This window comes from Microcebus murinus, chromosome 16 (genome assembly GCF_040939455.1).
Source record: "Microcebus murinus isolate Inina chromosome 16, M.murinus_Inina_mat1.0, whole genome shotgun sequence".
Taxonomy (NCBI): domain Eukaryota; kingdom Metazoa; phylum Chordata; class Mammalia; order Primates; family Cheirogaleidae; genus Microcebus; species Microcebus murinus.
This window is the reverse complement of record NC_134119.1, coordinates 9446382-9590560: the sequence shown is the minus strand read 5'-3', so window position 1 is coordinate 9590560 and position 144179 is coordinate 9446382. Positions and strand designations below refer to the sequence as shown.

The 144179-nt window shown below is 44.8% G+C and overlaps 1 protein-coding gene across 4 annotated transcripts; it reads right to left on the bottom strand.

Annotated features, from left to right (window-relative positions):
* Nucleotides 1–50115: 50115 nt before the first annotated feature.
* Nucleotides 50116–130219, bottom strand: ZFP64 (ZFP64 zinc finger protein). Of its 4 annotated transcripts, XM_076010860.1 has the most exons (9): nucleotides 129952–130219; nucleotides 126901–127140; nucleotides 111815–111976; nucleotides 110630–110692; nucleotides 107929–108180; nucleotides 64015–64164; nucleotides 63690–63752; nucleotides 55149–55400; nucleotides 50116–51840 (listed from the first exon to the last, which is right to left on the bottom strand). In XM_076010860.1, exons 1-9 carry the CDS (start codon nucleotides 129995–129997, stop codon nucleotides 51131–51133), a joined length of 1938 nt encoding a protein of 645 aa, XP_075866975.1. In that variant the 5' UTR covers nucleotides 129998–130219; the 3' UTR covers nucleotides 50116–51130. The 4 variants fall into 4 exon arrangements, with proteins under 4 accessions (XP_075866975.1, XP_075866976.1, XP_012621565.1 ...); XM_012766111.3 differs by lacking the exons at nucleotides 50116–51840; nucleotides 55149–55400; nucleotides 63690–63752; nucleotides 64015–64164 and adding an exon at nucleotides 100880–102321 and having other exon boundaries at nucleotides 129952–130200; XM_012766112.3 differs by lacking the exons at nucleotides 50116–51840; nucleotides 55149–55400; nucleotides 63690–63752; nucleotides 64015–64164 and adding an exon at nucleotides 100880–102321 and having other exon boundaries at nucleotides 126901–127134; nucleotides 129952–130196.
* Nucleotides 130220–144179: the final 13960 nt, after the last annotated feature.

Here is a 144179-nt window from a genome sequence, read left to right as displayed (position 1 = left end):
GGGGAAACCAGATGTTTGGGGTGGCCGATAACACATGAAAAGCTGCATTCTGTGCTGTTTGTTTTCTAAGGGCGTGTTAGGCAACGATGACAAATATTAACGCACCACATACCCCGTCTTGCTGACATGCCTGCGACTGATCTTTTTCATCAGGTAGTTGAAAACCCAGACAAAGAAGGAAAAGTAAATAATAAGCCCTAAATGTGTGCACAGTTCAAGAAGTTAATTTAGATTTAGATTGCTAGCCTGCCCTTTGTGTCTTTAAACATTTTTAACAAAAACCCCACACACCCATACTCTACACACACACACACACACACACACACACAAACACACAAACACTGTACGAAGCCACAGTCACATGATCTGCTTCTCAAGGGCCACCATTGGGTCAGGAGGAAAAAACACACGCTTTGGCCGTTTGGTTTGAATAAGTAGTACAATTGTCATTTGTCTATTTTTTTTTTTTTTTTTTTTGAGACAGAGTCTCGCTTTGTTGCCCAGGCTAGAATGAGTGCCATGGCATCAGCCTAGCTCACAGCAACCTCAAACTCCTGGGCTCAAGCGATCCTTCTGCCTCAGCCTCCCAAGTGGCTGGGACTACAGGCATGCGCCACCATGCCCGGCTAATTTTTTCTATATATATTATTTGGCCAATTAATTTCTTTCTATTTATAGTAGAGACGGGGTCTCGCTCTTGCTCAGGCTGGTTTCGAACTCCTGACCTCGAGCAATCCGCCCGCCTCGGCCTCCCAGAGAGCTAGGATTACAGGCGTGAGCCACCGCGCCCGGCCTCATTTGTCTATTTTTAAAATTCCAATTCTTATTGAAGTAAGATGAAGTTGCAAGTAACTGCCGAACCACTTGTGTGGCTGATTGCAGAAATGAAAAGAAAATACAAGCTCGAGCGTGTCACAAAACATGGTTTTAAGGTAAAATGCAGAAGGGCATGGCCTTGGCCATTTGCTTGGTTTCTCTCCTTGTGTCCGGAGGATGCTGCAGGGGAGATGCGATGACTCTCCGGACACTAGCCTGGGAGTCCCAGACCCGCCCCCGGGGCCCACGGGGCAGCCGCCCCTCAGCTCTGCGCCGTGGTAGGTCAGGTCCCAGCGCAGGGAGGTTTCTTATCTGATGAGCGGAGCCTTCCAGCCCACCCTGAGGCTGGAGACTGGGCAGCCCAGGGCGCAGCGGAGCAATGACCCAGTTGCCAGGCTTGTTTCTGCCCCTTTGGCACTGCTGGCCCCGAGTTTTCAAGTCCTACTCTGCACGCGTTTCACCCAAGGCTCTGTACCAATGCCGAACGCAGGCTGTACCTCGCCGTGCAAGGGTAACAGTATCTTGGGCATAACTTCGCTCCTCTTACACGAACCAAAAATGAGACAATCTTTCAGGATTCACAAATAGAGGCTTCCAGTCCTTTCTGAACTAACGTGTATTTCTGATTTAGTGCCAGAAATAGAAAACGGTAGGTATAGCATCTGGCCCCACCAAAGGTCAGCTCTCTGGCTTCGTATCTCTAGATGAAAGATTGTAAAGAGTTACAATAGATACCGACACGCAGAACGTGGCCGGCCCTGGTGGCATTATCAGCAGGGAGACTTTATCTGGCAGAACATACCATTTTCTTATAATGTGGGCATCAGCGCACATTTTGGGCCATCGCTGGGGACGGTACAGGTTTTCCTCTTTGCATTTGGAGGACTTTGGTGCCGCCAGCCCCGCGGCTGGGGAGCGAGGCCCCCTCTGGGCTCCGGCACCAAGGCTGTGTCAACAAGACCAAAAATAGTGGAAAGTTGAAAGATTCAGTGAGTCAACACTTAGGGGTTTGTGGAGGGAGGGAAATGCAACTGATGACTCAGCTTGAGTAGGTTTCTCCCTCTAATTAATTTACTGTTATTCCTTAAGAATCTGCAAGAATGGGAACAGTTTCTCTGTTCTGCCAGGCGCCATTCTCAGAGCTTTGCGACATTAACTCGCTTAGAACTCACGGTAACTTTTTCATATCCCTATTTTATTTTATTTTATTTTATTTTATTTTATTTTATTTTATTTTATTTTATTGAGACAGAGTCTCACTCTGTTGCCTGGGTTAGAGTGCCGTGGCGTCAGCCTAACCCACAGCAACCTCAAACTCCTGGGCTCAAACGATCCTCCTGCCTCAGCCTCCTGAGTAGCTGGGACTACAGGTACATGCTATCACGCCCGGCTACTTTTTTCTATTTTTAGTTGCCTGGCCAACATTTTCTATTTTTAGCAGAGACGGGGGTCTTGCTCTTGCTGAGGCTGGTCTCGAACTCCTGACCTCAGGCGATCCTCCCACCTCAGCCTCCCAGAGTGCTAGGATCACAGGCGTGAGCCACCACGCCTGGCCTCTTACCCCCATTTTAATGACAGAACTGAGGCACAAGAAGGATTGTGCACGGCCAGCCTGTGGGCCACCTCCAAGCCACAGACAGATTTTTGTCTGACCTACAAAGAGTTTGGAAGGTTGGTAAAATTCACATAAAAATGTGAACTTCTGGGTTTCTTGAAAAATGGAAAAATTGCGTGGCTCTGGGCTTGCATTTCTACAAGAAGACCATTGGCTGGGGCACATGGGTGAGCCTGACGGACCAACCTGAGACACACAGAGGTGACCCACTAGGGGGAGAATGGCCTTCTCGGTCACTAGCGTTCCTGCCTGGCCTGCTGCACACATTTCTGACCTGTGCCTGGGCCCTGAGGTCATTGGAGTTGTGATCCTTGTATTTCAAGTGATTAGAGTTCATTGAGTGGGGCAGATCATTGGTGGTCGTAGGGGAGAGGTATTGAAGAAGTCGAGGAGAAAATGCAATATTTGTTGAATGAATGAACGAACAGGTCTCAGGGCTTGGCTTGAATTTTCTGGATGGCTAGAAGGATAGAAAATATGACAAGAAGTGTCCTAATGTGACTATCTGCTGCAGCGGCTCTGGAATTGTGCTGCCTGGGTTCAAACCCTCTCTCATTAGCTGCTGCTTGGTAATCTCTGGACTTTAGGGTCCCCATCTGTAAAATGGGGATAAGGAAAGTAGTTGCCCCACCAGGTAGCAGCATGAATTAAATGGGATGTAAAGTGTTTGGCACAATGCCTGGCTCATAATAGGTGTTCAATAAATGTTAGCTAAGAGAAATATTTTAAAAATGTACCTTTTATGAAATCCAAATGAAAGTCTGTAGTTTAGTTAATAACAATGTACCAAGGTTAGTTTCTTAACAGGGACATTTGTATCCTCAGTGAGGGGAAAAGGGATGAGAGGTATACTGGAACACTCTGTACTGTCTTTGCAACTTTTCTGTAAATCTAAATTTATTCTGTAATAAAAAGTGGCTGTAAACTATGTAAGTCCCTTTCCATCAAGGGCAATACCAAATAGTTACTAAAATTAAGAAAAAACCCCAAATCCTCAAACCCTCAGGTTTTCATCCCATAAAATCTATGTCTGTCAAATAAATAATTTCCCAAATCGCTTTTTAAAACACATAACAATTTGGGAAACAACACTTTCTAAATCACTGGCTTGACCCAATGTCACGATGTCAACAGGCACTGGTGAGCCATGGTGGGTATCAGAGCAGAGGTGGAGCAACAGCACAAAAGTAACACTTTGGGATGAATATCCTGGCTGCACCAAAGAGGCAGGATGAAGTACAGAAATCAGACCAACTGGTCTGAATCTCAGTGCTACAGTGGCCACTTGTGTGACCCTGGGCAAGTCACTTAAATTCTTTGAGCTCAGGCCTCTATCTGTAGGATGGGCACACTCATTATACCTGCTCACTAGACCTGAGTTAGCAGGGGCCTGACCCATTGAAAACATTGAATAAATGATATTGTTGAGTGTTTCCGTACCCCTTTTTGTCTGCACAACCATGTCTCTTATTATCCCCAGAATTCCAATCAGAAAACCCTGTTCAAAACAGAGGCCAAGGTGGACCAGTTAGGTTTTCGAAGCTTAAGTTTCAGGGCCCCTTGAATGGCCTTGGCAGGGTCTGGGCAATGCATTCCCATGGTGACATGTGTTTAAGGTGTTTTCATAGGCTTTGTTTTAAAGACCACTCTCCCCTACCCCAAATTGCAAAGGTTCAGGTCTCACAAAATCTAGATCTGTCCCGCTGTGCATTTGGAGGAGGAATACCAGCACAAGCTCCACGGAACCAGCTCTTCTTTCTCTGGACTGGAACTCAATGGCACCCAGTGTCACCATGATGCAGGTGGGGCCAGTGGATTTGGGACCAGATCAGCTGACCCCGGACTCCTCAGCTGTGTGGCCTTGGACACCTTCCCTCATCTCCCTGAGCCATATGTCCTTAAGGGTCCCAAGACCAGCTACAGAATTCGCAGGGTGCAGTGCAAAATGAAAATGTGGGGCCTTTTGTTAAAATATTATTAAGAATTTCAAGATGGCGACCATGGAGTCTTGAACCAAGCGAGGGACCCTTGTGAGCTCGGGCCCCCTGTGACTGCCCAGGCTGCACGTTCCTGAAGCCCACCCTGTCCTCTCCCCAGGTCACCTGGGCAGAGAGCTGGTGTTTGGGTCTTGGAGGATGATTATTATAAAGGCCTCTTCCCCTGCCCCTTCACACATGTCCATTCTCCATTCTTCTAACTGATTCCAGGACCTTGGAATTCCATCTGACCCCTAAGGGCTGCTCCTAATGCAATCAGGGGAACACTAGATCCAGAGTCAGGCCCCAAATCAAAGCCCAGGACAAGACCCTGGATAAATTACAGCTGTTATAAAGAAGCCACCTTTTCACCTTGTTCTCATATTCCCTACGTTAATAATCATGACTCGATGAAGCCAGCGACATTTGCCATTGATAAACTTGACGGCTAAGCAAAGCTAATGGGTTAAGAGTGACAACTGAGGCATAAGGAAAGCGGTAAGCTTCCAACTGGAGGCCAAACCATACTTTTAAGTATACAAGGGTATTTTTAAAAACAATGTGCGACAGTTTATATTGATGCAGCACAGAATGACATTTTTCTAGAAGAAACTGTTTAATGAATTTGCAAAAGGCGGAGTTAGCTTGTGTGCGGTATATGCGGGCGGACATACTTCATCGGGATGCTAGCGTGTTCTCTGCTGCAAACGCTCCTGTCCGGGTTTGATGGGCGCCATGTCCTCCCTGCATTAGCCAGTGTCCCTACAGCACTGACACATGCCAGGCCTCCTGGTAGGAGCTTTAAAGGGTTATCTCATTTAGTCCTCTCAACCCCTGTATGGCTAGTAAGTTACCCAAGTTCACCCAGGAAGTGGGTGAACTAGGTTTGCAATCCACCTATCTGACCATAAAGCCTATGGTCTTAGCCTCTACCCAATAGAGTCACCCCGTCACATCAACATGAGTGACAAAAAGAGAGAAAAATACAGGAAAAATAATCGATTTAATGTAAACCATGCTAAGCCCTTTACAACTATGCCTGCATTTGCAGCTCATATTGGCTTTGTGAAGAAGATACAGTTGTTATTATGCCCATTAGACAGACAAGGAAACGAAGGCTTGGGGAGGGTGAGTGACTGGAGGCTGTGCAGCTGATGATGGATTTATAGAAAGGCAGTAGAAGCAGTTACATCTCCAGAAATCAGAGAAGAGGCACTTCTTTATTTTCTTTGCAGAGATGGAGAACTATGCTGCCAACTTTCTTTATTTTTACTTATTTTTTTTGTTCAACATGGAACATGTCTGGCCTTCAGTGCTCCAAATGGTGAGAGAGACAGGGGCATGAAAGACCTCAAAATCCTGAAGTCAAAAGAAAAGAAAAATAGGTGGCTTGACACCAGCGCTGAAAGAGTTAAAAATTATTATGCTCGCCAGCCTTAGACATTGCTAAACCAGGCCAGAAACTCTGCCCTACCCCCGTATATGTTATAAGTAAACAGTGTATGTAATAGATCTGTACTCCCTCATTACCAGCCCTGGGCAGCCCGGCACAGCTAAGGAATGACAGGGACAGACCCTGTCTGAGGGCTGGAGGTGGCAGAGGCTTCCTAGCTTTTGTTTTATGATGTCTTTTTTTGATTTGGAGAATATTCAAATCAACTGAAAAGTACAGAATATGGTGTAACAAACTTCTGTAGCTGCACTATCTCAGATTGCCAGATATAACTATTGTGTTGTAGTATCTCAGATATTATTTTAATAAAAATATATTCTTTTAATAATAAGGCCTTCCGTAAAGCTATTGCTATCATGAAACTGATGTTTCCTTCCAGCCAATGTTAATAAGTTTAATAATGTATGTATGTGTATATGTCTACGTGTGTATGTCTATATTATCTTTAAATGTGGTAAGGTATTTTTAATTTATATACAAAGTTTTTCTCTCACTTGTCCTTTTGTTTTGGGGATGTATCATGTCCACACACACGAATCTTTTCAACTGGAGTTAACACATTCCTTCTAGGGAACAGATGACAGTCTATTTACCCTTCCCCCGCCTGGTGGATATTCAGGCTGTTGGCAATATTTTGCTATTCCTGCAGTGCTGTGAGCCTCCTTATAACATTTTTAATTCTTCTTTTTTTTTTTTTTAACTTTTAGAAACAGGGTCTTGCTCTATTGTGCAGGCTGCAGTGCAGTGGAGGGAGCATAGCTCACTGTAACCTTGAACTCCTGGGCTCACGCGATCCTCCCTGAGTGGCTGGGTGGTTCTTCCGGCCTTTCACTGTCCGATAGGTGGCCGGGCGCCCCGGGAGGCTGCTCCACACTGGAAAGGTGACTGGTGTGAAGGACAAACTGGATTTCAACTCTACTTACTTTCCATTTCCATTAAAACTTCAAAGCTAATACTTCACTCAGCTATTAGAAAACCTTTCAGTATGTTTGGTATAATTGTGGTATATGGATCTACCTTTTCAACTGCCATCTCTGTGAAACCTAAATTCAAGTACTTCTAATGAAAATTTAAGGGGCAAATTGAGATGTGCTGTCAGTATAAATGCACACCAGAATGCAAAGACTTGGTATGAAAAAAAGAATGTAAAATACTTCAATTTTTTCAAAATATTTTTGAAAATCATTTTGAAATAACATTTTGGAAAAATTGGGTTAAATAAAACATGTTATTAAAATTAGTTTTACCTGACTTTTTTCTTTTTCTTTTTTTTGAGACAGAGTCTCACTCTCTTGCCCAGGCTAGAGTGAGTGTCGTGGTATCAGCCTAGCTCACAGCAACCTCAAACTCCTAGGCTCAAACGATCTGCCCGCCTCGGCCTCCCAGAGTGCTAGGATTACAGGCTCGAGCCACCATGCCCAGCCCTAGCCATTTCTTTTTATCTTTTAAAATCTGGCTTCTAGAAAATTTAACATTACATATGGGGCCAAAAATAATAAAGTATATTATTAAATACATTTAAAAACAAGTAACAAAATAAATTTTAAAAAGAACGTAATTGACAAATAAAATATATTAAAATTATTTCCATCCATTTCTTTCTACCTTTTTAAATCTGGCTACTAGAAAATTTAGCGCTACATACGTGGCTCACACCTTGACAATGGACAGCGCTGTCTGGACCCCCCTGAGGCTGCCTGCTTCTCGCATTCAGGTCTTTGCTCTAACATCACCTCCTCACTGAGGTCTTTCCTAACTGTGCAGACTGTGCAGTTAGCCCCTGTCACACTGCCCTATCTCATTCTCCTCACAACTGCGGTCCCTGACCCCCGGCCAGGGACCAGTACCCGTCTGGGGCCTGTCAGGAACCGGGCTGCGCAGCAGGTGGGCCGTGGGCAAGTGAGTGAAGCTTCATCTGTATTTACAGCCGCTCCCCATGGCTCCCATCACTGCATAGGCTCCGCCCCCTGTCACATCAGTGGAGGCATTGGATTTCCATAGGAGCTCGGACCCTACTGTAGACTGCGCATGCGAGGGATCCAGGTTGGGTGCTCCTGATGAGAATGTAATGCCTGATGGTCTGAGGTGCAGCCGAGGCGGTGATGCCGGCGCTGGGCAGCGGCTGCAAATACAGATTGTCACCAGCAGAGAGGTTTGGCTGCACGATAAATGTAATGCGCTTGAATCATCCCCAACCCCCCGCCCCCCAGTCTGTGGAAAAACTGTCTTCTGTGAAACTGGTCTCTGGTGTCAAATAGGTTGGGGACGGCTGCTTTACAACACTTATTGCCACCTGCCATTCTGGGATTATTTCTCTGTTGTTGTCTCTCCACTAGAACGTCTCTCCACCTTCTTAACGGGCGTCTTTGCTCTCATGTTTACTGCAGGCCGCCCAGGGCTAGAATAGTGTCTGCCTTCTTTGTGCCCATAAATATTTGTGGAGCCAACTCATCCTAATCATTTCTTATGAAGATTTCCAAGCATTATCCAAAACAAACAAGTTTGCGCACACCGCCAATTCAAGGGCTCGGGACTATTTAACTGGAAATCCAGCACTGAGAGATGATATCATTTTCTGTTTTGAATTCCATGCTATTTGATCTAATTATCTTAAATCTGCCACCCAGCCTTCCCAAAAAGTGGGAGCATGGGATGGGACGGAGGGAAGGAGAGATACAGTGTGGGTTTATGCAGGAAGCATGTTTGCCTGAAGCTTGATAAAAGATCGCGGCCGAAACAAAAAGAAAATCAATCATGCCTTTCCTGATGGGCTATTTTAAATATTTAGCTGAAATTGTCCTCATCTGGGTGTCAGCTGTTTTCTCTGCAAACACCCATAACCCTGCAGCTCCCGCTGCAGGACGCCTCTTGTGTTTTCAATTTAAAGCCCCTGGGTTGATAGTTCACATTAACATGGAAAGAAATATACAACTTGCGAGAGTTGAGAAAGCAGTTTTTACTCATAAAACCCTTTGATAGTTTAGCCATCTGGTCGGAGCGCAGCCCCGCGTAAAAGAGGCCCAAGTAAGGTTAAAGGGCGCACTCTCCGGGGGTCAAGGGGGCCGCCGGAGTTTGCTCTAGTGGACCCTGCTAAAAGGATGCCTGACAAATCATCGCGCATTCCATAGCTTTTTGCGTAAGTATTTGATTACAGTGGACAGGAATGTTGTTGATATTTTCAACCTTGGGGCCGGGAGGATGGAGCCCGGCCCGCGTGTTTTCTGCCTGTGTGGGCAGCCGCACTCGACGCAGTTTTCCTCGGATGGCGCTTGCTCTGCGCTGGGCTGCGTGGCTTCACTCGGAAGCCTTGTGGCTTTGGCAATGGTGTGAGCTGGTGTCCTCCTCCTGCTGGGGCTGGGGGGGGTGTGTGTGCAGAAACACACTGCATCACCCTGAACTGCCAGGAAAGCCCCTCTGCTGTTCTTCTTGCTGTTCAGTAATAAAATAGGAAAAAGGAGACCACAATACTCGGAGCTCTGCCATTTCCGACGCGAATGTCAACAGAACTAAACATATTTATGGCTTTACTTCTCAGAGGCGATCACAGACACAGGGGAATTTGAGGTGATTCAGCGTCCTTTTCTTTAGAGGCCTGGACAAAAGCGGAGGAAATCACTTGATTTTATGGGGTCTTTGATAACACAAGTACAGTAAGTCCACGGCAGGTCTGTGAACAGCCCCAGTGCATAGCCTGGATTTCTAGAAAGTGCAGAGAAGACATTGTTCTTCACTTGAAATTAGGGAGAATGAAGACGGTGTCGGTGAGCACACTTCTTGATGTGGCTTTGGAAAGTGACGGTCGTTATATGACAGAGGGAGGAACCATTTCATTCTGGGGAAAGACATGGCATCTGTGACGGCTTTGCAGATCTTTTTACAGAAGGACTTTTTTGCAATTTTACATTTATTTGTAATTTTTCCAGCTGCCAGGCCAGGAGGAAGCAAAGAGGTGGTACAGGCAGATGCACGGGTCAGTCTGAGAAGAAGCGAGTCTGCAGCAGTCGGGGCATTGGCTAAGGAGCAGGGGATCACAGCGTCAGGAAGGTCCCCTCATGTCTCCCTGGGAGGGGCTGGCAAGTCCCTGGGCCCTCTCTGTTTTTTAAATTGCGGTATAATACACCGAACATAAAATTTACCATTTTAAGGTGTGCAATTCAGTGGCATTTAGCACATTCACAATGTTGTGTGACCAGCAACACTATTTAGTTCCAGAACGTTTTTATCAACCCAAAAGGAAAACCCCATGCCCATTAAGCAGTCCCTCAGGCCTCTTGTAAAATAACAGCCTCACTCACAGTGGCAACACTGCTATAAGCCCCTAAAACTGGGTGGGAGATTGCCTACTGGAGCTACTTGTATACTGGATCGATTTCCTTACTGAGGGGATAAAGTCAAGAGTGAAATAAATAAATACACTCACCTACATACACGTATATATGTAGCTAGCTGTATTTGTGTGTGTGAGAGAGAGAGAGAGAGAAAGAGAGGAGAGAGAGAGAGAGAGAGAGAGAGAGAGAGAGAGAGAGAGAGAGAGAGAGAGAGAGAATGAATAATAGATGAAATGGACCAGGCACAGGAGGAGAAGGGAAGAACCAATTCGGAGTTGCCTGCTTGCCTGAAATTTTAAGCTCTGCTGACAGTGACGGCCCCACAGGTCACTGTAGTTTCTTGTCAATTTCACCACCTGGCACATTAAAATGTCACCTTGGTAGCCCTCAGTTTTCTCATGGGACCAAAAGTTGATGAAAATGATTGTGACTTAGAACATTAGTAAAAGTCATAAAAAAAAAAAAAAAGAGCGCTAACACCGGCAAGTGCTGATTTGGGGCCCAACGTGGTACTAGGTAACCACACGCCTCCTCTCTGTATTCTTCCAGAAGATTGAATCTGGGAAGAGTAATTCACTATCCCATTTTACAGATTAGGACATTGAGGTTCTCAGAGGTGAGAACTATACAGCTTATATAACTGACTAGTGTCAGATGAAGCTCAATGCCATAAAGAAAAGTACAAGTTTAATATAAATCATTTACTAAAGTGACAGAAAAAATAGGTACAAGCATTCAATATGTATGCAGAGGTTATACGTACAATCTGAGTTCTTACAGTGTGGTAGACATTCCTGCTTGTCTGCCGAATCCTTGTAACTAGACACTGCACAGACCAAATGGTGCCTAGTTCCTGGATTCCTCTAAACTAGCAGTTTGTAAACTTTTTGGTCTCAAGACACCAACTCCGAAATGAAACTGAGAAAAATTTAAAAATTTGTATATTAATTTATTTAAAATAACAATAATCCCATTACATAGTAATAAACATAATAATTTTTATGAAATGTGTTGTGAATTACTATATTTGCAAAAGATAAAAAGCATTTAGTGAGAAGAGCATCACTCAGTCTTTTACATGTTTTGCAAATCTCTTCAATGTCTGGCTTTAATAGAAGATGACAGGATTTTCATATCTGCTCTTGTGTTCAGTCTGTTGTGATGTATTGTTTTGGTTGAAGTATGAGGAAAAAAATCTGGCTCTCATAGATACATATTTGGACATGAGAGAAATATTTTAATGGTCTTTTTAGATAGTTGTGGAGATTCTAACTTGATACTTCACCAAAACTGGACAAATGGCAGTTTCTTAAAAGTTAATTGTAAAAATGTTAAAAGGATCTTTAACCCATGCATGATTTTGTAACATTCATTAGTCATATGAAAAATATCACTGTAACTAAATTTTATATATCTTCCAAATATTGGCACGTTTTATTATCAAATATGAAAAACATATTTATTAATATAATGACTGATCTCATTAGGTAAGTAAGTGTTGTGAAGCTGTCAAGCTCACAGTGGTAGTTATAAATATCTCAGAATTCTAATTTTTTGCTTGAAAGCTCAACTGTTATTGGTAACAATACTATGTGTTGTTTTCCTTGAAATGACAGGTTTACTTCAGTCATTTGCAATAAAATGTTTTGCCAAATACTGAAGTTTGAAAAACCATAATCTGTCATTTGTACTTTGACCTAAAAACTATGTTCCATGAAAAATGCAGCTAGTTGGGCTTGCGACCCCAATAAGCCCACAAGCACTTTCTCTCCGGATGCTGTACCGCAGTAGGTGGCAGGGTGCTTTCTGTGTGGTACATTTCATCATGTAGACTAAAAGGACGTGCACTCAAGTGGCAAGATTTAACACATTCCTCAAGTCCCAGCTATTCAGGAGGCCGAGGTGGGAGGATCGCTTGAGGCCAGGAGCTCAGGGCCAGCCTGGGCAACATAGCGAGATCCTGTCTCCTACTGTACCGTTTCATGAGGATATTTTTATTTTTTGAAACTGCGAGTGCTCGGTAGTGAAGAATACAATGACCGCCAGTATAATCGGGTGCCCTGCTGTGACTGGACTGGGGCACCAGCAGTTTCACCCACCACTGCTTGTGCACCATCAGCGCAAATGTCCATACAGTGAGATAAGGCAAATGACTTTTTAGTATTATCATAAAATTTGTTTCGACAGTGTAGCCCCCTGGCTCGGAGACCCCCGGACTCCACTGACTACTCTTTGTGGACTGGCTAGTCTACACCAATCAGAGCAATTTTACTGCCTTTTGCCAGTGATTCTGTTTTTGGAGGTCATGTGACCTGGTTTTGGCCAGTGAAAGGGACATCAGGAGGGGGCCTCTGTGACAGATTTTCCTCCCTGAAAAAAAGAGGGAGTCAGAGGAGAAACAAAGAAACAAACAAAAAGTACTTTTCCTCCCACTCCTGTCTCCCCTTGCTGTGTGAAAATATGATACTGGTTGCAGTGGCAGCCACCTTGGGACCATGAGGTAAGATGTTACTACAATGCTGAGGAAGAAGATAGGAAAAGCCTATGTCCTGGATGACACTCTTGAATCATCGTATCAATTTGGAGATGCAAATAATTTTGCTTTCTGAGATGAGTGTCTTTGTCGAAGCCATACCATGTGACCTTGGTGTACAAATGCACTCTATACGATACATCACATTATAGAAAATACCAGACGCCTGTAGATTTTGGAAGGTATGGCATTGGGAAAGTAGTTTTTGACTTTTACCAAATTGAACAAGTTACTATTTGAGAAAATGCTTTGCAAAAGGCACACTTAGGAATCTACGCATACATTATCGATTCCATTAGTCAACAAGTATTTACGGAGCCCTGAATGAGTCAGGATTAGGTCTGGCTGTGCAGGATAGAAAACTCAAAGCAGTTGTGGTTTAAACAAAGAGGGAAATTTATTTTTCTCATGTGCATATTGGCAGTACAGTGCCAGCGTGCCGATTCCATCATTATCAGAAACTGAAGCTCATTCTGTCTCGCTGTTCCATCCTCAACAGGTAGCTCCCACTGTGGAAGCCTGAGCTCCAGACAGCATGTTAACTTTTACGTAGCAGCAAAGAGGAAGGCCAAGGACACCCTGCTCCTTCCCTAAGGCTCTTATTGCAAAGTTTCATGTGACACTTTCATTTGCAGCTAATTGGGCAGAACATAGTCACATGACTACACCTAATTGCAAGGGAAGCTGGGAAATGCAATTTTTATTCTGGACAGTAATGATTCCTGCTGATGATCAGGGCTTCTGCTTATGGGGAAGAAAAGGATGGCCACTGTGGGCAAGAGCAGTCTCTGCCACAGTTTCCTCCCATGTGCCATTTAGAAACCCTGGTGGCATAGTATACTAACACTCCAGCTTACCCCAGGAAAATAAAGTGCATTTTTCATTCGTGTGCATGTTTATTCATTTAACAACTATTGCTTGGGAGCTCTGTGGACAACCTGTGACATCGGAGACCCTGGTGACAGGAAAACAAAGCAGAAGAAATTGTTACCTATCAAGAGAAACAGCTTCGTTGGGGAGAGAAGCTTGTGTCCAATAAATAAATAAGAAGCCATCACAAATATTTTTACCCAAAGGAATAATTAAGGATATGCACAAACTATTACCTATGAGGAAGCTCACTGTACTTCCGTACAAACCAGTGAAAAATGCAAAGAAACTGAAATATCCAGCTATTTTAAAAATTAATTATTGCACATAACCAAAAGCAGTGTGACAAAATGGTCACTGAAGCTAACATCTAATTATTTCTTTAGGCCGGATGCTGCATCAAGTCTTCACATGTGTTGACTATGTCAGCCTCATGACAGTCCTGCAAGATGACAGTTATTTCCCCATTTAAATAAATCAGGCACAGGAAAGGGACTTGGTCCAGGGCACACAGCTGGTCATCGGCAGAGCTGGGGCTCTAACACAGAAGCCAAGCTCTTCATTACTGTTTCTTTGTTCGTTATGAACACCGTGTCGAGTCCCTACCGTGCATCACTGTGTTCTAGGTGCTCGGGATGCCTCCTTATGGAAGGCACACCCTAATGGGCCAGGAGGATGTTAGACAAGGAATAATGGACACAGCAGGCAAGTATGTAACAAGATATGCCAGAAGGTCACATGTGGTATGGAATAAAACACAGCAGCCTAAAGGTGATCCAGAGCCCAGTGGGGAGGGGGTGTCATTTAAAATAGTGGGGTCAGAACCGTCATGGAGGAAGTAACATTTGAGCAAAGATTTAAAGGAGGTGAGGCCATGTGGGTGGATGCCTGCAGGAACTGCATGTGGGCAGGGGGAATAGCCAGTGCAAAGTCCCTGAGGTAGAAGTACACCCGAGGTGTTGGAAGAACAGGGAGGAGGCCACTGTGGCTGGAGCAGAGTGATCGAGGGGCAGGGTGCTAAGAGTGACCAGAGATTTAAAGAGGGGGTTGGTGGGGGGAGGGCTGGTTCCATCAGGCAGGGCCTCGTGGTTTGCTGGGAGACTTGGGCTTTGACTCCGAGTGAGGTGGGAGCTGCTAGGAGATTTTTGAGCAAAAGAAGTCTGCATCTGCCTCAGGTTTTAAATGACTCCCTCTGGCTGCAGTGTGAAAAGTATAGCAGGGGGCCATGGTGGTACCCGGAAGACCAAAAATATTTAATACACAAAAAGAAGTTCACACTAGAGTGAGAAGTAACAACAAAAACAGTCACCTAACAGCATGGACAGATATTGCATTATGGTTATGTGAGCCGTGATCACAGGGGGGTGGGGATGGGGGGGAGGGGGTGGGGGAGGGGACACAAGACCTCTGTGTGCGAGTCTGTAATTATTTCCAAACAAAAAGCAAAAAAAAAAAAAAAAAAGGAAAAAATAGTACGTATGGAATAATTTTTTTTTCTCAAAAGATGTACATGTAAAAAACATAACACCCAAATCTTACCGGTCAGTAGTTATCTCTGGGTGGTGGGACAATGGGTCATTTTTTTCTTTTCTTATATGTGTGTTTTGTAAGTTTTTTTTTTGCCATGTTCACTTAACTACTTTTGTAACTGAAAGAAAAAGGCTTTATAAAACCATCTAGCATCACCTAAACCTGAGGGATCCTGCACCTAGGAAATGAAGCACGCGGTGGTTCAGGAAAACCATTCCTTTTGCAGCAGCTAACCTGGGGCCAAGAGTAAGTGTTTTGACAGATTTGGGGACCGATGTGACCCAAGGGTGGCACATGTGATCATCCTCTGATTTACAGCCAAGGCTTTAACACGCTGCATGCAGCTGTAGTCATCGTGTGTCAAGCCGGCTTTGGAGGGGGTCGTCACCACCCGAAACCCCCTGGTGGCTCCATTTGTCACCAGAAACTGACAGGCTTGGCTGGCACACCGGCCCCGCCATCCTGCCCAGTGCTCCTTGGCTCTCTGCCCTCTCCCCGCTGACACCCAGGCCACAGCCGTGTGATGGCCCGGCTCAGTCTGTGCCCCCTCCGACAGGTGAGCCGCTTGAGGGCAGGCACGGGGGCTGCCTGGACCCGGAGCAGGAGCTGCTGTGCAATCCGTCAAAAGAATGGCTGTCACCCCTGCTTGTGCAGAAAGGGACAGCCCACGGTTGGTTACGACGAGCCCAGGTAACGGAAGCGAGAGGGCACACACTGGCTCTCTCACTTTAAATAAGTAGGGGGAAAAGCTGACTTGAACCATCTCAAGTTACTCTTCCCTATTTTGAGCCTACGTGATTTCTGGAGCCCAGCAAAGAGAACAAGACTGTCACCTTCCTGTCAAGATCTCCAGTTGCCATCATACCTCCCCTCCACTGACCCCTAGTTCCTGGCAAAGAAATCCAGGCACAGAAGGAAAAAGGGAAAGAGAACGAGGCTGGGCACAGTGGCTCATGCCCGTAATCCTGGCACTTTGGAAGGCTGAGGCGGGAGGATTGCTTGGCTCTCCTGGCCAGGTGTGTGCGTTCAGACACCCACGTCCCCACAGTCGGAAGCAACTAGACCCATATGGGTTTCAGCGTGTCCTGGGGGGTTTCCACCGTGCTCGTGCGTTCCAGCCTGCCTTTGGTCTCCCCGGCGTCACCCACCTTCCCTTCCTCGCTGGCCCCTGCAGGCGTCAAGCTCCAGTCCCAGGCGCAGAGACTCTGCCTTACAGAGAGTCCTCACCCCAGCAACATGAAGGGCCATTCCTGCTTCTGCTTCTCCGGTTGAACTTGGCTAATGCAAATGGACAAGTACGCAGTTCCTTATTTCCTTATTTATTTTTTCAGAGACAGGATCTCCCTCTGTTGCCCAGGCTAGAGCGCAGTGGTACAATCACAGCTCATGGGAACCAGAAACGATCCTCCTTCCTCAGTTGCCCGAGTAGCTAGGACTACAGGCATGCATCCCCACGCTTAATTTTTTAATTTTTTTTTTTTTTTAAGGAGATGGGGTCCTGCTATGTTGCCCAGACCGGTATCAAACTCCTGGGCTCAAGTGATCCTCTTGCCTTGGCCTTCCAAAGCGCTGGGATTACAGGCATGAGGCACTGCGCCTGGCCCACAGTTCGTCATACTATGAGGTTGTGCTATGGCAAAGGGACTCTGTTAAGGACTCAATGTGTCCCCCCAATTCCTATGTTGAATTTGTCTTTGGAGACAGGGATGGTGAGGAGGTGATAAAGTTAAATGTGGTCATAGCATGTGGGGTCCTAATCTGGTAGGGCTGGTGCCCTGGTAAGAAGAGGAAGAGACCCCAGAGCCCCCTCTCCGCCGAGAGGCCCCAGTGAGGAGGTGGCCACCTGCAGCCCAAGGAGACGGCCCTCGCCAGACACGGACCTGCTGGCACCTCGACCTCAGAGCTCCAGCCCCCAGAACTCTGAGAGGAAATACCTTTCTGCTGTCTGAGCCACGCACGGTCTACGGTGTTCTGTGACGGCAGCCTGAGCAGAGTAAGACAGGTGCACCCGTGCCCGAGCGCGCGGCGCAGAGGCCTGCATGCTCTATTCCTGGAAAACAACAGCGCTTACACTGTCTAAAGCAATTCAATTCCCTCATTTGTAAAAGTGACCTGGTGATAGCACCTGCTGCCTCCTTGGGTGGCTCAGAAGACCAGAAGACTCAACACAACTGAAGGCCTAGGAGTCTGGAAGCCCTGCAGGGAGGTGAGCCATTGCGCTTTGAGTTAGGACGGATAGAGTTGAAATCTGAGTCCTGGCACAACCATGCTGCTGAGCACCTTAATCTCTCTGAGCCTCAGTTTCCTCATCTGTGAAATGAGAACAGGACAGCCTATTTCAACAAGGACGAGGTGCCCATTAGGATCTTTTTAGTTTCAAGTAATGGTGGCTTAAATACTAAGGATATTTAATTATCTCACATAACAGGATGTCTTGGAGGCGGGTAGTCCCAGGTGGGTTTGGTGGCTCAACAAAGTCATCGCAGGTTCAAGTTTTTCCATCCTTCTGCCCCTCCCTCCCCCTCAAGGTGGCTCTCCATTTTCCGGCCTGTTACCGTGGGGTTGCAAGATGCTGCCATAGCCATCGTAGCCTCACTGAGCCACATACAAAAGTAGGAACACAGGGAGTGGATGGAGAGGCCATCTTCCAGTAATGAATGTCCCTGGCCACAGTGACTGAACCAAGGGTGGGCCCATCACCCATCCCAGGCCAATCAGAAAAGCCAAAATGGATTTTTGCTTAGAACCCCTGATGTGATTCTTATGAAAGACACACCCTTTGGTGCTAGATTGGAAGCCAAAAGGATATAAGCCTGGAGCTTCTGAGGACCCAGCACATAGAGGCTGCTTGAGGAAAACAGGGGCCATGAAACAGTATTTGAGCTCCTAGATACAGCTGTGCCTGAAGCCAGTCTTTTCAGGTATGCATACCAATAAGGTTCCTGTTTTGCTTAAGCCCATTTGAGCTGGGTTTCTGACAAAACTGAGGGAGCCTTGATCAATATACCTTACAATAAGAATTTTTCTTCAATTTCAAGGTTTCTAGAGATAAACAAATGTGTGACTTATGTTAGTAAGTCCTAAGGCTTCACAAAAATTAGTTTAAAATAATTTTTAAAAAATCAAGAGCAGCTTTCTTAATCTGGTATGCAATGCAATAGATGTCACCCAGGCTGGAGTGCAGTGGCCCAATCTTAGCTCACTGTAACCCCAAACTCCTGGGCTCAAGCTGCCTTAGCCTCCCGGGCTCCTACTGGGCTCCTACTGCCTTAGCCTCCCGAGTAGCTGTGACTACAGGCATGCACCACCATGCCCACCTAATTTTTTCTATATATATTTTTAGTTGTCCAATTAATTTCTTTCTGTATTTAGTAGAGACAGGGTCTAGCTCTCGCTCAGGCTGGTTTCAAACTCCTGACCTCGAGCAATCCACCCGCCTCGGCCTCCCAGAGTGCTGGGATTACAGGCGTGAGCCACCGCGCCTGGCCTATGCTGCTATTTTTTAAAACATGGTGGTAGCTCTTTCTGTATGGATGAAATGGCTCAATCTCCAAGCTGCATATATAGTGAAAAACGCAAATACAGATCACTGTGTTTAGTATGCCTCATTTGTAACAATAAAAAAAGTGCAAAAGTATTAGCTTATGAATGTATAAAAATCTTCAGAAAAGTATACAAGAAACGAATCATGGTGGCTGCACCTGGGGTGGGGATTGGGCGGCTGAAGAACAAAGAAAGAAAAGAGTTTCTAAATGCACAGCTCTCCGTACCTTTTTAATATTGAAACATGCAAATAGATTACCTCTTTTAAATAAATCACACACATACATGAACCACAACCAAAATACCAAATATTGAAATAACGTAGGATTACCAAAGGGATCCTTGGCTCCACCAAATGAGGAGGGATTGGCTTAAAATTCTGTGCAGACTTCAGATCATGTCAGGGAGTTAGGCCTTCCTAATGGAATTCACTTAAGGAATCTAATGTCGTCTACGGATTTGGTTTTGGCCTGATTGTCCCAGGATCAATTCTGAGTTGCTGTCTCAGCTTTCACTCTAATAATGGAGTGTGATGGACGGGTACGCTACCATGTTTTTGTGGTTTCCCTGTATGTGGGTATTCGGTAGTTGTTTTGCTGCTTGGGCCTTTTCTGTGTTTTTTAAGACTTTTTGGGGCTGCGTGCGTATTTAGTAATTAAGGGCAGGAAAAAAGTTAATGTTACTTAAAATTAATAAAATGATAAATAGGTTCCCATAGGAAAAAACAGAAAAAGTCTTTAAATTGAAGACTGGAAAAAAAATAATAAAAAGCTGGTGTCTGGCTGTTGGAACTATAAGGCATCTTTTCTTTCTTAGATATATTAAGCTCCCAACGAGTAGATTAAAAACTTTACCCTCCATTAAGTTCTAAAACAGTGAAAGTGAATGATCCGTCCCCGCAGTGTCATATTTCCGGAGGGGACAGTGATTATGAATGTGTCTTGGATCTGTATGCTCCATTAAGCCCTGTTAGGAAGAACACTTTCAAGCTCCAAGAGACAATTAATTTCTTACTGGCAACGGCATTCTTGCATAGACGACTGGGATTTTAATTACACTTGAGCAGAAAGTAATACTTTATAGGGCTGGGTGAAAACGCTCATTCGGAAGTAAAGTTGGGGGTCATAAAAACTGGGGATTACTCTAGTTAGTCATTTGTAACAGGTAAAAGGTTGTGTTTTAACTTCCTGGAGTTAGAGTGGGGGAAGCCGGTGGGGATATTTTAGGAGGAAAGAAGAGTCCGGTTGAGGGAAGGGAAGCTGCTTATGATTTTTTCCAGGGTCGTGAGTTCATAAATAATAGTAGCATTTATTGTAAAAAGGACAGAACTTGAGGATTAACCATTCTGCACATTTATAATTAAGCCACTGCGCCAGTAAGAGTGGCTGTTGTTTACTTGCTGCATCAATTATTATTACAGAACATGCACACATCTCACTGAAAGTTAGAGAGAAAAACTAGAAAACAGTCGCCAGTCTTGAGATGACTTGCATGGTCTGGCCCAGTGGCTCTAAGCGGTGGGGCATAAGGCGTGATTTTGTCCCCCAGGGGGCATTTGGTACTGTCTGGAGACATTTCTGGTCGTCACACTGGAGGATGCTTCCGGCACCTAATGAGTAGAGGTCAGGGATGCTGCTAACCACCCCAGGGTGCGCAGAATGGCCCCACAGCAAAGAAGGATCCATCCGGCTCGAAAGCCAGTAGCAGCAATATTGAGAAACCCTGGTCTAGAGTTTTGATGTACTGGAAGGCACTCTTCTCCTGCAACTCAATATCGTGTAAATTCAGAATAACTCACTCAATATTGTGTAAATTCCTTTTTTAGGATGGGGCCTAGCTCACGACATGCCGTTCTGTTTGGGAAATTATTCAGATCCCAGGAGACTTGCCAATAACCATAGCAAGTCATTTTTCGGTTCTCTAAGATCATTTAGGGAGCGAGGAACATAGACAACACACATCCCATCACCTAAGAAACAGCTTTAAAAAAAGAGAGAGAAAGAGAGAGAGATGGAAAATAAAAATACGATACTTAGTGCTTACCGTTGGTAGGGAGGGTGTGGGGAAAATCAGAGCACAAGTTGAAAGAGGAAGTTTGGCTTTGTGTTAATCTCTCTAATTGGAGTAGCATTCTTTAAAAGTCTTGGATGGAGTTCAAGGGAGTCTGTGAAGTCCCTTGAAATTAAATGCAGAATGTGGTTTTTCTGTGCGAGGGGCTGCAGCTTTCATCAAACTCTCGGTGGGATCTACAGCCCCCAAAAGATTAAGAACGGCCACTGCGAAACCTTCCAAATACCACTTGTGGCTAAATGCACTTATTTTCTTTCTGTTTTTGAGGAGGCTACACTTGCATGCCATGAAAATAAAACCAAACAGTATGAAAAAGAGTGGCCAGAGCAGGGACTCAGGGGAGGCCACCCCCCGCCCCCCACTTGCCTTGAGCACGTGGTCCCAGGGGGCGACAAAGATCTGAGTCATTGGGATGACTACTATCTCAATGCAGTATTTTAAAAATGCAAAATGAAATGAAAACAATTAATGGGAAAAAAAAAATCCAAGGTGAGCAAAGTGTCAAAATTTCAAATAAAAGCAGAGCACGTATTATTGATATTTTTTTCTCAAGCTCAAATATGGCTTGGCAAGCCACAGTGACCGAAAACACAGGGAGTGTCCTCCGTATTCTTGCAAAGATATTTTACGTAAACACAAGCAAATGTGCATTCATCTGCCACATACCCGTATGCTTTTTTTTACACTATACACACCATTCCATACCTTGCTTCCTTTTTTTTTTTTTTTTTTTTTGAGACAGAGTCTCACTCTGTTGCCCCAGCCAGAGTGCCGTGGCGTCAGCCTAGCTCACAGCAACCTCCAACTCCTGGGCTCAAGCGATCCTCCTGCCTCAGCCTCCCAACTAGCTGGGACTACAGGCATGCGCCACCACGCCCGGCTAATTTTTTCTATATATTTTTAGTTGGCCAATTAATTTCTTTCTATTTTTAGTAGAGATGGGGGGGTCTCGCTCTTACTTAGGCTGGTCTCAAACTCTTGACCTTGAGCGATCCTCCCTCCTCGGCCTCCCAGAGTGATAGGATTACAGGCGTGAGCCACCGTGCCTGGCCCATACCTTGCTTCCTTCATTTAATATATCTTCAAGATTGTTCCATCTGAAAATGGAACATGATATACTACATATTTGTGTTATAAATATATATTTCCTATGTTACAATTGTGCAAGAAAACCTACTTATTTTCTTCTCTTTTAAAGTGTTGTTCTAACCAATGGCTTTATATAATTAAACTTCCTTCTGCAAAGCAGAGTTTTTTTCCTTTAAAAATCCATTTCTCTAATACTGGATGCTACATTTGTTTGCCAGGTAATAGCATATAAAAAAAAACAAACAAAAAAACCTCTGGGGAACTGTACTTAATTAGTTCTGTTTTAAGAAAGCAAATGCCCCTTTCCGCCCTCCCTGGGGTTGGCAGAGTAGCTAGAAAAGGCTGGATTGACTTGGGGAGACTCCCAGGTAGACGGAGTGTCTTAGGGGCCACGCTGGCCTCCTCGGGTTACTGGTCGCCGCTAATCAGTTTAGAGAGTCTAAACCCTTCATATTCTCAAATTCCATTTTCAAAGACACGGGAGGCTTAAGTCGCCACAGATGCGAATGATGTCACCGAGAGGGGTCTCACGAGCCGTGGCCGAGAATCATCTGAAGCTGGTAAGCAACATAAGCCCACGCCGTGGCCCTCGGCTAATGTAATTTAGCCGACTCTGGGGCCATACAGCCTGTCCCCTCTGGAACTCAAGGGCCCCCTGGTAAATGCTGGAGAAAACGTGCCTCTTATTGTTTCACTTTCAGCTTAAGGAAAAAGAACGTAAAAAAAAAACCAAAAAACCCCAGAATGTCAGAAATATGGTTTCTGTTGGAAATGCAAGCAGTACCTCGTCATGGGGCATTTTCTTGATGCCAATAAGGGCAGCGATTGAAGGCAGCTTACTTTATATATGCAGGTAAATGGAAATTTCCTTTATTACCTTTCTGATGACAAATTCACCGTATCTAATAACCCAGCAAATATCGATAGGGCGTTTGCTTTGTGCCCGGTGTACTTCAAGGTCTGGTGACATAAACATGAAGAAGGCAAAACACAAAGCAGGTGTTTCAAAATATGTTCCATGTACGACACTACTAGTCCACGTGTGCCAAGGACAATAATGGGTTTCTCCAATTTTTTCCCCTTTGATGCACATGCTAACATGTTATTTTACAAATATGGGGATATTTGTGTATATATGCACATACACAAACAGACATTAAAATATGGAGATTCTCAAGAACACCTGTGAGGCAGTAAGAATCTCCTCAATAAATGACATAAAATATTCTTGTTGTCTTTAATCTTTAAGAGTTACCCTTAGGCCAGACGCGGTGGCTCACGCCTGTAATCCTAGCACTCTGGGAGACTGAGGCGGGCGGATCGCTCAAGATCAGGAGTTCAAAACCAGCCTGAGCAAGAGCGAGACCCCGTCTTTACTATAAATAGAAATAAATTAATTGGCCAACTAATATATATAGAAAAAATTAGCCAGGCATGGTGGCGCATGCCTGTAGTCCCAGCTACTCGGGAGGCTGAGGCAGCAGGATCGCTTGAGCCCAGGAGTTGGAGGTTGCTGTGAGCTAGGCCGACGCTACAGCATTCACTCTAGCCTGGGCAATAAAGTGAGAGTCTGTCTCAAAAAAAAAAAAAAAAAAAGAGTTAGCCTTACAATTGCTGAAACTTTAAACCATTCACAATATTTAAAACAATTTTCTGTCTTTATCAGATGACAGATGACTAAGTAAAGAAAATGTAGTATATACATACAATGGAATACTATTCAGCCCTAAAAAAGATGGAAATCCTATAATCCATGGCGATATAGATGAAACATGAGGACATTATGTTAGGTAGAATAAGCTAGTCCCAGAAGACAGACACTGCAGGATTCCTCTTATATGTGATATCTAAAATAGTCAAATTCACAGATTCCAAGTGTGGAATGGTGGCTGCCAGGGACTGGGGGAGGGGGAAATCGTGAGTTACTAACGAACCAGCCTAAAGTTTCCAATTGAGTAAGAAGAGTAAGTTCTAGAGATCTGCTGTACGTTGTACCTAGAGTCAACAATATCATATCATACACTTACAAATTTGTTAAGAAGGTAGATTTCCTGTTAAGTGCTCTTACCACAATAACATTTTTTAAAAAGGGAATTTTCTGCCTTTGATCATGGGTCAATGTCACATTTATGAGAATAAGTATGGCAGCAATAACAATAACCACAGAAATAGAAACGGCCCGTTATTGAGTACAAAGCACATGGTGGCCCAGGCTGGCTCTGGAAACCGCACCACAGCCCTGGGAGGCGTGGCTGGCACTTCATCCCCAGGTGGAGATGGGGCGAGGATGAGGAGGAAGCGCTCGCTCGGGGCATTAGCAGCTTCCATCGTAGACCTGCTTGGCTCCTGAGAGCACAGCATCTTCGACTATAAAACCATTTAAGCAACAAAAAGCATCCACATCTCCCAGAAATCTACTCGTGGAAAACTGAGCCACCCCCTGGTGACGGTGAGTCCGGCCCCCTCTCTGCAGCTACAGAATGAGACGAATATTCAAAATATGCATCCCAAAGGGGTCCTATCCTTTGAGGACGAAGCCAAAACAAATTAAAAAAAAAAATGAAAATGAAAAAAATTTCAAAGTACTTTCCAAATCTTAATTACTATATTATTGCTCTAAAAAATGGTCTCATTTATTTTTTAATGAGGTGAGATTCACATAACAATTATCCATGTTGAACGGTATAATTAAGAGACATTTAGTGCTGGTGCATGTTGCACAGCTACCTAAGTTATCTTCACAAACATATCGATGCTGCACAAGGCTCAGGGCATCTCACGGGCTTGGTTATTTTAGCATAAGGAGTAAGTCAGTGCCCCTCAAGGACACCAGGCTCCTGCCAGAATTTCCTAACCTTAGGCCTCTGGCTCATACAGGTTCCCTGCCTCTTCTAAATCTTGCCATTTGAATTTCAAAGCTTTATAACACACCCAACAAATTGCTACGGGTCTTTATTCACAGCCTCTTTGATATGTGGCTGGTTTACAAAGAAAGTGACCGGTTAGTGGTTGGCCACAAAGCTAAAAATAACGCAGATAACCCAAGAAAATTTTAACACTTGGTTTTAGAGGCCCCAAGATACTGAATATTTGTACACAAACTCAAAATAAATGCCTGCTCCCCAACCCTTGGTCAGTCAGGTTGTTTGATGGGAGACAGATTCAATGCTTATTGTTGAAAATTTCCAGACTACAAGTTGGGCTTAACAACATTTAATACCTTTCAATGCACTGAACTATAGAAGGCCGTTGAAAGCCTTTCTTACAGCTGATAATTCGAACTATCATTTCTTTTTAAATGCAAATAAGTTATGGGAGGTATTATTGGGAAAGAAGTAAACTACATTATTTGCATCACAGTGCAGGAGGATTACTTTTTAAAATGATGACTGCCTCCACCAGCCCAGTTTTAACCTCCGGACAGGTAGGTTCACAGATTTACAAAAAAGGGAGACCCTGGCTATTCTTTGAAGCCACAAACAAGCCCTGCATTTCTGTGTATTCTTATGAAATGCTCTGGGTCAGGCAGGCTTTTTTTTTTTTTTTTTTTTTTTCCCCTCTCGTGATCACACTAGTAGCTGCAACGAGTTCAAAGTGGAGAGAAAAACAATTTTAACAATGCAAGAATTTCCCAAAGTCCAAACATCCCAGGCCAGGCAGCTCCCACAAATGGAAATGGTGTCAGATCTGCATCATAATTGATCCTCCAGATTTCCACCCACAAAAGAAGGATGTGGTCAATAAGAACAAATAGCACAGGAGCCACAGAGAGAAGCTTTTCTGCAAACTTTCCCCTCCCTCCGCCCACCGGAGTCTAGCCAGCGACATCGATGTCAGCATAATCGCTGGAGATACCATCACGTTGGAGGTTTCGGAAGTGTCATCGAGGGCAGTGGACAAGTACATAGGCCGTATTTTTCCTCCCTGAGAAGTGCACTACTGATAAAATCTATGGCTGAGTTTCTGCCATTACTTTGAGTCTACAAAAGCAAAGCCACTCGAGGCGTCAAAGGTTTTTGCCCCTGCCTTCCTCAAAAAACAAGAGGGAGGAAAAAAATAAATGAGGTTGAAAATGAGCAAAAAAAAAAAACTGACACAGATAAAAGAAATGAAGCGAGCCACACTGTCTGCACTTTATTTTAACTGGGTTGTCCTGTCCCGCTGTGCTGCCCATAATCCAAGCTGGGAGAGGGGCCCCTGCTGGGTGGCTAATTAAAACAATTATAAATACAAAGAAGGTATCAATGGCATTCCAGGGCTCAAACAAAGAGATAAAGCATTGAAGATTTAAGTTGTCAATGGCCAGTCTCTTTAGGCGATTCTGAAGAGGAGAGAGTGTCCCCAAGACCCCAAACTCCTTTCTATACTGACTCTTGTTTGGTTACACGGGACCCTTCTCCTTTCTTTTTTTTGGGAGGGGGGCTATCAACCTCAAAATATGTCAGTGCTGGAATTAAGGTAGGTTAATTGATAGGCTCATAAATACTTCATTGTCCTTCGATGTCACAATAGTGGACCTAAGTTTCAAAAAAAAATATCATCTGGGGATGATGGAATCCATATTTTCAAAAACAAGAAAACAGAAAAGATCTTCAGACTTTTCCATCCCAATTCAAAGTGACAAAATAAAAGTCAATGTATTAATAAAATGTGATTAAATAGTATTTTTTTAAAAGTACTGTGGGCAACATTAGGAATGTTAAAAATATAGCAAGTGTGTTAGAATACTTCAGTTTTGGAGGACTGGGGGTACAGGAGAGTCTCGCTCTGTTGCCCAGGCTAGAGTGCAGTGATATCATCACAGCTCACTGCAGCCTCAAACTCTTGGGCTCAAGCGATCCTCCTGCCTCAGCCTCCTGGCAGAGTAGCTGGGACTAAAGTTGACTCTGGCTAATTTTCCTAATTTTTTTGTAGACACTGGGTCTTGCCCTGTTGCTCAGGCTGCCTCAACATGCTTTTAAAAAGGGATTTACAGAATGAAACATATTATCCAACAAAAATATAAAGATTTCCTAATTTCTTAGACCTAACATTTTCTTTCTCCCCTTTTCTGGCTTTTGCAGGTTGAACGCTTAAAGGAACGCTCAAAGCATTCATGCTAAGAGACGATGAAGTTTAAGGAAATTCGGGATTGCAATCTGAGCAGCGGGGTGCAGGCAATTCCAGGTGAGTCCCCTGGGCAGGGTGGTCAGTCTGCTCTCAAGAGCTGGGTGTGACAGTGAGTGACAGCCACACTCTGGGACCTGGCCAGCCTGCAGTGGGAGCAAGAGCTGAGAGGCTGCAATTTGCCGAGGCTCACTCTTAAAAGGAAGCGGTTACAGCAACTGTGGTCCTCCTCTTCACCACCAAAGTAGCTGGTGTAACCCGCAAAAGCCCAGAGTGAAGGCGGCGGCTGAGGAGCAGCAGAATGGTAAGAACTTAGAAAGCAGAATCAGAGCCCTTTGTGGACACCTTCCCTGCCCCCTTCCTTTCTTCAAGGGGAGCGAGACTCTCTTCCTTAGGACTATCAGTGGGCCTCTCGTTCTTTGTGTGATTTCTTCCACAAGTCACTGGAAGGAATGCCTCTTTCCTGGGTGGAAATATGACCCACAGCAAGGCGGAGGGCAGGGCCTGCATGGGAACAGAGGCCCAGAGCATTTGCAACTCCTGATGGCGATGGATGAAAAGCAAAATAGGATTTGCTCAGCATGACTTTGTGTTCTGGGCTGAAAATGCTGTGTACTAAAAGCACCTTTGCTGCTTCATATATTTATGAATTATTATCTCAAGTATTAACATAAAGACCATAAGCTCCTCCAGTTATAAAATGTTCCATTCAGAACTTTTGCTGACTTGAACACAAACGCCACCAGAAGCAAAACGGGCAACTCTGCCCGACGCCAACAGAGGGCGACAGGCATCGCGGTGGACAGTGGGAAAGAGATGCTTTCATCAGAACTCAAGCTCAGGTTCCCTTTCCTTTCCCTAGGCTTTAGGTAGACACCACCTTCTGTCCAAACGACACAGCGGCGACCTGAGACTTGGAAATAAACATGGAGTCTTCTAGAGCAGTGATCTTCAAACTGTTTTTCTCATGTACCCTATCTTTTTTTTTTGCAACAAGATCTTGCTACCTTGCCCAGGCTGGAGTGCAGTGGCGATTCACAAGTACATTCATAGTACGATGCAGCCTCGAACTCCTGGGTTCAAAAGATCCTCCTGCTTCAGCCTCCCAAATGGCTGGGACTACAGATGCATGCCACTGTGCCTGGCTTAAACTAATTTTTTTTTTAAAAAGTATGTAATTCCTTGCATGTTTTAAGATTGATATTTAATATATTTTCATATATTTAAATGGCTTAAAAGGACTCTAGGGTATTATAGATATTCGTTGCATCATTACTTTAAACATATTCAAAGGGACCCGAATACCATGTATCTTGGATCTCCATCAAAAATCTATTTAAACTACACACGAACAAGCTGTTTTTTAATAATTGAAATTTTATATCATTAGTTTTTCTCCTTAATCTTGTACTTTAACTCTACTTCCCCTGTGGGATTTTATATTAATGTAATAATTTTGAGGGTCTTTGAGGTTGTTTATTGATCAGACTATCAGACTTCTCAGCAAGAAAATTTATATAAATCACATATAGAAATTATATACAAATATACATTTTAAGTAAAAATTTCAGTAAAATTATTATATATATATGTAAAAAAATGTAAGTTCCTTTGATCAGAATTGAGTTACTGTTACAATTATTACTTTCATATAATCGGCGGAAGCAACGTGAATGTGCCACACAGTCGGAATGACAGAACATTGTTGGTGACAGTCGAAGCCGGGTCCCGGGAGCAGGAAGGAGCCTTATGGCTCTTACTCAATTGTGTGTGTTTGACATTTCCCATCACAAAAAGCTTAAGAACATATTTAAAAAATAAGTACGCCACGAGTTCTGGTTACAAATTTCTAAACAAAAGAAATGTAAAATTTTATTGGCAGTAACATTTTAACAAGATGGATGTGCCTTTTTCTTCTGTGCCAAGCAGGGAGCAGCCACTATTATCAGGTTCTTGTGTGTCTTTCCAGAGATATTAGATGAATGCATGAATAAATATTCATATATGGTCTTTTTGACATACAAGTGGTAGCAGACTGTGTGGACCATTCTGCACGCTTTATTTTTTTGCCTGTGTATCTTCGCCTATGGACATATCATATATGTTAGTATACAGGGAGAGAGCAAGTCTCTGAACGTGTCTGGACACACACACACACACACACACACACATACACACACACACATACACACACACACACATACACACACACACACACACACACACACTCTTTATATTTTTAAATGTCTTCAGAGAATTCCATGGGACGAATTTAGCCTGATTCTTCCCTACCTGGGAGCATTTAAGTGGTTTCCAATCTCTTGCTTTTACAATCAGTGCTATCAAGAATAATCTTCATAAATATTGTTTTGCTTATCTCTGAATATATCTTAGGAAAATAACCCCACAAAGTTTTAAAACCAGTTTTAGTATAAAAAATATGAAAATGCCTTTTTGAGGCAGGGTCTTGTCCTGTCTCCGAGACTAGAGTGCAGTGAATAGAATGTGCATAGGATGCAGCGGCATGAGCCCTGCAACCTCCAACTCCCAGGCTCAAGCGATTCTCCTGGCTCAGCTGCCCAAGTAGCGGGACTATAGATGCACATCGTCACATCCGGCTAACTTTTTTTTATTTTTTTGCAGAGACAGGGTCTCATTATGTTACCCAGGATGGTCTCGAACTTCTGGCTTCAAGTGATCTTCTCACCTCAGCCACCCAAAGTGCTGGGATTGCAGGTATGAGGCACTGTGCCCAGCAAAAATACCTCCTTTTAATGGGTCAAGAAATAGCTTTCACAGAATTAGAACTGACAACAGTGATCCCCTCGGGGCACTTTCAGCTGGGCATCCTTGTCCAGCTTCCTACTTCTCTAACTCACACACTAGCTGACTCTACTGACCTGCTGCACATTTAACCTCGTTATTTATTTTCCAAATATTTCAGCCAGCTGATTGCTCCCTTTTCTGAAATGACAGAGAAGGGAAACGCTAGCATGTATTTACCGTGTGCAGGTACCATACTAGGGGTATTATATGTTATCTCATGGAGCCCTCACGGCAACCCTTTGAGATGGGCGTTGTTTGAAAATGAGAAAACTGAGGCTCTGAGAGGTCCAGTCACTTGCCCAAAGTCACACAGCTGGTAGGTGGTGAGGAGAGACACTCATTCCCAGGGCTGTTGGATTTCAGGGGTTCGGTCACTGCGTCTGGAGTACTGTGACATACCTCTGAGACGATCCACACCAACGCCGTCTTGTACACTTTTTAGAAATATTGCAAAGATAGTATGGAGAGTTCCCATACATGTCTTACCCAGACCCTGCTAATGTTAGCATCTCGGTAACCAAGGTATATCTATTAAAACTAAGAAATTAACATTGGCACCACACTGTCAATTAAACTAGAGGTTTTATCTGTGTTTTCACCAGTTTTTTCACTAATGACCTTTTTTCTCCTCCAGGATCCGATCCAGAACAGCATATCGCCTGTAGGATCTTGTCCTACTTTTGGGTATTTCTTTCCCGTGTGTCTCAGCCCCTCAGCTACTAGAGAGCAGAAATATCACTGAGCACTTCTGGTGAGCCCATCCTGGAGTCTTAGGGACAGTGCTGGGCCCATAACTGGGAATCAATCACGATGTGACGTGATTTATCCCACATGTCCCGATTCATGAAGGCTCTGGTCCTCGCAGAAAGAAGGTTCCAAGGCTCTGGATTATCAGGTGTACTAATGATTGGCTTGTGAAGCTGGGTGGGGCACAAAAGCGTCTTGTCACCTTGTCTGCCAGGCGCTGGAGGAAATGGGGGATTTGTTCGCAACACCCGGTCATTTCCTCCCTTCCTGTCCTGACCTCCCAGCCCTTTCCCCAAGTCCCCAAGTCACGTAGTGACATCTTAAGGTGAGGTGGAGAACTGACAGGGAGTGCTGGTCCTTAACTCAGAAGGGAACTTCCAAATCCAGAGTTCCTCTGTTTGGATGGGCTGCTGCCACCTGGACATAGAAGAAATCTGGACACAAAATATGTATATATATTTTTTAAAGAGACAGGTTCTTGCTCTGTTGTCCAGGCTGGAGTGCCGTGGTTCCATCACGGCTCACTGCAGCCTTGAACTCCTGGTCTGAAGAGATCGTCCTGCCTGATACATCAGTAAGGAGGGGAGAAAGAATAGTGCTTCCTACCAGAAGAATTCCCGTTAGTAAGTTTGAAAGGAATGACAGGATTTGTACAGCACAATTTGGCAAACACCATAGGAATAATTTTACAGGCAAGAATTGCTGATAATGGTTCTTATTGGATGAAAGAACGAAGAGAAATGGGATATTTGAATCTCAAAGAATCTCCCCACAAGATACTCATCGAGGACAAAGGGGGAAAAGGGTGTAACTTTGCAGTGGAGAAACCCTAGAGATATCACTGTCACCAAGTGACCAAAGAACATCACCAGCAACGAGGCACATCAACTTCGGAGAACTCCCGACAGGATCTGCTGCAAAAGCCACGTGCAGCATCAGGAACAAAAGGCATAACCTCAAAATCATCGTGAGAAAAAACCAGAGAATCCAAAATTGAAGGACATTCTAAAATAACTGGTCGGTACTCTTTCGAAAGTGTCTAGATCACTAAAGACAAAGGAAGACTGACCAGGCGTCCTCAAACTACGGCCTGAGGACCACATTTGGCCGGCCGAGGACATTTATCCGGCCCGCTGGGTGTTTTTGCCGCCGCTGCCTGTCCTGCTTAGCAGCCGACTCGTCCCGGGCCCACAGTGCGCATGCGTGGAATGTGCGCCCCACTCTCCAACGGCCCTCCCACGGTCTGAGTGACAGTGAACTGGACCCCTGTTTAAAAAGTTTGAGGACCCCTGACTGAGACCCTGGAACTCTGAATTGGACCTTGGATCAGAAAAGGAGTGTTAGTGGGACCATTGGCAAAATTCGAATAAGGACTGTAGACTAATTAATGGTATCCATAATAAGTTTGCTTTCCACGTTTTGAAAATTGTACTGTGGTTTACATAAGATGCTAACATTTGGGGAAGCTGGGTGAAAGGTTTTGCTGGGAACTTTGTACTATTTTTGCAACTTTTTCCTAAATCTAAAATTATTTCAAAATAAAAAGTTAAAAGCTCAAGGGAAAAGAAAAAGATCTAGGTTGGAGATATGATCAACAGGATCGGTGGTTAATAGGGGTGTTAGGAAAGAAGGAAAGGAAAAAAACCTTACGTTCTGCTTTGCTGCATTGTTCGATAAAAAGAAACAGTTGCACTTAAAAATGCCTGAATACTTAATTTCTAGAAGGGCCGCATGTGGTGCAGAAGAGACCAGCTTTATTAACTTATATCTTCATTTCATTTCATTACCTGAAATTAGAATCTTTTCTGAATATTTGAGGGCAAACATTAGAATTAGCCAGTATTTATCTTATGCCTGTCCCAGAGCCTATTTTCACAGACCTATATTTTACAATCAAATAAAACAATCCTAATTATAGCCATCATTAACTGAGCACCTACTATATGCCAGGATTTGGACCAGGTGCCAAAGATGCCTCATCTCAATTAATCCTCCCAACAACCCCGTGACCCCCCTTTAGATGAGGATGCTGAGCTTCTGAGAGGCTGGTGGACTCACTCGAGATCCTACAGCAAGGGGATGGTGGTGGGGGCATTTGGGGGTACCCTGCCCCAGGCCTCTGAGCGGGAAGTGGCAGAGCTGGTCTGAAATGTGAGTGCACACTTCTAACCACGGCTGCAGGGGCTCTGCTCTGCCTTGCACTCTCTCCACCAGTAGGTGAAGGCAGGGCCATTCAGAGTCTTGACAATTTTGTCCAAGTCAGTGTGCTGCTTGAGACAGCTATGTAGCAAATTTGTATGTTCTGGGGACTGGACCCTCAAATCCCATGTTTATATTTTAGCCACCCTCCCCAACTCCTGATAGCACCATCTCACTTGTTCTCAGGTCCTTTTCCCTGGCTGGCTAGGGCCAGCCCTTTGCATGTGGCACTGACCACATGTCTCCTCTTCAGGCACCTGTCCACATGTTTCCCATAGCCTGGTCTTTTTCTTAGTGATTTGAAGGAGTTACGGGTGCTAATCATTTGTCTGACATAGGCAGCCTGCCTGTCTTGTCACTTTCCTGTCAGTGTCTTATGATCATGAACAACATTGTATTTTATTTTATTTATTTTTGAGACAGAGTCTCGCTTTGTTGCCCAGGCTAGAGTGAGTGGTATGGTGTCAGCCTAGCTCACAGCAACCTCAAACTCCTGGGCTCAAGCGATCCTCCTGCCTCAGCCTCCCTAGTAGCTGGGACTACAGGCATGTGCCACCATGCTCAGCTGATTTTCTCTCTCTATATATTAGTTGGCCAATTAATTTCTTTCTATTTATAGTAGAGACGGGGTCTCGCTCTTGCTCAGGCTGGTTCTGAACTCCGGACCTCAAGCAATGAGCCCGCCTCGGCCTCCCAGAGTGCTAGGATGACAGGCGTGAGCCACCGCTCCTGGCCTGTATTTTTAAAATAAAGTCATAAATAGACGTTTCTAGAATTTTCTTCCACTACGATCATAGCTTTGCGCTTTAGGTTTTGTCATTTAATCAATGAGGATTAATTTTTGTAAGTAGAGTAAGACAGGGAATCTAACTTTACTTTTTTCCGGATTGTAGTCAATTTTCCCAGCCACATTTAGGGAATTGTCGCCCATCTTTCTCTTTTTAAATTATAAGGTTTGAATCTTTTAAAAATGATCATGTACTACTTATGTAATAATAATGATAGAAATATAATTACTTTAAAGAAAAGGAATAAAATCATATATTTACGTCTATCTTTACTGCATCTCTCTGTGGTCTCACACAACGCTGGGCACATAGTATATGCTCAATAAATATTTCTGTACTTAAGGCACCAAATTTTCTTTCTATAGATTGGTATTATGGACAATACATTCTTTGTGCTGGCTATGGCATCATTACAGGCATTTTGGGGTGAGATCATAGTACTGAAGGTTTTGTTCTCTTAGCGCCAAATTACATTATACAGAATCCCCCTCTATGGATATAAAGAGAGTACTATTGGGTACTTGGATTCTTTATTTGAAAAATGAAATTGACAAGCCACATATAATCTTTATACCCTCTTAAGCCCTTTATTGGATTATTCATATCACACACTTTCAGCTGTTCTTAAACTAAGCTACTCTGCAGCAATGCCGAATCTTTTCCCAAATAATTAAATGGGGTTACAGAAATGACAGCACAATGAGTAGCCCTTACTGGATACTGGATTCGAATTTCTCCTTCCTTCCTTTTAAATAGGTCCAGTCTTAAAGGATCTCTGGGGGAGGATTCCCTCCATCTCCCCTCCCCCTGCCCAAGGTCCCCATTCATTTTCTGACTAGGGAGCTTTGTGAACTGCCTCGCATTTCCGATTTCCGGGCTGCCCTCTCAGTGACTGAAAACCCGGCAAAGGGGTCCATTTATTTTATCGTGGCGCCCACCCTGTTGCCTTTCCTAGATCGCTGCTTTGTTCCGCGATCAAGATTTACATTTAAGCACAGGAACAGGAACCGTCTTTGAGGCCATTAGCGGTGAAAGATAATCAATTGGAAGCTGTTCCCTGCCGGGGAATTTGCAAGCCGCGTCATCGCCAACCGTGCCAGCCGCTTTTTGGTCGTCATGGACATCACTGTCCAGTTAGAAGTTACAGCCTTTGCTGAGTCCTGCGATACAGCTGAGTGATACTAATGTGGCTTAAGCAAGTCAAGGCACATGGGAGAAATTCCCAACATTTTGGGAGCAAAATAAGTCAGATTTTTTTTTTTTTTTTTGAGACAGAGTCTCACTTTGTTGCCCAGGCTAGAGTGAGTGCCATGGCGTCAGCCTAGCTCACAGCAACCTCAGACTCCTGGGCTCAAGCGATCCTTCTGTCTCAGCCTCCCGAGTAGCTGGGACTACAGGCATGCGCCACCATGCCCGGCTAATTTTTTCTATATATATTAGTTGGCTAATTAGTTTCTTTCTATTTATAGTAGAGACGGGGTCTCGCTCTTGCTCAGGCTGGTTTTGAACTCCCGACCTCGAGCAATCCGCCTGCCTCGGCCTCCCAGAGAAAAAAGTCAGATTTTTAATAATTTCCCTTTTTGTTGGTTATAATAGTTATGCACTAAGTAATGACATTTCATAGATAGTAATGACATTTCATATATAATAATAACACTCATAAATAACAAAATTATTTTATGTTTATAGAGCTATGTTGTGTGATTAAGAGGCTGGTAGATTCTTTCTTTTTTTGAGACAGAGTCTCACTCTGTTGCCTGGTCTAGAGTGCTGTGGCGTCAGCCTAGCTCACAGCAACCTCAAACTCCTGGGCTCAAGCGATCTTCCTGCCTCAGCCTCCCGAGTAGCTGGGACTACAGGAATATGCCACCATGCCTGGCTAATTTTTTCTATATATTTTTAGTTGGCCAATTAACTTCTTTCTATTCATAGCAGAGACAGGTCTCACTCTTGCTCAGGCTGGTTTCAAACTCCTGACCTTGAGCGATCCTCCTGCCTCGGCCTCCCAGAGTGCTAGGATTATAGGCGTGAGCCACCGTGCCCAGCCGAGGCTGCTCATTTTTTTTTTATATTTGCATATTGACACTTGGTCATCAGAACACTCATGATCCTTGATATTTTTGGGTATACTTTTATTTAACATACTATGTATCACTTGATGCAAAAATACAATCTTGTATAGAGTTTTTAAAATTTCTCTACTAAAGCCATTAAGAGTAACACTATAATGATTATCAGTTTATCTAAGTTAGTACAGTACTTAAAAAAATAATACCTAATTTAGAAAAGGGCACAGTAAACCAGACCCTTCAGTGTAATGATCGTAAACTGGTGCAACCTCTGTGGAAAGCAATTTGGCAACATTTAGCAAGAGGCTTAAAAATGGTCATAACCTTTGACCCAGTAATTCAATTTCTGGGAATCTATCTGCAGAAGATAATCTTATATACGGAAAGAGCTTTAAGCATTAAGATGATAAATGTAGCATTATTTTTAATTACCAAAGATGCCAGTGGTGCGCACTGATAATCCCAGCTACTGGGGAGGCTTCTGAAGCAGCAGGAGGATGGCTTGAGCCCAGGAGTTCTAGGCTGCAGTGAGCTATGATCACACTGCTGCACTCCAGTCTGGGTGACAGAGCCCATATCTTTAAAATTAAAAAAAAAAAAAAAAAAAGTCCAAAAGTGGGAGGGGGACAATCAGTGCAGAGACACGAAGTGTGTGCGTGCACGTTTGTTGTAGAACTTCTTGCAAGGAACGAGTAAAATCTGAGAAAAGAGATGTTCATAGAATTTTTACATTCCAAAGGATTTTACACATTTAAATTAACGTATATCTTTAGAACATGGACATCAAAGTGAATAAATCAGAACCTGGCAGATAAATTGAAATGCTACTTTTGTTATTTATGCAACAGTTGCTTGTTGTAAAAAGCCTACCAGACAGAAGGGCAGGAGAGCAGTAGAAGCGCCCCTCTCTCTCCACGTCAGCGTCAATGACCTCAGGGAGCCCCCGTTATTCACGTCCTTCCAGACGATACCTGCACCTGGACCTTCTCTTTAAAACAATGGGTATGGTCCACTCCAGACTGCTCTGCAACTTGCTTTGTTTTCACTTAATAACTGACCTTCAGTCGCACTCCAGGTCAACGCACAGGGTCAACCCTGCCTTTCTAAGACTCGTGTGGTCACCCACCACGCAGCTGCAGCCGAATTCGACTGAACCTGTCCTCACAGAAATTTCGGTTGTAACCCACAAATTGCTCTTCTAGACATTGCTGCTCTGCACATCCTTGTACATATGCATTTGCACATTTAACCAAATTAATTCCACGAGGGAAATTCCTATAAGTGGAATTGCTGTGTCAAAGGGGGTTCACATTTTACATATGATTTTTTATTTTTTAATTTTTTGGAGACAGGGTCTCACTCTGTCACCCCAGTTAGAGGACAGTGGCATCATCATAGCTCACTGCAACCTCTAACTCCTGGGCTCAAGTGATCCTCCTCTCAAAGCCTCCCTGGCGAGACTACATACCAGAGACTACATGCCAGAATACCCAGCTAATTTTTCTGTTTTTTGTAGAGATGAAGTCTTGTGCTTGCTCAGACTGGTCTTGAAACCAAGACCATCTCCTACCTCGGCTTCCCAAGGTGCTAGGATTACAGGTGTGAGCCATCACGCCCAGCCTCACAGTTTATATTTTGGTAGCTATTGCTATTAATAAATCGTTCTCCGATAAATCTCCCCCAGTAGAGTATAAGAAATCTCTTTCACCAAATGGTCTCTGGCTATGGGATTGAATTTTCTTGGTAATAGATGATTTCTACCTATTTTTTTTTTTTTTTTTTTGAGACAGAGTCTTGCTTTGTTGCCCAGGCTAGAGTGAGTGTTGTGGCGTCAGCCTAGCTCACAGCAACCTCAAACTCCTGGGCTCAAGCGATCCTCCTGCCTCAGCCTCCCGAGTAGCTGGGACTACAGGCATGCGCCACCATGCCCGGCTAATTTTTTCTATATATATATTAGTTAGCCAATTAATTTCTTTCTATTTATAGTAGAGATGGGGTCTTGCACTTGCTCAGGCTGGTTTCGAACTCTTGACCTCGAGCAATCCACCCGCCTCAGCCTCCCAGAGTGCTAGGATTACAGGCGTGAGCCACCGCACCCGGCAGATTTCTACCTATTTTGTCTGCTTTATTTATATCATGTCCATTTATTTTCAAAGTATACAGATTTTTTTATCTGATCAAAGACAAGGGGTGAAAAGGCATAATTTGTGTAGGTTTTCCCTACACGAATTCAAGTATGATCATCAGAAGTTAAAATTAGCAAAGTAAATCCAAAAGAAAGTTATGCGATTAATTCCAAAGCAACATATAAAAGATTTGGGTATTAAATGCCTGTACCTCCTAGCAGGCATGGGTAATTTAGAGTTGCCTGTAGTTAGTAACTACTCACTTAAAGGTATAAATCATAATTAGCTAGCTTTTGATCTAGGTTGCTTATGTGCTAGGAACTATTCTCACTCTTTACATATATTAACTTATTCAATCTTCACAATAACTCTAAGAGACATGCACTATGATTATCCCCACTTTATAGACTTAAAAAAAATGAGGCACAGAGATCGTAAGTAAAACGACCAAGGTCATGCAAATAATAAAGTGATCAGAAACCAAACCAGGCAACGTGACTGCAGCCTTTGGGATCTGAATTTCCATGCTACATTCTAAGTTCATCTTCAGGAAATAAAGATGCACTACGCAGTTTTCTAAAAAGCTTTTCATCATAGTATTTACAGCAAGGGGAAAAACTGTAAGGTCCTTACCTGCCTCTGAATTGGAGGTGCCCCTGCTACCAAGACGTTGCAATGACTGGATTATACGTTTCAAATTTTATTTTGCTTTTCTACAATTCCTCTAGTGACCACATATTGCTTTTGTAATAAGAAAACAAAGTTACTTTAAAATATTGATAGTTTTTAAGGAGAGAGCATTCTCAATATCAGAAAGTGGTTCACCTTTCAAATGTCTCATCCAGCCTCAAGTACAAACAGGCCACTCAGCACTGGGACCTTTCATTACATGAAACCACAAAACCACGTGGACACCAGAGGCAAAGTTTTGCAATTCCCGACTGTAACATATAGCATGTTGCTGTCTTGTACATTTCATATGCAAATCTGGGAGATGCTGTCTGCCTATAGAACCCAGCAAAACCTGAACACCACGGGGTCTGATTTCCTGGTGGAGAGGAAGATGAGCAAAACAATGACAACTTGAAAGAAACAAATGAAACAAACACAAAAGCAGGATTGGAGGAGAGCTACTGTCCGCTAAGGAAAGAAGACAAAGTACTTCTGGTTAGAGCAGGATTAGGAGGTGGCATTTGAAACAGGTGCTACAGGATGAATAGAATTCCCACAGAGAACTTAAGGGCCCTCTTAAGTGGGGCTCAGGGGTTGCTGGTACGTTCCTCACCTGACAAATTTTTATGCTGAAATCCATCTGCTGTCCAGTACACAGAGCACTTAAAATCCCTTGTCGCATTTTCACCGGGGTGCAGCAGAGACGTGGAACAGCCCCGGGGTTAATGCTGCGAGACCTCGGGTCTAGCCGCCTGGGTTTGAATCTGGGCTCCACCACTTGCTACTGCGGTGACGCTGGGCAAGTTGCATGACCACAGCTGACTCACGTGTAACGTGGGGACGGGAGTGCCTCCTTCACACAATTCTTGCAATGACGCCACGACTTAAGGAAGGTAAAGCACTGAGAAGAATGTCTGGCACGTGGTGCTCCAAAAACAAGGGCAAGTGGTTGCCATTCTAGTGCCAACTGTGGTAGGTTACAGCAGGGTGGGCAAGCCCTCTGTGTAAAGGGCCAGATCCTAAATATTTTGGGCTTTGCAGCCTAAAGCAGCCATAGGTAAGGTAAATGAATGTATGTGGCTGTATTCCAATAAGGTATTTATGGACATTTATTTCCAATATTAAAATGTTATGGAAATTCAATTTTCATATCACAAAAGTTTTCTCTTTAGCCATTTAAAAACCATTAGCTCCAAGGTTGCACCAAAAAAATGGGTTACCACTGGGGAAACCTGGGTGGAGTGTACGAGGGATGTCTCTGTATATTTCCCACAACTGCATGTGAATCTGTCACTATCTCAGCTGTAGACTGAGACTCTGATAAAACAATTCACAAAAACTGGTGGCAGGCCAGACTTAGCCCACGCACTGGTTTGCTGATCTCTGGATTAGAGATCCAGAGATTGGTCCCAATTCTTCACTTCCCTGTGATAGGATTATACATCCTTACCCTTCACTGTATAACTTTCCAGAGTTCTCCCACTGCAGAAAAAATCTCCCACCCCTTTGACGTTGGACTTGCTTTATGCCATGGAAGGTTAGTGGACGTGATGCGAACAGAAGCTTTATGCACTGAGTTTAGTTGCCTCTTGCACTTCTGTGATCTGCCATGAGAAAATCATGATCGTCCTTGACCCAAGAAGAATGTGATTGGAGATCCCAGGGTTAGACCTGAACCCAACCTAAAACCTAAACCACTTCTAGTTAACCAGAGCCTATAATTGAGCTGCCCTGGTCAGCCAGAAGCCAGAAAAATAGCACTTGTTATAAGGCCCTGGATTTTGGGGGATGCTTGTTATGCAACATTATCTCAGCGCTGACTAATACACCATCTAACACTTTTTTTTTTTGAGACAGAGTCTCACTTTGTTGCCTGGGCTAGAGTGCTGTGGCGTTAGCCTAGCTCACAGCAACCTCAAACTCCTGGGCTCAAGCGATCCTCCTGCCTCAGCCTCCCAAGTAGCTGGAACTACAGGCATGCACCACCATGCCTGGCTAATTTTTTGTATATATTTTTAGTTGGCCAATTAATTTTTCTATTTTTAGTAGAGACGGGGTCTCGCTCATGCTCAGGCTGGTCTCGGACTCCTGGCCTTGAGCAATCTGCCCACCTCGGCCTCCCAGAGTGCTAGGATTACAGGTGTGAGCCACCACGCCCAGCCCAACACTTTTACCAACAAGCAGTAGGGCACTGCTTTCCAGAGTTGGGGTGGCTCCTGCCCGGGTATATGTTCTGTTCATTCCACAGTAGTGTCCATTTTAATGGTCAACCATGCCCACTGGATATAAAAATGCAAGTTTTATTAATAGAGGAGGAAGAGGAGGAAGGCCAGGGAAATGTGTGTCCTGCTAGTCTTGGCCTGCCCAAAAACAATTTTTAAATCTTGAATGAGTTTAAGGAACAGAAGAGCAGATTGTTAGTTCATTCTTAGTACAGTTGATCCTTGAATAACGCAGACGTTGGGGGCCCAACCCCTTGTGCAGTCTAAAATCAGTGTATGATTTTTGACTCCTCACACACTTAACTGCTAATAGCCTACTGTCAACCAGAGCCTTACCAATGAGTCAATGAATATTTTGTCTAATATATACACACATATGCACTATGGTCTTATATAATAATGTAAACTAGATAAAAGAAAGCATTAAGAAAATCATGAGAGGCCGGGCATGGTGGCTCACGCCTGTAATCCTAGCACTCTGGGAGGCCGAGGCGGGAGGATCGCTCAAGGTCAGGAGTTCGAGATCAGCCTGAGCAAGAGCAAGACCCCATACCCCATCTCTACTGAAAATAGAAAAATTAATTGGCCAACTAAAAATATATAGAAAAAATTAGCTGGGCATGGTGGTGCATGCCTGCAGTCCCAGCTACTCAGAGGCTGAGGCAGGAGGATCACTTGAGCCCAGGAGTTTGAGGTTGCTGTGAGCTAGGCTGATGCCACGGCACTCTAGCCCAGGAGACAAAGCAAGACGAAAGAAAGAAAAGAAAGAAAGAAAGAAAATGATGAGAATAAAATATATTTACTATTCATTAAGTGGAAGTAGATCATCATAAAGTTCCTCATCATCTTCATATTGAGTAGGCTGAAGAGCAGGAGGAAGGGGAGGGGTTGGTCTTGCTGTCTCAAGGGTGGCCGAGGTAGAAGAAAACCCACACATAAGTGGACCCACACAGTTCAAACCTGTATTGTTCAAGGGTCAACTGCACATCTTCAATGAGATGGTCCCAGGTAACCTGGGTGGGGGAATGCATCTCTAAGGGTCTTCAGTGACCCCGCGGGAGCCCGGCATTGCACGGCTGACTCAGACGGGGCACACGTGTAGATGGAGCAGACAGAGAAGGAAGAGAGTGGAGGATCATCATTCACAAGGTGGGGACAACAAGGGTCATCCCTGCTTGGAGCCTCGGAGATAATCCAGGGCAAGGAGAGGGAGCTCTGATGCCAGAGGGAGGCAGCACAGGAAATGCCCTGGAAGTGCCACCTACTGTCGTCTGATGAGTCTGCCCTTCGGAAGCCTCATCTGTAATGTGGGGCCAGTGTCACCTACACCAGAGAGTTGCCGAAGGCAGTCTAGATGTTTGTGCGGCTCAGAGCACTGGTAGGTACCGTAATTACTATTTTTGGCAACTAACCCAATGTTCAAGATGATGGATACCCCAGGTACCAACTTGATCATTGCATAATCTATGCATGTAACAAAATATCACGTGTATCTCATAATACATACCCCATAAATATTAACATATATCAATAAAAATCCTAAAAAAAAAAAAAAAAGAAGAAGAGCAGTTTAAAATTTAGTACCGTATTTTCATTAGCTGCTCTGACTGGGCCAACTCCAGCCAATGATCTATTACTTAATTGAAAGTTTTATTCAGATAATTGTAGATTCATGTGAGTTATAAGAGGTAATACAGAAAGATACTTCATGCACTTCACCTAATTTCTCCAGTGGTAACCCACCACCTGCTTTTGTACAATCCACGAGCTAAGAATGGGTTTTAGACTTTTAAATGGTGGGAAAAATTCAACAAAATGCATTTTGTGACATGTGAAAATTATATGAAATTTCAACTTCCATCAATGAAGATTGACCGGACCACAGCTATCCCATTCACTTACTTACCGTCTATGGCTGTTTTCTGCCCACTTATAAGGGCCGTTGCAACAGAGACTGTAATAGTCCACAAAGCTTAAAATATTCACTATCTGGTCCTTTACAAAAAAGCATGTGCAATCACTGGGCTACAGACTGGCCTTGGGTTAGTGAAGAAATGAGAATCTGGAATAAAGATTTTTCTTCAAAGACAAAAAAATTCTAAATGACACGTGCGCCACTGATTCCCTCAAATATTAATATTAGAAATGTCTTCTTGCAACTGAAGACAAAATGGACAAAGTAGAGGCAAATGTATTCACTTTTTCTCAAAATCTAGAGTTGTCTACACCTCCAGTCAATTTCTCCTAAATATATAAAGGGACAATTGACTGAAATGAGGCTTAAAGCTAGCACGTGCCGATGACCCTGGGCTGGATACTGCAATTAACTGCTCTGTTATTCACGCGCTGTCTTCCCAACTACGGGTAAAAACCCTGCCCTTAGCATGGGGCTGAAATCAGTCTTTTGTGACCTTTCAAGAAATACATCACACAGCATAGGAGAGACAAAGCACATGAGTGTGTGCAGTGCCTTCAGAATTTTAGAATTACCTGCTTTCCTATTAGTATATGCTAAAGTCCCTCAAACTAACACATGAGGATTGGGCTGTCTTAAGAGCACCTTATCATAAAAGGACTGTACAAAGGTTTTACAAAGGGCTCTGTTGAAAGAATTCCTCCCAAGTGCAATTTGTTTTTGTTTTTTTGAGGGTGCAATAAATATTCAAATGCTGGCATTACTTGATCTGGTTAAAATGGAAGCAACTGCAAGTCTAAATTTTACCAATAAAACCAGACCCCAGATACTCCTTTAACATAAGAGATCCTAACATGAGGTCAGGAAAACCATGGATGGAATTTTGAGAGTCCATGGACTTAGATTCGGGGGTGGGGGGCGGGGAATGAATCTTTAGTTTCACTAGCCTCCAGTTTAAATCTAGCATTTCTGTCAATTTTGGACGTAGGCACCAAACAACAGTAGCATTAGCCCGACCTGTGCTTTAGTCAACAAAAAATCAGACATTTTCGTATAATGTCATGGCTGTGGTATCTTGATAACCGCTAGTGCTCATTGCTACTTCAAAATAATAGTTACTAGATGTGTTGCTAGAGCTTATTTAATTTTAATAACTCAAAAATATTTTGGTAACTATTTTAATGTAATTATATTCCTTTGCAAACCTACGCATTTTGTTTCATTCTTTCAAACATCACCTCGAGGGGGTTCATGGATTTCATTGGACGACCATGGGGTCGTCAAGGGGTCCAAGACTCAAGACATAATGAAGATCTGCATCGTAACCCAGGTCTCCTAAGCAAGTGATACAGGGCGGTGGTCCCCAACCTTTTTGGCACCAGGGCCCACTTTCATGGAAGATAATTTTTCTATGGATGGGGGGCTAAGGAGGGGCGGGGAAGTAGGGGGGAGATGGTTTCAGGATGATTCAAGTGCGTCACATTTATCGTGCACTTTATTTCTATTATTGCATTGTAATATATAATGAAATAATCATACAGCTCACCGTAGGTTGGGGGCCCCTGGCATAGGGTATTTAGAAGGAGCACTGCCTCAGAGGCCCGAGACATGGGTTCTAATCCTGACAGGCTTCTCTCACGTCTTCACTCCACCTTTGTTAGAACAGAAATATCTCAAGCTGCAGGTGGGTGTGAACAGATTCTGAGTGTCTCCGGAGAGTGGCTTCTTGCAAGCTCAAGTTTAGTTACCAAAGATCGGCATTTAAATAACATTTACAGTTTTGTCACCTGTGTTGGGGGAACATGTCGGTCATTATCGCGACACTTGCCACAGCACGTGGGCAGCCCAGGGGCTCTTTTTCCGATCATCTAACGATGCCCATGTTTCAAGTTCTTTCCCACGCAACTACAGACCTCACGATGCTTGCAAAAAAGACCTTTTCCTTTTTCTGCCTCGATACTTAGAACTCAAACGGTTCTGTCCCTGAACCCTCTGCCTCTGCCAGAGGGTTGGACTGGGGAAGCTGGCGGAGAGTCAGACCGGGGGCGCTGGAGTCTGGGACTCTTGGCCTGGGCCCTCCTGCACCAGCTGCAACTCTGGGCAAGTTAACGTCTCTGCAGCTCAGTCTTTCCTTGCAAGAATGAAGGCAAACGTTCCTGTTCTGTATGTTTATGAAAAAAAAAAAAAAAAAGAATGAAGGCAAACGCCTTTCCCCTGTGAGGTCTGCACCCGGCTATGTTTGAGTATCAGTGGTTTCTGCTGCTTGTTCCTCCCACCCAGAGCCCTGGCTGGCCAACCCCAGGCAGGAGTCTCGGTCTCAGGGGGTGAGGCCCTTTCCAGCTAACCTGTGATGCAGACAGGCTTCCTTCTTTGGTAGGTTCTCCTCTTTTCCTTCAGAAAAATGGCTACGTCACTTGCAGAGTCTGATGCAAGATAAAAATGCAGGACCCCTTATTAAAAAAAATTAAGAATTTGGCCGGGCGCGGTGGCTCACGCCTGTAATCCTAGCTCTCTGGGAGGCCGAGGCGGGCGGATTGCTTGAAGTCAGGAGTTTGAAACCAGCCTGAGCATGAGCGAGACTCCGTCTCTACTATTAATAGAAGGAAATTAATTGGCCAACTAATATATATAGAAAAAATTAGCCGGGCATGGTGGTGCACGCCTGTAGTCCCAGCTACTCGGGAGGCTGAGGCAGGAGGATTGCTTGAGCCCAGGAGTCTGAGGTTGTTGTGAGCTAGGCTGACGCCACGGCACTCACTCTAGCCTGGGCAACAAAGCGAGACTCTGTCTCAAACAAAAAAAATTAAGAATTTCAATACATGAGCCGAGGAGTTCGAGGTTGCAGTGAACTGTGATTGTGTCACTGCACTCCAGCCCAGGTGACAGAGGGAGACCCCTATCTCCTGGGGGAAAGTATTTCAATATGGCGACAGCAGTGTGGGCAACCAAGCACAGGGCCCCCGAATGCAAGGCCCTCTGTGACGGCACCAGCCCGTGAAGACGGCCTGGCCTCTTCCACCAATGCAGCTCTTCCCACCCTGGTTACGTGTCAGAATCACCCATGGAACTTGAGAAAGTACAAGTGCCCAGGCCCCTTTCTCCAGAGAGAGACTTCAAGTAGCAAGGAGCCTCCCAGGGGACTGCAGCAGGCAGGCCTGGTGGAGAACCACGGGGCTAGAGGTGCAGACGACCTTGGAAGACTGTGACAGACAGACAGACAGACACACGGAGCAGGCAGAGGTGGCCCTGATAAAGTCCTGATGAGACAGAGATGCCTGAGTAAGGAATACACCAGGGTCTCCAGTACCTGCGCCAGGTGTTCCACAGAAAAGCCACCTCCAACCTTTAGCGAGCCCACGCCACTGCCCAGAGAGCAGAGGACACTCACTGGCCCAGCACTTGCAGGACGCAACCAGCACGGCCCACTCCAGAGGGGTCGGCTTCCCAGAGTGCTTTGCAGAGCTGAAGCACGTGACTGGGTGGGCGGTGAGAAGCTTGCATGAGACTTTCCAGCAGTGTTGAGGGGGAGGGGCACTCCCTTCTGTCCTGGTTGAAGACGCGGGGCGGGCTGGGTGTGTGGGAAAAAGCCAGCTGCGGTCCCTGCCAAACATTAAGGCCAAAGTGCTAATTCTTGGTTATTCTCCCCATAAAAGAAGTGACACAAAGGTAAGCCGACTCCTGTTTTGTGAAGCTAGATTTTACCAGTAGGCCACGTGCCTGACATGGCCCATTTTATAGATGAGCAAACTGAGAACCAGATGCCATCCATCTGTAACTGGAGGAGGCAGGATTTTCCCACCTCCTTCTCCATTAGCTTGTAACACAGGGGGGCTCCTCAGAGCAGAAGGGTGGTTGCCAGGGGCTGGGGAGTCGGAGGGTACACAGTTTCAGTTAGGCATGAACAAGATCTGGGATCTAAGGCCCAGCATGGGTGGCGACGGTTGTTCATCTGTGGTGTTTATTTCACAAGGCTTATGGATAGCAAGTGATCACATTGAACACCGTCTTTGCCAGTTCAATATTTTAAAAAGGCAGCTTCCTTAGCATTGTTCCGCCACCAACCCAGCCCAGATCTGTTACTGAGCAATATTGTTTCATGTTTAGGAAGTTTCTTCCCCTTCATGCTTTTCCGCATTTGAAAGAGGGGCAGGGACTAGGTGTGGTGGGAGAGGCAGTGGTGGCCTCAGGCACGAGTTTATGGTGATGTCCCCAACTTCAGTAAATCAAGGTAAATACCACAATGCAATTTTTTTAAAAACTCAAAACTAATGCAAAAGAAACCCAGAATGAACAAAACATCAGCTCCAACTCCACACTTGCACGGCCCTGCCTGGCCCTATTCGCAGGCCAACTTCTGATAAAACTTTAAAGCCACAGACCCACAGGGCCATGGCTTGCCAATTTTAAGATACTGCATTAAAATAGTTGGTGACTGAGGTTTTTGATGCTCCCGTAAGTCTTGTGCCTGAGGCGAGGGCCTCCCCCGAGTCCCAGCTCAGGACGGCAGCAGCACCCAGAACTGAACCTGCACACACAGGTCAAGTTTTTAGCACCGCGCCAGGCTCAGAGTTAGGACTTGAGCGTCACAGTGTGTCACTGCGTCTCGATGGCATCAGGAATCGGGGCCCAGGCTTTCTCATGGAAGTAGTTTAATACAGGGACAAATTAAAAAACTATGTTCCATAGTGTCCAGCAAGAAACTTAAGCAGAGAAGCAAAAACGTGCCCCCTTGATTTCTGGATTCTTTACCCATTTTATAGCTGATCTGAATAAAGGCCAAAAGGAGCCATTTTTTCCTTAATGCCTGACCTGGAACACATCTGCAGCATAACCGGCCCCATGAACAAATTTCAATGACCCCTTATACAGTCTTCATAATCCTCTTCCTTAACTACTTGAACTTTTGAGTTATTGCCCAGAAATGATGGATCTCCTGCGAGACAAGATTCTGAAGGCCCCGGGGCAGACTTCCCAAGCCAGGACTCACCACCCCCTCAACCTGGCCCAAGGCACGTAGCCCTTCCTTAAAAAGCTCAGATCCCCGTTACAGACTCAGCTCCTCCCATTCTCGAAACAAGGTTCATTTCTTCCTTGGCAATCGTTTTAATAACTGGATGCAACTGGACCTAGGCTGAAATCCCCTTGCAGTTTCAACACTACCAAGTTAACTCATACGTTCATCCCCAGAAATTTTTTGAGACAGGGTCTCACTGTCACCCAGGCTGGAGTGTAGTGGCGTCGTCATAGCTCATTGCAGCCTCAGACTCCTGAGCAGCTGGGCCTGGAGGTGCACACCACCGTGCCTGGAGAAGTCTCGGGTTCTTACTGCCTCTCCCTGGCCTTTTACTCAGGACCCATTTACCCTGATGCTTGTGTTTAGGGGTCAGCAAAGTGGCCTTCCAACCCATGTTTGTTTTTTGTTTTTTTTAAATGAAGTTATTGGCACAGAGCTAAATCCAGAGTTGCAATGGCAGAGTGAAGTTGGGCACAGCAGAAGGGAACAGAGCTGCCAGGGAGTGGGGCTGGCAGAGCTAACATTCACTATCTGGCCCTTCACCGAGAAAGTTTGCTGACTCCTGGGCCCAGGTGAAGTCAAACTGCAAACACACTCACTGGCCAGTCTCCCATTCCAGATGCAGACCGGCTCTGCAAATTGAGCTTGGTATAGAACCTGCCGTTCTGGTCTGCACCATGGCAGCAACCCCTTGCTATTATAAGGCTGTTTCTCACTTCAGTTTGGTGATTGCCTGTGTATTTTGGGTCTCATTCCAGCAGGTTTAGCCAGTTCACCCTCTACCTCCTGAATGATTTTAATCCCACCCACTGCCACCTTCTAATTTCCTTGCCAATAAAATAAGTTTAATATCAACCAAACCCCTACTCCTAGAAGTTTCCTGGTCCTAAATTTCCTTATCAGCCCAAATTTCTCTGAATCTTGAATTCTCAATCTTAATTCTTTTCTTAAATTTAAGATTTTTTAAAAAAATCCTAACTGGGCCACCTCATTCTCTTGAACTATACTCTCAGCTTTGTGCAAATCCTGTTTACATCTCTGTCAGAAAGTTTGGTCTCTTTTAATGTGTCCCATAGTCACAACTGCTAATTCAGATCAAAACACTCTACAGCAGGGTTTGGCACACGACAGACCCTGGGCTGAGTCCAGCCTGCCACCTGTTTTCATAAAGTTTTTTTTTTTGTTGTTTTGTTTTGTTTTGAGACAGAGTCTCACTCTGTTGCCCAGGCTAGATGAGTGCTGTGGCGTCAGCCTTGCTCACAGCAACCTCAAACTCCTGGGCTCAGGCGATCTCCTGCCTCAGCCTCCCGAGTAGCTGGGGCTACAGGCATGTGCCACCATGCCCGGCTAATTTTTTTTTCTATATATATTAGTTGGCCAATTAATTTCTTTCTATTGATAGTAGAGACGGGGTCTCGCTCTTGCTCAGGCTGGTTTCGAACTCCTGACCTCGAGCAATCCGCCTGCCTCGGCCTCCCAGAGTGCTAGGATTACAGGCGTGAGCCAACGCGCCTGGCCTTCATAAAGTTTTATTGGCACACAGACACGTTCTTTTTCTTGCGATCTGTGGTTGCTTTTGTGCTAAAACCAGAGCTGAGTAGTCGTGAGACACTTACGGCTTGCCAATGCCCGAAACATTTAATGTCTAGCCCAAAGTTTTTTGCTCACCTCTGCTCTATTGGGATCCAAGTTTGCTAGGAGATACCAGGTTGGATCTAAGACCCCTGAAGTCCACGCAGCTGTTAACAAAAATGCTTTCTTTACAAAAATATCTTTCCTTTTTATCTGAAGAGCAATAACACCCGAAGTACAAGGGACGTTTATGTGATTTCGATCTATGGGTTCCCACTTAAAAGGTCAACAACCCTTCAGTTTCTAGAACAGAAACACAGATAAGACTCATGACAGACAGCAGAAAAGTAACAATAGAATCTGTACAATAGCACCAGCCTCCAGATCCCATACACTGTTCTGATCAGAAACAAGAGCTCCAAAGCAAAGCAGTGGATGGATTCTATCATGGGTTTCTGCCATTGTTTTAATCTTTTCTTTTCTTTTTTTCTTTTTCTTTTTGGAGACAGAGTCTCGCTTTGTTGCCCAGGCTAGAGTGAGTGCTGTGGCGTTAGCCTAGCTCATAGCAACCTCAAACTTGGGCTCAAGCGATCCTCCTGCCTCAGCCTCCCGAGTAGCTGGGACTACAGGCATGCCCAGCTAATTTTTTCTATATATATTAGTTGGCCAATTGATTTCTTTCTATTTATAGTAGAGACGGGGTCTCTCTCTTGCTCAGGCTGGTTTCAAACTCCTGACCTCGAGCGATCCGCCCGCCTCGGCCTCCCAGAGTGCTAGGATTACAGGCATGAGCCACCGCGCCCAGCTAATCTTTTCTTCTTACAATAGAGATTCAGCAATATACTACCATCCACCTGATGTAAAGCTTAAATGGAGTTGGATTTGTCCAAACTGTCATTAACAAAATAAGCTATGTACTTCTATTTCATAAGTGACATATTCTCCTGTAGAGGGTCTATAAAAGTTTGTTTTTGCATTCTTTTTCCAAGAACAATGGATCTATTTAATGTTTTAAAAGCATAGATTTTTGGCTCGAGGGCACACAAGAATTTATATTTTTTAAAAAGGCAGTATTTGAAAAAAAAAAAAAAGATGCCCGAGTAGAGCAAACAAAGCAACTTGGATAAGATACATCCACTCAGATTCCATTGCTTTCTAAGCGTCAGTTGAATACAGGGTCCATCTGCGGGAAGGTTGGATTTTCAGTTGTTGGTTGGTTCCAACATTAAAGGCTGTCTGTGATGAAAGAGAGGCTGGTCGGAGGCTGTCCCGCACATCATATTCCAGACCCAACCGCCCAGGGCTCCCTGGGCTTTTCTTCGTGAATGAAAATATATGGGATCTTGAAGTCCACAATTCGCAGTCACAGGCTGGGTTGGTGTTAGCTTGATCTTTGGCGCCACCTACAGGTCACACTGTGTGTCTCGCTTAGCTGCAGCACTGACTCGCTGAGAAATCCCACGTGCCCAACTGATAATGAAGGTACCGGATGGGGTGGGGGATGGAGAACCCCCACCATCGCCTGTCGGCAGAGGAATGCAGAGACTGGAGTGTTCCTTTTACATCGTTCTATCAATGCCATGAGTCTGCCTTTATTGTAAGACAACAGATAAGAAAACCACAAATGCATGAGGCGAACACTCGTAACAACCACCCCAGATCCTCCGCGTATCCCTTCCTCACCTAGCCCATCCCGATACAGAGAAGTTTTCTGTGTCACCTGCCTGGTTTAATTCCATCCGGGACGGATCAGTTTTAAAGTTGGAATCCATCACGAAGCAGCTCTGCGCACGGAGTGTAGAGCAGTGCTCAGCGGACCCAACTCCGAACCACCAAGTCGGTCTGCTCAGGTAATTCTTGGAGGGAAGACGGCAACGTGGAGGAGTTTCTCCACGGCGTAGCTCTGTCCTCACGCCACTGTCACCTCAGCCATGGCCCTGAGGCTCTGAAGCCGGAGCTGCCCTAAGTCTGGCTGCACGGCCTCGCCTTGGAGGCCCGGGAAACGGCATTTGCCTGGAGTCCCCGAGAAGGGACGGTCCTCCCTGGCGGGGCTAGAGGTCCTGGCTGGGCTCCAGGGACGCCTCGAGCTGCCCCACGGAGACCAGGGCGCCCAGCTGCCCGGAGGCACTGCTTTCGGGTGGGAAGGTGACCAGGTCCGAGTTCTTGTTCTCACTCTGGTCGCTGTGCTGCTTCTTGTGGCACCTCAGGGAGTCATCCCTGACGAAGGAGGCACCGCAGGTCTCGCAGCGGAAGGCCCGCTGGGTCACTATCTTGGCCACGTGCTGAGCGCCGCCCTCTCTGGGCCCTTCCTTGCCCCGCGGGGCCCGGTTCTCCGTCCTGGCCTCGTCCCTGTGCACCTTGTCGATGTGCTTGGCCAGGCTGCTGGGCCGCTTGGTGTCGAAGCTGCAGAAGTCGCACTTGAAGGGACGGTCCTGGCAGTGGACCCTGCTGTGCACGCGCAGGGCGGCCGCGCTGGAGCACGAGTAGCTGCACTCGGGGCACTTCTCGGGGTGGTCGGCCTGGTGCAGCCGGCTGTGCTCCAGGAGGTCGGCCCGGTCCCGGCCCTGGAAGGCGCAGTGCAGACACTTGAAGGTGTGTTTGATGCGGACGTGAGACTTGAGGTTCGCCTTCATGGTGCAGCGGACGTCGCAGAACTCACACTTGAAAGGCTTCTCCCCCGAGTGCACGATCATGTGCCTTTTCAAGTCCGAGCTGATTTTGAACTTGGCGCTACAGAGCCAGCACTGGAAGGGGGTGTCCCCTAGCAATGGAAGGTGTGTTTCCATTAGAGCAGGCAGGCAAAACATCCCCCCACCCCCACCAAACCCAAGCCAGCACACCTGGCCACGATGGGATGGTTGGGTCCTTTAAGTTCTAACTACTTGCGATGCCCTAATAATGACAACATGTACTGTGTGTATTAAACTCCCTCAAATCCTCAGGATCTTGTGAGGGGGTGTTATTACCCCCATTTTGCAGATGGGGCAACTGAGGCTTAGAGAGGTCAAGTTAATTGACCTCGGTGAAACAGCAGGGATTTGAACCCAGCATTATGGCACCCAAGTCCACACTCTTGACACTTCAGTTTCAAATCTAAATTCTCATTTAACTTGTCTTCTCAGAATTGAACACAGAAGAGGGGAGATTTAAGTTACACACAACTGTTCCAAATCAAGCTAAGACTTAGGAACATCATGCTGATAGCGTTTAGTCTATATTGCGTCAGTTTATTGGGTTCTATTATTAAAGTTTTAGTTTTATAACTACAGACCGAGTGCACAAAATTAAAACATGAATACGGCAGCAGGAGCTGGGACAAGTAATGAAAAGCCACAGGCTCCCCTCTGGTTTAGAGTCCCATTCCCCGGAGGCATTGCTAAGGGCTTTCAGCTGTCGTGGAGGCTGTTACTGTAAACTTCAGTAGCTGAATATAAGCAAAGTGAAGAATCTCATCCTACATGGATCCCGTCCCCAGTCTCCGCCTGTGTTGGGATGGTTGTGTCTTGCTCTTCCTGTAGTGCTGCCTCTAAACTGGGCCACAGCCTCACATCTTAGTGCACCGGCGTGAGGGGCTGAGGATCCTCTCACTTGTTAGGAGTAGCTTTATTTTCACATTTAAGTTCAAAAAGTCATTTCCATTCTGTCTTGTGAATTCCCAACTTTGTTTTCGGATCAACTTCAGAATCAAACTACAAACAATTTAAATTGTGAATTGGAGTGTGACATTCAGCAGAGCCAAATACTACACCACGATTACAACCACTGCCCAGTAGGGCCACTATCACATCTGGGCCAGTGGATAGTGTCACTACCAAAGGTTTTTTTTTGTTTTGCTTTTTTTTGTTTTTTTTTTTTTTTGAGACATGGTCTTGCTCTGTTGCCCAGGCTGGAGTGCAATAGTGTGATCATAACTCACTGCAGCCTTGAACTCCTGGCCTTGAGTGATTCTCCTGCCTCAGTCCCCCAAGTAGCTGGGACTACAGGTACATGCCAACACATCTAGCTTAATTGGTCTCTTTTCTTACATGCTCCCTTTGGGTCACATTTTATAGCTTGCTTCTTGGACTACATTTCTTGAATAAAGAATCTCAGAATTTCAGAAGTCATTCAGTTGCTTAATTATGTAACCTTTTACATGGAATTTTAAAAATGGATGTTCTGAATTTTTGATTTACTTTTCTCTCTTCTGTACAAGTATCATCCTAATATTTCTTTTTGCTGCAATCCCAGTTAGCTATATTCAGATAGTGACACAAATATCTCATGCCAGATTTTTTCTCCCTTCATTAGAGTTTATTTTCAAATAACGTCCACTAACATGGTAGTTGGGAATAAATTCTTGAATCCTTTACTCAATTCTTTCTATTGCACTCATATTTGAGATAGTTTCACTGGGTATAGAATTCTCAGCTCAAAGTCACTTCCCAACTTGGAGGACACTGTTCCACTATTGTGGGAGCCAATACTACCCTGCCTTTCTGGGTACAGAGCCACTCTGCCAACTGCCTTTATCTTAATTGGCATCTTATAAGCCTTTTCATTCTCCTACCTAACCCCTTAGAATTATGGAATTTCTTATTTGATTTTGTCCACTTCCATTTTCTTTCCTTCCTAGACCCGGTCAGAAACCAGAATTCTAGCTCCTTATTCTCAGTTCACCAACCCAATTTTCCCCCTAATCTCTGGGAAGTTTTATAGCTAGCAACCCTAGTTTTAATTCATACCTCTTTGTCCTCTCTCTTCATAGAGCCCTATTTAGATGTAACATCTGCCAGTGGGTGGACACCAGTTAGAATGTAAAAAATCTTGTCTCCTACACAAGTACTTTGTTGCTTCAAGAATTTGTTATTTGTTAGACTTGGCTCATTTTATTTCACTCATTTCCTGCAAATAATTCATAATCCTCGGTTGACTTATATTTAGGAAGAGTAGACTGGTTTGACTAGACAGATGCCATGGGTTTCACCTGCTACTGGGGTGGTGGCAGTTTTGCCAAGGGGCTTTGGCTTCTCCCCCAAGCTTTGTGGCCTTGGCTGTCTACATGCCAGCCCCAAGTCCAGAGCTCTCTGGGTACTCAGACATTGGCTGGGAAGGCTGGTTTTCAGCTCTGTGGCTGCTTCTAATTTGCCTGTTGGGACATAGCTTTCTGTATTCAATTTGAAACGTTAGCATATTCTTATCCGCTTGCCATCTTCCGTGAATTCACTGAAAATTCTCATGAGCCTCCTTTATGAATATCCCAATCTCCATTTTTTTTTTTTTTTTTTTTTTGAGACAGAGTCTCACTTTGTTGTCCAGGCTTGAGTGAGTGCCGTGGCGTCAGCCTAGCTCACAGCAACCTCAAACTCCTGGGCTTGAGTGATCCTTCTGCCTCAGCCTCCCGAGTAGCTGGGACTACAGGCATGCGCCACCATGCCCGGCTAATTTTTTTATATATATATCAGTTGGCCAATTAATTTCTTTCTATTTACAGTAGAGACGGGGTCTCGCTCTTGCTCAGGCTGGTTTTGAACTCCTGACCTTGAGCAATCCGCCCGCCTCGGCCTCCCAAGAGCTAGGATTACAGGCGTGAGCCACAGCGCCCGGCCCCAATCTCCATTTTTCTGTGCCTTGATGGGGTTGGTCCTATCATTTCAGTGAGGTCCCACAAAGGGAAGTTTCTAGAACTAGAAGTCTGACTTACTATTACATTCAACTGCCTTTGCTACATTTCTGAAGCCATGCAGCATATAGATTAAATCACTGGATCCCCTAGTGTACAGGTCAGACTTATTTGAGACACATCCTTTGCTTCTTGCCTGCTGTGTTTGGTACCCATCCTTGGCTGGGTTCCATGTAGCCAAGTTATGACTGACAGATGGGTTTTATATTTTACTCAAAGCTTTTGTCCTGGCCAAAAAAAAAACCAAAAAAAACCCAAAAACAAAAATGCAAGCCTCACAATCATGGACAACTCCAAATTCCATTATTTCTACCACACTGTCATTTAAGTTGCTTGCATTTTAAGTAAACAAAGGTTAAGAGACTGGAGAAAGCATCGGGTTCTGAGACTGCCAGGCGGGGACTTACCCGTGTGGGAGCGCAGGTGCACGGTGAGCTGGCTGGAGTTGCGGCTGGCGTAGGGGCAGAGCTGGCACTTGTACGGCCGCTCGTCTGAGTGAATCCGCAGGTGCTTCTTGAGGCTGCTGCTGTCCACGGCGGCGTAGTCACACAGGTGACACTTGTGTGGCTTCACGCTGGTGTGGCACCGCATGTGCATGGTCAGGTTGTCCTTCCGGCTGAAGCACTTGTCACAGAACTCACACTTGTGCGGTTTGTCTCCTTCAAACACATAAGGATTCAGGGTTTTAAGGGTTTCTCAATCAAGACTACTACAGAAACTTGACCAAGGTGACCTCCTGGGCATACGGGTCCTGCTTCCTCCTCCTGTCCAAATCCAGGGGTGGAAAGATATTAACGTCTAAGTCAGCACATTGAGAGACAGGGGCAGGTGCCATTCATCGATGGCTCAGCAACTGAAGACTCCCGAGGGACAGATTAAAGTCAGATGGACAAAATTATAGGCTAAACCCCGTTTTGGAAAATGGGATCGGATGTAGAAGTGTTCAAGATAAAGGGTGGCCGGTGCTGGGCTCTTAAGGTTTTCTGGGCACTGGTTGATGCATCACAGAGAATGTTCAGGTTAATTCCTTCTACCAAACAGCAAGCGGTTGCGGTATCTCCCTCAGCTGTCAGTAAATGAGGGTGCTGAGGTCAGAGAAAGAGCATAGGGCCTGACAGCTAGAAACCGCCTGGCCCCCAGAAGCCCCTGCCCGAGCATCTCCACCTAGCAGCGTGTCCCATCACCCGTCCTGCACCATATTCCAGTCGGTTGTTGACTGTTCAGTAGAACTCTACCCCGATAAATTTAGAAGACTAAATAAGATGGATGGTGGTCCAGGAAGATGTAGAAGTACAAAATCTGAATCAAGAAATAGGAAACAGGCCGGGCGCTGTGGCTCACGCCTGTAATCCTAGCTCTTGGGAGGCCGAGGCGGGCGGATTGCTCAAGGTCAGGAGTTCAAAACCAGCCTGAGCAAGAGCGAGACCCCGTCTCTACTATAAATAGAAAGAAATTAATTGGCCAACTGATATATATATATAAAATTAGCCGGGCATGGTGGCGCATGCCTGTAGTCCCAGCTACTCGGGAGGCTGAGGCAGAAGGATCACTGGAGCCCAGGAGTTTGAGGTTGCTGTGAGCTAGGCTGACGCCACGGCACTCACTCTAGCCTGGACAACAAAGCGAGACTCTGTCTCAAAAAAAAAAAAAAAAAAAAAGAAATAGGAAACAGATTGATAATGTATGAATTATGTTAAGATCGACTCCTTCAGGTAAACTGTTTATGGCTTGGGCGTGTGACTTACTCCGGCTAATGAAATATGATAGAAAGTGACAGGCGTTGCTGTTAAGAGCCAGCATGTGTGGTTTGTCACACTGGTTCCTCTTTGCCCAAGATGCCCTGCAACGTTCCAAATCAGGAGTTTTTAATCTGGGGTCCGTGGATAAGATGTGAGGAGTCTAAGACCCGATACGGGAACTAACCGCGTTTTTAGTTTTACTACCTCCAGCTGCAACTTAGCATTGCCTTAGGCGGCCAACCACACTGACGGCACCTAAGACCCTCTCGATAGACACAAGACAGGGGCGTGCTACGCCACACTTGCTGCAGTTCAAGCGTCGTATATGTTTGCCACTTAACTTCACAATTAGCATAGTCAACCACCAGATCCTGACATTACGCGCGATGCTTCTCAGTGCTGCCCTGCATGCCAACCATCTGGAGGGTGGGAGGGTCTCAAATGCAGATCCTGATTCAGGTGGCCTGGGGTGGGCCTGGGATTCTGCATGTCTGCCAAGCTTCCAGGTGATGACATTTCTGGCCTTTGTACTACGCTTTGTGTAACAAGGGATTAATGTATGAAAACATCACACACTTAACATTTTGATAGTTATATAAAAATGCAGTTTTAAAAAAAATATGTCTCATTACATCTAAAAAAACATTCTTGGGGGGGAGGTCCATAGACTCTCCAAAATTGCCAGAAGTTCACGGCTGATTAACAGGCCATGAACACCTTCATGTGGCTGTTCCAGACAGAACCAGGTGGGGGGGGGGGTCCTGGAGAGGAGGCCACAAGGAGCCGAGCATAACTGTGGGGGACACTGGTGTAAACAGAGCTGTCTTCAGTTGTCACTGAGGCTGATGTTGCTAACTCAGCCTAATCTACACCCTCTGTGCTCTGAAGAAAAAAAATCACAAGCAGAAGATCCCAGGCAAGTTCTATCAAAGTTTAATATTTTTTTAAGTTAAAAAAAAAAAAAAAAGATGAGGTCTCACTGTATCGCCCCCCAGGCTGAAGTGCAGTGGTTATTCACAGGCCTTATCACGCACACCAAAGTCTTGAAGCCCTGGCCTCAACTCCTCCCACTCCAGGTGTACGCCACTATGCCTGGTTCTATCAGCTTTTAAAGAAAAGTGTTGCAACAGTCAACTGTTCAGCAGCATAGAGATTTGAAAATGCCTCTAACCCATTTTGTAATAGATATACCTGATACCAGCGCCAAGTGAAGGAATACAAAGCAGGATTCAAAATACGAGCATGAAGTCAACCTCCTTTATGAGGCTGAATAGATGCTGCAGGACCATCTTAAAATGGTAAAACATTTTAAATTCAATGATCATCCTTAACAGCCTCCCACCAATAAAAAACCTCAGAAGGTTAGGAATAAGAATAAACTTTGACATGGCAAGTGACCTTGATGAGTCCAGGGGTTCTAATCCTACATGATAGTGTTACAAAAAAAAGAGCATTTTCCATTATAACGAGTAAGAAATAGCTGGTTTGCTTTCACTGCTACTCTTCAGTTTGAGCTGAAGCACCACAGCCAAGTCACCCGCGATCAAGTATAAAGACAGAAAGAAATCTCATTTCCATAGGTTAGTTTACCTGGGCGATCCATGAGAACCAACTATCAGAATAAACGAGAGGACAGCAAGGGGCCTGGAGATCACACAAAACTCGTTTTTAGAAAGTTTTGCGCAACCTGTCAGCACTCTAAAGTTTAAGTCTCCCCTTCCACATCCCTGATCCGTCTTCTCCCTGAAATTAACCAAATTTTTCTCTGCATTGGGAGGTGGGGAAGGCAGGCGATGGTTAAATAACAGTGATATTAATACGTGGTATTCTGAGATTCATGATTTTAAGTGTGTACTTTTCAGCCAGCTTGATGAGGAAAATATAGTATTTGTGTCTAATTTTCACTTTGTTGCTTATGGACTTTTCATGTGACTAATGTTTTTTTTTTGAGACAGAGTCTCACTTTGTTGCCCAGGCTAGAGTGAGTGCCGTGGTGTCAGCCTAGCTCACAGCAACCTCAATCTCCTGGGCTCAAGCAATCCTCCTGCCTCAGCCTCCCGAGTAGCTGGGACTATAGGCATGCGCCACCATGCCCGGCTAATTTTCTGTATATATATATATCTTTTAGTTGGTTGATTAATTTCTTTCTATTTTTGGTAGAGACGGGGTGTTGCTCAGGCTGGTCTCGAACTCCTGACCTCGAGTGATCTGTCCGCCTCGGCCCCCTAGAGTGCTAGGATTACAGGCGTGAGCCACCACGCCCAGACTATTATCTTAGTTGACTACCTGTCCATGTCCTTTTTCCATTGCGGTGAGCTGTCTTTGATTTGTAGACTCTTTATGGATTCTGCATATTAATTCCATCCCATGCTACAAATTTCTCGTGGGACACTTGTTTTAACTTTTTAATGGTGTCTTGTTATCCAAAGTTTTAACTTTGATTCAATGACATTTAACCAATAGTCCTCCTTTGTGGTTTGCCTGTCTGCCTACACCAGCCAAGTGTTTGTCCTACATTTCCCAGGACAGTTACAGACTAACATTTAACTCACTGTATTTGGAATTTGTGAAGGGCGAGGTGAAGGACTGATCTTAGTCCTAATAGACGACTAAGAGATGTCTAATTTGTCCCGGCATCACATTCCTCCACCCATTCCCCCTGTTGACTTGCCATGCCACCTTGAGCAGGTGAGTTTACACGCGCACGGGTCTATTTCCACACTCCGTTTCTGCCAATTCCCATATCACACCCACTTACAGCTCTATGTTATTTTAGTTTCTAACAAAGCAAAAGGTCTCACTGCCTAAGACCTTAGCTACTTTTGTGCCTTCCCTTTCAGATGAATTTTATTATCCAGACAGCAGGTGGGATAGTATGGAAGTAGAGGTGGCAAAGGGAACTCATTCTGTCACTGCAAATCCAAGTATAATTTATTCTTCTTTACTGAAGTGATTAAAAACTTCAAAGAAGGCCGGGTACAGTGGCTCACGCCTATAATCCTAGCACTCTGGGAGGCCGAGGCGGGCAGATTGCTCGAGGTCAGGAGTTCAAAACCAGCCTGAGCAAGAGTGAGATCCTGTCTCTACTATTAATAGAAAGAAATTAATTGGCCAACTAATATATATATAGAAAAAATTAGCTGGGCATGGTGGCACATGCCTGTAGTCCCAGCTACTCGGGAGGCTGAGGCAGGAGGATTGCTTGAGCCCAGGAGTTTGAGGTTGCTGTGAGCTAGGCTGACGCCAGGGCACTCACTCTAGCCTGGGCAACAAAGTGAAACTCTGTCTCAAAAAAACCAAAAACAAAAACTTCAAGGAACACTATATACATTTAATGTATAAGATTAGGAATTTAAACTGTTTTTAGACCCTTTCTCCAGAAGTTATTCCTATTAACATTGCCATTCTCAGATTTTAATGGGAAACAGGAATAAAGCCATTTTTTTTTTATCCTGCTCTTCCTCATTCTACCCCTCACCTCATTTCTGTCGTGTTTGAGAATTAGCTTTTCCTCCTCCAGGACAAACTGCCATTTAAAGGTATTAAAAAGCGGCAACTTTAGGATAAAAGTAATAAGAACCAACCCAAGTTCAAGGCCCCGTTTTCCAAGGCTTCCTCTGTGACCGTAACCCAGCCTGATGCGTTCACTCTGCCCCCTTCCCCCAGATGAGCCCGCGGGTCTGCAGACCAGGCACACGGGAGCTCTGGTTCTCAGCCACTTCTGTAGGTGCCGCACTCCCCCCCCCCCATATTTGTCAAACTCGGTTCTCCAAGTGCAGCTAGTGGCTGCCCGGGAGTCCCCGAAACTCTCCTGGTTGTGTCTGTGGTCAAAACCATTCTAAATGACACTAAAAAACGATTTGCCTTTGTCATTGCTGACACGTGCACTGACGCGGGGGCAGCGGTGGCAGAACCGCTGGGATCTTCGCACGGGCCGGGTCGTGCTGACGACATCCAGGCTGTAGTGACAAGGTCTCAGAAGACACGCCTGCTGCCCAGTTCGGGGCTTCCCGGTACTCAGATTTTTTTTTAGTGAGATAGACGATATCAATGAAAGTGACTTTTCTTGGGGTGTGATGAGATATTTCAATGTTTGGAAGAATTTATATCAGTAAACCAGTATTTTCCAAGTGACTAAGGCACAATGTGACAAAATTAAGCATGGGTAAGATTCATTCAAAGGGCAAATCAGACCAATGGATTTAAGAGTTTGAAAAATTTATTGATACGGTGGCAGATTCCACATAGCAGCTAATCTTTAAGAAGCTACCATTTGTTGCATTTTGGTGTGGTATTAAATAAAAAACCCAATGATCTGAAAATGCTATCTAAATACCCCTCCATTTTCACTCACGGGTGAGGGGTCAGGTCTTCACGTGTGAACTGAAAACATAACACAATGGACTGAATATAGGAACAGGTATGAGAGCCCAGCTGCCCACTAAGCCAGGCCTAAGGATTTGCAAGTGTATATAAACAACACCATTTCTATGTTTTTGCTTTAGGAAACAGTACTACTTTTCATTAAAATGTTGATGTATCATGAGTTTACTGTTATTTTTAGATGATAAAGTTTAAATTTCAAATATAGCAACCAAGATAGCACACAAACTCTTTGGGAAGATCTTTAACTTGTAAGTGTAGAAAATTACAAAATTGTCATTTCAGAACCACTATTCTACCTATCCAGGAAGGTAGTCCAGCTCAAGCCTTAAACGATCACCTGCTGCACATACCGTGTTTCCCCGAAAATAAGACAGGGTCTTATATTTATTTTTCTTCAAGAAGACATCCCAGGGCTTCTTTTCAGGGGATGTGTTGTACCATACTTAAAAAATAACAATCTACATTTATTCAAATATAGTTAAGTTGTCTTCTTCTGGAACATCATCATAACTCTCCAAACCCCGAATTCCATCCTGAATGTCTTGCGACTCTATTTCCTTTAGAACCATTGGCCCCAATCTCTCATGTTGAGCACTAGAGCTCTCATTAAATGAGCAGATGAGAAGGGCTGCTGGTCTTCTTTACCGCTCCGAGACGAAATGCATGGGTTGTGCAAATGCGCTGCGTAGCCACGCCCATCACTAGGTCCTATTTTCGGGGTAGGGCTTCTGTCGCGCAAATGCTTAGAAATCCTGTCAGGACTTATTTTATGGGGAGGTCTTATTTTCGGGGAAACATGGTACATCACCAACCCTGCCTCCCACATGTAACTGCATCAGAGATACCATTTGGCCCTATGCATCAGTTCTCCCATTTTCCCTGGGTAATAGAAGCTTCTTTGTAGCTGGGCACCATGGGCCACACACAAGACTTCGTTTTCCCAGCCTTCACTTCCACAGTTATGGGTGGCCATGTGAATAGAAGCCATCTTTGGACAGGCTAATGAGCACTGTACCCTTGGGATGGCAGAGCAACACAAGAGCCCAGGTCCCTGAAATTATAGGACTGCCATACTAGGCTGCACCACTTATACCTGCACTATCATAGGACAGAAACACTTTGGTTTTAAAGCCACCATTTCTTGGGTACCACTATTCTACTAGTCACAAGGGATGCTACTTCTGGGTCATGCCGGAGGAAGAGATGCTGTGAACTCCCCAGGCCCCTCTCCTACTTCCTCCAAAGAGATCTGGAGAAAGAGCAATCACCTTGGACTCAGAAGTAGCCTGAGTTTACATCTACTAGGGGAGCAACTGGTCCACCCTGCGTCTGCTTCCCTGGTGCAAGGACAAGGCCTTGTCTTGTACTTCCTGCATGCCTAGCATGCTCCGCAATACTTCAAAAAATACAAACACACAAAAAACCCAAACATTAATCCAACCCCTGCCCATCTCTCTAGATCAATCTTGGCACTGTGGACATTCCAGGCTGTTAATCCTTGGTTGCCAGGCTATCTTGACCACTGTAGGATTGTGGCAGCACCTCTGGCCTCCACCTACTGGTCGGCAGCAGCACAGCCCAAGTTGAGAACACCTGCTCAAGTTACCCTCCGGACAGAGTTACCCATTCTGAAGTTCCCTAAACTGGGCGTGTTGGCAGCGCCTCCCATCTTTCCTCAGTTGGCTCCTGCGATCCACATGCTCTGCCACTGTCATCTAGGTGGCCTTGTCTTTCAAGGCAAAGCTCAAACATTTCTTTACTAACAGGCCATTCATGATCCACCCTCCCCAGCAAAACTGCCCCTCCCTTCTCTTATTTCTACAGCACAACACCCATCTCTGGCAGAGATGGCAACTAGTTGTCCAGAAAGTTCTGTCTTCTCGAGGGTAGGGCTTCAGAGTCCCAGCCGAGCACGTGGCTACCTTCCTCGAACCCATTCCCCAGCCTCCCTGCATGCTTAGCATGGGCATGACAAGTCCTGCTCATGTTCTCCCAGGTCACAAGGGATGCTGCTTCTGTGTAGTAGCCTAAAGGAGGGGTGCTGAGAGCTCCCCAGGCCCCACTTCTGTTCCCTACTGGTTAAGACATTGGGGGAACTGGAACAGCTGCCTTGGACCCAGAATTAGAAGTCACATGTTAAGGATGGCAAAACCATCTGACCATCTGCAGACTATTTGCTTCTGAAATTGTACTGGAGGAATAAACCTGCTTAAGCCACTGAGTTTGGTTTCCGTGAAAACAAACTAACATCCTTGCTCAGGGGAACAAACAGAGGGTTTATACGATAGAGTAGGGCTTGGCAAAGTTTCACAAAGGTCCGGGTAAGTGTTTTGGGCTTTGTGTACCCCATATGGTCCCATGTAGCAGCTACTCAACTCTGCCACTGTAGTACCAGGTCAGCCTCCGACAACAGGTAAACAAAGGCACATGACAGCAGGCTGCAGTCGGCCCATGGACCATAGTTGCAGACCCTAGATCGGGGTATAGGCCAGGGCACTCCTTTGCTTCTGCTTCTCTTATTTCTCTCTTCTCCGCAGCTGGTTGCCCTAAAAAAGGGTACCTTTAAGCAGCAACCTTACTGCTCTTCTCTAAGGTTCCTGTGGCTACACAGGCCTCTCTGTAGCTCACCCTCTGGCAACCTCCATCATTTTTATCTCGTGCCACTTTTGCCCTCTCCCCCAAGCCCATCCCACTAGACTGAGTTTCATGGGGCAGAGGAGGCAGAGACTGTCTTGCTCTCATCACCCTATACCTAGTACTTAATTCATACACCTGCTTCCTTGTTTTCTTACTGAACCCTTGAGCAAGTGAACGCATACCTACCCGTGTGGATTCTTAGATGGCGGTCCAAATCTTTCATGCCATGAACGGTTTTGAAGTGGCAACCTAGAAGAGAAAAAAAGACAGCTCTTCTTAAAACATAGCCTCAAGGTGGAAGCTACCATGAACCCGACGTTCAGGTGAGTCACACGCCGAGCTCTGGATGCTACAGGACTCAGGACCCACAGGGAAGGTGTGTGTGCCAACGTGGATGCCCAGGTGCTGTGAACACGACAGCAACGTGAGGATTCAGCGAGGGAATTCACGCAGAGCTTGCAAAACAGGGCTTGGCACAGAGAGGCGGCTCAGCGTGTTGTTTGTTCTCTACCTGGATAGCAACAGTTGAATGTCCTCTCTCCAAGGGTGGCTGTCTGTTCCCTCGATTCTGAGGGAAGGGTGATGGCAGGGACCTTCTCGGTGTCGCTGTTTTCAGCAGAGAGGCCGGCTGCTCTTGGGACATCGTTATCTAGCTCTGATGCTGAAATTGAAGAATGACGTTTTAGTTTCTCAAATATAACCGCCATGGTAGGTCTTAGACTATAGATTTGGGCTTATTTCATCTCCTTTCACCAATTCTCGAAGAAGTTAAAAAAAAAAAACAAAAAAAAGCCCCATAACATTCTAGTCTTGCAAAGTCTTTGTCCTCCAAGCACAACTTCCAGGAAATATAGGGGACAGAAAGACACGGTAACACAACAGGGAAACTACTGGCAAAATCCGGACTAAAAAACTTCACAACATTTGAATGCTTCTCAAACGACGTGAAGACAGGCTTTTCCAAACAAATTCTGATCCATCCCAGGCTAATACTTTCATAAAAAATAATAAACATCAATTAGGAGAAAAGGGAAACAATGCAAAAAAGCCCAAAAGTTAAACAGAAAACTCAATGCCATGGCAATGTCAAATTGTTATTTTTCTTCTTCCCCCTCCCTGTGCTTACTCTCAATTTTTGATTTGTTTTGCCCACAGGCCGGCAAAAGGTCATAGACCACACATCACCGATCGCCAGGATAAAACACAGTTGTTTTAATAACTTGAAAGATGGAGGAGAAAACCAGAGACAGATTTGAGACAGGATCTGCAATATCGGGACCTTACCCAGCTCCTGATTTAAGCACATCATAAAAACCATTTGGGACAGCGAGAAGCGTGTTTGTTCAAACCGGAAGTGGGATATAAGGGTTTTTTTTTTTTTTTTTTTTTTTTTTGAGACAGAGTCTCGCTTGTTGCCCAGGCTATAGTGAGTGCCGTGGCGTCAGCCTAGCTCATAGCAACCTCAAACTCCTGGGCTCAAGCGATCCTCCTGCCTCAGCCTCCCGAGTAGCTGGGACTACAGGCATGCGCCACCATGCCCGGCTAATTTTATATACATATATTAGTTGGCCAATTAATTTCTATTTATAGTAGAGATGGGGTCTTGCTCTTGCTCAGGCTGGTTTCGAACTCCTGACCTCGAGCAATCCGCCCGCCTCGGCCTCCCAGAGTGCTAGGATTACAGGCGTGAGCCACCGCGCCCGGCCGATATAAGGGTTTTATATTTTTTTGTACAAAAATAAGACTTTTTAAAGAGTATGCTCATGGCTTAGGGATGATTGCTGAAATAGCAACAAGTTGTACAATGTTTTTCTTCAAAATAACCCAGAGCAGGGGAATAGTTGGTATAAGGAGAAACAGGACTGGCCACATGCAATTAGCTGCAGTTGGGCAATGGGCGAGAGTTCACTACGTCACTCCCTTTTAGGGGGGCTGAACCATGTGAAATTGTAATTTCTGTTAGCCAAAATGGTCAAACTTCATATTTCAATCTAATACATAGGCTTCAAAATTTTGTTTGAAACAGAGTCTCACTGTTGCCCTGGGTAGAGTGCAAATGGTGTCGTGGTAGCTTGCTGCAGCCTCAGATTCCCAGGCTCAAGTGACCCTTCTGCCTCAGCCTCCCAAGTAGCTGGGACTACAGGCATGTGCCATAAAACCCAGCTAATTTCTTTTTTTTTTTTGAGACAGAGTCTCACTCTGTTGTCTGGGCTAGTGTGCCATGGCATCATCCTAGCTCACAGCAACCTCAAACTCCTGGGCTTAAGCAATCCTACTGCCTCAGCCTCCCAAGTACCTGGGACTACAGGTATGCACCACTATGCCGGGCTTTTTCTCTACATATACATATATGTATTTTTTTTTTTTACTTGGCCAGTTAATTTCTATTTTTTAGTAGAGACGGTCTCTCGCTCTTGCTCAGGCTGGTTTTGAACTCCTGACCTTGAGCGATCCACCTGCCTCGGCTTCCCAGAGTACTAGGATTACAGGTGTCAGCCACCACGCCCAGCCAATTTTTCTATTTTCTGTAGAGACAAGGTTTCACTCTTGCTTAGGCTGGTCTCCAACTCCTGAGCTCAAGCCTCCTCCCGCCTCGGCCTCCCAGAGTGCTAGGATTATAGGCGTGAGCCACCATGCTAGGCTGGCTTCAGAATTTCTATAGCAGAGACTAAGCACACCTAAAAGATTCTAAAGTACCTGACCCCCAATACTTAAATCCATGAGAAAAAAGGTGCTATTAATATCTAAAATCTCAGAGATACTGACTAGTTTATGAATCAGAGTCAAGGTCTAGGAATTTTTTGGCCCTAGATTATAAGGGGTAGATTCTATCCTTGTTGAAATGTTTGTAGCAGGTAAAGAAATCTTGCTGTGAGAAGTTGGGTAAGAGCTTCAGTTCTAGGCAGAGGGTTTGCTCAGTTAATGTGCTGTGTGACTACTGCAAACTACTCAACCTTTCTGATCAGTTTATTCATCAGTGAGGGGGATAACTTATGTGCCTCAGTTGCAGTTAATCAAGATGAAGCAAATTCTCAGTGCAGTGCCCAGTCCGAGTTGAGCAAGTGCTCATAACTACATAGCTTCAGACGTCCCAGTTGAGTAGAGCTGTGAATGTCACACCCAAGTAGTCTCGGTGCTTAAAACCCCTTAACGTGATCTAGTCCAATGTCTTTCAACTGGGAGCCATCCTGCTCTCAGGACATTTGGCAATGCCTAGGGACATTTGACTGTCACGATCTTATTTGCATACATGGGTGTGATGGTGGAAACTGGTGTGTAGAGGCCAGAGATGCTACTAAACATGCTATGGTGTATAGGATAGCTCCCATAAGAACGAAGTATACGGCCCCAAATGTCTCAGTGCCAGGGCTGAGAAAGCTTGCACCAGTCCTATTCCCAGTGATTCCCCCTCCCCCAACAATCCTGACATCGCCTATGTCCCAATCACCTAAGTCAGGGGTTAGGTAGTTTCTCAGGCTCACTGGAGACTTGGAGTGGAGGTGGGTAGATCCCAGGGACCTGCATCTTTAAAGCACTTGCTGGGTGATTGTTACATGACTCTAAATCCTTGATACTCAAAGGATGGTCCCTAGGGCGCCAGCATCACCTGGGAGCTTGTTAGAAATGCAGAGTCTCGGGCATCACCCCAGACCTGCAGAAGCAGTCCGCGCTTTCAACAAGACCCCCAGGTGACTCCTGCGCACGTTAAGATCCGAGAAGCGCAACCCACAGCCAGTGGTTCTCAAACATGAGTGCGCACCAGAACTGGCTAGATGGCTTATTAAAAAAGCAAGCAGTCTGGGTGTGCCTCTACAGCTCCTGATTCAGTAGGTCTAGGGTAGAGCCAGCGACTTTTCACTCCGAATGAGTTCTCAGTTGGTGCTGCTGCTGCTCCGTGCCCAAGGAAGAAACTGGCCCAGGGGATTGCCTGAGGTCGCAGGGCTGGACACGTTCAGCTGGTTAGAACCCACACTTGCCAGAACTGCAGCCCGCTGCCATGCCCCGAGGGGCAAGACACAAACAAAGCCTTATACCACCTCGCAATTCGCACAGTAAGACAGAAAACAAACTCCAGGGTTTTTAACTCCACAGAAGCCAAGCAAGACCGGTGTCCAAATGAGGTTGTATACATAACAGTGGTTTAAGGAACCAAAGGGGAAGCCAGGTGCTAAGTTTCAAATTTCAGTTCCACCATGTATCAGCTGTGCGTCTCGGGTAAGTTATAACTGCTGTTCCTCAGTTTCCACATCTGTAAGAAATGGGCATTATGGCCTCTTCCTCATAGGCTAAGATGAAGTTCTTCAGTACATGTCAAAGATATGGTCAAAGACTGACGCACGAGGTTCAGTGTTATTAGTGTCATCCACCGATGTACACACAGAGCCACCAGATTCTCACGGGAAGGGAAATGTTTTCGATGCAAACAGGCAAAAGGGAGACTGGTGGGTTAAAGCTGTCAGAATGGTACCCAACACTGAAGACGGCCCAGGAAGAGCCTGGGATGGGGAGGTGGGAGGGGCCTCACATCTTCAAACAACCAGGAAGCCAAGAAAGGTCTGAAGGCCACACTCGGAGAAAGGTACAAGTCGGGGGAGAGACCCTCTGAGTGTGCAATGGGGGTGGGCCCCATCTGCCCGTCAGAAACTCGTTCAGGACACCGAGCATCTTAACTCCTTGAGAAAGGGCTGGGGTTTCCCAGGGAAGGTTGTCTCCCTGCTGGTAATTTCACTGCTGATGGGAAGTCCACCGATTAACCTTTTTCATTATGTTTTCCTCCAACTGCTTGAATTGGAAAAGCCACTTGCAAATTAAGAGGGGCCCAACCTTAGAGGTGGTTCCTTTCTCGGTATCTAAGACGCTAGGATAAGACATCGGTCGGAAGACTGCTTTTCCTCCGAAGCAGCGCCTGGGGTTGAAGCACAGTGCTGGGCGGGCTTGGTGTACGTTCCCCTCCCACAGGGAGGCGCACCCCAGAAGCCAACGCCCCGCCTGTACCCCGCGACACTGGGTACGGTTCCAGAAAGCGCTGTCATCAGGGATAAGTAGCTTAGCATGCTGACTTTGAACTCCAGCCCTTGCTTATTCATTCAACATTTGTTCCCTAAATGCCTTCCCCAAATAATTCAGCAGCCCTACTACCCCCCACCCCTCACCCCGAGGGTCACACACCTCCACGCCGCCCGTCCCCATTCTAGGCCGCGGGCACAGCGGGGCGTATGGCACTTCGGTTATGGCAGTTCCATCTGAACGGGCTGTATTTCTGAATACAGACTATTAGTTTCCGAGAACCTTCATTAAACTACGCCCTTGCGCCGCCTCCTCGGGAAGGCGTGATCAAAGCCCACCCGGCGGTCCTGGAAGCTGGCTCGCAAGAGACTCAGACGCCCTCCTTCGCCCCCCCCCCAAGAAGGTGTGAGCCTCCTCGGAGAGGGGACCCCACGTTACCCCTCTCCCTTTCCGTGCCGGGAAAACTCGGGGGAGGAGGAGGAAGTCCAGTTAAAACCCCTCTCCGCACCCCCGTAAGGAGAAGGTATCAGCTAACCGCCCGGGTGGGGGAGGGCAGGGGAAGAGAAAGCAGGAACCTACCGGGTCTCAATCACCGCAAGATAAGGAGAAGCGACTCAGAAATGCCGATCCCCGCCCCAGCCCCGCCGCTCCGCCGGGTGTGTGCGCGAGGGCGACGGAGGAATTCGGCTGATTGGAAAAGCTCCCCTCCCGCAGGCTCTTCGGGGTGGAGGTCACGGGACCACAGGGTGAGAAGTGCTGCCCTGGGGGTTAGGGTAGCCGAAGGTCTCGTCTACCCAGCCGCGTCCCGACCCGGATCAGCCTGTCTGTGTCCACGAGACGGCGAGGGGACCTGCAGAGCCCGACCATGTCTCTGCGGCCACCCCCCCCCCAAAATCACCTCTCGGACCTCCCCGACTTCCTCCAGGCTCCAGCCGCGCGGACGCCCGGGCCTCCGCGCCAGCGCACCCTCCGCCGGGCTCGTCCTCCCCCCGCAGCCTCCACGGCTCGGGCTCGCCCCCGCACACCCTCCGGGTCTCCCCTCCTCGGTGAGGCCTTCTCTCGAGCACGTTGGAAACGCGCCCCCACCCCGGCCAGGGCGCCAGGCTTTCGGGCGCGCAGCCGAAGCCAGCGCCACGGAGGCCGCGGACTCGGGTGCCCGCGCACCCCGCACAGCGTCTGCGCGGGGCCGAGGAGCGCCTCTGCAGCCTGTTTGGGAGCGAACTGTCGTCGACGAGCGCTCGGGGGAGTGGCTGGAGGAGCCCACGCGGGGAGGGGCGCGGCTCGCCGGAGAAGGGTGGCATTTACAAGGGGCTGGAATTCACAAAGGCGCGGGGGGCGAGGCGCCCGGGTCCGGGTCCCCAGGACTCAAGTTAGAAGCTTCCGCCACCCTTCCACGCCCTCTTCTCCGTCCCTGTAACCCGCTCACGTCCTCTTGAGAAGCTTTCCCCAGGCCCCCCTCCCCGGGGGTGGGGGGCGTCCGCAGCGCTACTCACCCGGCTCCCCCGCCACCTGCGGGGCCGCCTCCGCCAACTCCCCGCGCGCAGGCCGCGGCTCCTCGGAGTCGAGGTGCTGGGGCTTGGCCTGCTTGCGCCGCGACATGGCGTGGGGACGGGGCTCCGGGCCAGTCCCTAGGAGTGGCCTACTTCACGCGACGATTTCCCGGAGTTCGGAAATTACCCCCCCTCGGCCGGAGCGCGCATGTCCCGGCACTCGTGCTCCTCGGCCCGGCAGCGCGATTTATCAACAGTCCTGACGGCTGATTGGCCTGGAGCCAGGCCCCGGGGGTCCCGAGGATGACGGCCCCGGTCCCGGGCACCCCGCGCCACCCGGGAGCTCGTTAGAAATGCAGACTCTCGGGCTCCACCCCAGACCCGCCGCGTCAGAATCTGCATTTTAACAAGACCCCCAGGTGATTCGCATGCACATTAAAGTTTGAGAAACCGTGTCTGCATTTTAACGAGATCCCCAGGTGATTCGTTCGCCCATTAAAAATTCAGAAGCACAGCTCTCCTCCAACTTTAATGCGAGCGCGAGTCACTGGGGACCTCGTTAAAATGCAGATTCTGACTCAGTGGGTCTGGGGTGGGGCCCGAGCTTCGGAATTCCTAACGAGCTCCCAGGTGGGGCTGTGGCGGCGGCGGCTTCGCGGGCCGCGCGTCTAGCTCCGCGCTTAATTGGCCTGCGCGGGGGCCTGGGCCTTGGCAAACGCCTTCAAAAAGCTCCCCGGGTTAGTCTGGTGTGCATTCACGGCTGAGAAGGCGCGACCTCCACTCGGGGCTCGCAACCTTGGCTGCATATTCAAATTTAAATTTAAATAAGACCCGAGTGTCTCCAGCTGCAGCGTGGACCGCTGTTCCCGGAGAGGCCGGCTGAAAATGCGGTTCCGAAAGCTGTGCGTTCAGGCGGCGCGGCAGGGAAGGTGCGTTTTTACGCGGCGCGCCCCGCTCCCGCCCGGCGGCTGCGCGCGGGGTCCGGGACCCCACGGGGGAGGCCACTGGGGCCAACCGGGGCGCCGGAGCCGAGGCCCCGGGGGCTGAGCTAATTGGCGTTCGCGCTCAGACTGGCTGGGACCTCGATGAGACAGACCCCGGGGGGACCCCTCCTGGCACCGCATGAACGACATCCAACGGGGAGCGAGAAAGCCACCTACCTCCCCAGGTGTTTACTTTCTTAGAATTGGGGAGTTACTTAAGACGGGGCTGCGCCCCAAGCCTGCCGGAACCTGAGAGTCACGTGGGAGCTCGTGTGGAAAAAGACCCAGCCAGGTTCGGCTCTGAATCCTTGGGGCGGGGCCTGAGAATCTGTATGTTTTTTCTTTTATCATTATTATTTTTTTTAATTTAAAAATATTATTTACTTAATGAAATTTTTTTTTTAATTTTTTTCCTTTCGTTTCAGATGCGGCTGAGACAAGAGAATCTGTATTTCCAGCAGCGCCGCGGGACAGTTGTATGGCACGCTGGGCACAGACGGCTTGCGCGGGCCCTGTGCGCTGCGCAGCGCAGGTGCTAGCCCTTCCCGTGAGATTCCGGCGGGCAAACCCCGGGCAGGGCCTGCGAGAAGAACGCTTTTTACTAATTGTTTACATTTCTCAAAAGCTGATCGTTTCCCTCAAATGTCCAGTTGATTTTTCAGGTTATAAATCAACTTAGGGATGTTTGTGTAATGCCAGGTGAAGTCACTTGAGGTTAAATTTCCGAGACTTAAAAAAAAAAAATTGTTTTAAACAATTTTTGAAGTTTCCTTTGGGGAGTGTGTCTAGCTACACATTTGTAAGGACGTTTGCCAGTACACACACGTGTTCCTGTTTATCGCGTCTCCATTTGAGAGAGACAGCTTCAACTGGGGACAGTCATTGCTTCTGGAAAAGCTGAACGACGGGGTGCACAGAGGGACGCGGGTGGGAGACACCGGACACCCCTTTATGCTGCTGGAGGTGTGCGTGTGTGTTGCATTTGCTGTGTGTACATCATTTCACCTCCGGTGTATACAGTTGGAGCGATCGATTCTTAGCACATGACGGCATTATCATCACGGATCTGTGGCTAGCCTACATTTGCTGGGTTGTTTGCTTCTGGGTTTAAATAAGTGCCAGGGAACCTACGCCCTCAAAACTAGGACCTTCACCACAACCTATGTCCCCCCCCTCCCCATTTTAATAACCATCAACCTGAATCCTACATATTTCATTGCTTTGCTTTTTTTTTTTTTTTTTTTTTTTTGAGACAGAGTCTCACTTTGTTGCCTGGGCTCGTGGCATCAGCCTAGCTCACAGCAACCTCAAACTCCTGGGCTCAAGCAATCCTCCTGCCTCAGCCTCCCAAGTAGCTGGGACTACAGGCATGTGCCACCATGCCTGGCTAATTTTTTCTATATATGTTTTTTTTAGTTGGCCAATTAATTTCTTTCTATTTATAGTAGAGACAGGTCTCGCTCTTGCTCAGGCTGGTTTCGAACTCCTGACCATGAGTGATCCACCCGCCTTGGCCTCCCAGAGTGCTAGGATTATAGGCGTGAGCCACCATGCCTGGCCTGCTTTTTGTTTTTATAAGTCTTATTGCACACCTTCATGTATTCCTGAAAATATATACAATATAAATTTTTAAAGCACTTCATAAAAAGAGTATATAGTCTCCTGGGAATTACTTTCTTTCCCATTTAATATTATTTGCTAAGATCATCCAAATTGCTGTCATTGCTCATCCATTTTGACTGGTTTGTAATATTCCACCATGTGAAAATACCACAGTTTATCCATCTACTGTCCTGTGGGTGGGCACCAGGGCCTTCGCCAGGTCTTTGCTACTGTGTCCACTGTTGCTGTGATCTATGATCTTTCTAAACAGCGTCAGAGTTTCCCTTGAGTGAATGTATACCTTGGGTGGTACAAGGGAATGCCAGAGTGACTGCACCAATTTATACTTCCCCTGGCAGGGTATAAGAGATGATGCAGAGTCACATCCCTTCCCAGCTTGGCATTATAAATGTCTTAATGCTTGCCAACCACATTGACATAAAACGGTATCTCGCTACGGTCTTGATTTGCATTTTCCCTGGATGTATAATTTCAACAAAAAAACAAAGTTAAAATTAATGTTTTCTACAGATAAAATGACAACTGATTAATTTTTGAAAGGATCGTTTTACTATTTTGCAGAACATCCATTCAAAGTTCAAGACCTAAATTAAGTGTATTACCATTTTTGGGTTTAATGGCTTAAGTTTAAGGGTCACAATTGACAAATTGAAAACATATAACTTATAGGGTATGTAGATCTAAATGAAAGCAAAGTATCACTGGCTATGCTTAATGAATCATGATTCTCCTCCATTAATCCCATTTGACAATTATACAAATGGGCTATTCTGTGTTTTGAAATCCAGCTAGCAATTTTTCATCTTCCCTCATAAACAGGAGGTTTGCAAATTAAATTGAAGAGGACACATCACTATACCACACCGCATCTTTACCAGATTTCAAACCCACGGAAGCTCTTTTTTTAGAAGACCTTTCAACAGACTAGAAAATTCTGTTGCTAAGTTTAAACACATAGATCGAGGTTTTTATAGGTGACAGCTTTTCATTCATAGTTTTTAGCAACGGTATCACATAACAAGGAAATCATGGCGAAACATGCATTTAAAAATACTTTCTCCATATTATGTTTCTCTTGAAAACTAGTGACTTCCTCATTCTTTACATATCACCTTTGTCCTGATTTTTTTTGTGTGTGTGCTTGTTAGGTAGTCCCCGTTCTTCACACAGAAAGTCAATATATTTTCAATAAGTTTTCAACACTTGTCACTTTGCAAAAGAACAATGGAGAATATCTGTGATTTTGATAACTCTTCGGCATTTTGTCAAGAGATAAACAGCGCACCTCTGAATTATACAAAAGATTCTCCTGGTACTGACCAGGAGAATCTACCTCTCTTTACAAAACGTCATAAAGAGAGAGGAGGGGATGGATACATATATATATACACATTATAAGTGCGATGTGCATTGTCAGGGGGATGGACACGCTTGAACCTCTGACTCGAGGGGGGAGGGAAGGCAAGAGCAACGTATGTAACCTTAACATTTGTACCCCCATATTATGCTGAAATAAAAAAAAATCATAAAGATTCCAGAGGCGGTATAGCGTCATAACTGAGACCACAGACTGGAGCCAGCCTGAGTTAGAATCCTGGCTCTGTTACTTCCTCCTGGCTGTGCGATCTTTCAAAAGCGGCTCCATGCCCTGCCTTTCTCATTGATAGAATGGCAATGTCAATACAGCAGCGTGGGTGTGAGGATGAATGGATTTATATACGTAAAGGGCACGGAACAACGTCTAGTACAGAGGCAGTGCTCTCTAAAGTATTAAAAATCATAATAGGGTAAGAGTTCCAGTTATCTATACAAATAGCTTACACCCATCTATAATTGGTCATTCCAGTTAACTAGGCACAGGTATTCTGTTTCACATGGAAATAGATTTGAAACAGACAAGCACATGGGTGCCATTACTCTTCTGAGTTGCAAAATTCCCATGCTTTCATACCAGTTGTGATCCGTAAATTAAATGAGTAAAGCTTACTTTCTCTTTTTTAAAAAAGAAGGAGACAAAAATAAAGTAGAATGTTGTCTCTGACTGTCCTGGGCCTCCCAAGGTGGGAGCACCTTGATGAAGTCACGTTCTCCTTCCCAAACATTCTTCCATTGTTACTGCTCCTGCTCCCCATATGAATACAGGAATGAAAGAATAAAAGTTTATCCAGGTACAAGTAATTCCCCAAAGGGCCATGAACCTAGACAGGAGCAAACTTATTTCTTCATGATTACCTGTGTCAGAAATTCATTTGTTCATCTGGTAACAATGTTTTGAGCCCACGTTATTGCCTGGCTCTGTTCTAGGTGCTGGAGGTAGAGCGATGTCCAAGACAGGGTCCAGCAGGGCGGTCAGAGAGGCAACCGATGAATGGATGCACAAGACAGACAGATAGTAATAGGTGCTATGATCAAAATACCAGGGGGTGCTGTGATCGGGAGTGGCTGGGTGGTCGAGGCAGGTGGCTGAGTTTAACTATTAACATAAGTGACCTTCAAGCTAAAGCACCAGTGTTAAGCGCCAGCCCTGGGAAGAACCAGGGAGACAGCATTTCTGGGAAGGGGACTAGCAGCAGCAAAGTCTCCAAAAGAGGACAACTTTGGTATGTCTCAAGCAAAGCAAGGAGATTCAGTAACCAGGCAGCTCCCAGAAGAGAAGAAAAATATGTCATGGAAAATTTTTTTTAAGTGTTCAAGCACACTGATGATTAAAGAAATGCAAGTTCAAATAAACCAAAAGACTGTTTTTCGCCTGTCAGAATAGAAAGGATTAAACACAGATATGCTGAGCATGACCAGCTCTTCCGCGCCTACTCTGCACTTCTAAAACCATGCACAGAAATCACCTGGGGACCTTGTTAAAATGCAGATTCTGATTCCAACTCGTCTCAGAATTTAACGTGTGTACAGGTCACCTGGGGACCTTGTTAAAAAGCAGACCCTGACTTCAGTGCTTCTCAAACTTTAATGTGCAGAGGAATCACCTGGGGAGCTTGTTAAATGCAGATTCTGGGCAAGAAACATTGAAGAGGCGTTCAACCTCACTAATTATGAGGGAATGAATAGTAAAACCGGGAACTCCCCCCTTTCACCTATCAGATCAATAAAAATAAAAAATGCTGATAACATCAATTAGCAGGAGTGCAGGGAAATTGGTTTTCTAATGCGTTGCTAGTGGAAGCGTGAATGTTTATGGTCATTTCCAGGGCAATACATTTTTAAATGTACCTGCCAATCTATCCATTCTGCTTTCCATCTATCCTCCTCCAGATAAACAAGTATTTGCACATGCGCACAGCGGGGACTGTCCAGGGTTGTTTGTTGCAATACCACTGTTACAGCAAAAAAGTTGAGAAAAAACCTAAAAATCTAACGATAGAGAAATGGCTAGGTGAAGCTGAAGTTTAGCCATATCATGAAATAACAGCTAACAGATATAAATAATCAGCCACATTTATGAATACTAGCATGGCTAGAGCTCTAAGATATATTGCATTAAAGGAAAAAGGCAAGTTCCATAGATATAGTTAAACACACATTCAAATTGATGTATTTTTCAGTGGTGAAATATGTATTTATGTAAATACAGACAAAAAAGTGCTAGAGAATACACCCTGGCTGGCTGCCTTTTAAGCAAGCAGGGGGGTGGGGAGGGTGATTTGGGGGACAGAAGATTGGAGAACCTAAATTTTCTGCATGTGTGTGTATGTGTGTTTGTGTAAAAGAACATTATCCTTAGTAATATTTCTTTTCTAAAAAAAATAGGGAATGTGTTCCTATACTACTTTATAGTTAAAGAGTAATAATTAAAATAAGTAACTAAATCATGGTACTTTCATACAATGGAATAAATTCTATGCAACCATAAAAAAGAATAATGCATTTCTGTGTGCACTGATATGGAAGGTTCAAGATATATTAAGAGAAATATCCAAAGGACAGAAAGTATACAAATTACACTACTGTGCATAATTTACATACATATATAACAGCATCTCTCTATATAAATTTTAACATAAATTATATATGCACATGCATGAGCACGCACACACATACACAAACAAGCTTTTGAACGCACAGGGGACTAGGGACATGAGTTGTCCCTGGGGATAAGGACAGGGGTATTTGCAATGAGGCTGAGTGACCGACATCTTGCTATATACCTTTTTGCAATCTTTAAGTTTTAAAATTTTAAATCATAAAATTTTGCACACATGCAAGAGTGTAAAACATAATTGTGCAAGTTAAGGAAAAAATAAACACCTGTGTAACCACCACCAACTTCAGATATGAAACCTTCTTAGGGCAAAAGAAACCCTTCCCATACTACACACTCCTATCCATTAGCTGCTTCTCCATTCTGCCATTTTCTGCCACTATCTCTCATTTTGTGTAATTATTATTTAAAAGGTTTTGTCACCTAAACAATACGTTGTTTATTTTTGCCTCTGTTGGAACTTCATGGGTTTTTTTCCTTCCCTTGCTTTGTTAGTTTGTGAGATTCAATATATTGCTGCAGGCAGCCATGGTTCGAGAATTTTCACTCTTGTGCATCCTGCCTTGTGTGACTGTACCACACTTTACACCTGCTACTGCCAGTGGGCGGTTTCCAATTTGGTGCCTATGAGCAATGTAGCCATCAACATTCTCGCATGGGTTTCCTGATTCACGTGTGGAAGTTTCTCCACGTCCAGAATCTGCATTTAACAAGGTCCCCAGGTGATTCGCCTGCACGTTAAAATGATCTGCTGAATCAGAATCTGCTTTTAACAAGGTCCCCAGGTGATCTGCACACACGTTACATTTTGAGACACGCTGGAGTCAGAATCTGCATTTTAACAAGGTCCCCCGGTGACTTCTCTGCACAGCGTGAGGAGCGCAGTGTAGGCACGTGGAATAGCTGGGCCACAGAATGTGCTCGAATTCACCTTTCCTAGGAAATGGGAAACTATTTTCCAAAGTGGCTGTATCGATTTACATTCCCAACATCACAGCAGCCTCAAACTCCTGGGCTCCAGCGATCCTCCTGCCTCAGCCTCCCGAGTAGCTGGGACTACAGGCATGCGCCACCATGCCCGCCTAACTTTTTCTATTTTTGGTAGAGACGGGGTTCTCGCTCTTGCTCAGGCTGGTCTCAAACTCCTGAGTTCAAAGGATCTTCCAGCCTTGGCCTCCCAGAGTGCTAGGATTGCAGGAGTGAGCCACCGCACCTGGCCTACTTTTTAAATTGAAGAGAAACTAGTTGAAGAGTCACTAGGACAAAGTCTTAGTTAAAAAGGGAAATAACCCCTTTATAAATCCTAGCTTCTTCCTCCTCGTCGCCACAGCCCAACCCCTCCCCTGCACGGGTTAGATTCTGAAATGAAATACTGGTGGAGGGGGATTCTGCCAGGCAACAACGTGGACAGGGGTCGGTCTTTACAGAGAGTACAAACAGCCTCTAATTCTCCACTGGTTCCTACAGGTTTGGAATTTCCTGAGGCTGCACGGGAATTTTTTTTTTTTTTTGAGACAGAGTCTCCCTTTGTTGCCCAGGCTAGAGTGAGTGCCATGGCGTCAGCCTAGCTCACAGCAACCTCAAACTCCTAGGTTCAAGCAATCCTCCTGCCTCAGCCTCCCGAGTAGCTGGGACTACAGGCATGTGCCACCATGCCCGGCTAATTTTTTTTTCTATATATATTAGTTGGCCAATTAATTTCTTTCTACTTATAGTAGAGATGGGGGGTCTCGCTCAGGCTGGTTTCGAACTCCTGACCTTGAGCAATCCGCCCGCCTCAGCCTCCCAGAGTGCTAGGATTACAGGCGTGAGCCACCGCACCCGGCGGGAATGTTTTTCAAGAACAGGAATTCTGAGCTTCCAGACCCCAGGGCCAGGTGGGGTAGGCCTGGGGTGCTCAGTGGTTGTGCCTACTCCTGAGAAAAATGAGTTTCTTTGTGGCTGCAGTGAAATCTACAGACCAGTTGTTTTCAGGATGTTACTGTCTCCGTGTCTCATGCCTCACTGTCTCCCTCACATTTTCTCCTTGGACCTGTCCTGGAGCCCTTCATTTGTTTAGCAAACATTAATGGGGTTCCCACCGGGTGCAAGGCAGTGCTAACACTTACCAATGCAACAGCAAGTCTTTAAAAAGAGTCACAGAGCAGTCAGGAAGATAGATAAGTAAACAGTTTTAATACAGTGGGATTAAAGGTTCACACTGAGTGGGCAGGTAAGGCTTCCTGTAGGAGGCTTTTTTATCCCATCAAGTGTTCTACTGGGGGCAAAGATCCACATCCCTCGTCCAGCCCATGGGAAGGAGGAAGAGGAGGCCAAACAGTTGCCTTTTATAGAGGTGACAAGAGCATGTGTCACTTCCTGGTTGTGTCTGATTGGCCAGAATTTAGCCACATGGTCACACATAGCTGCAAGGGAGCCTGGGAATGTGTGTTCTCAGAGTATCCATGCACCCAGCTAAAACTCGGGGGGACTTTTGGGAATTTATTCTATAGATACACACATACAAGATAAGAATGTGTAAGATTATTCGTTGTAGCACTCTTTGAAATTGCAAATGCCTGGAAATAACCCAACTATTTATCTGTAGGTTACTTGTTGAATAAACTATGGTAGGGCCACACAAGGGAATATTCTACAGATACCAAAAAAGAATGAGGAAGGTTTTTATGTACTAAGATGGTAAGATCTTCTGAATGTATTGGGTGAAAAAAGCAAGGAATGGAACGGTACATATAATATGCAATTTTTTTCTTTTTTTTTTTTTTGCAGAAGGGGAATGGGCAATGAAAGAACCTGTTCACATTTGCTAGTGTTTGCATAAGGGAACGCTGGGAGGCTACTGTGTGCGGCAAATGCTGTGGGTACCCACCCATCTCCCCTCGCCCCTGTTGCCTTGCTGCGTGCTGGGCTGGCTTCCACTGCAGCACCTGCACTTCTCTGCCTACACATCCTCTCTGGCTGCCAGCATGCACGGTGCCCCCAGGGAAAAGACTGACCGGGACGGGCTGTTCATCCTTTGCCCTCCCCAGAGCAGTCCTCAATCAACAGGGGAGTTAGTGGATGAATACCTCAGCCCCCTCCCACCTTGCTCCTCAGGTAGGATAAGTAACTCTGAGATACGTGCTCCTCAGGGTCTCCCGGGGTTTCCCAGCTGAATTAAGCTCCGGTTGCCCACAGTGGTTAATGTCGCTCGCTCACTCTGTGTGGGGTCCGCTCTTCCCGCTCTCACTTCCCCACTACCTCTAGGAGGCGTTTCCTGGATCACCATATAAACGGCCTCCCGTCTAATCCTTGTCTAATCCTTGTCTCACGGCCTGCGACTGGGGAAACTGCACTTAAGATGAAAAAAAAAAATCTAAAAGCAGTTACCCATAAGGAATATGGATAACACAGATTGGAAAGGAGACTTCTCAACCTATAGCATCTTATAATTATTTTGGTATTTTAACATTGTGACTGTTCAACCCTAGAAGAACCTAAGAGGTCTAGTCCTAAAAGTAGCAAACACTGGGTATTGGAACACAATGAACAAGCCTCGCCCCGGCACCCATTCCTTCTGTGCTCATTTCTGCGTGATGCCAACCCGCTTGCCGTGTTGCACAGCTGCGAGTCTCCCTCGATCTTCTCTCTCTCTGTTCTGTTAGGGGCTCAAGTCCAAGGTCGCAAATGGAATAGGGGAGTCGAGTGTGATGGTGAACTCTGGCACTGTCTGCCTGGCAATGAGCAAAGTGGACTGGTGGTGGTGAATCTATGACTTTGGGGCCTTCATTTTATCATCTGAGAAATGGGCATACTAAACACCCACCCTTCCTTCCTCTCAAAGTTCTAAGGATCAAATGTTTGTTGCAGGATCTAATAAAATTCACCCTTCATACATTTGCAGGTCTGAGGAGCTCATGGATTGCAATCAATCAACCAGCATGGTAAATGTATTTAATTTGAAGTGCTGGATTAATGAAGAGTCTGCAAAGAAGTAAAATGCATGTTCTCTTCTCCAAAGAGATATGCACTGAGGAGTAATGTAGCTTAAAGAATATTTAAATATATAGACTTTGATATAAGACAGGACTAGCAACTATTTCTGTTGCTTTACAGAAGACGTTTGCTGATCTTTAGACCAATAACTTTGACCAAGGTACTATGATTGGCAGGTGTGGGACACCCACCCTCCTCAATTCGGGACTGTGTCAGGCCCAGTAGATGCACGTGGACTGAAAGTGGGGTGGGTGACATTCTGTAACATGGAAGGAGTCCACAGTTCCAGACAATACTCCCATCTCCATAGCTACTAATATTGAAAATAGGAATAAAATCACAGAAGCCAAGAATAAACAGATTGATAAAGACTGATATGCACATTTACAGTAATAATAAATTCATCTCCACCTGAAGTGTTGGGAGGACAATACAAACTTTGATCTGCCTTGTGGCATGTGACTTGTTACTTTTCTTTGAAAACTGCCCCCAGGGAGGTGAAGTTTTAAACTTTGCCTCTCTGTGTTGTGTTGCTGCACTCCACCACGAGGGGGCAGCATCAGCCACTATCAATATTTTAACCGCTGCCAGGCTTGGCCCTCCACCTGCAGTAAGGGCCAATCTCCACCTGTTCCCCCAGAGCAATTAGCGATAGTGCCGCTTCGCTGCCACGAGTGTCCCAGTTTGGATGATGCACTACACGATCATCTTGTGCATAGGCTATAATCTCCAGAAAGGAGATTTCTTCTCCAGAAAGGAACAACCCTCCCAGAAGCTAACACTCTGCAAGGAGACCAGACATTTTCCCTGCTTGCCTTTTCCCTTTTGCCAACATACTCCAATTACAAGTGACCTGTCTCCCTCCAGACCTGCACATGCAGCCCACCTTGGAATGCTCATCTCCCCACCCCCCAATTTCAACTGTGTCACTCCTGTTTGTTATCTCGACTCACCCCCACCTGCCTCGGCTTCCTGGGCCTTCCGCATCTGAGTTACACGCATCTGTGGCCCCCACTGGAGCACGTGTGTGCTGTGACAACTTGCTTGTCTGCCTCGCTGGACTGTGAGCTCCCGGGGGGCTGGGGTCCTGCCTGCCCCGGGTCACCCCCGTCAGATGCCCCTTTGTCGACTGGTAGTTGCTGAATGAATGTCATAGTTATTACTGTTTTCATTGTTATTGTTATAAACTATGTCAGGCACACACAAACCACAGGGACTCATGCTCCCTCAGCCCCCCTCTCTACCTGCTCCTCTTCCCTGGCCACCTTCCTGTTTCAGGGCATTTGCACCGGCTGTTCCCCCTGCTGGAACTCTCTTCCCCTGGAGATCCACACAGCTTCCTTGCTCCCTCTTTCCAGTCTTGTTCCAATCTGAACTTCTTTGGGAGACTTGCTCAGACCTGCAGCCCCCTGCCCAGGCCCAACCTCCCGTAGCACCCACCAGCTTCTAAGACGCTGTGTAACATACCCATGTGTTCCATGTGTCCTTTGTCAGTTTCTCCTTACGAGAAGGGAGACTCCACCAGGGCAAGATCATTTCCTGCTCACTGAAACCTCACAAGTTTACAGAACAACACCGGGCACATAGTAGGTGCTCAGGAAACATTTACTGAATGAATAAAGGGGTTCAATGAATATTTACTGAGCACTTTTGTCCAGGGTTTCTGCCCAGCAGTCGGAATCAATTGCAGCCTCCAAGATCCACAATTTTGGCAGAGAAAATGAGAAGACCAGAAACAGTGGCACACGAGGGAACAGGCTGCTTTAAGGCAGCGGCTCAATTGCACAAGCGTGGTGTCCTCAGAGCACCTTGGACCACAATAAAAATCCCATACATGCATCTCAGGATGAGCCCATCAACAAACTGACAATACTGTACTAGCCGATGGCATCCAGAACATTTCCAGTCTTCCTTTTCCTAATAGCTAACACCCAATTCCACCTTCAAAATTTAGTGAAACAGCTCTCAGGGATAATACTGGAAAAATACAGCCCAAGATAAATGACTGTCATTACTGCCCAAGAACCACAAAGTCAGCAGTAAAAACTTAGCTACTCTGAAATTTTAATTCTTTAAAAATTTTATAGTTAATGTAGCTGAAAAAAATAAAGGAAAAAATAGATTGGTTTGCAGAAGACTATTCCGAAGTATTATTTTACTTATAATTTCTGTGTCCCAAAAATCTTGACTATCCTAAGAAACCATGTTTTAAAAACACAAAGAAATATATTTTTGCATGGTTAAGAAACGGGCAGGTAAACGGGCAGATGCTCTCCTCTGGTCCACTCTTGGTGTTTGGAGAGTTGGTTATGAAAGGCAGCAGTTAAATGCTTAGCAAGTCCCTGGCACACAATAAGTGCTTAATAAATGTTAGTTTGCTCAGAGATCAGAATAGCCCCTTGGCCAGGAACTGCCGCTTTTTCTGCTCTTCTGAGAGAGAAGCATGTCATTTCCTTGCCATGCCCTGCTACTTTCGCATTGGCCACTGGGCTAGTCTCAACTGCTCTTTCTGTTTTATACAAACATGGACAAATGCACTCTGCTTTTTACTAGATTTCCAATATGGGATTCTAGTTCCAGAATGAGATCTTCATCACCAGCTGATTCAAGTCAAGTCAAATCCCAAATCCCAAATAAACTAGCTGCATAACCAGGGCCAGGTGCTTACCCGCTCTGTTGCATTCTCTAAATCGGTGATGATAATAACAGCTCCTGAATGGGGCTGCTCCACAGGGGTGTTTACTGAGTGAATGGGGCCGATACAGAGTTCCTGCCCAGTAGGAAGCAGGTATTATGATAAAAATTCACAAACAAATCTAAAAACTTGAATATATTAACATTTAAACCAATAAGGAACACAGTGGAAACAACCCAAATTTCTACCAGCTGATAAAATGTGATCCATCCAAACAATGGAATATTATTTGGCTGTAAAAAGGAATGAAGTACTGATACACGCTAGCTACGACATGGGTGAACCCGGAAAACACTGTACTAAGTGAAAGAAGCCAGACACAAAAGCCAGACACTGCATATGGTACGATCGCATTTATGTGCAATGTCCGACATAGGCAAATGCACAAGGTAGAAAGTAGATTAGTGGTTGCCAGGGGGTGAGGGCAGAGGGGCTGGGGAATGACTGCTAATGGGGATGGGTTTTTTTTCCGGGGTGATGAAATATCCTGCAATGAGATACCGATAATGGTTCTGTAACTCAGAATATACTAAAAACCACTGAATTGTACACTTTAAAAGGTGAATTTTATGGTGTGTGAATTATATCTCAATAAAGCTGTTATAAAAAAATAAACTTGGCAAAACAAAGATAAGTAATTATCTTTCTGCCCCACCTATTTCTTCTCCCTGCAGAATGAAAACTCCTCTTGCATTTATTATGTCTTGGTTAGAATCTCCCAGACCGACGGTGGCCAACTCCCCCACCCAGTACAGCGGGCATGGCACCCACTACGGCTCGTGGTTCATACTTAGGGGCCCATGAAGGGCTTTAATGTCTTTTAAAATCAGAAAAAAATTTTAGTGCAGTGCAGCCTGGATTATATTCATCTTTGTACCCATGTGGTTATAAGATATAATTTTAAACGTGTGTCCATTATATATAGCATATGTTTTTTGGGAGGAAGGGACAAATGTAAGCCAAAGCCCCTGGGGCCCAGGACAATCACAGTGTGGCCCTGCCAACTCACACCAAGTCAATACTAAACTGTAACCTTCCTTGGAGCTGGGATTCTCGGGTTTGGGACTTGTGGGGACCCTCTCCTGCTTCCACGATACCAGGATGAAGTCAGAGGCATCCAGCGAAATTAGGAAACTAAACCAAAGAAAATGAAAAACATACTCTTGTCCCTGTTTCCCCCAGGAAGACGCTCAGCACTGGGGGAAGGGGGAGAGTAGGGACCAACGGGGTATCTGAGCTGGGTCTGCACCTGGGCTCAACAGCAGTGATGCCAGCGACCAGCAGAGCGACCCCGGGCAAGTCAGTGAGTTCAGTCTCTGTGCCTTAGTTTCCCCATCTCACTGGAAGGGCAGAAATAGGTCCCTGAAAGAGCATTTTGTAGAACGAAGGGCTGGTGCAGGCTAGAGTCCACCCTCTTTCCAGGGTGTGTCCTTGTCATTCCCTGCTGCCGTGTCGACAGCGTGGCGAGCCCCATGGGTGGGTGGCGGTAGAGGGGAGTGACTTCCTGCAGACAAGCCCTGAGCTGGCAAGTCGGGCTGAGGTCACCACAACTGAAAACACGCTGATTAGAATGAAGGCAGATGCACGGAGCGTTGGCTCCTGGTTTAAACCCCTTAGGGCTGATAGCCGTGTGACATCCGGCTGTCATCTAAACTGTCTCCAAGCCCCGGATTCTTTATCTTAGTGTTTCCTACATTGCCTGGATCAGAACGCTCTGCAGGGGCGCCAGATTTAACATACAGATTCTCAGGCTCCCACCAAGGTCCTCTGTACCGGCATTTCCAGAGCGGCGCTGTGGCCGTGGGCAGTTAAAACAAGGTTTCCAGGTGATTCTTACGCCAGGCAAGTTTCGTAGCACCCCCTTTCCTGCACAGTGTGGGCCTAACAGTACCTCGCTCTTGGCAGTTGGGAGGATCAATGAGATTACTGCATATAGCACTTATCACTGGGCTGGCCCATAAGAGTCAACAAATTTTAGCTCTTATCATCGAAAAATCATGATTGCCCTTTAATAAATATTTCTTATGCACCTACTATGCACCAGGTACTGTGCCACATATCGGGGTTCAATGGTGGATAAGATACATGAGTCCCACCCGCTTGGAGCTTGCTGGCTGCTGGGGGGGGGTGACAGGCAGAGGGGTACGCGGATAAGCCTTTATCACAATGTGAAAACTGCCAATAAAACCAGCATCTTCCGAAAGCACTGACTTCATCTCAGCTTGGGAGGAAGGAGGTGTTTTACTTCTGGAATCTGCAGGAAGAGGGGCAGATAGAGGGAGGAAAGAAATTTCTTTTCTTTTTCTTTTTTTGTTTTTTGAGACAGAGCCTCACTCTGTTGCCCGCGCTAAAGTGCCGTGGCGTCAGCCTAGCTCACAGCAACCTCAAACTCCTGGGCTCAAGTGATCCTCCTGCCTCAGCCTCCCAAGTAGCTGGGACTACAGGCATGCGCCACCATGCCCGGCTAATTTTTTCTATATATTTTTAGTTGGCCAATTACTTTCTTTCTATTTATAGTAGAGACAGGGTCTCACTCTTGCTCAGGCTGGTTTCGAACTCCTGACCTTGAGCGATCGCCCACCTCGGCCTCCCAGAGTGCTAGGATTACAGGCGTGAGCCACAGTGCCCAGCCAGGAAAGAAATTTCTAGATGAAATAGACCATGCAAAGGAGCTATGAGTGCATTAGAGAATTGAGAGGAGGCTTATTTACTTATATTTAACACTCTTCTTTCATGCTAGACATTGATCTAACTCAGGGCTTCTGGACCCTGGCACTCTCAACCACTGGAGCAAATCTAAGTTCTGTGCTTTTTAATGTCCCCTCCAGGGTACCTGAGATGCCACACACAGTTCAAACACAAGAGTGCTTATTTTGCCACGCATAGCAACATGCTATGTCTAAACTTTCCTTGTAATAATACTTCCACTTAATTCTCCAGCCAATTTTCATTGCAATGGCTGCAAAGTGGAGAACGGAAATCTTTTGTTGGTCCTTTGTTTGGTTGTATAACCAAAACTACTTGGTTATGAATGAGTCACTCAGATGAATCAGGATACTCAAGATAATTTTTTTAAAAGCATTCCTGTTAAAATGAAAGCCCAAGAGTAAAAGAAAATGTGTTTTTTCACACTACCTCCCAACAATATGCCCAAAGACTTCTTCTGTACCTTCTCCCCCTCCCCAAGAGTCTGTGGTTTCAAGTTTGAGAAATTCTGCTCTAAAATGATGTCATTTTACATGAAGATTCTGAGTTTCAGAGAAATTATAAAGAACCAAAACCCTTGAAATGAATTAATGAAATAGTTGGGACTAGACTCTAAGGAATCTTGGCTTCACTCCAAATTCACATTCAGATTTTCATGTCATAAAATACCTGCCCAACTACAAAGCTACTTCAGTTATAGGATTAATCTGGGCATAGTCAACTTGCTTGAGATGAAACTGGGCTTTACTGTAAAAAATGATGACTAGAAAAACATGGATTAAAACAAAACTACAGTAACACAAACACAGCAAATATGAAATGAGAATTACATACATTACAAATGAGATAACAAGATTTGGTAGCTACAACACACTGGGAGGAGCCATCACCCAATCTACCATTTAATTGACTTGTCTTACTTAGAAGAGAATGTTTTGCTCCATTGACGAAAATGCAGTTTTAAAAAAAGTACATCCTAAAATAATAGGGAATGGATGAGCGAAATAAGTTTTTTTTTCAAACTTCCAATGACTATTTGGAAAGTTGAACACAAGGGCTTGGTCTTTGTCACAAACACTTCACTGTTTTTCTACCAAGCTTGGGAGTGGTGTATCTTTCTAGAACAGCATCCTGTCTTAAAGAGAACATGCAATCTACATGCTTGAGGTGCCAGCACAGGGAGTGCCCTGTGATCTCGTGAGTCTCAGGTGGAATCATCCTCATCTTTAAAAGAGATAGTGGTGGTTTCTCCCTTCTTCAAGAAGTTCTTTCCCCTGTGGCAGGACCTCCCACCCTCTCCCCACTGAGAGCTAAACACTGAGGCCTTTGACTGTGAAAATGCTGCAACTTGAGATTCTTTACCTTCCCAAGGCCCTTTTTAAGTCCCCATAGTTATAATCTTGTATTCAGAATTTTACATTCTTTTTCTTAACAAGAGCTCCCTAATTTGTATACACTTCAGGCTCCATAAAACCTGGATCCACTCCTGATGGATTGATTGATTGACTAAGACAGGGTCTCCCTCTGTCACCCAGGCTAGAGTGCAGTGGTGTGATCTTAGCTCACTGTAGCTTCAAACTCCTGGCCCCAAACTATCCTCTTGCCTCAGTCTTCTGAGTAGCTGGGGACACAGGCACACGCCACCACACCCAGTTAATTTTTAAAAACTTTTTTGCAGAGACGGAGTCTCTCTATATCGCCCGGGGTTGGTTCCGAACTCCTGGGCTCAAGTGATCCTCCCAACTCGGCCTCCCAAAGTGCTGGGATTACAGGTGTGAGATACCGTGCCCGGCCCACTCCTGATGTAAAGTCAGGTTTTGTTCAGGCTGCCTCACCTCTAAATTTCTCACCTAGTCTGTAGAGAAGCTTGCTTTTTCTGTGTCTGGAAGCCAAGCCTTCCATAGCAAGTCGCCAAACAATCGAATTCAAATTGACAGATGTGTTTTATGGCAGAGTCATTGATTTATAAATGCAGGGGGTTATTAAGATTTTGAAGTTTGGTGGCATAGATTCTGTGATTTTATTTAATCAAGTGTCATTGTGACTTGAGCCAGAGCCAGTCGGGCATTTGCAACTTCTCAGTCTAAAGGTGCTACCCTGTGATGCTGTCTGGAAGACTGGCATCAGGGGTTGAAAGGCCATTCCCACAGCAGGGTGCCGGGCGATTTGGACCATTTTAGGAAGAGGTTTCATATGTTTGTTTCATCAGATGCCAATAATAATAATAATAATAATAGTAGCAACAATAAAAAGCTCCAATGGTGGTCTAATTTTAAGACAGAACTCTCCATTCTAATACAGAAAGATGCTATAAAAGGTAAATTCAATCTAACCACTCTTGAGTGCCACACTTTCTTACGACTCCTCTAAGTTTTCCTGTCAACTGCTAATCTCAGGGGTCTGGGCGGGGTCCAGGGCAGGGGCTGGCAAACTCTGGCCCACCGCCTCCTTGTGTGTGGTCTGTGAGCTAAGGCTGGTTTCACATTTTTAATGGTTGGAAAAAAATCAAAAGAAAAATAATAATTTTTTGATGTGGAAAGTTATATGAAATTCAAAATCTCAATGCCTCGAAATGAAGTTTTATTGGTGCCCAGCCGTGCCTACTCTCCTACATGTCATCCAGGGCTACTTTCATGCCACCCCAGAAGAGCTGAATAGTTGCCATGGAAACCGTCTGGCCCAGAAAGCTGAAAATATTCACTTATCTGGCCCATTGCAAAAAAAAAGTTTGCTGACTCCTGCTCTAGGGCAAAAGTTCTTCAAATTGGGGTTCTCGTATTTTGGGAATATACAAAGATTTTTCAAGAGGTACACAGGTATGATTAAGGAAATCAATTTGCAGATCTTTAACTCCTAGGTGTACATTTTCCTGAAATTGATCAACTCAGAATTTACCCAGAAGGTGGCCCATTATGCATAATCCATACTGAAGCAATGCATGGAGCTATAAAATCTCTGGGCCATGACGGTGTTAACGTTGAGAAAGCAATTGACTCTATGATTGGGAAAGAAATCTCATGCGGTTTTCAATTCTTTGCTTTTAAGAAAATTGACCCAATCAATTATGACTGATCAATATGTGATTTTTTTTGGTATATAATTCAGAACAAATTAAAATAATTAAGAAGTATTGCTATAAGAATACAATCTCTATTTTCATATATGTATTTATGTGACTAAAACTCGGAGTTTACATCAACAAAAGAGAAAATTTGGAATATGAAAATGAGCTGTATCTCATTCTTGCAACTGGTAAAAACAGTTTTACAAAAAGTAATATTCATCAAGGATATATAAACTGATTAAAAACCAGACCTGGCCCAGTGCAGTGGCTCACGCCTGTAATCCTAGCACTCTGGGAGGCCAAGTCAGGAGGATCCCTTGAACTCAGGAGTTCAAGACCAGCCTGGGCAAGAGTGAGACCCTGACTCTACTAAAAATAGAAAAAAATTAGCTGGGTGTGGTGGCATACACCTGTAGTCCCAGCTACTTGGGAGGCTGAGGCAGGAAAATCACTTGAGTCTAGGAGTTTGAGGTTGCTGTGAGCTAGGCTGATACCATGGCACTCTAGCCTGGACAACATAGCAAGACTCTGTCTCAAAACAAACAAACAAAAAACACCAGACCTATCTACCCCATTAAAATATGTAATACCAGTAAATTTTTGCTTATATTTAATAATTATTTCTCAAAATGTGTAATATATTTATGTTGTTTTGATCAAATGTGTCTAATGACAATTTTATATAGAAGAAATGTCTAAATCTCTGAGCCTTGTGATAATAGGAAATAAACATTGTGAATTTCAATTTATATAACTATGATTTCATTACTGAGAAGTAGGATGAGAGAAATAACAAAAAATTTTCAAGATTAATAATGGTTCCTACCTTCGAGTCCTTCTACCTATTCTAGAAGTTTCAGAGACTAGTGCTCTCAAGCTGATTGGCTAAGGTGAGACATTGCCTCACTTTTTTTCCTGGCGATAGCATCATTTTGTCTCAATTTTGCTGGGCCACAGGACCTAGGGCATCTGAGGATTGGATCAGATGGAATCACATTTTACATCTCTACCAGATCAGAATTTAAAGACTACTGAAGAGAAAAGAATCCTGTTTCCAAATGTATCATTCATCTACCAAGACAAAAGAAGTCCCACCTATCTGTCCTCTTTTGAGGAATACATTCTAGAAAGTACTCTAAAGGAATAAAAATAAAATCAGGGTAAAGGTGTGAAATAGGGGAGGGTGGAGAATGTAATGAACTATGGTGAACAATGAACGTCATACTTTTTGGTTAAATATAAATGGAGATGGTAATTTGACTGGGAATGTTAATGTAAGAGATATACCATGGGGCACAACTTAAAAGAAAGCCTAGAAATAAATTTGCATGCAATCTCAGAGAAACTCAGCATTTGGGATACAGGGATGTAGAAGAAGATAAGGCCCCAAAGCTCCTCTCATTGGGAAGATGCCTTCCTAATGGAAGATTGAAGCATATTTATTTTTTGCATAGAAGTAGAGAAATATAAATTTAACAATAATTGTTAAAGATTGGAAAGTAACTGTTAACAGAAAGGGGATGAATATATGAAATGTTCCAGAAAAAAGTCAGAAGTTAGAAAAAAGGAGAAAACCACAAAATTTAATAAATAATAAATATTAAATAAGATACGAGTAAATAATAGCAAGTATATGTTACTATCATAAATGCAAAGAATTTAAATTTTCCTGTCAAAGACAAAGACTGATAAAGATACTAAATAGTAGAATGAGCAAATATAAACCAGGCAAAAGAAATAAAATACAAAATAAGACTCAGAATATTATTATGAGATAAAGCATAATTTAAGGCCATCAGCTATTAAATGGAGGGAAGAACTACATAAGGATAAAAGGTAAAATTGACAAAGAACATAGAATAGCCACAAACTTGTACTCATCAAACAATATATGGCAAAATAAAGGCTGGGTGAGGTGGCTCACGCCTGTACTCCTAGCAATCTGGGAGGCCGAGGCGGGCGGATTGCTCGAGGTCAGGAGTTCGAAACCAGCCTGAGCAAGAGCAAGACCCCGTCTCTACTATAAATAGAAATAACTTAATTGGTCAACTAATATATATAGAAAAAATGAGCTGGGCATGGTAGCGCATGCCCGTAGTCCCAGCTACTTGGGAGGCTGAGACAGCAGGATTACTTGAGCCCAGGAGTTTGAGGTTGCTGGCACTCACTCTAGCCTGGGCAACAAAGCGAGACTCTCTCTCAAAAAAAAAAAAAAAAAAAGAAGCAAAACACCTTGGTAATATAAGAAAAGCTTGATAAAAAACCCACAATCCTACTGAGAGGTTTTAAAATACTTCTTTCAAACTTTACCAAACGGACAAAAACTAAGAGAGGACTAGAAGAATTGAGTAACAAAGTCAACTTAATTCATAAAAATTCGAACTCTACGGAGACTATATACTTTTCTCTGATGCTCACTGAACATTTGCAGAAATTGGTCACGTAAATGGCCACACAGAAAACTATTAAATTTTACAGGTTACATTCTCAGACCAAAACCCAGTAATATCATAGACCAAAAACCAAAACACAGCTTCACAGATTGCAACCACACACAGGCCTCATTTTATTGCCCTTTACTTTCCTGTGCTTCACAGATGTTGCTCTCTGCAGGTTGAAGGTCTGCGGCAACCCTGCGTCCAGCACGTCTATCGGCACAACTTTTCCAAGAGCGTATGCTCACTTTGTGTCTCTGTGTCACATTTTGGTAATTCTCACAACATTTCAAACTTTCCCCATTGTTATCGTGTCAGTTATGGTGATCTATGATCAGTGCTCTTCGATGTTACCATTGCAAATGTTTCGAGACACCATGAACTGCACCCATATAAAATGACAAACTTAGTCGAGAAATATGTGTTCTGACTGCTCCACCAACCCGGACATCCCCCCATCTCTCTCCCTCTCATCGGTCCTCCCTATTACCTAAGACACAATGATATGAAAATAGGCCAAATAATAACCGCACGATAGTCTTTAAGTGGTCAAATGAAAGGAAGTGGCACACGTCCCTCACTTTAAATTAAAAGCTGGACATGATTAAGCCTAGTGAGGAAGGCATGTTGAAAGCTAGACCTCTTATGCCACAGTCAGCCAAGTTGTGAAGGTAAAGGAAAAGTTCTAGAAGGAAATTAAAAGTGCAACTTCAGTGAACACAGGAATGATAAGAAAGCAGAACAGCTTCATTGCTGATGTAGAGACAGTTCGAGTGGTCTGGATAGAAGATCAAACCAGCCACGACATTTCCTTCAGCCAAAACCTAATCCAGAACAAAGTCCTAACTCTCTTCAATTCTACAAAGGCCGAGAGGGGTAAGAAAACTGTAGGAGAAAAAAGTTTGAAGCCAGCAGAGGCTGGCTCGTGAGGGTTAGGGAAAGAAAAGTCATCTGCAAAAGACAAAAATGCAAGATGAAGCAGCAAGTGCTGATGTAGAAGCTATAGCAAGTTATCCAGACCATTGATGAAAGTGGCTACATTAAACAACAGATTTTCAGTGTAGACGAAACAGCCTTCTACCGGGAAGAAGATGCCATCTAGGACTTTTATAATTAGAGAGGGAAAGCTTGGCTTGAAGCTTCAAAGGACAGGCTGACCCTTTCATTGGGGCTAATCAGCTGGTGACCTTAAGTTGAAGCCCATGCTCATTTACCACTCCAAAAATCCCAGGGCCTGTAAGAATTATGCTAGATCTACTCTGCCTGTGCTCTCAAAATAGAACAACAAAGCCTGGATGACAGCACGACTGCTTACAACATGGTTTACTGAATATTTTAAGCCCACTGTTGAAGTCTACCACTTAGAAAAAAAAAGATTCCTTTCAAAAGATTACTGCTCGTCGACACCGTACCTGGTCACCCAAGAAGCCTGATGGAGATGGACAAGAAGATGAATGTTGTTTTCATGCCTGCTAACACAATAGCCATTCTGCAGGCCATGGATCAGGAAGTAATTTTGATTTTTCCCGTCCTATTATTTAAGAAATACATTTCTTAAGGCTACAGCTGCCATAAATAGTGATTCCCCTGATGGGTCCAAGCAAAATAAATTAAAAATCTTCTGGAAGGGATTCACCATTCTAGATGCCGTTAAGAACATTTGTGATTCACGGGAGAAGATCAAAATGTCAATTTTAACGGGAGTTCGGAAGGAGTTGATGCCAACCCTCATGGACGACTTTGAGAGGCTCAAGACTTCGGTGTGGGAAGTAACGGCAGATGTGGAAGAAATGGCCAGAGAACTAGAATTGGACATGGAGCCTGAATAGCTGCAATCTCATGATAAAACTTGAAGGGATAAAGAGTCGTTTCTGTGGCTGAGCAAAGAAAGTGCTTTCTTGAGATGGAATCGACTCCTGAGAAAGATGCTGTGAACATTGTTGAAATGACAAGAGAGGGTTCAGCATATTACATAAGCTTCGCTGATAAAGCAGTGGCAGGGTTTGAGAGGATGGACTCCAATTTTAAAGGAAGTCCTATTGGGGAAAAATGCTATCAAGCAGCATCTCATGCTATAGAGAAACGTTCCAGGAAAGGAAGAGTCCATTGATGCACAAACTTCATTGTTTTTTTATATTTTGAGGCAGAGTCTTACTCTGTCATCCTGGCTAGAGTGCAGTGGCATGATCATAGCTCACAGCAACCTCAAACTCCTGGGCTCAAGCCATCCTCCTGCCTCAGCCTCCCGAGTAGCTGGGACTACAGGCATGCGCCACCACATCTGGCTAATTTTTCCATTTTTTAGTAGAGATGGGGTCTCAGTCTTTTTCAGGGTGCTCTCAAACTTCTGACCTCAAGCAATCCTCCTGCCTTGGCCTCTCTCAGTGTTAGGATTACAGGTGTGAGCCACCGTGCCTGGCCTCATTGTTTTCTTATTTTAAGAAATTGCCACAGCCGCTCCAGCCTCCCGCTGCCGCCACCCTGAACGGTCAGCAGACATCAACACAGAGGGGAGACCCTCCCCGGCAAAGAGATTACAGCTCGCTGAAGGCACTGATGATTGCTAGTATTTTTTAGCAACAAAGTATTTTAAAATTAAAATATATACATTTTTTTTTTTAGATATAATGTTATTGCACACTTAATAGACTACAGAAACCCAAAAATGTGTGTGAATTACTTTACTCTGGTGGTCTGAAAATGAACTGGCAGTATGTCTGAGCTACGCCTATACTTGAAAAATAGGAAATATACTTTTATATAACCCCTGGATTCTGCCCTTTTCCCACACCAACCAACCAACCAACCAACCAACCAACCAATCAAGCAATCCTAAAACTGAAATAACAAAGTATCTAGAAATTTATGAAAAGAAGGATATGTCATATAAAAGTTTATGGGGATTTGAATGTAAGGAAAAATTTTAAATGATTTTGAAGCAGGCAAAAAAGATTACTGAGTATTCTGTCAGTTCCCAGACCTGGGTTATCAGATCTATAGAGGTTAGTGGCTCTTAGTTTTGGAGCTATTATACAACTTCGTGGGTTACAGAAACATATAATAATGCAAATACCTCGTCCACAGGACTGCAAACAGGTTTTCCTTGATGGAATGCTCTGAAGATAGTGACCAGTTTTGCATCTGATTGTCAATTCATTTTAGCATTCCTGATTACCTACGTAATTAAGCATTTGTTAAATTCTCCTTTGAACCTGTTGATATCTTACTGGCTCCCTTTTTAATTAATAAATTAAATGAAATCTTTGACACTTGTTCATTTTATATTTGTATGACAGTCATGATTTTAACTTTAAAAAATTATTTTTTAACATAGGTGAAGGCATAATGGAAAATATATAGCTTTAAATGTTTTTATTAATTATTAAAGGTTGAATAAGTGAACTTAAGAGAGAAAAATAGAATAACAAAATAAACGGAAAGAAAATCCAGGGAAAGAATTATTAAAGATATTAATAAAAGGTGAAAGCTGAGATAAATAAAAAAGCGGAGGGGTAAAGAAAGAATAAATAAAAGTAAAAGCTCTACTTTTACTTTAATACAAATGACCAAATTAATAAGTCCTTGGCATACTAAGTAGAAGACTAAAAATACTAAAAAATTTACAGTAGTAACAAGAAAGTCAATAGACCCCAAAATGACAAAGAAAATATTTTAAAGAGAATGTCAAATGAAATAATAGGACTACAAACATGAAAATTTAGAGCAAAATGGATGATTTTTTTCTCTTGCAAAATATAAATTACTAACATTGATCCAGATGAGGTATACAACCTGAACAGACCAGTTATTACAGAAAAATATTGAAGTTTGTTAAGGCTGTACAATGAAAAAGAGCATTAGCCTAGATTAGAGAACAGATAGTTTCTGAGATAGTCAAACGATTGCAGGTCATCAAAAAGGAAGAAAAGAGCTCCAATTTATTCTTAGAACAGCATAGTCTAAAACGAGAACAAGCAAAAATCAGAGATATGGCAAAAAAGAAAACTAGAGACCAACTGTGCTTATGTGTCTAGTCATGTGTCTCTTATCAATGGAGCGCCACTCTGGGAAAGGTGTCATGAGGCTATTGCATCGTTGTGTGAATCTCATAGGCTGTACTCACATAAACCTAATGGTGTCGCCTACTACACACCTGGGCTGTATACGTCACATATACACCCGGCCTGTTGCTCCTAGGCTACAAACCTGCACAGCAGGCACTGTACCGAGTATTGTGGGCAACAGTAACACAGTGGTAAGCATTTATGCTTCTAAACATAGCTAACCAAAGAAAAGATACGGTTGCGGTAAAAATACAAAGATAAAAGATAAAAAATGGTACACGGGTTCGGGGCACTTACATGAATGGAGCCTGCAGGACTGTGAGTGAGTGATGAGTGAACAAGAAGGCCAAGGACAATAGTGCTCTACGTTACTGTAGACCTTATAAACACCGTACATTTAGGTTACACTAAATTTATTTAAACATTTCTTTATTCAGTAATGAATTAACCTTAGCTTACTGTAACTTTTTTAGTTTGTAAACTTTTATGTTTTTTTTGAACTTTTTTTTTTTTTTTTTTTTGGTAGGGGGGGCCAAACCACGTGGCTTTATTATACACTCGTGGACGAGGTTCTGGGGCCCCAAGAGCAGGGGCCCCGGAAGTCGCCCGTTTTTTTTGAACTTTTTTTGTCTCTTTTCTAATAACACTTAGCTTAAAACACAAACATAGGGTACAACTGTACAAAAATATTTTCTTTCTTTACATTGTCATCTTATAAGCTTTTTTTCTATTACATTTTTTTTCAACTTTTTAAACTTTTTTGTTATAAACTGCGACACAACACGTATTAGCCTTGGCCCACACAGGGATCACCCAGATGTCACTACATGATGGGAATTTTTTAGTTCTGTTATAATCTTACAGGACCACCACTGTGGTCTATTGTTGACCGAAATGTTGTCATGTGGTGCATGACTGTGATTGTAAAAATTCCAAATAAAATGAAACATAGCAGTGTACTGGAAGAATAATCCAACCTGACCAAGAGGGTTTGTTCTAAAAGTGCAAGCTGAGGGCCGGGCGCGGTGGCTCACGCCTGTAATCCTAGCGCTCTGGGAGGCCGAGGTGGGCGGATTGTTCGAGGTCAGGAGTTCAAAACCAGCCTGAGCAAGAGTGAGACCCCGTCTCTACTATAAATAGAAATAAATTAATTGGCCAACTAATATATATAGAAAAACTTAGCCGGGCATGGTGGTGCATGCCTGTAGTCCCAGCTACTTGGGAGGCTGAGGCAGCAGGATTGCTTGAGCCCAGGGGTTTGCGGTTGCTGTGAGCTAGGCTGATGCCACGGCACTCACTCTAGCCTGGGCAACAAAGCAAGACTCTGTCTCAAAAAAAAAAAAAAAAAAAAGTGCAAGCTGATTCAATCCCAGGCTGTGTCCTACACTAATCCACTGTATCAACGGATTTAAGTGCAAAACCCAAATACAGCTAAATATATTGAAAAGATATTGGATAAAATTCAGCAACCCACCTGCATAAAAACTCTAAGTAAAAATTGGAGGAGAAGCAAATGACCCAAGCACTATAAAAAACCATTATCCAAAGAAGTGGTGTATATATTAGATCAGGAAATTCTAAAGCCATTCAAGTTAAAATGAGGGACACAACAGGGATGCCAGCTATACCAACATTGTTTGGAGGTTTTGGCTAAAGTAATAGGACAAGAAAACAAAATAAGTGGTATAAATATTGTAAGGGAAGAGATGAAACAATTGGGAAATGAGATGACTGCATCATATAATTGTCATAAATCATATTTATCAGAGACCAAGAGTTTCTAATAAATACTATTCATTACTGAGAAGTTTTACTAAGGGAGCTCAATATAGACAAAATACACTTAAATAGCATTTCTTTATGTTTGCAACAAATGGAAAAATACCTATTCACAATTATAACAAATTAAAGAATAATAAGGAAATATAGGCTTTATATAATAAAAATAGTCTATGTATCATTTTATTGAGTAGTGTTTACAACAGGAGTTAAAGGTTTTTGGGTGGAAGATTTAACATTTTAAAAGTTATTCTTTATATAAGTTATATAATATCAATGTAATTCCAATCAAAATCCCCAAAATGAATTTTTTTTTTTTGGTGGGGATGGATACTGGATAAAATAACAGTTCATTTGAAAAAATAAATATCTAAGAATTGCTAAGAAAATTTTGGAAAAGAATAGCTAGAGGGAGGCTTTGTAAGTCTAAAAGAGTAAAGTTTACCTTAATGCTAATATAATCAAATACGAGATGTTGGCAAACAAGAGAAGATAAAGATGGGTGAGACAAAATAGAGATTCCAGAAGTAGATCCAAGTATACTTTACAATAAAGGTGAAATTACAATTTCAGTTTTGAGGAAAATAATATTTTGTTTAACAAATGATCCTGGTATAAGTGGGCAGCCAAACCTGTACATCATACATATATAAATATCAATCTGGCTGCAGTGAGGTGCTAACTAAAAACAAACAAGATAAAAATATTAAAGAAAAATCCAGTTTAATCTCATGAGAGGGAAGACATTCTTAGAAAACAAAGGAGCCACAAATGACGCAAAAGAAGAATCCAGCTATACATAAATAAGTCATTTTTACATGGTAAAAGCATCGCAAGGACAGTCTGAAGACAAATGATGGGTGGAGATAAACGTCAGAAATACGTATCAGACATGAAGTCAATATTCCCAACTTCCTAACTAACCAAGGAGAGAAATGAGGGGGGAGTAATACATTCACAGAAAAGAGAAATGCAAATGAACAGCAAGCGTATGCCAAGAAGTCACAGAAAACGCAGATCAAAACACCAGCCAGGGAAATGCACAAAGATCAGAGAACCATTTTCACTCATCAGATTGACAAAACTTCAAAAGATTGTTAATTGATGATAGTTGGGGTCACATCACAGATGAGATTACCATGGTTAAAATTAATCTGAATCTATGCAAGTATGAACTATGGAAACTCAGGGAAACTCACTTTTGGGAATCTAACTTACAGGGGGAAAAAAAAAGCAACCAAATAGGAGGAATTATGTAGGATATTTATTGCAGCAGTTTGTAATCCCGCCCCAACCTGCCAACAACCTAAATATCCATGAATAGGGAAATGGTTGACTGAAGCATGGTACATTCATACCTTTGGCTTAAAAAAAAACTCGGGATAGTTGTATTGATCCACAGGACTATCAATAAATGGAATAATAAAAGCAAGTTGCAGAGAAATGTACAGTGTGATATAATTACTATAAAAATAGGAAAAATTTTTCTATGTTATCCTTGACTCTATGTATGTTGGTAAGAACACAGAGAACTTAACCTTATTTACCTTGGGTGGGGAGAAAAACAGGGAAGGGCTAGAGGGTGTTGGCTTGGTTTTTGTACAATTCCGTATATAATTTATTGCAAGGAATGAGTTTTGCTGTTGTAGTTTGTAAAAAAACAAACAAACCAAATATGCATGCATGTGTATGTATGCGCATGTGTGTGTATGTATATGTACACATGGAGGGCAGATGGAAGGTGGAGATAGAAGGATATAAAAAGAAATATCGACTGTAAAAAGAAAACAGTATGATCAATTCAGCCTGAACTTTATAACTGGAGGGGAAAACATATATACATAAGCATAAAAAGATTGAAATGAAGTCCATCAATATGGTTACATTGTTTGCATAGTGAGATTATTAGTAACTTCCATTTTTTTCTCAATAATATGCTGTTTTTCATATTTTCTATCTTAAATACATATTATATTTATAATCAGGAAAAAAATTATTTAAAATTGAAAAAAAGGGGCACTCAGGGGGAAAAGAAAGATGTAGAAAACAGGCTCATGACAGTAAGTTTCCCAGGTAAAACTCAATAGCTGAACAGTTTCCTAAAGAGCTGTAGGCAATAGGACTAAAGTGACAAAATTATTAAAATCACTAACATTGTACACTGTAAGCCTTTCCTGTTTCTTACCAAAACCATAGTTGATAGCTCATTATTACCATTGCTGATACGGAAATGAAGGAATTCTGGCAAACAGAGCAGAGCAAGTCATCAGGATTGTGTCCAAACATCAAGGATCAAAGAAACGAAGGAGACAAAACCTAGCTCTAACTCTGTAGCTATTTCCTAAGGGAAGTGAACTTTGTGTTTCCAACAGGGGAAACCATCAAGGTTTCTAACATCACTATTTTGTATTTCCCTAGCTTGCTAATACAAAAGAAGAAAAAAAAAGCACATCTTCATATAGGAGTGAGATGATCTGCATAATAATTTTGATTACATAAACTTACGTGTTGAAAACGGATCTAAGTATTCTTGTAACATTCTAAATATGCTTCCCTCACTCACAACAGTAACCTCCACGGCTTACCGACCCTTGCTGACACCGGAAATCAGAGATATTACAGCCCTAGAGAATGACTTTCGGTATAAATATGGGTGATTCCAGCTTGCTCTCTGATGCCACCTACTGAACAAGCAGCATTTTAATTAAAAACAGAACACAATTTGAATTTGAATTTTCCTCTCCTCAAAAGCTCATGCTTTGGAAAAACCTAGGTGCTTTCCCAATTCACTCACCTGAACCCTGGACCCTGCACAGATATTAACATCTAAAAAATAGTATTCTAGAAAATTCTGTCTTAATTGTTAGCAGGAATTTGCCTCATATTTTGTACCTAAACAGAAATGTCAGGATTGTCAGTCTGAAGTTTCAAAATGAAAGTAATAGTGGGATGGATCACTTTAGGTACCACGTATATTTAATTTAACTGTGAAGGAGGTAAGATATTTGTGTAATATTTATGAGAGGGCTAAAAACCTTTGCTGCTTCAAGTTCTCTTTAATTATATAATGGTTTATACTCCCTCACCCCCAAATCATACCTTGACTCTAAAGAACCATTAACATTCAGTGTATTTTAACCAGGTATTAATTTATTAGGGAACCATTCCTTTTTTGCTCATTAGCACTAAACTATTTTTTTTTTTTTTGGTCAAGTATCCATGTAACATTATGTAGAAAATGGTCCTTCATGCCTATAGATTTGTATCGATGTCCTAAAACACAAATACCCCAAACTCTGGAGGGCAATTCAGCATGGGGCAAAGCAGAGGCTGAGAAGTACCATCTACTACACAAATTTAATGAGATGGAAAAAAACAAAACAAAAACAACAACACCTTTATTAGAGCTGGAAAATCAAGTTGGAAACAAATGTATTCACTACTTAATGCATTTAATTCCAACCCTTCATTGGCATCCTCTCGGTGACGTTATTCTACGCCAGGTATCACACGGTGGTTCAGAGGTGGTCTCAAGGTTGTGACAGTGTTAAAAAATTATAGTAAGCAGTATAAAATCACAATTTATTGTGGAGGGGGGAGATTCACAACAATCTTTAAAAACGTTAAGAGCAAACCTCTTGCAGATTTCTAGAGAGGATTTCCTTTTTTCTTTCTTCTTTTTGTCACCTGTCCCCCCCCCTTCTTCCCGCTCGGGCGCTAGTCTGGGATGGAGTCCGCGGGGCAGAGCAGGGCGGGGTGCGCCGCGCCCGGGATGATGGAGAACGTCTGCTTGGGCAGCGCCGGCTGCGAGGAGGAGGAGGAGGAGGAGAACATGGGCGGCGCCGCGGTGGCCACCGCGATGTCCTGGCCGCCGTCGCTCACCACCGTCACCTCGGCCGTGCCCTCCTGAATCAGCGCGTTCAGGCCTTCGAAGTCGGCGCAGGCGATGCCCGAGCTGGCGATGAAGGTCTGGCTGCCCGCGCCCTCCTGGGGCCCGCCGGGCGCCGCGGGGATCAGAGTCTGGTGCAGCGCGTCCGCCTGGTCGTGCGCGGCCAGCAGCACGGCCGGCTGCGCCCCCGCGCCCGCCTCGCCCGCGCAGCCCGAGGGCGGCGGGGGCGCGATCAGACTGACCTGGCGCAGGATCTGCAGCCGGCCGCTCCCCGCCAGGTCCTCGGCGCTCTGGGCCACCAAGGCGGGCGGCACGATGTTCACCGCGGCCGCGGCGGCCTGCACGATGGTGTTGGCCTGGGGCACCTGATGCCCCACGATGATTTTGACCCTGCCCTCGCCGAACTGGGGCACCTGGCTGGGCTGCAGGGGCACCTGGAGGTGGCCCACGGCGAGCGGCGCGGCGGGCTGCTTGCCGGGGTCGATCTGAAACTGGAGCACCGTCACGTCCGAGTTCTTGCCCTCGCTGTGCTCGCTGTGCTGCCGCTTGTGGCTGCGGAGCGAGTCCTCCCGCATGAACGAGGCGTCGCAAATGTCACAGTGGAAGGTCTTCTTGGCGTCCAGCTTGGCCACCTGCCGGCCGCTCTGCCTGCCCGCGTCCTTCCGCTCCGGGGCCTCGGCCTTGGCCAGGTCCCCGTGGAACTTCTTCACGTGCTTGCTCAGGTTGCTGGGCTGCTTGGTGTCGAAGCTGCAGTAGCTGCACTTGAAGGGGCGCTCGGTGCAGTGGATGCGCGCGTGCACGCGCAGCGCGGCCTTGCTGGAGCACGAGTAGCTGCACTCGGAGCACTTCTCCGGGTGCTCCGACTGGTGCGCGCGGCTGTGCTTCCGGAGGGTGGCCTTGCTGTCACCCAGGAAGTCGCAGTGCGGACACTTGAAGTTATTCCCGCTGTGCTTGATGCGGACGTGCGACTTGAGGTTCCCCTTCATGGTGCAGCGGACGTTGCAGAACTCGCACTTGAAAGGCTTCTCCCCGGAGTGCACCCGCATGTGCCTTTTCAAGTCCGAGCTGATTTTGAACTTGGCGCTACAGAGCCAGCACTGGAAGGGGGCGTCCCCTGTCAACACAAGGTGAGTTTCAATAAGAACAGGCAGGCAACAACCACAGCGGACCCCCCCGAAGCGCATACCAGAAAATCTCTTATACCAAGGCGGGCAGGTGGACACCGTCTAACCGCAGCTCCTAGCAGCCCCTGGGAGGGGGCAGATAGGGGAAAGGCTTCTCTTCTTCCCCAGACCTAAGCCACCACCACCTTTATAAAACCCAGAAGAAAAAATGGGAGATTGAAAAAAAAAAAAGCTATTTAATTGTCCCGAATAAAATAAGATCGGTAAATATACTTGTTAGAGTCTTTAAAACGCTCAAGCTATGGTTCGTACCGTCAATGCACCCGTTCTGCTAGTCAATGGCTCACAGTTGCATACTTTTGCATAATCCGTGGATTTTGGTTGCGTTAAGATGTTGCGACAGATTCAACAAAACATTTTCATATGGGGCAGCTCCACGCCGCACTCGTTGGAGTATTCTTTTTACAATGATCGAAACACCCAGCTTATACTTCATGCAGATTTTTATTAATAAAGATGTGTTTATTGCACAAAATGTATTTATCCCACACTGCCAGCTGTGCTCTTTTACTTGTGAAGTTACAAAATCCAGCTGCTTGATTTTTTTTCTTAAAAACTCATATTTGCTGAAAGATGAGCAGGGAGAGTGAAATTGCAAACATCTGAATGGATACAGTATTTCAATTTCTTTCCTCAATGTATGCCAAGTCTTAATTCTCTAAGGCAATGATAATTCAGGCAAATTGGGTTTACCCCACTTCCCATTTCAGTATTTTTTTTAAGCAAGTGAAATAACAGTAGCCAGTAGTCTTCAACTGCTTCCGGAATGGCAGGTGCTATGCTGAGTGAGTTCTCCAGAAGAATGGTCTCATTTGGCGCTGACAAGGTCCCCGTGAGGTGGGAACTATTATTAACACTATTTTTTTTACCACAATTTTACAGATGAGAAGGCTGAGGGCCAGAGAGACTACAGAACATGTTCCAGGTCACCCCTTAGTACAAGGGAGGGCTTGGATTCCAATCTAGGCTAACTCCAAAGCTGGTATTCTTAGATGCTAGGTACATATAACTGATGTTTGCTCTCTTAGGCCATAAACTCAAAAAACTGGGATTGTCTTCCAGTTTGTTAGCATAGGGCCTACGATATCACTATGAGCTGCTTGATAAATGCAAGCAGACATGGCAAGGAGAGATTTAACAAGCTATTAGAAAAAGGAGGAGCCTAAAATTAAACAATGTTCAGCATGACTAAATACCACCAAGATAATGCACATTAAACTAACAAGGAATAGTAAGCTACACCTATGGGCCAAATCTTGCCCATAGCCTATTGTTGTAAATAAAGTTTTATTAGAACACAGCCACGCCCAGCTGTTCACATATGGTTACTTTCATTCTATAACGGCAGAAGCGAGTGGTTGTGACAAAGAATGCATGACTCATGAAGCTGAAAATATTTACAATCTGGCCTTTTTCAGAAAAAGTTCACTTTTTCTGCTTCAGAATGTTGTCCTTAACTCTTTTATGCCATCATCCCTTTTTGGGAGTTTAGTGAAGTCCATGGAACCCTTCTCAGATAATGTTTCAAATGTACAAAATAAGTAAAAATAAAAACAATAAGAATAGAAAAGAAACCAATTATATTGAAGTAGTTATTAAAAGAAAAAAATTGCGATATGCCAATGCATGTGTTATACTAATGCATTAAATAACAAGACTTAGCGGCGGGTCTAGTAACTACAGTAATTTCTAAATAAAGAAGAGTGTAAACGATATTTTGATCTGTTGGCAATAATTGTCATGAAAAGATTTGCGATTTCTACTGGTGACAAGTTCACGTGCGCTGTTATCAGATTGGTTGCCTATTTTCATAATTGAAGGATGTGCCAAATTTCAGTACAGGTTAGTGAAAATGAAGATGTAATTTTCCTTTCCATTCAAGTTCATGGATTTCCCTCCCAAATTTTATTCATGGATTTCTGGGGGGAAGATACCTGTGGGCCCAGAGTAAGAAACACTGCTCCAGAACGTCCTACTAGGTTTACCAGTTATATCTTTGCCAAAATTATAGTGACAGTCTTCTTCTTCTTCTTCTTTTTTTTTTTTTTATCAATTTGCATAGTTGAAGCCCAGAAAAAGCAGATAACCAAATCTCACAACTAAGTTGCAGAGTTTAACAACACTTTTTTTTTTTTTTTTTTTGCAGTCACACAAGAGGAGGTTTATTTTCTGGCTAGCCAGGGTCCAAGGCCCAGAGCACCAACGCAGTGGCCACTCTCGCAGGCAAGGACTTAACAACACTTTTTGACATGAAAGCAAAGATTTTAAATCTCCTTGTAATTTTTTTTTCCTTAACCATAACTTTATTTCTTTAATGAGACATATTTGTCCAATAGTCCTGGTGGCCTATAAGTTCCTCAAAGCTAATGAATATGTTCATTCTTGCCCACTACTTGATGTATACAATGTCTGACACATGGTGAGGTTTAAAGATTGTTGAATGAATAAGTGACTGATATATTTTAGCTGACAGATCTTTCTTAAGTTTAGGTTGCTACTAAAACAACTGATGATGTAGTCCATCAAATCAACACAGGGGTAAAAACAGAATTCCACTAATTTAAAATTTTACAAATGCCACATATTCATTAAAGGGAAAATGAACACTCTATGGAGACAGTGCATAAATGGCACACATTGAAATTTTTAGAAAACACGCCTTTTCTAAATCAAGGTGAAGATGTTACTATAAATGGTAAGTTCATCCTTGTAAATCAAAATGAACCACTTTCATAAATGAATTCTTCAGCTTCTCTAATTTAGGCCGGGGGGGGGGATTTCTGAAGACAATCAGTTGGACATCAATCATGCCAATATCTTAATTTATTGCAGTAGATTCCAAACATGTTCCCAAATCTCCCCACCTCCCCACCCTCCTGTAGCACGGCCCCCTGCCATGTCATTATTCGTGCTCTCCCAGCAGGGCAGGATGACCTCCCAGGACCTACAACACGTGGCTCAACCATGTCATTGGATTCGGCCAATGGTATGTTAGGTAATTTGACACAAGTACTGGCTTGAAATGGGCTTGTGCACTGGCACTTGCTTGCTTGCAACTTGGTCATTGCTGTGAGAAGGTCAATCCTGGCCTAGCCTCCTGGGCCCAGGAGAAGGATGACAGGTAGGTGGAGCAGAGCTGGATTCCACAGGCAAGGCCAGCCCACAGCCAGCAGATCCTCGGACTCAGGAAGTGAGCCAAGCCAAGATCACCAGAGTCACCTAGATGACACCCAGCTGATCCCCAACATGGGAGCAGAAAAGGCATACTGTTGCATTATTATCCACTGAGGTCTGGTGGGTTTTTATTATGCTGCACCATTATGACAACAGATGACTGATACAGATACTGGTATCTGCAAATGGGGTGCTGCCCTAACAGAGAAGCACAATATAGAGCACTGGTTTTGAGACTGGGTAGCAGGTGGAGGCTGGAGAAATGGCAATTCGCACTAGAGAATGGCAAACATTCGGTAAAACTGTCGCCTGTGGTAGCTTAGCAGATAGAAAATACGCATAATGAGTTTTGGACTTGAATAAAGAAATAAACTCTAGGCAGAACAGGGGGAGTGTTTTAGAAGCTGGATATGACAAGATGCTACAAGAAAGAGACAAACAAAAAAAAGAACTAGCCATTTTCTAAGCAGAATTTAGAGGGAATATAGTAAGTCAAAGATTTGCTGCAAGTAGTTTCTCTTCTCCAGCCAGCATCGCTAGCTAGATTTTCAAAGTAAGAGAAAAGCCTGGGGAAGAAGGTCATATCCAAGGAACTGACCTCAGAGTAAAGATCAAATGAGAACTAAGAGGTCTGAATATAAGGCTCTTTGTTAAAATCGCCAAAAGAATTAAGTTGGTGCCAAGTATGTTCTCGAAGCTGGACAAAAGGATTCCTAACACCCCTAGAAGGTTATATGCCGAAAGTGCCTATAATTGAGAAAAAGAGGCAAGATTCTAAACGAACTGTGGGTGTGGCTTTTGGTGCCTGAATACATAGGAAACACACGAAGTTTTTAAGACAGCTCTACCAGCAAAACTGTCGCCAGCCTAGCCTGAAACAAAATGTGAGAAGACCTCCCTCCAGCTCTTGATAGGCAGGAAGTAGGGTGAGAAAGTTTTTCAAAGGTACCTTGTTCAACCCTTTTCAGAAGGGGCTTAGGAAGGTGACTGAAAGCATGTTCCAACAGGCAGAGGCAAGAACCAAAGAGCTGGTTCTCAAGAAACAGTCCCTGTCCCCTGAGTGACAGGGACCTGGGAACCTTTGCCCAGAAGGGTCTCAGAGATGCTATGGGCCAATGACTGCCCAACGCCTCCCATTCTTGCCCTTTCAAATATTAATAGAATTATTGTAATTATCTCGGCTTGGTTTTACTACTGTATATCGCGCGTAGCGTGACAGACAGCTTGTCTTTTACTTCTGTGTCTCTGGATGAAGAAGAGCCGTGCCCGGCCCTGATGGAGATTACACGAGCCTGGTCTTCAAGCCCGGTCCTAAGATTGGCGGAGACCTGTGGGGCTCTCGCGAGGGTGCGAGTGCATTCTGCACGTCGGAGAGATGTGAACGATGGTGGGGATAAAGGTAGCCTGTAGCTGTTTGCAAAAATGGTCCCAATTCTTCACCCCTCCCTGTATCCCTGACCTTTGCCATGTGAGCTTGTGGTGGCCTCTCACTGTGGGTGAGCTCGGTCCCATTCCTGACACCAAGGCCAACCGTGGGACTTGCCGTAGCCAACGTGATCCTTGCAGACCTATACAAGTGGAGGCTTCAAAGGGACTAACACGGTGGGGCAGGCTTGCTTGGACCTCTGCCACCCTCATGAGAAGGACAAGCTGGGGATACTCAATGGTCCCAGGATGAGAGATGCACAGAGCACAGCCAGGTGGCCTCAGCCAAGGCCAGGGGACAGCCGGCTAGCCCACGGCCAGCAGACCCCCAGCCTAGGTCAGCAGACATCCGCACCCCCCCCAACACACGTGCTTAAGCCACACCAAGATCAACAGGGTTGTCTAGACAAGTCTGACCCAAAGTATGTGAGCAACACGCGTTTACTATACGCCATTGAGATTTTGTGGTTATTGTTACGCAGCATCATTGTATCAATAGCTAACTGATACACAGGCCAAAAGGAAAACATATATCATTTGTTGAGTTACCTATTCTGTTGATTTTGCTGTCTGTTTTTTGGTCAAGCTGTCCCACGCTAAACTCATCAGAGTATACATTAAAAAATTACTGAAATGCCTAATCATAATGCAGAGATTTATCAAAGATGCATTGCTTATATATTTCATTGAGTGCACCTCCTCAATTAAATACCAGTGACTATGTTATAAAATCGTATAAAAATGTATTTACAGTAATAAACTTGATGTTTTTTTCCCCGTTTTGCTGAGAAAGGCTCTTCTGGGCAGATGAAAAGCAAACCTGCAAGCAATGGGAAAACCAACGCGTTTTCTTACGTTGCGACTAAATACTTCCAGGTGCTTATGCCTGAAGCCGGAGGCAGGCAGGAGCACAGAGGGTGAGCAGGGGCAGGACTTACCCGTGTGGGAGCGCAGGTGCACGGTGAGCTGGCTGGAGTTGCGGCTGGCGTAGGGGCAGATCTGGCACTTGAAGGGCCGCTCGTCAGAGTGAATCCGCAGGTGCTTGTTGAGGCTGCTGCTGTCCGCGGCGGCGTAGTCACACGTCTTGCACTTGTAGGGCTTCACGCCCGTGTGGCACCGCATGTGCGTCTTCAGCTTGTCCTTCCGGCTGAAGCACTTGCCACACACTTCACACTTGTGGGGTTTGTCTCCTTCAAACACACACACAGACGGTAGCAGGAAATAAGATTCAAAAAGAAAAAGGCTTATTTCCTACCACCTTAAGAAAAAAATACCATGTGACTACCCAAAAATATTCAGGCAACCCCAAAACTTTAGGTGCACGATTGGCAAAGAGCTAACATCTCGGGAAAGGGGGGAATTTCTTCTTCTATTTTCCTTATTGGTATTTTCTGATTTTTTTTTTTTTACAATGAATATGAATTTCTTATCCATTACAAACCAAAGGCAACTAAAATAAAAATTTTAAGTACAGCTAAGTAAAATAAGAAACTGTTAATTGTCCCTTATATTCATTCTCCCCTTTTCCCTTTCCACAAGAGACATGCCCTAAACTTCAGAACTCCAGCGTCTTAGCAGCGTTCATGGCTAACCAGCCCAAAACGGTATTTCTCAGCCTCTCTTGCAGCTAGGTGTGATTCTGTTACTAAGTTTTCGTCACTGCAATGGCAGAGAACGTAAAAATGCATCCCTTCCACACACTAGGGGATTGCTAGCCTTTTACTTTTTCTCTTTTCGGTCTTCCTCTGAGCTGCAACCAAGACATGGCGGTGAGTCAGCTGTGAGGGCAGGTGAGCGAGCAGGTGAAAACAGCACACCTGCAGACGGCCAGGTAACGTAACATAATGAGGTAGGGAGAACGTAAGTTCCTCGACGATCTCCTAGGACAGAGCTGCCCACCTGCCCTAGATTACGCTCTTACCTCCATGCACTTGCATGAGAGAGGCGGTGCCTAGCCACTGCTAACTTCTCCATGTATATTCCCCAACAATTAATCTCTCAGCATTGTCAGCGGCTCAATAGTGAGGGATCCTGATAGTTTCTGTAAAAAGGCCTTTTGCTGTTGCCGCTCCCCCAAACCCCAGGGGTGATTAAGCACTCACTCCTCTCTGAAAGTAACGAAGGTAAAATGACACACCTCCCCGGCAACCCTTGGGCTTGAAGATGTTGATTGGGACGCTTTGGGTATGCAGAAACTATCCTACAAACACAAGCTTGGCTGTGTGTCGAAGATGCTTTCTGAAGACTTGCAGAAACAGACTTAAACTTGTACTTTTACAATGCTTTCCCAGTCATCATTAATAGTTACAGTACTTTACTCTTTCCATGATAATTACGTTATGCTTGATGGATGGAACCTCAACATAGGAAACCCACATACAGAGTTCCACTGCTTGTCACATTGAAATGCTTACCCATACTTGAAACTTAATATTTGGATAATTAGAATAAATCCAAATGACATGACACTGTGAGGCTGATTCGATATGATGGTGACCTCAATGTAATAAGACACTCATTGGTCATGGCCAAGGAATATAAGAAATAACTGTTGCCTATTTCATCTTCCAAAGGCTGAGGCGAAATAGTGGACTTTGGGCAATCAAAGAAGTCAAAGTCAAATTTCACTGTAGCCTCTAAACATTTATACTCTTTGAATTGACACACATCTGCATCATTTGAATATGAGCATCTAATATTTTGTTAAATATAGTCTAAAAGCAACTCCCTTTTTTTTTTTGGAGACACAGTCTTGCTTTGTTGCCCAGGCTAGAGTGAGTGCCATGGCATCAGCCTAGCTCACAGCAACCTCAGACTCCTGGGCTTAAGCGATCCTTCTGCCTCAGCCTCCCAAGTAGCTGGGACTACACCATCATGCCTGGCTAATTTTTTCTACATATATTAGTTGGCCAATTACTTTCTTTCTATTTATAGTAGAGACGGGGTCTTGCTCTTGCTCAGGCTGGTTTCGAACTCCTGACCTTGAGCAATCCACCCACCTTGGCCTCCCAGAGTGCTAGGATTACAGGCGTGAGCCACCGCGCCCGGCCTGCAACTCCTTTTCCATGCAGAAAATCTGGCAAACATTAAAAATATTAAATAAAATTTAAATCACCAGAAATAATCATTTTCCCCATACATTGATTTTTCTCTCCTTTTCCACGAAAGTATTTATGAAATCCTCATTTCTAAATTACAAAAACGACACCACTCACCGTATCTAATGATAAAATGTGAAAATACATAAAAGTTTTTATTCTTTCCCCTTATTCCTCTCTTCACTAATCATTACACACAAACACACACACTTACACGATCATCTCCTCAACATAAGAATATGTACTTTCAAATTTTAACGAATTTTGGCAGGTCAGTTTCCACAGTGGCTGCAGCAGTTCACGTTCCCACTAGCTAAGTTTGCTCGCATCCTCTCCAGCACTGTATTTTATTGCTTTAAACATTTTCTGCCAAAATCGCATGTAAAAACAGCATCTTATTTTTATTTAATTTTGATCTGTATTCCCGTGACAACGAGTGAGGTTTTGAGTCACAGCATGTGTCGCATTTATCTGGATCCCCACCCAGCTCCTGGCACGTGGCAGGTGTTTGGGGTGCCCGTGCTAAAGAAATTTTACTTACCTGTGTGGATTTTTAAGTGACGCTCCATGTCCTTCATGCCATAGGCAGTTTTGAACTGGCAACCTACACAAAACAAGGAAAGATTAACTACAAAGGTGAATGGCGTAACTGTAGAGTGGAGAAAACTGGCAGAAACTTCCTCAACCAAGGGACGAACGTTAACACCACAGTCATGGGACCAGTAGATCTGGGTCCTTAGATGTAAGGCCCAGTAGACCCTTACATGACGCACCAAGAAGGACACAACACGGCTTCTGTGGTTCCTGCCCAAACTGCGTAACCCAAATCTAATCATGAGGACACATCGGACAAACCCAGACTGAGGGCCACGTTGCAGAACAACTGGCCTACGCTTTTCAAAAATGTCAAGCTCCTGAAAGACAAAAGCTTATCTGTTCCTGATGAAAGGAAACTGAAGACAAATAAAATCCAAATAGTGAGCACAGGTTGAAGCCTGGACTGGGGGAAAAGTATTTTTTCTTTTGATGAAGAGGACATTTGTGGGACAATCCGTGAAATCAGACTAAGGTGAGTAGATCTGGTAATAGTCTGTATACATGTTAATTTCCTGATTTTGATGAACGTCCTGTAGTTATATAATAGAATGTCCTTGTTTTTAGGAAATACACAGCAAGGTATCTGGGGTCAAGGGGGGTGGGGCATCATGGCTGCAACCTGCTCTTAAATTATTTGGGAAAAAATATACATATATATATATAGAGAGAAAGAACGATGAAGCAAATATGGTAAAACACTAACATTTGGGGAATCTAGATGAAGGGTACACAGGAATTTTTTGTATAATTTTTCTAACTTTTCTGTAAGTTTGAAATGATTTCCAAATAAAAAGTTAAAAAGAAAAGTAAGGGAAGAAAAATCGTACTGGATGTCTTCCTAAACTGTAGCACAGGCAGAAAAATGTACAGCAATCTGAAGTTTTCACGAGCTCCATTTCAAAGGCTCGTGGCCATAAAAAAGTCTAAGAGCTTCGTGCACAGTGACCAGGGACAGCGAGAGAAAAGCTGTATGCGCTGACACAAATGCTGCGGGGCTCTGATTTTTATGTCTAGCAGTTCGGGAAACGTCCATGTCCACTAGTCAGGAATTCATAGGTGAGAGTCCTGGAACCCGAACCAGGGTAAATGTCCCACCCTGTACACAAGTAGGACATAGTACTGCCTTTACCTGGATAGCAACAGTTAAGCCTCTTCTGAGCAGGTGGGGTTGCAGGCTTTTTGGTACGAGACTTGGCAGGGAGAGAGATGACGGTGGCTGTCTGGTTTTCGTTACTTTCCGTGGGCAGGTAGGTTTGATAGCCATGTTCAAAAACGAATTCAGGAGCTGAAACTAAAAGATATAATAATTATTAATTTTCATGATAGGAACACCCAATAGCTATTCACTTTGCCTACCTTCCTTTGTAGAAAATGAACATGCTAGACTGCTTCCCAAGCCTCCTTTGCTGCTTAGGAGGGATCGCAGGGCCCAGTTCTAGCCAATGAGACACTAGAGAGCACCTGTTGGGGTGATTCTGTAAAGATTTTCCTCTCTGATTTTTTTGAAAATAGAAACAACAACAAAAAAAAGAGCGAGAGAAGCCGTTGAGGAAAGCTCATTCATGCTTCCCGGTTGCCCCGCTTCCTGTCTTTCGACATGCTGGAGTGATGATGTGATGCCTGGATCTGTGGCAGCCATTCCGTAACCATAAGGGGAAAGCATGAGAATCAGATGTTGAGCCAGAGGTCTGAAACCATCCAAATGTAGACTTCTTAAATCAATAAGAAATGTCTCTATAATTTATGCCAGGTAAATTTTCTGTTAACTGCAGCCAAATGCATTAGGCACTCTCATAAGCTGTATGACAAGCTGTATCACAAAATCTTAATAAAGCACCAGAAAGGAACTAATATAAGGAATTGTGGGCAAAACTAGTCTAATTAACATTCTCTTCAGCATAAGTATTCCTAAAGGAAAAAAAGAAATTCTTGTACTCTCACTGAAGTTTTGAGGCAAAAAGAAAAAAAATAGCAAAAGAGAGACCAAATACGAAATATCATTGTAAAGATAACATAGGCAATCTTGCATTTCTTTTTTTTTTTTCAATTATACAAAAATTCTGTGGCTATTTTGTTAACTAATCTTGTGGTTTGGGGCTTAGAAATACTTTCTTTTTTAAAAATGTAATTTGTCTTGAAGATTTGGCTTCCAATGAGGAGTCTATACAACTAATGGGGCTTATTCATTAGGTGAACTTAGGCTAAGAGGCCCTGATGATGATTTTGAGAGACACTGTGATGTTTTGTTTCCCAGACCTTAGTCACGGAGGCACCACCTTGGACATTTTTGTCAACTGTTTACAGAATGTATTTACTTAAATAAACATAGGCCTAGGCCGGGCGCGGTGGCTCACACCTGTAATCCTAGCACTCTGGGAGGCCGAGGTGGGCGGATTGCTCGAGGTCAGGAGTTCGAAACCAGCCTGAGCAAGAGTGAGACCCTGTCTCTACTATAAATAGAAAGAAATTAATTGGCCAACTAATATATATATATATAAAATTAGCCGGGCATGGTGGCGCATGCCTGTAGTCCCAGCTACTGGGGAGGCTGAGGTAGAAAGATTACTTGAGCCCAGGAATTTGAGGTTGCTGTGAGCTAGGCTGATGCCATGGCACTCACTATAGCCTGGGCAACAAGCGAGACTCTGTCTCAAAAAAAAAAAAAAAAAAAAAAAAATCAACATAGGCCTAATGTCACTACTTATTTTAGCTTTGTCCAAAGCAAAAATATTCATGCCACAGGTTTGAGGTGCTATTTCGAGTTCTCTTAAAACGAACATCCTATTTCTTTGAATCTAGGATGTTATAGATCGTTAGATGCATCATAATTTTATATATGATAAAACATGTTGCCAATTAAACACATTATGATACAACGCTTCCATATTCTTTAGATATTTTATATTTATTCAATGAGCTCTTTTAGGCTTCTTTGGACATTTGACAGGAAATCCAGGTTTCTGATCCGTATCTCTTTGGCACCTTTGGCAGTGACAGCATCACTCTGATGTACGTCAAATATCAGCACAGAAACCCATGGCTTCCACCTTTCCCAGTGGAAGTGTGTCTAGGGAAGTTAAGTGACTTTTGTTTAGTCCAAAGATTCTGATGAACTGATGTTCCCTGCCTTCATTCAGCCAAGTCCCCCCGATGCACAAATCAGCCACGTCCGCCTCTTGCTGAAATATTTTCATTTACTCCCTGGGGTTTGGCTATTGCTCTGTTTTGGCTTGCCCTGCTTGGTTCCCAGAGTGTGGACCCCAGCCAGCAGCACGAGAGCTGCCTGGGAACTTGTCACAAGGGCAAAGTTCCGGGCTCCACCTGGACCTACTGAATCAGACACTCTGGGGGCGCACCCAGCAATCTGCATTGTAAAAAGCCCTCCAGGTACATCTGATACAAGCTGAGGTTTGAGAACCACTAGCATAGACCATCCTTTTCCACGAATCTCAGCAGTAAAACTTAACCCCACTTTGTCTAAATGATGGAACCCACCCTTCGTGGTTGTTGCTTTGCAAGAACATAGAACTGCAGTCATTGCAGTTATAGAACTGCATTCTATAATGAAGCACTTGCTTCATTAATAGCAAAATGGCTCTCTGTTACTGTTTCCAGGCATTACGGGGTAAACAGTTACTTTTCATCTTTAACCTGAATTACCATCTGGGAAGACATTTTTAAAAACTTTGAGATAGGGTCTTGCTATGTTGCACAGGCTGGTCTCGAATGTGTGGGCTCAAGTGATCCTTTCGCCTCAGCCTCCCAAGTAGATGGGGTAACAGTGCACACCACTGCACCCGGATTGTATCTCAGAAGGCATTTTAAACAGCAATTAAACGCAATACATGTAGTTCCAAAAAGGCACACAACTCAGCTGAGGTGACAAAAATGTGGTCAACCGTAATCAAGTTTGTTCACATGTGCAGAGAGTTAATTTTTTTGTATTGCCGGTCAGCTGACGGCAATCTCATCGATTCTGGGATGCACTGCTGTTTCACATATGCTAAAATGGGTCTTCGAGTTGTTATGGGTCCAGGTTTAGCCACTTACTATATGTGTGACCTCAGGCCAGTTAGGTAACCTCTCTGAGCCTGTTTTGTCACCTGTAAACGGAAATAATCACCATGCCCACTTCATAAGGTTGCTGTAAATTTCCACGAAAGAATTCAGTAGCCCAGGATGTGGCCACGCTCGAGTCTCAACGAAAGTTAGCTCCTACGGTCGAACAGAACTGGACTTGGGCCCTTTCACAGCACACTCTCAACCGGAATGCTCATGAGGGTGACCAACGGTCCTCTCTAACTTCCCAGGAGACCAGCGGGGCTTCCTCTCCTACTTGTCCTCTGTCTCGAACCTGGGGAAGTCACGGCAGACGGAAACATGGAAGCACTCTGGATATCAACCCTTCTCAGACACATGGTTTGCAAATATTTTCTCCCATTCCCTCTGTTGCATTTTCATTTCTGCTGTTTCCTTTGAGGCATAAAAGTTTTAAAATCTGATGTAGTCCTATTTGCCTAGCTTTTGCTTTTGGTGTCTTAGGGGGAGGCAGCAGGAAGCACCATGCATGGGCAGGCCAAACACTGCAGAGGGAGTCAGCATCCAACTGCGGGGATCACTTTGGGGGTGGGGCTGTTCACATGTAACCTGCGAGTCACCCCAAAGTAGATGGCTACTAGACCAGAAAGGGTTTGCTCAGGAGCTTGGGCTGTGTATGAAGTCTTACCTTCCTGGGCCAGTTTCTTTACCTAGAGAATGGGGACAATTTCTACTTCTATCTCCTAGGGCTGTTGTGAGGATTAGGGACCAGGTATGCAAAGCTGCTACGCTGTTGTCATTATTCATTAATTTTTTTTTTTTTTTTGAGACAGGCTCTCACTGTGTCACTCCAGGCTGGAGTACAGTGGTGTGATCACAGTTCATTGCAACCTTGAATGAACTCTTGGGCTCAATGGATCCTCCTGGCTCAGCCTCCAGAGTAGCTGAACTATAGATGGGCACCACCATGCCTAGCTAATTTTTTAAAAAATTTTTTTGTAGAGACAGGGGTCTTGCTATGTTGCCCAGGCTGGTCTCAAACCCCTGCCCTGGTAGAGCTGATATTCTAGCTGGGAGTGGTGTGGGTAATAAATAACTTAAATATGTAGTATTTCAGGTGGTGCAAATGCCATGGAGGAAAATAGGGCAGGGAAGGGAATCAGGCACTGCTGGGGGCATTCAACTGTAGGTAGGCCCAGGAAGGCCTCCCTGAGAAGATGCCATTTGAATATAAAACATGGATGCATATAATTATTCCATTAATAGTATTCCATTGTAGGTGTCTGGAATTCACAGCAACAAAGGAGCACTGGGTGACAAGAGTCTCATCAGACAGCCAGCTGGCTGGAGACCAGGGTCAGCCTCTCCCACTCTCCCCCATACCTGGCTCCTTTCCAGGATCTCCTTCGAGTAGGACCTGCAGACACCCCAGGGGGACCCTTCCCATGGCCTGGATCACTGAGGGGCTGTGGGTGACCAGAGGCCTCCTTCAGTTCCTTCGGGTGTTTGTGTGCGATTTGATACTGGAGTGTGTGTGTAGGGGGTGCACGCGCAGTCAGACTAACCAAGAGCAACTCCTGTCTCTACCACTCCCTGCCTGTGGGACCTTGACCAAATCACTTCTCTGCTCTTCAGTTCTTTTGTCACTAAAATGGGGATGTTAGCAGCAGCCTTAGAGCTCAGACTTCCTTCCTTCCTTCCTTCCTTCCTTCCTTCCTTCCTTCCTTCCTTCCTTCCTTCCTTCCTTCCTTCCTTCCTTCCTTCCTTCCTCCTCCCCTCTCCTCTCCCTCTCCTCCCCTCCCCTCTCCCCTCCTCTCCTCTCCTTTCTCCTTTCCTTTCCCCTCCCCTCCCCTCTCTTCTCCTTTCCCTTTTCCTTTTTCCTTTCCTTTCCTTTCCTTTTTCCTTCCCTTTCTTTTCCTTTTTTCTTCCCTTTCCTTTCCCCCTTCCCCCATCCCCCTTCCCCCTTTCCCTTTCCTTTCCCCTTCCCCTTCCCTTTCCTTTTCTTTCTTTGAGATAGGATCTCGTTCTGTTGCCCAAGCTGGGATGCAGTGGTGTGATCATAGGTCACTGTAGCCTCAAACTCCTGGGCTCAAGGAATCCTCCTGCCTCAGCCTCCCGAGTAGCTGGGACTACAGGTGTTTACCACCACACTTGGCTAATTTTTAAACTTTTTTTTGGTAGAGATGGGGGAGTGTAGCAGCAGAGGGCGGATGGTCTTGCTGTGTTGCCCAGGATGGTCTCGAACTCCTGACCTCAAGCCATCCTCCCATCTCAGCCTCCCAAAGTGCTGGGATAACAGGTGTGGGCCACCGCACCCTGTGGAGTTTAGACCTTATTGTTTTAGTAAAGATTCAAGAAGGTTAAGACAAACTGAGGGCTGGGCATACTGCAAGTGCTTGATAGTTCTCAGCTGAAATTACAGTAATCTACACAATAATAGATTATTATTCATTTGTCTGCATTCAGCTTGGGCATAACGAGTGGTATTGGCCGTGGGGAATCTCAGAGCACCCAAGTGGAACTAAAGGCAGCAGGGAAAACCCCAAGCACCCCAGATCTGCTGAGGCGGGGCCTCTCATGGCCTTGGGGGAAGTCCTTCTAGCAGAGACATGACTTTTCCTGACATAAGAATATTCTAGCCTCTCTCTTCACTGAGGATGTGGCAAGGGCCACTGCTTTATGCGGGGGGTCTCAATTCTTAAGTTTTTGCAAGAGCTCAGCACCTCAATCCCTACATCACATGGCCACTGAAATCCAGCCCCCTATTTGGTGAGCTTGGATTCGCCCACCCGTACCCCAGCAGCTGCCAGCCCGCACCTGCAGCCCTTTCATTTTCGGTTTTCACCGCCTGGGGGTCTCCCCGCTCGCCTGTGTGCTCGGGGTGTGTGTGGGACAGACCGTTTCTTGTGTTTAGTCCGGGTTGTGTTACTAGCAGGGGCACAGCCAGTTACTCAGTCACGATGTTGCTTAAAATGTTTGATTGTCAGATAAATCTCACAGAGAACCCAATTTGTTTTCTCTGAAGTTTGTACCCATTGGTGTCTTAGACCCACTGGGCTCACACAAACCAGCTGTAGCTCCTTTCCCACAAAACTGTCTTTCAAGTCTCTAGAGACAGCTTTCCTATCTCCCAGGCCAATCTGCTTCCCCCTTTTCTTCTTCATGGTAAAAGCTCCATTAAAAAAAAATCCTGTTCTCTTTTTAATTACAATTTTCATTAATTTTGCAAAACAAAATTGACCACGAATTGTAGAAAATCTGGGAAGTACAGAAAAGTGCAGAGAAGAAAAGCAAAACTGCCAGTGCTGTCATAACATGGCAACTTACATCCTTATATGCTTAGCATATACTCTACTTTTTCTCCAAAGCATCTATCTCTACTACAATTAAACACTAATTTGAGGAAATAGTGAATGACTGTCCTGTCTTCCATTTGGCGGGATGAGCCATATAAAGGCAGACCCTTGTCTCTCTCCATCTCTGCTCCCCAGCACGTGACAACAGACCCTGGTGATGGGCTGGGACCCAAAGAACATTAATTGAGTTAAAGATTGATTAAATGGCTAGCACATTTTATACACAGATTTTAAAGTATACAACTGGGATCATGGCTTACATCGTTTTAGAGTATCCTTTTGTTTTGTTTATTAAAAAATTAAACAATGTTGCCACATTAAAGCATTCTGCCATGTTATCTCTCATCCAAAACAAGGTTTCTAATGGCTGCATAATATTCCAGTTGAAGAACTGGATCAAAATGGGATGGATGTTTTATTGCTTGGTGGTACATCATTATAAGAACCTTTCAGAAAATTGAAAACACCTGCATTCTCTCTTTTACCTTGGCTATCACAGAAACGACTTCACAGGACAAAATGACATTTTAGTTTAAATTGCATTTCTTTTATATGTAATTAATGAGGATAAACCCCACTTCAACATTTGCTTTCCACTGACATACTTTCTTTAGCCTGTTTATACTATTAGCTCATTTTCTTCTATTGGCATTTTCACTTTTTTCTCATTGATTTGTAATTTCTCTTCACAGATTAAGTATACAGTCATATGTTCAAATCTCTTGATCTTTTTTTCTGTTGTTTTTTTTCCAATGTTCACACTTAGGATGCACACCTAGGGTTCTTGATGTCCAGGCAGGCAAACTCAGAATCCACTCGGAAAAATCCACCTCTTTCTCCTCTTAGGCTGTTCTCAAAGGGCTTGTACACTTTGTAGTGTCCAGTCTGCCCAGTCTCGATCTGCCCAGCTGTCCCTGTCCCAAGGGTGAGCCTCCATCGCCAAGCGGCAAACCCTGGCCACGCCCCTCCCTGCCATCGCTGATTGGTCCAGCGGCACACAGACCTGACAGCAGCTGGGCCAATCAGATTCTCCTGCCGGGAGCAAGGACCCGGGACTAGGATGCTCCGGTTTGCTGTGGACTTCCATTCTGAGCAAAGAAGACATAAGCCTAGCCACAGTCGCGCGGGCAGCAGCGCTTTTCCAACTGTAATATGCGCACAGACCGTCTAGGGACCTCACTAAAATGCGGATTCCAATTCAGTAGCTCCGGGTGTGCCCGACACTCCGCCTTTCCTACAAGCTCCTTGGCTGTCGCTGTGGTCCTCACACCATCCTTTGAGCTGTGCTGGTGTTTAGGGAACCCTAAAATATTTCAACTTTCTGGTTCAATCCCTTTCTGAGATCCAGCTGCATGCCTGCCCTCAATTCTCTATTCCCGGAACCCTTCTACACGAAGTCTCCCCTCTGGCTTAACTGACTGCCGAAGTAGGGGTTTGTTCTAGGCAAACAGTCCTAAATAAACAGAAAATTAACCTGCACCATACAGGGAAGCCACCCAACAGGAGAAATAAAAAACCACGAGTGGAGCAGAGCTTCCTTCCACGCCCCACCCTTCCTTCCCACTCCCGTGTTCGGTTCATTTATTCCTCAGATGTGCTGAGCGACTGCTGAGCAGGGCAGTGGAGGAGTGTGGCCCTGCAGAGGAGCCCCTGGGGTTGGATTCCAGTGCTGGGCCCCTTCTCCTTGTCCTTTGCTGGCCCAGCCACCTCCACTACGGTGCAACAGGGCATAGGCATGTGTCCCCAGCTTCCGCCAATGGGATCTGGAATTTCTGGAGTTTATCAGGAAGCATTTCCTCCCTGATAAAGTTGCCTCTTTCCCCGTCTGTGGATGTGGTTGAAAGATCTGGTGCCCAAAGCAGTGGCACCCATCTTGTGGTCATGAGGAGCAAGGGCAAAGGTTAAAAGCCCACCACTGAGGACAGCAAGATGAGGCAAAGAAACTGCCACTTGGGATCTACCTGCCTTGCCTGTTCTCCTGGCTGTGAGAGACAACAAATGTCATAACTGTTCACTGCACTTTTAGTTTGGGGTTAAGAGCAACAGAAAGCCTCTGAACTGACCAAACGACTCACTGGCTGGTTCAGATCCCCAGGACTCCACTCAGACCTGCTAAGATACTATCCTCATTTAATATGGGTATCTGGGTACCCAGATACCCACATGAAGGGTAGGAGGACTCTGGGTATCTGGGTTTTCCCTGAAGCTTCAGGTGGTTCTTAGGCACAGGCAAGTTTGAGACGTGGCACTGAGGACTTCGCTAGTTAAAAAGCGGTTTCTGCAGCCAGAGAGTCTGGGTTTGAGACTCCAGTTCTGCCACTTCCTGTTTCTATCATCTCATTCGAGTTACTTAACCTCCCTGTGCCCCAGTTTCATTATTGGTAAAATGGGGACAATGGTTAGGGGTAACTAACTTTTGGTTGTGAAAAACTACTTCATGCAGAGCACTTAGAAAAGTGCACGGCACATAATACACACTGTGTAAGAATTAGCTACTGTTACTTCCAGATCCTTCTGGCAATCACTACGCAGTCTGTCTTACTAAATCACTCACGTGCCCAACAACTTTCACACGTGCTCCCAGCTCCTTCAGAATACAGGCCTGAGTTGAAGCATGCCTCCTGCCACGCACCGCCAGCCCAGTCACCTGTAACCGCTGCTTTCAGATCGTGCCCTGAGCTTCCCCTGTCCCCAAACCACCGTTAGGAAATGCCCCCTTCCGCCATCTTCCTTCCCGAGGCCAGTGTGTCTTTCATTGATCTCATTGACAATTTTCCCCCTAATTCCCCTAGTTGAAACGGACGCACTCTGGTAATTGTAAGCACCTTTAAGGCTGCACTTGTCGCAAACGGCTGGGCTTGGATGTCTTACCACTAAATCCTCCCGTCCTCCCCGAGGGCCTGGGGATTCTCCGAGGGCAAGCGTCACCAACACCCGGCACGCAGCACCACAATCCCAAAGCCACCCCCACTGAGCCCTCACGGTGGGCAGACACCACACCACATGCTTCACGCACACGCACAAATGCAATCCTTCCAGCTGCCCTTTCCTGTTCTCTACCCAGTAACTGTTTTATTGAGTGGCTACCATGTGCCAGACCTCGTGCTGGGTGGCAGGAAAATAAGCCTAATTAGGTCCCTGCTTGCAGAGAGATTTACAGTCTAGTAAACTAGAAAATAAACCACAAATTTGGGTGTCACAGGCCAAACTGAACCTTCAGATTTTTTTTAAGGCTTTCAAAATCAATTAGGTGGTCTGGGTCTCCCCTCTGTCCATTTCCTCTGGCCAAACTCACCCCCCACATCTGGGTAGGGGGGGTTGTTGAACAACTTTATTACTCTTTGCAGTGAGAGAAACCTCATACCACACAACCATGCAGCTTCTCGGTAAGAGAGTTCTAGAAAGAACTTATTATAGGTGTGGGGCCCACAGAGGCTTTTGGAGGAGTGTTCAAGAAAACCTGCACTGGAAGCATCGGGAAGTGGGGATAACTCTATGATTTGCTATTTTAATAAATATGATTGAGAGGGAGAGAAGACTAGAGCGAGGCTAAAACTTGCATAGGCCAAGAGGCAGCTGTCACTTGGGTGGTTAACCAGGGGAGGAGGAGGTTTGGTATTCTGTGGCTTGGACAGTGCTCCCACTTTGTCTGGGATCAGACGTGATGGCGGATGAGGGCTCGCTTTTGTCTGGCTCCACCGTGGTCACAGAGTGGCCTTGTCTGATGTTGGGAGGCATTTTGTGAAACCACGTACGTCCAACAGAACCGCGTGGCCTACCAGTGGAAGACAGCCCTGCTCCTGGCGACGCCAGCTGATGATGGGCTGCCGGCGTGGGAGGCTGCTTCTCTCTTCCTCTTCTCTCTGTGGAGTTGGCCACAGGCCCGGCCCCTCTCTATTGTAGCACCTGCTGCTACCTACGCTGCCACTGGCTGCCCCCTGACCACCTTGGAATTCATTTCTCTGGCTAATTAAAGACTGCTTGCCAACCAACAACTAATTACTTACAAGTATGATAAATGCTAGGCAAGAAAACAATGAGAAACCTAACTGCAGCATTGGAGAGAAGGGGAAATCAGGGCTGGCTTCTAGGAAGAGGTGACTTTTAACTTGGAACCTTCAGAGTAGATATTAACCAGAAATGATAGGAAAAAAATTATTCTTGGTCAAGTGATCAATTCAACTAATATCAGCTGGGGGAGCATGCCACGAGCCAGGCTCTGTGCTGACTTTTTCATGTGCTGTTTCATTTAATTTTCATAGCCCCCTGATGCAGTAAGTCATGACAGCTGACACTGACAGTTTTAAATGTCTCCCACGTAGGAGCCTGGTGGAGCCCGCCTAGAACCCTCTGATGCGGGTATTATCATCACTCTCGCTTTACCGCTGGGGAAATAGAGACACGAACACTGTGAGTCACTTGCCCAAGGTCACGTGGTTAGCAAATGGTGCCGCCAGGATCTGAACCCAGACAGTCTGTCTCAGGACCCCAGTCTTTGTCACCTCTCTATTTATCTTGTCCTCACTTTAAAACGAGGCACCAAGGGCTCTTGTAGCTTGCCATAGTCACGTGGTTCCTAAAGCTCTATGCAGCCAAGATTCGAACTCAGGGCCCTGACTCCAAAGCCCCGGGATTTTAAGCCATGAACTTAGAAAATGCATGTGAGATGCTGTTTTGTTTTTCACCCGCATTGACATCTAATTTTACTGCTCCTATGTGAAAATGCTTAAATCATATGCCAAATAATGGGCAGCTCTCAAAGCTGCAGGCAGGGAATAAATTTTATTTTATACCCAACTATTACTGGGCAGAGAGGAGACATATGAGCTGAGCAAGGAAGCTGTGCCTTACGCAAGGATTGGGAGTGATAAACAAGCCTGGGAAATGTCTGCAGGAGGGCACCTGTAGAAACTGCTGGGTGGTGGGGGGCTGGCCGGCAGCCTTGGGCAGGCGAGTGACTCTGCAGCCCGGCTGAGACCCGGAATCCCCCGGGAGCTTGTTAAAAATACAGATGCCCGAGCCTCGGCTCCAGAGATTCAGATTCAGATTCAGAAGGAGGTGCCTGGGCACCAGCATCTTTAACAAGCTCCCGGGAGATCCTGGCCCACAGGCAGGTCTGAGAACTGCCGGCCCGTGGAACACGGATGCCCCGTGCGCAGAGCCGAGCCCAGAAAAGCAGCCTGATACGTGTAAAAGAGAAAAGCAAGCAGGGTTCTGCCTGTGTCGCTGGCAAAGCAGCCGGCACGATCCGGAGGAACAGTTGAGGCAGGCGGGGACCACGCGCACTGCGGATCTCACCAGCCACGCGCCACCTGTTTATTAGTCTCCGCGTTAATGAGGGCCGTCGCTTGCTGAGCTCCATCACCCCGTTCCAGGCCGTTTATGTGGAATATCGCAGAATCCTCACAATAACCCAACGACCACTAGGTAGGGTTACAGCCTCTTTTTGCAGGTGAGGAATACTGAGCGAGAAGGAGAGGCGACGGTTTACCCACAGCTGAGGGCCGTTAGGTGGCAGCCTGGGAGGTTGGAGCTCCCTTCATTTCTGCACAAGGGGGCCTCCGTGTGCTGGGCACACACAGGACGCCCGGCCTGGCCTGGCCTGGCCTGGGTGCACAGGGTGGTCAGCAAAGCTCAGCCATGGCAAGGTCGAATGACCACAGGGTCAGGGGTTCAAGACAAGACTGAGCAACATAGTGAAACCCTGTCTATATTGGAAAATAGAAAAATTAGCCGGGCATGGTGGTGCATGCCTGTAGTCCCAGCCACTCGGGAGGCTTAGGCAAGAGGATTGCTTGAGCCCAGGAGTTTGAGGTTGCAGTGAACTATGAGGACGCCATGGCACTCGAGTCTGGGTGACTCAGAGTGAGACCCTGTCTCAAACAAACGAACAAAACCCAGAATGGCTGCTGTAATACAGAGGGGAGAGGAGTGTCCCTAGCCCCTTTGTGTGTAGACTGGCATGGACCTTAAGGCTGAGTTGGCGTCAGCCAGGCAAAGGTGGGAAAGGCATTTCAGGCAGAGGGAACAACATAAGCAAAGGCCTGGAACCCGGAAAGATATGACGGCCCCAACCAAAGCATGGGCCCTGAAGCCGCCCACACTGTGGGGCATCCGTGTCTATGCATCACACGTAGTGTATGGGTTACTGGGACTTCATTTCTGAGGACAGGACACCAAACACTAAGTCCTCAGGGAGAAGACCCCTAGGGTAAGCATCAAAACACACCATGTCGCAGGACCGGCCTGACCCTGGGGTAGGACCGTGGCTGTGCCTCTAACCCACGCGCAGCTTTACTTGGTGCGTGGCTGTAAAGCAAGAATGTACCAGCCAGGGGTGGGGACCTGTGGCCTCAAGGCCACATGTGGCCCCAAAGCCACGGGGTGTTTTCTAGTTTTCACATTTTCTTAGTGACTTCCTCTAAGATGGGAATCAAGATAAAGTCAGGACAAAGTGGGAAGATCTCAAGATACTTTTATTAAGGTTTCAGAGGTGACCAGTTTATTTCGATGTTTAAAGAATTCAGTAGAAACATTATTTTAGATGCATTAAGAAAAGAAGTCCACAAAACTTTGCTTAATGCCAAAAAATTCAAACATCACCCCAATATACAATTCATAAGGGGAAAGTGGGTTCCCTGACTTCTGATGTTCCCCACTCCTCAGCTCCAGATTATTTGGTAAAAACGTTCTCTGAGAATAAGCTAGAAGCTGCTTGTGGACTCAATCAGGCTCACAGATGTATTTCGTTTGGTCAACAGAGTTTTAAAATTTGGGAAAGTTCATACTTTTCCGCTTCTCTGAAAAACTCAAATTTCTAACTGGCTGGATCCAAAGAGCAGCTGCACTTTTGGATGAGCCGTGCACGATTTCTCCACGTTGCCACACTCCCCAGCACTCCCTATCGCTCACACACAGCCTACCACTCTTTCACATTATCTGCCTCATCCCTGTTCTAGAAGCTTCCCTTGAATATAATATCATCTAATATGTATGCCTATGTATTTTTTTACGCTCACCTTGAGAATATTCCTATGTCTGCACACAGATCTAGCTCCCCTTTCCAAGGCTAAGTCACATGCCATGCTGGAATCACTGATATTAATTTATCTAACTTCCTCTGGATAGAGACATACAAAGGCTCCACTTTCTCTCGGGTATATCCTGCGAATGAATACCCTTGTACACTTGTTTATACAGTTTCATAGGATAAATGTCTAGAAGTAAACTTACTGGGTAAATGTGTTTATGTACATTTTAAAACAGATTTTAAATTTAAGGTTTAAAATTTGAAAGTTATCACAAAACAGTCTAGGTTACCCCCCCGAAAATGCAAGTAGTGTCCTTTCCCAAGCCTTGTTTTTTTTTTTTTTTTTTTTCTAAGACAGAGTCTCACTCTGTTGCCTGGGCTAGAGTGCTGCGGCATCAGCCTAGCTCACAGCAACCTCAAACTCCTGGGCTCAAGCGATCCTCCTGCCTCAGCCTCCTGAGTAGCTGGGACTACAGGCATGCGCTGCCATGCCTGGCTAATTTTTTTTTTCTATATATTTTTAGTTGGCCAATTAATTTCTTTCTATTTTTTAGTAGAGACGGGGTCTTGTTCTTGCTCAGGCTGGTCTCGAACTCCTGAGCTTAAACGATGCGCCCACCTCCGGCCTCCCAGAGTGCTAGGATTACAGGCGTGAGCCACCGTGCCCGGCCCCAAGCCTTGTTTTGATTTGCATTTCTCTAATGACTAAGGTGAAGGAGTATCATTTTACATCTAGTGGTCTCTTGTATATCATCTACTGACTTTTCCACTTTGTTCTTTTCTTTCGACTTTTACTGGTTTTCAGAGTTCTTTGGATATGAGGGCTTTAGGCCTTAATCATATATGCTGCAAATTTTTTCCCAAGCTGTTTGTCTTTAGACTTTGTTTATACTTTGTTTAAATATAGATATATTAAATAATATTAAATAAATATACTTTGTATAAATACTTTGGAAAAATTGTAACTTTATTTGCAATCGCATTTATGATTCTTCTCCTTTTGAGAGGGGTGAGAGTGGTCCACAACCTGCCTTCTTTGGTGGGCATATTAATATATATTTCTTAGAATCGAATGCCTTTAGCTAAGGAATACATTCTCCAACTCCCTACAGGTCTTAGTAGTATCTCATGCATAGGTTACTTCATACTTTTAAAGTTATCTAAGACAGATTATACAGGTATAAGTACAGGTATGGGGAGGTATGTTTGGGTATCTGTGTGTGATTACAGTATTTCCTGTCGAACTTATGCTTTTACTATACACACTTAAAGTTTTGATACATCAGTAATTTATTTTTGGTGGGGTGAGTGGACAACACAGAGAACCGGGATGGGCCTTCTGTTTTGCTGGTCATCAACACAGGGAAGACATCAATGCCTATTTGTAGATTTCAAACAAAACATTTTTTCATCCCTTTACACAAGTCATGCAAACTCAGGGATCACACACATATTCCAACACCCAAAATGACCACCTTTTTTTTTTTATTGCAACGTATTTCCTGTGAGTCTTTTTCTTCATACATAGATTTTTGTTTCAGAAACCTGTTTTTTGTCTGTTTTGTTTAACATGTGACAACATTTATAACTGCTAACACTTAAGGTTTTAACCTAGCAGCTCCCAGACCTGGCTGGGCAGCTGGCTTCCCAGCGGAGCTTGTTAAAAATAATGAATGAGCAAACCCTAGGGGGCAGAGCCCTGGGAATCTATATTTTTTAACAAGTTCCACCAAGGTGTTTGGAGACATGGCCGGGCCAACCCTCGCCTGGCGCCCCATCCCCCAGGCGTACCTGTGATCGTCTGGGTCTCCGAGGTGATGGTCCTGGTGGCCGTCTGCGCCTGGGTGGCAGGCACTGTTTCCTCGGATACAAACTGGACAGTGCTGGGCGCCGCTGCGGACGCGCTGGTCAGCTGGCAGCCACTTTGCTTGTGAGCTACAAAGGCATCCAGGTTGTTAAACTGCTGCTTGCAGATGCCACAGATGTGGATGTCAGGAGTCAGCTCGACCAGCACCGTTGTGCCACCTGGAACTCCACGGGACAAAGGGAAAGTCACAGGTTAATCCCAAACAGCTTTAGATTATAATGCAAACCAGCTTCATGGTAGGAAGAAAAGGCATGGTGGCAGACATGGCTAGGTGGTGGCCCACTATCCACTCCACTTCCCTCTTCTTCATTGCGAACAGAATCCCAGTTCTGTCCTGGCAGCAATGCACCCAGATCCAAGTGACGGCTTATGCTCCGCTGCTGCCCACGGGGCAACTAGTGGCATCGTTTGCAAGAAACTTCTCTGGTGCGCAGGGCTGCCCTGTGCTTTGCGGGACCAGCAGCCATCTCCTACCCCAACTAAAAAATCATTATGAAAACTGGTCCCCCTACATTTCCAACCCCCACCCCACTATGAGAACCACCAGTCTAAATAATCTTGGTACCCTCCATACTTGTGAACCCCTCATGCACACTGCTGGAGGAGTTTTTGGGAAAAGTTTGGCATTCATGATTAAAAAAAAAAGAGAGAGAGAGAGAGCAGAAGCAGCTGGCACTGTGCCCTTGAGGCTTTGGATGAAGAAGTGATGCCAGGGGCTTCTGCAGCCATCTTGTAACTATGAGGAAATGCCAAGATCCCTACAGATTCTGACCCTTCATTGATTCCCTGATTCAACCCTGGAATCAACGAATTCCAGACTTTGTTAGCTCCAATATACTTTGGGTTTCTCTTACTTGTAGCCAAAATTCATTCCGAACGAAGAAGGCCACTATTTCTTGATAGTAATGATACCCCAGCAGTTAATATTGGTTAATATTTGCAAAACATTTAGCATAGTGCCTGGCATTATATTAGAAAGTACTATATAGATATATATTAAAGAAATAGAATTAATTAATAAGTCTCTAATATGACTACCTTAATTTTTATTTTAAAAATGTTCTTTGCTTTATTATAAGAGAACTCAAGTTTATAACAGAAAATTTGGAAGAGACATATGAAGAAGGGGAAAAGTCACAATCTTCACCTATGCCTGCCATGAACATCACAAAACATTTTCTTCCATTCCTCTCTACGCTTAAAAATTGTATAAGATCATGATGCATTGTAACACTAATCTTTTCCTTACATAATATTACATAAGCATTGTGCGTTACTAAAATATCTTTATACGTATAATTATGTAATGGCAACACATTATTCCTTGGTATCCACGTGTTAATCTTCTCAGCAATAAGGTATTAACATTATTTCTGATTTTCCTGAAGTTAAATAATTCCTTTGTGCATATATGGTTGGTGTCCATGCATTGTAGCTTTCTGACAATTTATAAGATATTTACATTATGTCCAATTTTCCCCAGGTCTAACTCAGACAAGAAATCTCTGTGTGGCAATGCAATTTGGTTGACTTGCTAAGGAGAGCCTCCCTGGGCTGAGTGCTGTGATGTTTTATAAGCCACCTTGCAGAACACCTTAAGTACTTGGAAATTCACGGATGGAAGGAACGAGACCGTTTGTTTTTGGAGCACTGTCTCTGAATGAAGAAAAGCACCGCTGAGGATTCCTTAATGATGGAACAGGACTGATATCCAGGATGAAAGAGTTTTAATAACAAATAACGTCTCTGGCACGTGGAAAGTACACAAGGCAATGAGCTAGACCTTCCTTAGAACCCTGACACTATCACTTACCAACAGTGACCTTGGGCTTGGGTTTTCTCATCTGTAAAATGGGGAGAAGAGAGGTTTCTACTTCATGGGGTTGGTGTGAGGATTAAATGAGATGGTGCTTGTGAAAGGCCAGCATGGGCCCCATCCGCCCCCCAGCATGTTACCCTGTGGGGCTATCACCGAGGCACCCATGGACATATCTGAGCCCCCTCCTCGGAGATACTGAATCATAACGGGGTGGGGAGAGGACGCTGGGGTTTGGGAAAATCTGCGCTTTTCACAATTCCAGGAATACCCGGCTAAGTTCAGGAGCCAGTGTCTCCAAAATTGTTACTAGTAGCAGCCAACGAGATGAGCATTTACTTGCTCTGTGCCAGGTATCTGCAAACCCCTGTGCCAGGCAGGGGTTCTCAAACTTTTATGGGCTTCAGAATCGCCCAGGCAGCTAGTAAGGACGGCGGATTCCCCAGCCCCACCCCCGAGATCCGATGGGTGGGGCCCAGGAAGCTTTTTTAAAATACACGCTCGCGCTCCCAGGTGGCTGGTTTGCGCTTAGTCCCTGGACCACACTTTGGGAAACAATGCACCGGGCGGTACCGGGGACTTGAAAAAGGCTGATGTCCTCATCAACAAAATAAAAATTGAACCCCAAACTCAAAGAAAGCGACCACGGCCCCGTTTCCCATTCAGATCTTCACCGTTAATGTGGAAAAGGCCGTGCAATGAGCCGGCGAGACCTCGCGAGCTCCTCCAATCCCCAGGCTCCAATTTTGAGCCACTGAGGCAGAAGTTTTCCCATCAGCGTTGCCCGGGTTACCCCAGATTCCTCCCTCCCCGCCGCCCGCCCCAAACTCCGCCTGGCTGGGCGGGAATGCCCTCAGGGGGTGGCGATTGTCTGCACCGCATGCCCTCCCCCACCGGTCCCTGCCAAGGGGTCTCGCCAGACTGGCGAGCGCCCCCCGCCTGGCACCGGGTCGGGTCGGGTCGGGTGTGCCCCCACCCCAAGCCCACTCCGGCACCCCACGCACCGCGCGCCCGCTGCGGTCCCCGAGACGCGGCTCGGGGCCGTCACCCCGATTTCGGGGCCCCGGGCCTGCTGGCTGCGTCGCCGACGTGCTTGGGCCCGGGCCCCGGAGCGCGCACAGGGCCCCGGAGCGCGCACTGCGCTCGGAAAAGCACTTACTTTGCACCGAGCCCGGGAAGCTCTCGCCCTCGCCGCTCGCGTTCATGGCGCAGACTGGGAGGCCCCGGCCGGCCGGGGTGCCAGGGTGGGGGGCGCTGATCTACATGGTGCAAGGACTTTTCCTTTATTTTTCCACACCCCCCCAGCCTTCCTTCTCCCAACTCTGCGAGGCGGGGAGGACGGATGTAAAGCAAGCTCCACTTCCGCTGCCTAGAGGGCGCTGGCCGGGCCCGGCCGCCCCAACCCGGCTTTGCCGCGGCGGCTCCCGGGGGAAGCGGCCGGCGAATCTCGAGGCCCCGGCCGCGCGGTCCCGGGCCCGCGGGCCCGCCCCCGCTCGGGGTTCTGGACGGCCACGCGCGTCCCGGCTGGCCGGGCGACCGGGGGTGCGTCCCCGGGCCGCGGCGGCCGGCGGCCCCGCCCGCGCCCTGCGTTCTCGGCGGCCGCGATTGGCCTGCCCGGCTCGGGGCGCCCCTGCACCTGCCGCCCCGGCGCGGGGCCCCCGGAACCCAGCGCGGCGGCGGCGCGCCCGGGACGCCTGGGCGCTCTGCGGAGGGACCCGCGTCCGCGCGGTTCGGAGGTGGGCGCGCGGGGCGCGGCGGGCTCCGGAGAAAGCCCGGCTGGGCGTCAGCGCTGGGCAAATCAGCAGAGCGCTGGGCGGGTCCCCTGCCCAGCAAGCGAAATAAAGAGGACCGAGATGATGGGGACGACGAGAGTAAAAACTGCGGTCGTGGCGCTGAAGGGTCCCCTACTCCAGGGGGCTCCAACTTCATCGCGCGTCACAGTCGCCTGGAGGGCTCGTTGGAACACCCGCTGCTGGGCCCACCCCAGCGCGTTTGGTGGAGGAGGTCTGAGCAAGGCCTGAGAACGAGCATTTCTAAGTTCCCAAGTGATGCCCCTGAGGTTGGTCGGTGTCCACACGCTGACGACGCTGCCTCTCTGCTGTCCCTGGTCGCCTGGCCTCATCCCTCCCGCTTCCGCCTCATTGTCTCTCTGGTCACCTCTCAAGTTCCAGCCGTCTTCGACCTCCAGACATGGGCACTTTGCGCCCTCTGTATCCGCCTGTCACCCTCCCCAACCCCTGCAGGTCTTGATTCAAATTCACATTCTTGGAGAGGCCATCCTTGGCCAGCCCATTCTAATATTGCAACTCTCTTCCGCCACCCGGCCGTTCCCTGTCCCCTCCTGACTGCCTTGTCTTTCTTAAAACGTATTACTTCCAGCAGATCTCAAGTATCTCTATGTATGCGTGTGTATAGCCATCTGCACAGATACAGATACTTGTATATTATCTGTTTCCTCCTCCCTCGGACTTTCAATAAGCACCCATGAAAGGGGGGATTCAAAAACAATCTCTTTGCTTCAGTGAGTTGACTTAGTGCCTGGCTCACAGTAGGTTCTCAGGAAGTATAGCTTGTACAACAAGTACAAGCTTGGGTTGGAATGGATTCCAAGTATGGCTTGGGATGTCCCCAGCTGCTTCCTTCAGGGGTTTGTCCATTCCTCCAGCAACTTGCTATTCGCAAGTGTTTGCAGCGTTCCAGGCACCGCGCTGCTCTCTGAAGGTAGAGACAGGTAGGGTGCCTGCTCCAGGAGAGCTTCGCTAGAGGCTAGGGAGGAAGTCCACATGAAGTAATCAAATCGGCAGTGCAAGTTTTTGATGCTGATAAGGTCTCCAAAGACCATAAAACAGGGATGTGACGGTGGCTGCCCGAGTGGTCGAAGGCCACTTAGAGCAGGTAATATTTGAACAAGGAGCTGGGGAGGAGGCAGCCCTGTGAGGATGGGGTGGGGGCAATTCCAGCCTGAGGAACGGGAGGGAGCGAGAGCCCTGAGGCAGGAATTCGAGACGTGAAAACTCACGTTGCCCGCCAGTCCCACTGCACACCTGACCACTCTCGCCAGCTTTGCTCAGGCCTGCTTCGCCAGCCTCCTTGCAATTGCTCCAACAAGCCCAGCGCTTCCTGGCCCAGGGGCTCTGCATCTGCTCTTCCCTCTGCCAGGATTGCTTTTCCCTGGTCTTTGCAGGCAGGAGGGGCCTTTTTAGGTCACCTAGGGTCAAATGCAATGTCACCTTCCTAGAGAAACCTTTTCCTATCTCTCGACTCCCCCTGAGATGTGATGGGCATGATGGGCAGGACTCTGCAGCCTACGGCAGCGTTCATTTTTTATTGCTGGGTGAATGTCTACATATGTGCACACGTAGAGAACCTCCCACCCAGGTAAGACACAGCATTTCCAGCCCCCTCCCAGCTCCCTCAGGCCCCTTCCCAGCCCATGCTCCCCCTGCTCCCCAACTTCGCAGAGGCAACCACCGTTCTCACTACTGTTGCCACGGGTTTCTCTTGTTGAGAGCAATATTTTTCATGTTTGCCTACAGAAGCACCTGGGAGGGCTTGCTAAAGAAACAATTCTTGGGTCCCAAACCAAACTTCCTGCATCCGAATTTCCCAGGGCAAGACCTGGTAATTTGCAAAGATTTCAGGCTATCCCACCGCCATCCAAATCCTGGAGTTGCTGTACTGGAATCAGTTGGGTGACCTGGAGTAGGAGATTCAACCGCTCTGTTTCACTAGTTTTCTGTGAATTAGATGTAATAGTAATGTGTACTTCATTAAGTTGTTTTGTAGAAGAAACCATTCAATATGTGTAAAGTTCCAGGAAGACACAAGGAATCTGACCTATTGTATTCGCCTGGTACCCCCAGGGCCTGGAATAGGGCCTGACACACAAGCACCCTCGCTACATTTTCTGCTGTGCAATGATATCATGCATGTTTCTGTGAGCCCCATTTTAACCCTTTGTTGCCATGTCCAGCCAGGCCTTTTCTATTGCACATCTAGACCACTGCCAACGCCTTTTTCTAGTCTTTCTAGTCTTATGATAGTCTTTCTCTTTCTAGCCTTATAATACCCTCTTCTAATTTCTTCTTTGTTTTATGCTTGTTTTTCTTATTGCAAGAGTATTATAAGCTGTTGGTTAGAACTTTGGGAAAAAATGTAGAAAAATATAAGGGAGAAAATGAAACTCGCTTATAATCCACTAACTACCCACAAATAACATTTTGATTGATGAATAAGTCTAATGTTTTACATGTGTGTATGTATATGTATGCATAGACACACACAAATTATATTAATATATTTTATTAAAATATGATTCTAATTCACTTGCATGGTGCTTTTCACCTTCATTTTTGTGTATATTATGATCATTATTTTTTAAAAAGACACAGCTACCTGAGATCCCACAAACTGAGATAACAAATATTTGTGTCTTTACGTACTGTTTTTATCTTTCTAGACTTTTTTCTATAGAAATGTAATAGAATGAACCACTTGAATTGCTGATATTTGTCTATTTTTTATTTAAAAATAGTAATTTTATATGGTTCAAATCACTATGTATTCACAATATTAATATTATACTTTTGATAACGGATTGCTGTATGCACAATGTCTGTTCTCTCAAATTTTCTTGGTAATAGAACTCCTGATTTATAGCTGGACACATGGCCTCCTGAAAAAAGACTTTTCTCAGCTTCCTTTGTAGCTAGCATGGCTATATGACTAACTTCTGACCATATAAATGACTGTTGTGATGCAATTCTGGGAAATCTCTTAAAAATATCAGTTGACACATGCCATTGTCCCTTCTTCTTTATATTTTCCTTCCTTCCTTGCTTGGGATGAAGATGTGATGGCTAGGGCTCTATCTAGCTGCTATTTTGGACAGTGAGAATGAAACTATACTCTTAAGTATGGCAGAGTGGTGAGCTGGAAGTAGCCTAGGTCCCTAACTTCTTTGTGGAGCTGCCAACTGGATTGACTACTTCTGGGCTTCATTTATATGAGAAATGTACGTCTATCTTGTTTAAACTACTATTATTTGGTGAAAGAGTTTCTTTCATATGCCGCAGAAGCAAATCTTAATTTAAGACAATACTACGCATACTGTTGCACAATTGGCTTTTGATTTTGAAGTGTTTTCACAAGTTGGTGGGTTGCATCAGAATCCCCTGGGAAGTTGTTAAATATACGGATGACCCAAAATCATTTGTGTAGACTCCCCCTTAGAAGGACTGGGGTAAAGCTTGAGTATCTGTACATTTGACAAGCTCCCTGGTCATTCTTTTTTAAATTTATTTTTATTTTTTTTTAACATTGCCTGGTTGTAAAAAAGTCCACTCCCTGGTCATTCTGACATACTCAGTGTGTACAAACCTCTGCTTTCCACCACTAGTTTTAATGGTTAAATAATATTTCATTATAGGGTTCCATCATAATTTATTTGATATGTTCTTTGGTGTTTGTTAATAACTTTGTAGGTATCATAAGTAACATACCACAGTAGCTCTGTTTTTATTGGTCCATGTGAATACGTCTCACTATGCCAGCCATCCTGAACAGAGCTGCCAGGATAACTTGTTTCAACACCATTTGGAAGGATTTTTTTCTTCCTTTGTTTTTTTCGGGTTATTTTCTCAATATGGATTCTTTCCAGATCTATTTCTTGGTAAGAATCACACTTCTTGAAAAGCTAACAGCCTTTGTTTGAATAGAAAGCTCAGGATTTCTTCTGTTCTTAAGTTTTTGACCACTTCTCATTTAATGGATGAAAAATAGAAATGGAAATATAGAAATGTCCTGTGGGCTGCGGGCATGCTAGTAATCCTACTCCATGTTCTAACTCTAGAAACTAAAATAAATTTGAATTTGTTACCAATACTTAAAAGTTGATGGATTTCTCATTAAAATTGGGATTTATAGCTTTTATTTTTTTTAAAAGAAAGATTTGGCTCATCTGGGCCTAATTTTCAAATGGTGACACTTGGCTGGGCCTGAGAAGCTGCTCCATTAGATGAGACCCAACCTTTCCAAAGTACTCCTGCCCTCACTCCTCCCTGTCATTTTTGGTATCAAGACTATCAGTTCCCATAGTTCATTGCCCTTGCGAGGCATGTATTTGAATTTTATATGAAATTTCCAATATGTTTCTGATAGAAAAAGGAATTTTCCCCTCCCCATGGTTTAAATATTTCTGTTAACTAAAAGTCTTTACTAAAGACTTGCATTGCCTGTACTATGCCATTTAATCCTCAGAACAACAGTGAAGGCAGACACTTACTGCTGTTTTATAGATGTGGAAACTGAGTCTCACAAAGTGTAAATAAACTTCCTGCAGTGAAAAGGCCAATAGAAGACTGCGTCAGTTAAGAATCTTTGAAGGCAAGTAACAGAAACTGTAGAAGAACAGAGATTCTTATAGTATTTCAAAATCAATCTATTAGAATGATTTCCTTGCTTAAATAACTTCTGGCAGGAGACTTCCAGATATTTTCTTAAATTATTAAGAAAATACATAGTTGTTGCTTTTTTCCAGTAACGTTGATCATAAGAATAAAGAGGACATAATGACTGAATACTGTAAGTTTTGTGAGGAAAGATATCCTTCTCTTAACAAAATATAGATGCTTCTTGACTTTGGACGGGGTTACATACTCATGGGTTTATCGGGACATAACACCCTTCACAAGCTGAAAATATTGTAAGTAAAAAATGCATTTCATACAGCTGACCCACTAAATATCAGAGCTTATCCACGCCTACCTTACGAATGCCCAGAACACATATCAGCCTATGATCAGGCAAAATCATGTAACACGAACCCTATTTTAGAATGAATCATGTTATTTACCTGATACTGGACTGAAAGTGAAAGACAGAATGGCCGGCTGCCACTGCCCAGCACTCTGAGTGAGCAAGGAACTGCATATCCACAGCCAGGGAAAACATCACCATCGAAAATTGGAAGTGCAGTTTCCACTGAATGGGCATTGCCTTTGTGCCATCCTAAAGTCAGAAAATTGTCAGCTGAGGCATCATAAGTCACAGGCCATCTGTAGTTTGCAATTTCAAGTGATCACATTTTTTTCCCACCGTAAACATTTTAACAATTTTAGTTTCCTGTAGTAATCATTCATAGTCCACTGAAATGTAAATTCTCCTCAAGGTAGGCAATTTTGTTTCTTTTTTTCCTTGTAGACCAGCACCTAGAACAATGCGTGGTATATGGACAGGGCTGGCTGGCTGGATGAATGAATAGTGTCAAGGCTGCTTCAGAAAATAACTATTAATAGTAAACGTACAGACAAAAATATCATGTGATAACAGAATTCAGAAAAATTATAGATTCCATTTAGATTTTATGGTAACTTGATATTTTTAAGCCTTTCTTATTTTTCGAGACAAAGGTTGATTATGATGGCTATACCAGCGCTTTGCCTTCTCAAAAGTACTTACGTCAACAACATTTCCACTCAAGAAGTACTACAGAAAATCGTGGCCTAAGGTTTTTCACTGTTGATTTAACCAAGGCAGGTGGCTGGTCCTGACTCTGGTACCTGCGATCCATTGGTTGCCCCCCTCACTCACCTGTGCATGTCAGCGCAGCCGACACCTGTCTCTGTTTCCCAGGCTTCTGGGGCTTGTAGCTTCCTGCTGGGTTTGGCTAATGGGTAGCAGGGAGAAGCCAGAGTATTCTTCCCCGACCCTCTCTGTCTTGGTGGCAGCGGCTGTGCTCCTTTATGGCCCCAGATCCCATAGGATGGGCCTACTGTGGCCTCAGCTTCTGCCAGGTGACTCTGGGCCCTGTTTCTGAATATACCACCTCCTCCCTTTGTCTGTCTCCCTGCCCCCTTCCCTGCGGAGAGAAGGTAATGGCTTCCAGGTGTTGTTAATCTCCGGGTTGCCAAACCATCCCCGTGGCTTCTTGGCCCTTTCATCCCTTGAGTATCAAATTCCCTGTGTTTACATTTACTGGAGTCCTTAGAGTTGCTTCTCTTTTTCTGCTTGGACCTTAACTGACTGAGCTGGATTAATGTTTGCAGGGCTTATACTTTTCTTCCTGCTTTTCTGTAGGTGATTCTCACCTGGGAAGTGTCTCAGATTCTCCGAGGGAGGTTGCTGAGGACACACAGGCTTGGGCACCATCCAGATGTACTGGGACAGAATCTCGGGGCATGTACCTGGTCCAGGCACGCACAGTGTGTAGACACACCTCTGGGTGACTCTAGTGAGCTCCTCCCGACTTTACTGTCACTGAATCCTGATCCAAAATCTTGGAAGGGGACCAGGAGAAGTTTTTATTCTAAACTGATTCACTAACAATATTTAGCAATTACCTGCAATCTTTTGTATAAACATACAAGTCAATGAAGAAACACTTGAAATTTAAAATAAGTGCCAAACCCTCTGTAAGGAGATATGATCAAGACTGAACCTGTTGGGCATTAAGTGGTAGTTACACAACCAATCATTTTCATGAGAGCTGACTTTGAGTCTTGCCTGGCACCTAAGCAAGAGTGGCACACCTGTGTTTTACTAGTATACTAGCTCAGATAATCTCATACAAGCGAGCAGGCACAGGCCTGATTACTTTTTCTTTTATATAATTAATGCATGAACATGGAAATAAGCAAATAGCACAAGAGGGTATATAGTGAAAAGTGGGTTTCCCTTCAAACTTCTCTAGCCCCCCAATTTCCCTTTCAGGGAGCAACCACTGTTGCCAGTTTCTTGGGAGTTCTTCAGAACTTTCCCCACATATATACAAAAAAGACATACACATATTCATCTCCCCCCACTTTTTTTTTTTAACAAAATATACTAAAATGCAAACAGCATTCTACATCTTGCTTTTATTTTGCGTAACCACGTATCTTGGAAAATATTTCTGACAGTGTGTCTAGATGTGACTCCTGGCTTTAGGAACAGTGCAGTTTTCCACTATACACATACGCAGATACTAAAATTTACTTAAGCAAATCCCATTAATGGACACTTTGTTTCCAGGTTTTTTTTGTTACTACAAACACAGCTGCAATGAATATCTATATTTATATTTGTATCTATATCTGTACATGAAACAGTCTATCTGTACACTAATTTCCTAAAATAGAATTGCTAGGTCAAAGGTGCATGTAACATTTTGACATTTTCCAGTACTGATTGGAACTCCCACCAACAACTTATTAGAGCACCCGTTTCCTATAACCTCGCTCAACAGAGAGTGCTAACAAACCTCTGATCTTTATCTGGTGGCTAAAAAGAGATTTGCCATGGAAGTAGTTTATACTTCCCTAATTCTGATACAAGTCTGAATTTAAGCAAACAAAATAAAACTCTTAACACCCACCTTCAATAAAACAAAACAGTGAAGTTACAACTTTTGTAATTATTGACTCAGTTAGAAGAGGCTCAAATGCAATGCAGAGATGGCAAAGGAGACACTATGTTCCAAAGTTTGAAGGTCATGAAGAGCTCACCTGAAAGCATAGATGAATGTGTTGGGATTCCCTGTTAAAAGTTAGTATGTAATACTTTTGAGCCTGTGTCTTCAGTTTTAATAACATGTTAAAGATGACATTGAAATCAGACATTTGCTGAGCTATTGAAACACCCTCAGTGACACTATGGTTTGAAAACTTCTGATCTCATTCTCATTTTATAAAGGGGAAACTGAGACCTTTTCCTTTTTATGGGAATCCAAAGCTATTGATGAGAATTTTTTTTAAAAACTTTAAAAAATTTAAAACTTTTTTCAAAAATATCTTTTCATTTTGAAATAGCTTTAAGACTCACAAGAAGTTGCAAAAAATGGTAGTGAGTTCTCATGTACCCTGTACCTAGACCCCCTTCTGCCAATAAAAACATCATATTCTTTTTGGGTTGAAAGGAATTTTGAAATGTTGATTACTTTTAAATGTTCTTTGTATACCCAAACGTACAGCCAATTCAGAAGGTATCCATATCACAATTGTATTGCTAATCCAGATTTTCATTAAAATGTCCTGGGTAAGATTTTAATTAGGGCAACACTGGCTACTAAAACTATTAGTCCCCCAAATACAAAGGCTCAAAGTCATGGAAACTTAAACTCAGCAGTCTGAGAGAGGGGTCTTTGTCAGCGTGAGCTTCTCCTAGGATGGCCTGGACCCCTTCCATCTTGTGGCTCTCTCACGCCCCGGGGCTCAGCCTGGAGATCATTTACTTCCTGCAGGCCATGGTCTACAGGAAACACACCCACTTCCTGCTTAAGTGCCATTGGCAGAATGCAGTCACGTGGTCCACAGTGGCAACAGGGGGTGGCAGGGAAGTGTAGTTCCTGGACACGCAGCAGTTTCTCAGCTACCCCTATACTGGGAATGGGGTAAATTTTGATGGACAGGTCATTGTCTCTGCCACTGCAAGGGTTCTCTACTTTTGCTGAGATGATATGTCATGAGGAGTTTTGTGAACCTTAGTTTTAATTCAAGCTAACTCTAGTAGACTTTTTTTTTTTTTTTTTTTAATTTTTGTCAGCCTGGTATCCCTTTCCTACTTCTGTTAATAGGAAATTTTTTTGCCATGATTTCCTTTTGGGAATGGTTCCCCTGTACTTCACATAATATAAATCATAGTCCCCATCCCAGTGGTCGCAGAAGTGGTCATGTGACCCAGGCATAGCCAGTATCTCCTAACATACTGAATTATTTGAAGCCCCTCCCAGCTTCTGTGCTGGGTACATTTTGTTCTGTTTCCCATCAGAAATTCTGTTTTCCATGTGATCTCCCAGGATCACTTCTATCCGTCCATTTGAGCTAAGAACTGCCTTAGGTGGGGCCTCTTCGAGGCTCTCCTAGGCTGATTTAGGATCCCCTCCCCAGACCCTTACGTATGGCTGCGTTACAGCACACACCACCAGCGCATGGTGTCGGTTTATTTGCAGGCTTGTCTTAGTTAGGGTGCGTTTGGCTGCAAGCATCTTCAGTGGAGCTTTCCTACGGAGTGCCTCAAGACACAGATGCCCTCAGTCCTTCCAGTAGAGGTACAGGCCGGGGCTTACTGGAGCTCCTAGGCTAGTTATATTGATCAGGACTAGCTTTTGTCTGGGGCTGTGCCCATCCTCAGTCTAAAACTATACATGGAAATCTCATTTCCTTTTGCAGTGACTGGGCTCCCAATGGACACGTGGCCAAGTTCTGCTCGATAAGACATCGAAGACATCTCCTGGAGCCTTCTGAGGAGGATGTTCCTTCCTGCAAAGAAGGAGGCATGTGAGCGGAAAGCCCTTTTCAACCCTCTGCCTCACCTCCCTCCTTATTTTCTGGCCAAGGCCATGGGGGGACTTGGTTTCCAGGGCTGTGACACCATCCTGGGGACATCTGGTGGCAAGCTTTGGGATGAAGCTGGGATGCTGAGGTCGGAGCAGCGCAAGGATGAACAGTGCTGAGCCCTTGCACCAGCCCCAGGATTGCCTATCATTACACACACGATCAACGCTCTTATGATTAAGCCAGTTCTCCCCAACCTTTTTCACACTGGGACACATGATGAAAATGATAATAATTGCACAACACACTGGAGTAAATGGCAGAAATTTTGAGGCTTTGATAGGGAGGCTGGTTAAAGAAACGAACCATGTCTCTGTATGTTATTTTCTTAAAATATAAACAACAAAATAGAAAATTAATGCAGAAAATTATTAGAAATAATAATGCATTTTTACAAAACTTCTAGTTACAAAATGTGAGATTTTTACATGAGAAAATTTTGCTTCCTTGGACCCAATTTTCCTGTGTCAGATTTTATGTTTAAAGTAACTACAGGCAATTCCTGTTCAGGACTTTTTATCAATGATCTGGCCACATATCTGATAGACAGTATCAATGAAAACCTTTGTTAGTACAAGAAGGCTATGTAAAAATATAAAACTAATTTTTGAGACAATCTTTTAGAAATTTCCAACACTAACCTTCTATTGAAAGGCACTATAAGCACATGTCTCTTTTTCTTCTATTGACAACTGTTGGAATTTCTTGTGATAACACAAATAGCTTGCAGATCCAATGGGACTTATAGATGGAATAGCTATCATATACTTCACAACGCCGATGAAGCTCCCACTGGCAGAATACACAGGCATGGTTAGATCAATTCCCTGCAGCTAGCTTGAATCTACTAAAAGGGCATAGATGAGAAAATACAGATTATATATATAAGGACAGGAATCAGGACAACTGTCTGGAAATGGAGTGATGAGGAGGTCTGGCCAGACACCCAACCAGTGCCATGTTGGCTTGGGCACCATGTTCCTTGAATATTTGGAACACAAATCCTTCCAGAAGTTCTACTGCCCCTTGGCCACTGTATGCAGCAGAGAACTCGTAACTGGTTGCTAAAGTGTATGTGTGGTTGGCGCAATACCTTCCTGACACATGTCGAGAACCATCAGTGCTGTCCAATGGAGGACCTAATTGAAGACTGATACTACTTTTTTGGCATGAAAGGTCCACAGTTATTGTATTTGTCAGAATTCTTTTGGTTGCTAATGAGAGAAACCCAATTTGAGCTGCCTTTAAACAAAGAAGGGAATTTATGATTTTTGCTTTGGAGATCAGTAATTATGGCTTCATCAGGACTAGATCTTTCTTTCTTGGCCCTGCTTTAGAAAAAACAACTTTACTTCATCATGTTAAATTTTTAAATGTAGTTTCAATTTATATCTACATTATAAAGGCACATATTATAGTTTAAAGAGTTAAGTAATCTACAAAGCTTGTTATAGAAAAGAGAGATCTCTTTATTCCTATTTCTTAAGCCTCAAGGGAATTATAGTGTAATTAAGTGTAGACAAATATTCAATGTTTACATTATGTAAATACCAGTCACAGCTGAGCCATAGTATATTCTGATTACTTTTCCTTTTCTGCACAACTTTTTTGTTTTCGTTAAAGTTAAAAAAATTTCCTTTGCTGTTTGTTTGCTTACTTTCCTATGTGCTAACTCATCTGAATTATTCACCACTAAATTCACTGGTTGTGTAAATCTCCTCTCAATGTATTCAAACACATTACAATCTCTATTGACATCTGAGTGGGGATTGTCTTGGGATATCATCTTCACCATCATCCTGGGATTTCTAATGCATGTTTCTCATGCCAGATCCCCTGGCTCTATAGATCTTGGGTCATCACCTTCTTGGTTTATTACCTTTTTTTTTTTTTTTTTTGGTATAGTAGATTCCTGTGACAATGTATAAGTGAGAAGTGAGGTACATTTTGAGATTTAACATGTATATGTTCATATTGTATTGATAATTTGTATTTAGACTAGAGGGAATATTGCTAAGTAGTAAAGAATAATGAACTATTGTTACATGTAAAAACTTGGATGAATCTCGAAGACATTAGGTTGATAAGAAAAGCCAGTTTCAAAAAGTTTTTCCATTTATATGACATTTTCTAAAAGACAAAATGCTGGTAATGGAGAACAGATCAGTGGTTGCCAGGGTTTAAGGGTGGCGGTGGGGAGATGACTAAAAATGCACAACCACAACAGGAGGGAGTTGTGGGGAGTGATGGATATGTTCTACGTCCTGATTGTGGTGGCAGTTTCACAGATCTACACATGTGTTAAAATTCAGAGGACTGTACACTGAGAGAAATAGTCATTATGCATATTACAAACTTCAAAATAAAACAGAAATTCTATGTTAGAAAAGTACAGTGGATGCTCATGTTCTATAAAGTCAGAAACACTGAATTTGTGACAACTGCACCGTGGCTCCTAGGGGAAACATAGGGTGGGGTTCCTGCACACCCCCGGCGCAACACTTTCATCAGCTCATCAGTACTGGCCTTGTCTTATGTACATTTCTGTTTAAAGGCACCGTATTTAACGTACATTGTAGATTCATTAACGCTGGACTCCTGCCCGGCCGCGCTGTAAGTGAAGCCCGAGCAAGCTGGTCTCGCACACCGGCGTGCTCTGCAAGGCACAGGACAACCTTCCTGCACTTTGAGGAACACTAGACGGCACGTCGGCGCTGTGCTGGCCTCACTGTAAACAGTAAACTCACCCACGAAAAGCATAAAAATGCAAAAAATGTGGCCCTAAATGGGCTGTGAAGAGGACACCTGCCTACAGCGCGGGAGCCGAGACAAGCAGGCAGGGCGTGGGCCGAGAACGTGGGAACAAGGCAGGTCAGAGGTTTTTTGCTTCTCTGCGCACATCCGTGAAAGCGACAGGAGTACTGATTTGGGGACTACAAATAAATTTTAGCCAGCAGGCCAATTCACAAATACTGAACCGACTGTAACTATCCCTTGGAAATCTGAAGGTATTGCTCCATCCTTGAGTTTCTCAAGTTGCTGGTGATAGAAGTGATGCCATTCCGAATGTTGTATCTCTTGATGAAAACTGTTTTGTTGTTGTTGTTTTTTTACTAGCTTTTAGCTACTTTGCCTTGTCCCTTAGTAATCTGAAATTTAACGATGGTGTTTATTGGTGGGGTCTATTTCCGCTCATTGCGTGCTCACCCCTGCCAGCTAATAACCCAAGTCCTCTGGTTCTGGGACATTTTATTGACTTTTTCTTCTCGTTTGGTTTCTCTGTTTTCCTGGAACTCCTGGGGTTTGATACAGGAACTCCCGCACTGGTCCTCTCATTTTTAAATGTGTCATTTTTCTCAAATTTCTATTTTTTGGTCTTTTTGCTCTAGTTTCTGGGACATTTCCTCTACGGTAACTTTCAAGCTTTCTATTTAACTTTTTTGTTTCTGCTCTCATGTTTTTAGTTTCCCAGAACTCTGTTCTGTTATTCAAATAAAAACAAATTGGCATCTTATTCTTATTTTGTGAGCACAGTATTTTCTTCTTATCTCTCTGAGGATGTTAATATTTTGAGGAAGGGATTTTCTTCTTCCCACCTAGTTTTGGTTTCATCCACATGGCCTGCATTTTTACTGCTTGGTTGTTTGGGCCTTTGTCTTTCAGGTTTTCTCAAAGGTCTCGTGCTCCTTGGCTGTCGGATCTTATTTTTTAGAAAGAAGCGCTGGAGAACTGATTGACTTAGGGTGGGGGCGGTTGCTCGTCAAGTCTGGGCATCCGGGCTCGGTGATCCGGCTGGGCTGTGTCCTCTTCCTCCTCCAAGATAAAACGGTATATTTAGTTTTCTTTTTTCTACGCTGGCAAAATTTCCCAGAGAATACTTGCCCGCCTTCCTGCCGCGAGTGTCTAATTCTTCCTGCCTGAGCTCTTGGAATATGGTAGGGAAGTAAGGTTGGGCCATTCTCAGTGATCAGTGTGTAAGCTTTCCCTTATCCCTGCTGTCCGGTCCCTGTGCCTGAAGATGCCTGTCCAGAGACCCTCTCTGTTATCCCTACAAAAGAGTAAAGTGCAATGCAGTCAT

Bases quoted from the DNA above. Each gene is read 5' to 3' on its own strand.
- ZFP64 (XM_012766111.3), bottom strand. From the start codon at position 129,997: ATGAACGCGAGCGGCGAGGGCGAGAGCTTCCCGGGCTCGGTGCAAA. The intron at 108,181-110,629 runs GTAAGTAAAATT...GTGTGTTTGAAG, and splicing joins TCACTTAAAAATCCACACAG to GAGACAAACCCCACAAGTGT. The intron at 102,322-107,928 runs GTAAGTCCTGCC...TTGTGTTGACAG, and splicing joins GCACCTGCGCTCCCACACGG to GGGACGCCCCCTTCCAGTGC.